The sequence below is a fragment of the Bombina bombina genome, chromosome 6 (genome assembly GCF_027579735.1).
Source record: "Bombina bombina isolate aBomBom1 chromosome 6, aBomBom1.pri, whole genome shotgun sequence".
NCBI classification, from domain to species: Eukaryota; Metazoa; Chordata; class Amphibia; order Anura; family Bombinatoridae; genus Bombina; species Bombina bombina.
The window spans coordinates 564,642,731-564,786,909 of NC_069504.1; the positions used below are offsets into that span (position 1 = coordinate 564,642,731).

At 37.9% G+C, this 144,179-nt stretch overlaps 1 protein-coding gene across 1 annotated transcript; it reads left to right on the forward strand.

The window, feature by feature from the left end:
* Window positions 1–2,592: 2,592 nt before the first annotated feature.
* Window positions 2,593–87,077, forward strand: AQP9 (aquaporin 9). The gene is made up of 6 exons (XM_053717524.1): window positions 2,593–2,850; window positions 10,834–10,960; window positions 69,943–70,080; window positions 71,190–71,308; window positions 80,777–80,994; window positions 85,678–87,077. The coding sequence occupies exons 1-6, from the start codon at window positions 2,698–2,700 to the stop codon at window positions 85,850–85,852; spliced, it is 930 nt and encodes a 309-aa protein (XP_053573499.1). The 5' UTR covers window positions 2,593–2,697; the 3' UTR covers window positions 85,853–87,077.
* Window positions 87,078–144,179: the final 57,102 nt, after the last annotated feature.

Sequence of the window (144,179 nt, forward strand, 5' to 3'; positions counted from 1 at the left end):
GCTGAAATCCCTGTCTTGTTTGGTAGTTACCCTATTTTAGGTATCAACCCTGTCTTTCTGTATATTGTGTCTTAATAATAATTAACTCTACAGTAGAATAGGTTTAATAATAATTTCAGATTAGATTGTTGTGTACCTAATTACATGTACAAAATCTGCTCCAATCAGCCAATAGAATGCGAGCTCAATCCTATTGGCTGATTGGATCAGCCAATAGGATTGAAGTTCAATCCTATTGGCTGATTGCATCAGCCAATAGGATTTTATCTACCTTAATTCCGATTGGCTGATAGAATTCTATCAGCCAATCGGAATCTAAGGGACACCATCTTGGATAACGTCACTTAAAGTGATATTCATTCCGAAGAAGACGTTGTTTGAAGAGGATGCTCCGTGCCAGATGTCTTGAAGATGGAGTCGCTCTGCGTCGGAAGGATGAAGATAGAAGTTGCCGCCTGGGTGAAGACTTCTGCCCGTTTGGAGGACCACTTCTGCCCATCTGGAGGACCACTTCTGCCGGCTTCGTTGAGGACATCTTGCCTCTTGGAGGAAGACTTCTCCCGGTAAGTGAATCTTCGGGGGTTAGTGTTAGGATTTTTTTAAGGGTGTATTGGGTGGGTTTATTTTTTAGGTTAGGGCTTTGGGCCTGCAATAGAGCTAAATAGAGAATTTTCAGGGCAATGGGGAGCTTAGGTTTTTTTAGATAGGGTTTTATTTGGGGGTTTGGTTGTGTGGGTGGTGGGTTTTACTGTTGGGGGGGTTGTTTGTATTTTTTTACAGGTAAAAGAGCTGATTTCTTTGGGGCAATGCCCCGCAAAAGGCCCTTTTAAAGGCTATTTGTAGTTTATTGTAGGTTTAGGGGTTTTTTATTTGGGGGGCTTTTTTATTTTCATAGGGCCCTTAGATTAGGTGTAATTAGTTTAAAGATCTTGTAATTTTTTTTTATTTTGTGTAACTTAGTGGGGTTTTTTTTTGTAACTTAGTGTTTGTTATTTTTTGAAACTTAGTTGTTAGTTTTTTGTAATTTAGTAATTTTTTATTGTAGATTAACATTTTTGAGTAGGGTTAGGTGTTTAAATATATAATATAGTTAATTTAATTTGTAGTTTAATGCAATTTTAGTTTAATAGTTAGGGTAGATTAATGAATAGTTTAATATAGTTTAATGTAATTTAGTATAATAGGGTAGATTAATTATTAGTTTAATATAGTTTAATGCAATTTAGTATAACAGTTAGGGTAGAATAATTAATAGTTTAATATAGTTTAATTTAAATCTAAAGGTAAGTTTTAATTTATTATAAGATAGGGATGAGTTAATATTTAATATAAAGTTAGCCGGTTGTTAGGTTTACGGGTTAATAGTTTAATTTAGTTTATGGCGATGTGGGGGCTGGCGGTTTAGGGGATAATAACATAATGTACCTGGCAGCGAGCTCCGGGAGCAACGGTTTAGGGGTTAATAAGTTTAATAGAGTTGCGGTGGGCTCCGGGAGCAGCGGTTTAGGGAGTAAGAAGTTTATAAGATTTGCGGTGGGTTCCGGGAGCAGTGGTTTAGGGGTTAAGAAGTTTATTAGAGTTGCGGCGGGGTCCGGGAGGTTAGGGGTTAAACAGTTTAGTATAGTTGCGGTGTTTAGTGACAGTATACAAATAAAGCTGTGAAAAAGCCGAAGAGCAGCGAGATTGATGACTGTCAGTTAACAACAGTCTGTTGCTCATCACCCCGTACTTGGTGTGCAGCTTTTTGACAGCTTTTTTGATAATTTTGGAGAGCGGCAGCGATGTTAGGTGATGTCAGGCGAGCGTATTGGTGCCGTTGAATGCAAGGAAGTTGACGACTTGATAAGTAGGGGCCTTTATGTCTAACAGGGTGTCGGGTTAGCGTGCAAGCCCTCCATTGAGGTCTAAGGGTAGAAAAAGTTAACGTGGTTGTGATATCTGAAGTCCTAAAGTCAGCAAACATTTTTTTTTCAACTTGTAACAATAATTTTAGATTTGTAATATGGAATCGTATTGTCTGCGCTCACGCTAACATTGTCACGCCCCACTTGTAATCTAGGCCAACGTATTTAATTTTCTCTCTTAGTTTATTTATTTCTGATAAACTAATGTTTAAATAATCTGTGGTTATGGAGTAACCATTTTCTTTGTTTTTTTTTCAAAGATATCCCATGACTACAAATAGTTAAGCCCTGAGGATCTAAGTAATAATTAACTTTTCTTAAAATTGAATGAGAACATTCAATAATACTATCTTTATGTTGTAAAGATGTACTTTGTAGAAGAATTATGTAGAGCATCTGTACAAATCAGCTGTTCTAATTGAATGTACTTCATTATTTTCAGAAATAGCTTAACAAAAAACAACAGAGTTGTTTTTTTATCAAAGGATGATTGCAAATGCCAGATTAGATAATTAATAGGTGTGTTTTCATTTGTGTTATAATATGAGGTAAAAGGAATGTGCACATTCATTGCTTCTACATATATTTCAGTCACAATGTTTAAATGTTTAAAAAAAAAAAAAAGGGTGGAAATATTTCTGGATGAGCTGTCATTTTTGTGTGGAGTAAGTCAGCCAATGATATTGCAGACTCTGGGTTGTGCTGGCAATATATGAATCAGTTCTTTCAGTAGAACAGATGCAAAAAAGTACACGCTTTGCATGCAAAAGTTTATCCCTATCTACACTAGAAGATGGCTGAAACAGAAACGAGCAGCGTCAGAAGAAACAGCAAGTATACTAACTTGACTGTGAGAGGAAACACAAGTTTTAAGGAGAAGCTAGCTCTGAAGAACAGTTTGGCAAAGGAAACCCTCTCTGAGTTTTTAGCCACATGTGTGTTGATTGTAAGTGTCATCTGCTTTCCTGTTTCTTTATGTGTCTGTGCTGATGTGAGCATTTTAATATTGTTTTCACTTTCATGTTTTAATTTGCAGAGCCATTTAATTTCATTCTATCACACTGAAACTATATTAGTTTATAGACTTTATATACACACATGTATATATGTATGTGTATATATATATATATATATATATATATATATATCCCCAGAAAGCATTGTAACTATTGTCACTCACTTGCAAAATAAACTGTTTAAAGGTTTGCAAGTTAAAACTTCTGTTATTGGAAGGTCATCAGCAGTGTATTACTATAATGTTAATAAGGGAATTTTCTATTAATTACATAAACAATTATTGCAGCATTGATGTGTTGCAAGTCCTCACGTCTCGCCAGTGACAGTAGTTTAAGTTCTCATATAACATCTATATTATACAAATGTGAGACATTTAAGCTACTAATGATTTAGCCTGTTGAAGATATTCAAGACTTTATTTGATGAGATCATTATTTTGGCTACAAACAAGTTGTTAGCTCTGTAGTTAATAAAAATCCCAACTGATCTATATTTCTCTGGCATAAATGTAAACATTTGCAAACACATGTTGCAATTTGTCCTGATATGTGTCCTTGATTAAGAGCAAAACTCACCAAGTAAAAAAAAAAGGAACAACTAATATGCTTTTTGTTTTATTAAACCTTTTTAAATAGTGAGCTTGCAAAAATACATAAAGCAATTTTCTTTTTACACTTTATTTTTTTTAACAGCATTTCTGTTCTTGAGAAATAAAATAAACACTCTTTAAAAAGCCATGGTGTGCTTAAAATAACTTTATTACTTTTGTTAATACAAAATGAAACACTTATTCTTTGCATTGTAGATACTTATAATACTTATAATACTTTTAAAAGTTGAGTGGTTAAAGTACTGTGGCAGCTCCCAAGTAGTATTGGTAGCTAGCTAGAATATGATCACTTGCTGGCCTCATTTAGTTTGTTGTTGATCCCAGGGTTCAAAGACCCTTGTTTCTCTGAACTAATTAAAACATGTATTGATCCAAATAAATGAAAGAACAGAATGAGTGTAAAAATAGCTAAGATTTGGCTAGATTACAAGTGGCACAGTATTTTTTTCTGCAATCATGAAAACTCTGCTAGAGTTAAGCTTTTTGAGCTAGTCGGGTTGCGTTCGTATTACAACTTAAAAAAATTTATTTTGCGCAAACGGTAACCGAAACAGTGCACAAATACTAAATTAAGTTTTCACGTGCACCTGCATGTATTTCCTCATAGAAATCAATGGAGAAAAAAAACAGTTTGCGTCTCACTTGTAATCTAGCCCATTTTGTAAAATTCTTTAGAGTGTGATTTTTGATGCAAGAAATTTATGGGAGTTTTTTTTGTTTTGTTTTTGTTTACTACACTAAGTGCATTTGAACAGGTACTTTTATGGATAGACATTTAATGCCTATTAATTTTCTGCATACTAAGTGGTAAAACATAACAAATTGTCTATTCTAATTTCCATTGGTACATTTTATTGAATAACGTGTAATTCTAAATATTAGTATTTTATAAAAGTGAACTGAGGCAAAAAAAAAATTGTACTCACAAAGTGTATGTTTGAAAATATGACTCCTATTCTATTGTGTGCCATGTATGCTATAGAAAATGACACAAACAATATGACATTTGTTACTGGTTGATTTTTCCATTTTTTTGGGGTGTATGTCTGCAAACTAAAGTTCTTTTCTATAACTACTTGATCTGCTATAAAAACACAGTATGATTTGTGTGAGTAACTCACAGAAAAAAAACTCTTAATTTGAATTGTAAATTCAGTGACTGTAAATGATTTAAATCAAATTCACCACTGGGGTGAAAATGAATGAGCAGTGGAGGAGTTTATCTTACCTTTTCTGAAGATTCTATAGTTTTTAAGATCTTTTAAATAGCACTAAAGAATTCCTTTTCATTTGGACCCTTGCAGTCTTCACAACTTCCTTAGTGGTTCCTTCTACTATTTATAGAAAACAAAAATGCAATCCTGATTGGTCCATAAAGTAAATGGGCTTGTAAATGGGAAGGTTATCAAAACAGAGCTCACCCAATAGTAACTTAAAATAAATATTGTTTGCTGTTAGGGTTAATGGATAGAAATACGTCTATCTATGTAATAAGAAACTCCCTAGCAGCTGGCCATAGCTACTAAGGTCAGTAGTCACTGTTATTTAGTGTGCTGTATAAAGTATGCTGTAAATAATAACAGTTGTGTAAGCATGGCATGGTTGCTATGGTTGTTAAATGAAGTCTCTATGAGAAATTTGCTGTCTATTTTTTTTTTATAATGGGTCGCATAGGGTCTAGGTCATTGTAAAAACTTTCATAGACATCGTTTTATATACTTTTTTTAGTCAGATTGCTCTGTTTTAAGTTAAAGTTTTATATAATTAAATAACAGTTAGATTAAGGAAATACTAGTTAACTTCATTAAAGGTATAGAGAAGACTAACAGTTGCAAACTAAGGGCTACATTACAAGTGGAGTGCTAATTTATTGTGCACCCTTAACATGGGAAATTTGCCTGTTTACAGGCGTGCAATATATAACCAGCCATTAGCAATTATCTAGTTCTCAGGCTGTGTCTGACTGCATGAGAACAAGGCTCCCATTGGAGCTTATGTAAGCACGCTCTTGTTCGCATTGCACCTAGCTTATAATACCAGCTCACATTTGCGCCCGCTGTTATTACTCAGTTGAGCGCAAATTTCACTTTTTCAGAAGCGATATTTTGCGTTCAACTTGTAATCTAGTCTTAAGCATTTAAATGTGTTCAGTACACTGATATAGTACTTTTTAAACTAATGTGCAAATATTTTTTCAATTAATTAAATTAATTACTTTTATTCAGCGGCTGCCTGCTTTCTTTTTTTTGGGCATGTAACTGGTAAGCCCAATGTCATGACATGCCACAAGAGGTAATTAAGGCATGCAACCATGCCAATGCTCAGAACTTACCGTGAATGCTGGCTACACTCAAATTAAACAATTATACAGATTTACACTGCAGACAAACTGCTCATTTGCAGTGTATATTCCTGTTCTCCAGAGGCCCAGTGCACATATTCAGTCTCAGATGTAGAGTGCATGGTACCGCTCTGTACATCACTGCTCTACTGAAGGATGAAAGGAAGCGGCAGAATTGTATGTATGTATATATATATATATATATATATATATATATATATCCTCATGCACCTTTTCTATATCATTCAGCAGGAACAGTGAAAAAGTTATTTTAAAATGAATATTGTTTCTGGACACTTTGAAAGTACTGCCAAGCTCCTCCCACTGATTAGATCACAATCTAGGCTGCATCAAGCCACTATGCTGAATAGCATTGACAGTCTGTTGAATCCAAATAGTGAGCCTTTTGTGATTGCACATCATATGCAGCCCATATCGTTATGTCATCAGTGGATGGAGCATGGCAGCTATTCCAAAGTGACCAGAAACAATATTAATTTTAAAATATATTTTTTACAGTTCCTGCTGCATAATATAGCAAGGGGTGCAGGAAGCTATTTGCAGCTTAATCTAAGTTAAGACTTTAAGATGACTAAGGTGTAAACTGTCCCTTTAAATCATCATGTGTCACTAATCCCCAACATTATACGTGAGGGATCACTTACAAAAAATGTAAAATTATGCATTTTGGGGGAAATAAATATGCATTCTATCTTCTTCTTAAATGAGACACATTATGCAATTAGGACATTAGTGATATGCATAGATGGTTATTTCAAATGTCTTAGTTTAAACTATATTGTTGACACAAGTTTGAAATCATTGGGGTCTGAGGACAGCAAAATGTACATTTTATTTTAAACAAAAACAGAAATTGTTCAATATAAATAAATCTACTAATGAGCGATCAGACAACTCATAAGTTAAAGCTGTCACATAGGAGTGTTGCAAGATTGCAAAAGGACAATGATGAACTCATGAGGTGTAGTTGATACCTGGAATAGTCGCCCAGCAGAGATGGTTTGGTGTCTCACCATTACCAGGGTTAACCTGAATTGTCTTCCCTTTCTGAGTAACATTCTGTCTGTTTCTAGCCTTCATTTATCAAAAGAACTCCCCCTACTGCATTGAATGGAGCCAAACGTTTGCTTTTGATTCTCTGCGATAAAGAATACAGGAATTCTTTCTCAGAATCAAAGAAAGGAATACGGGATCTTAAGAAAAAGGGGTTATACAATAGTCATGTGCCCAATGTTCCAAAGTTCCAGGGATATAGGGGAATGGAGCCAAAACACAGGGAGAACTTCATTGGGATTTTATTTGAGCAACATCTTAACCGAAGTTCCCACAGGCATACTGGAAGCTTCATGATATGTGTGCAAGTGTAGGTCTGTGTTTTGACTTAAAGGGACAGTAAAGTTCAAAAAAACCTTTCATGTTTCAAATAGGGCATGTAAGTTTAAACAACTTTACAATTTACTTTTATCACCAATTTTGCTTTGTACTCTTGGTATTCTTAGTTGAAAGCTAAATCTTGGAAGGCTCATATGATCATTTCTAAGCCCTTGAAGGCCGCCTCTTATCACATGCTTTTTTATTTGCTTTTCACAACAGGGTTGCTAGTTCATGTAAACCATATAGATAATATTGTGATCGCGCCCGTGGATTGTGGCAGACACTGCACTAATTGGCTAAAATGCAAGTCAATAGATAATAAATAAAATGTCATGTGACCAGGGGCTGTCAGAAGAGGCTTAAATACAAGTTAATCACAAAGGTAAAAAGTGTATTAATATAACTGTGTTGCTTATGCAAAACGGGGGAATGGGCAATAAAGGGATTATTTCTCTTTCAAAACAACAAAAATGCTGGTGTTGACTGTCCCATTTTATTTTCAAAAACTGTATTTTGCATGTATTCTGTTATTTTTGTATGTCCTTTTGTTTTATGTAATTTGCACTGTGTAACATATTTGTCTTTTGTCATTAAAAAAAATAATAATCTAATTCTGTCTTTGGGCTTTAGTATCTAAATTCACAAACTCTCAGAGACAAGACTGTAATCACATTACCAAACTGTTATTTGTGTGGCTTAGTGGTAAATTTTCAGTATTTCTTTTCTAAGTATTAATTTTCTGAGTGTAAGTTGTGTTCCTAAAGACACCCATATCTTAAAGTGAATGTAAAGTCAACTATACCTGTTTACGCCATATCCTCAAAGTTACAATTTAGGGGGACTTTAATTCATTGTTTTTCCTGTTTGTAAATGTAAAAGTTAATTAATACCTTTTAATACTGATTTTTGTATCGCGCTTTCTCCGCCTGCCATTTTTTCCCTCTTTTTATGATTGATTGACATCGATTGCAAATCCTTCCCCCCTCGGGGCATTCAACTTCTTTTTTCCAATGCCATGCACTTCTTCTGTGTGTGCATTAGAAGATAATCATCTGTTTCTGAAGCGATGTGCGTCCACACGACGCACATGCTCTATAGAACTGCATTGGAAAGTAAGGAAACGGTTGGTAAATGCATGCGCAGAGTAAGCACTTATTTTTTTAACGCATGCGCATAGTAAGGGATCCACGGGTGCGTGCTTTAGAGATACGTATAGAGCGGGTGAGACCGATCTATACGTCACAATCTGAATAACACAGAAGTGCCGGATGGGAGGAGTTAGACCTCGAAACAGAGAAAAGTTAGTATTTAAAATAAATTATAAATGCTTTATATTTTTTAAAAAAAGTAGCGGTTTGAATCAAAATGTGTAACAGATGTATTAGGAGGCTTCAGTAGATGTAAAATTTACATTCACTTTAAGTCTAGGGTGATGGCAGTAGATTTAATCTGGGGTGATGTAGGCAGGATTGGTGGGGTTAATTTGGTGTCCTTTTATGCCCTTGTAGAGGTATAGGTATAAGGAAACCAGAGGCTGAATGCTTTTAAACCCTTCATGTCTACACTCTCCACATAGTCACGGCTGGGCAGATAGGTCTAGCTGTCACACCAGCAGCTTGAGCCTATATGCATTTCTCACAAAAGAGTAGTTGTTAACTATTTCCTATTTGTAAAAGTCAGTGGATAAACCTTTTTTTCACACAGTAACAAGCATAACAGTGATTAACTCCAGTTTTGTATGTTACCCAGAGGTTGCATAGAGTATGACATTTTAAACAAATTTCCAATTTGCATCTGTTATCAATGCTGCTTAGTTCTCTTGGTATCCTTTGTTAAATAGTAATCTTAAGTGACCTCATTAGTGTGCCTTTAGCCATCTGGCACCAGTGTTTGCAACATTGAAATCTAGCTTTCAATACATTCCAGTGCAAAAGTGTTTGCAAGTGTGCCACAACTCAGATACCTTCAGTGTAATCTGGGTTCCAAAATGGCAGCACTGATAATTAGAGGGAGGTACATGAAATTAATTTAGTGTTTAATGTCCCTTTAATTATATTGAATGTATATCATACACTTTTAGTCAATAACATTCAGAAGAGTGTATAAGCATATTTCTGCCAGTAACAGAAAGAATAGTGATTAAAGGGATAGTCTAGTCAAAATTAAACTTTTATGATTCAGATAGAACATACAATTTTAAGCAACTTTCTAATTTACTCCTACAATCATTTTTCTTTACTCTCTTGGAATCTTTATTTGAAAAAGCAAGAATGTAAGCTTAAAAATCGGCCCATTTTTGGTTCAGAACCTGGGTAGCGCTTACTGATTGGTGTGTACATGTGGCCATCCAATCAGCAAGTGCTACCCAGGTGCTGACCTAAAAATGGGCTGGCTCTTAAGCTTACATTCAAATAAAGATACCAAGAGAACAAAGAAAAGTTTATTATAGTAATAAAATTAGAAAGTTGCTTAAAATTGCATATTCTATCTGAATCATGAAAGTTTAATTTTGACTAGATTATCCCTTTAAGCCCTTCTCTGTCAGTATCAGTAAGAGTGATAATTAACTTATCTCTGCCAGTAGCACAGACAACTTGCTATTTATTTATTGTCAGTAGTGCCAATCTTTTGTGGGTTGAATGCTTAACTCTTGTATTTTCTCCAAGCAGTTCTGCCTCCACAGGTGACCATTCACAGAACTCTTTCTTTGAGAGAGCTGTCCATCAAAACCATTTGTTTGGGAAGTTGCATTTTACATTCAAATAAAGATACCAAGAGAACAAAGAAAAGTTTATTATAGTAATAAAATTAGAAAGTTGCTTAAAATTGCATATTCTATCTGAATCATGAAAGTTTAATTTTGACTAGATTATCCCTTTAAGCCCTTCTCTGTCAGTATCAGTAAGAGTGATAATTAACTTATCTCTGCCAGTAGCACAGACAACTTGCTATTTATTTATTGTCAGTAGTGCCAATCTTTTGTGGGTTGAATGCTTAACTCTTGTATTTTCTCCAAGCAGTTCTGCCTCCACAGGTGACCATTCACAGAACTCTTTCTTTGAGAGAGCTGTCCATCAAAACCATTTGTTTGGGAAGTTGCATTTTGCTAGGCAGAACTGCAGTGCTCACTGCTAATTTATATATATAAAAAAAAAAAAACAACATCCAGGGGCACCACCAGTGGAAAAGGGAAATTTAATCAATACAACTGCTGAATTTTAAAAGTTTGTAATTGTACAGCAGACTTTAATATGATAACTATAACAATATGGTAGATCCTATTTCAGATGAAAATCTTACCAACATTTGTTTCTATAAAACAAAACACAATAAATATAAATTTAGAAATTTGTTAAAAAAATTAAACTTTTCTACTGTAGAAATGCATTAATTGCTTTAATAGCTTTAATAGTAAATAAAGGAAAGAGGTGCTGTTGTTATTATTAGGAATTATTATACATCCCTATACTGGTGCTCTTCATGAGCTTTAATATATCCCAATAGTATGTTATTATTTTTAATATAATTGTTAAATGTAATAATTATTTTACTCTTTTCATATTCAGATTTTGGGCTGTGGGTGCATTGCCCAAAGTGTTCTGAGTAAAGGAGCAGCGGGAGGATTTCTGACCATTAACCTTGGCTTTGCAATAGCGGTCACTATGGCTATCTATGTTTCTGGAGGAGTGTCTGGTAAGTGACCCTCAATTTCACCTTGTACAACATATGTGACAATAAGAACATAAAGGAACCAAGGAGGCAAAAAACATAATTTTCATATACAAACAGGCAGCTGATCCCAAAATGTCCTTATAATGGTTCATCTACATCATTGTTTCTCAATCCCAGTCTTCAAGGATTTTGAGTAGTTTTTATCTAAGGCTGTTCATGTTATTATAACTCTATCACTTGTGCTCGGGTAGAGAAATCCTTTAATTCTGGCCTGTTAAGGGTCATTTAAGAACTTATAGCCCAAGTATCATGGATCATTTCATAATGATCATTTGCTAATTCCATTTGTATCTGAATTAGCTGATTTGGCACATTGAACCAACATCAATAATTTGCATTTCAAAACCCAACTATTAGGTTTTGAAAAAAAGACAAATAATATTAACAGGTCTAATTTTACTGGGCTTCACTCTGGCTACCAATAAAATAGAAGAGAGGACTATTACTTTTAACACTTTACATAAGTGGAACAGTATAGTACACAATTCCTGTTATCATGAAAAGATTAATTTTATGACTTTTTGCATTACTTGATGACTTCTATTGCACTACATGTCAAGGGCAATAAAGAGAAGGGTGGGAGTCATAGTGCTGAATTTCAAAACAAAGGAAATATATATGGTAAATTGGAGGATTCCTCTTCTCACTAGCGATTTTCTTGATGTTTGTTATCTTAGATATCCATATATGAAATACTTTGAATGATGATACAGCTAGGAAATAATTCTTAGACCCCATTTTGAACTTTAAGGGGTATTAAACAGTATGAGATTGTGAAATAAAATGCTTAATTATGTGCAGTTAAAAAAAAAACCTGGCAATATAATTAGATTATTAATTTTGTTCCCTTTTTCTGTAATTTAAAGGAATGAAACCCAATTTCTTTCTTTTATTATTCAAATAGAGCATGCAATTTTAAGCAACTTTTTAATGTACTCCTATTATAAATTTTTCTTTGTTATCTTGGTATTTTTATTTAAAAAAGCAGGAATGTAAGCTTAGCATCTGGCCCATTTTTGGTTCAGATCCTGGGTAGCACTTGTTGATTGGTGGTTAAATCTGAAAACAAGTAGGAAAACATATTAAATAGATACTTTGTAAAGAGTTTCTACAAAACCATGTTTGTACAAACTATCGGCTAGATTAACGCTGGTTATGGGGCACAGCACACTTCTTTGGCCTTACCGCAAAACGATTTACGTAAACTTCGTAAAGTCTTTTTTCTATGGGACTTCCATATTGCTGATATTACGAGTCTGTCTTGGGAGGCCAAAAAGTGAGTGGTAGACGCTCTACCTCCAAGATCGCTAACGCATTTAAAAGTCAGTAGTTAAGAGTTTTATGGTACAATGCGGTAACATAAAACTCATAATGAAAGTGCTAAAAAGTACACTAACACCCATAAACTACCTATTAACCCCTAAACCGAGGCCCTCCCACATCGCAAACACTAAAATTTTTAACCCTTAATCTGCCGCTCCGGACACCGCTACAACTATAATAAACATATTAACCCCTAAACCTCCGCACTCCCGCCTTGCAAACACTAGTTAAATATTATTAACCCCTACCTACATTTATTAACCCCTAATCTGCCGCCCCCAAGATCTCCGCCACTATACTAAATGTATTAACCCCTAAACCTAAGTCAAACACTAACCCTAACACCCCCTAACTTAAATATAATTACAATAAATCTAAATAAAAATTAATATTATTACCTAAATAATTCCTATTTAAAACTAAATACTTACCTATAAAATAAACCCTAAGATAGCTACACTATAATTAAATAAATTAACTAAATTAAATACAATTAAATAAATTAAATTAGTTAAAGTACAAACCCCCCCACTAAATTACAGAAAATAATAAACAAATTACAAGATATTTAAACTAATTACACCTAATCTAATAGCCCTATCAAAATAAAAAAGCCCCCCCCAAAATAAAAACAAAACCTAGCCTAAACTAAACTATCAGTAGCCCTTAAAAGGGCCTTTTGTGGGGCATTGCCCCAAAGAAATCAGCTCTTTTACCTATAAAAAAAAAATACAAACATCCCCCCCAACAGTAAAACCCACAACCCACACAACCAACCCCCCAAATAAAATACTAACTAAAAAAAACTAAGCTCCCCATTGCCCTGAAAAGGGCATTTGGATGGGCATTTATTATTTAAAAAATAAAACCCACCCAATACACCCTTAAAAAACCTAACACTAACCCCCTGAAGATCGACTTACTGTTCTGAAGACTGCACCTCCATCTTCAAGGAAGCGGCAGAAGTCTTCATCAAACTGGGCTGAAGTCCTCAGCGAAGCCAGGAGAAGTCTTCTTCCAAGCTGGGCGAAGTGGTCCTCCAAACGAGCAGAAGTCTTCATCCAGAAGGTATCTTCTATCTTCATCCTCTTCACATGAAGTCTTCTAACTGAATGACGGTTCCTTTAAGTGACGTCATCCAAGATGGCGTCCCTTAGATTCTGATTGGCTGATAGAATTCTATCAGCCAATCGGAATTAAGGTAAAAAAAATCCTATTGGCTGATGCAATCAGCCAATAGGATTGAAGTTCAATCCTATTGTCTGATCCAATCAGCCAATAGGATTGAGCTCGCATTCTGTTGGCTGTTTCAATCAGCCAATAGAATGCGAGCTCAATCCTATTGGCTGATAGAATTCTATCAGCCAATTGGAATCTAAGGGATGCCATCTTGGATAACTTCACTTAAAGGAACCATCATTCAGTAAGAAGACTTAGTTTGAAGAGGATGCTCCGCGTCGGATGTCTTGAAGATGGACCCGCTCCACGTCAGATGGATGAATATAGAAGATGCCGTCTGGATTACCACTTCACCCGGTTTGGATGAAGACTTCTCCCGGCTTCGTTGAGGACTTCGGCCCGGTTGGATGAAGACTTCTGCCGCTTCCTTGAGGATGGATGTTCGGTCTTTAGAACAGTAAGTTGATCTTCAGGGGGTTAGTGTTAGGATTTTTTAAGGGTGTAAAGGGTGGGTTTAATTTTTTAGATTAGGGTTTGGGCCACAAAAGAGCTATCTGCCCTTTTAAGAGCAATACTCATCGAAATGCCCTTTTCAGGGCAATGGGGAGCTTAGTTGTTTTTAGTTAGTATTTTATTTGGGGGGTTGGTTGTGTGGGTGGTGGGTTTTACTGTTGAGCAGTTGTTTGTATTTTTTTTTTTACAGGTAAAAGACCTGATTTCTTTGAGGCAATGCCCCGCAAAAGGATCTTTTGGGCATTTTTTATTTTGATAGGGCTATTAGATTAGGTGTAATTAGTTTAAATGTCTTGTAATTTGTTTATTATTTTCTGTAATTTAGTGGGGGGGTTTTGTATTTTAGCTAATTAAATTTATTTAATTGTATTTAATTTAGTTAATTTATTTAATTATAGTGTAGTGTTAGGTGTTATTGTAACTTATGTTAGGTTTTATTTTACAGATACATTTGTATTTATTTTAGCTAGGTAGTTATTAAATAGTTAATAACTATTTAGTAACTATTCTACCTAGTTAAAATAAATACAAACTTGCCTGTAAAATAAAAATAAACCCTAAGCTAGCTACAATGTAACTATTATTTATATTGTAGCTAGCTTAGGGTTTATTTTATAGGTAAGTATTTAGTTTTAAATTATTTAGGTAATAATATTAATTTTTATTTAGATTTATTTAAATTATATTTAAGTTAGGGGGTGTTAGTGTTAGACTTAGGTTTAGGGGTTAATACATTTAGTATAGTGGTGGCAGATTAGGGGTTAATAAATGTAGGTAGGTGGTGACGATTTTAGGGATGGAAGATTAGGGGTTAATAATATTTAACTAATGTTTGCAAGGCAGGAGTGCGGCAGTTTAGGGGTTAAAATGTTTATTATACTGGTATCGACGTTGGGGGCGGTAGATTAGGGGTTAATAAGTGTAGGTAGGTTGCAGTGACATTGGGGGTGGGAGATTAGGGGTTAATAAATATAATGTAGGTGTAGGCGATGTTGGGGGCAGCAGATTAGGGGTTAATACATATAATGTAGGTGTCGGCGGTGTCCAGAGTGGCAGATTAGTGGTTAATAAGTATAATGTAGGTGTGGGCGATGTCAGGGGCGGCAGATTAGGGGTTAATAAGTGTAAGCTTAGGGGTGTTTAGACTCAGGGTTCATGTTAGGGTGTTAGGTGTAAACATAAATTTTATTTCCCCATAGGAATCACTTGGGCTGCGTTACTGAGTTTTATGCTGTTTTTTTGCAGGTGTTAGACATTTTCTCAGCCGGCTCTCCCCATTGATTCTTATGGGGAAATCGTGCATGAGCACGTACAACCAGCTCACCGCTGACTTAAGCAGCGCTGGTATTGGAGTGCGGTAAAGAGCACAATTTTGACCAACGCTCACTTCTTGCCTAATAACGCTGGGTTTGCAAAAACCCATAACACCAGCACTGCAGGTAAGTGAGCGGTGAGAGAAAACTGCTCGTTAGCACTGCATAGCCTCTAACGCAAAACTCGTAATCTAGCCATTTGTTTTATTGTCTGTTTTATATGTATTCCTAATTTTTCAGCAGGATACAGAGATAAATTGAAAACTAGTTCAAACATAGCCGCACCCATTACTTTATAAAAACAAAAATTTAAACTAATATGTTCAATATTATAATTGTAAATAATATTTATATATATATATATATATATATATATATATATATATATATATATATATATATATATATATATATATATATATATATATATATATATACAGGGAGTGCAGAATTATTAGGCAAATGAGTATTTTGACCACATCATCCTCTTTATGCATGTTGTCTTACTCCAAGCTGTATAGGCTCGAAAGCCTACTACCAATTAAGCATATTAGGTGATGTGCATCTCTGTAATGAGAAGGGGTGTGGTCTAATGACATCAACACCCTATATCAGGTGTGCATAATTATTAGGTAACCTTCTTTCCTTTGGCAAAATGGGTTAAAAGAAGGACTTGACAGGCTCAGAAAAGTCAAAAATAGTGAGATATCTTACAGAGGGATGCAGCACTCTTAAAATTGCAAAGCTTCTGAAGCGTGATCATCGAACAATCAAGCGTTTCATTCAAAATAGTCAACAGGGTCGCAAGAAGCGTGTGGAAAAACCAAGGCGCAAAATAACGGCCCATGAACTGAGAAAAGTCAAGCGTGCAGCTGCCAAGATGCTACTTGCCACCAGTTTGGCCATATTTCAGAGCTGCAACATCACTGGAGTGCCCAAAAGCACAAGGTGTGCAATACTCAGAGACATGGCCAAGGTAAGAAAGGCTGAAAGACGACCACCACTGAACAAGACACACAAGCTGAAACGTCAAGACTGGGCCAAGAAATATCTCAAGACTGATTTTTCTAAGGTTTTATGGACTGATGAAATGAGAGTGAGTCTTGATGGGCCAGATGGATGGGCCCGTGGCTGGATTGGTAAAGGGCAGAGAGCTCCAGTCCGACTCAGACGCCAGCAAGGTGGAGGTGGAGTACTGGTTTGGGCTGGTATCATCAAAGATGAGCTTGTGGGGCCTTTTCGGGTTGAGGATGGAGTCAAGCTCAACTCCCAGTCCTACTGCCAGTTTCTAGAAGACACCTTCTTCAAGCAGTGGTACAGGAAGAAGTCTGCATCCTTAAAAAAAAACATGATTTTCATGCAGGACAATGCTCCATCACATGCGTCCAAGTACTCCACAGCGTGGCTGGCAAGAAAGGGTATAAAAGAAGAAAATCTAATGACATGGCCTCCTTGTTCACCTGATCTGAACCCTATTGAGAACCTGTGGTCCATCATCAAATGTGAGATTTACAAGGAGGGAAAACAGTACACCTCTCTGAACAGTGTCTGGGAGGCTGTGGTTGCTGCTGCACGCAATGTTGATGGTGAACAGATCAAAACACTGACAGAATCCATGGATGGCAGGCTTTTGAGTGTCCTTGCAAAGCAAAGGTATATTGGTCACTGTTTTGTTTTTGAATGTCAGAAATGTATATTTGTGAATGTTGAGATGTTATATTGGTTTCACTGGTAAAAATAAATAATTGAAATGAGTATATATTTGTTTTTTGTTAAGTTGCCTAATAATTATGCACAGTAATAGTCACCTGCACACACAGATATCCCCCTAAAATAGCTATAACTAAAAACAAACTAAAAACTACTTCCAAAACTATTCAGCTTTGATATTAATGAGTTTTTTGGGTTCATTGAGAACATGGTTGTTGTTCAATAATAAAATTAATCCTCAAAAATACAACTTGCCTAATAATTCTGCACTCCCTGTATATATATATATATATATATATATATATATATATATATATATATATATATATATATATATATATATATATATATATATATATAGTATTCTAATCTATGCTTTGAATACATCATTATGTCTGGCATATATTTTGAGTCTAATCTACTTTAGCAACTGCACTCACTATTGCCCTGCAGAAGTCAGTAATGAAGTAGTCAGCTTTGCCTTTGTGTTTAGTTAGTTAATAAGACATTTGTTAAAGAAAGAAAGTAGAATGCAAATTGATGTCTCCATTATGAAATTTTAGATTCAGAACCCTGGATAGTGCTTGCTTATTGGAGGCTACATTTAGCCACCAATCAGCAAGCACTACCCAAGTGCTGAACTAAAAATAGGCCGGCTCCTAAACATTAGTTACCTGCTTTTCAAATAAAGATAACAAGAGAACAAAGAAAATTTGGTATTAGACGTACTCTTTGTTGACAAGCAGGACGGTAAGTTCAGGAGCGTGCATGTGTCTTTAGCACTACAGGGCAGCAGTTTTGCAAGAATGTTATACATTATCAAGAACACTAGATGGCAGCACTATTTCCTGTCATGTGGAGATCCAGACGTGTGCACTCTACCTATCTAGGTATCTGTTTAATAAAAAATACCATAAAACAAATCTAATTTGATGATAGAAATAGAAGTAAATTGTATGCTCTATCTGAATTGTGAAAGAAAAAAAATTGTGTTTCATGTCTGTTGAACAATCAAAACTTATTTTCCATCTCCCTTATCTATAAAAGAATGAGAAAGCTCCAAAAGTGAAATGTAGTTTGAGCTTACATTGCAAAAACTCGCCATGAAAAACCAGAAGGCTGCAGCAGCAACATTGAAACATTTATCTACCCCTTCAATTCAAAACTAATATAAAAAAACTTTTGCTAAATGTGTTACCTTCTCAGGCTATGGAAATGTGAGGCTATATTGTAAAGTAGCAACTTATTCATTGTTACAGATGTTTACTACTTTCACATTTGCCTATTCAGGGCCAGCTTACAAGTGAAGTAGTGTTTAATGCTTCCAGTTGCGCAATTACGTCGCTAGAAGTAAGCTTTTTGCGTGTGTCAGGTAGCGCTTGTATTACAAGTTGAAAGTAAAAGGTTTTCGCTTACGCGCTAACCCGATGCTCACAAATAGCCAAAGTTAGGATATTGCTTGTGTTAAAGAATTCCCCCATAGAAATCAATGGAGCAAAAAAGGCAGAAGAAAACACCCTACTCGCGCAGAAACCTAATTGCATTTTCTCAAGTGCGCTAAACCGACATGAAAATATTAATATTTCACATTCCAATATTCTTCACATAGCAGAATATGTTCTATTTATTTGTAAATAAATATATATATAAATATATACAGTATATATGTATATATATATATATATATATATATATATATATATATATATATATGAAAATCTGTTTATAAATACATAGAACATATTCTGCTTTGTGCAGAACATTGGAATGTGAAATATTTACAGTAAATACACAGTATAACACTTTATTAACCCCTTAACGACCGAGGACGTGCAGGGTACGTCCTCAGAAAAAAGGCAGTTAATGCCTGAGAACGTACCCTGCACGTCCTCGGTGTGGAAAGCAGCTGGAAGCGATCCTGCTCGCTTCCAGCTGCTTTCCGGTTATTGCAGTGATGCCTCGATATGGAGGCATCCTGCAATAACCTTAAATGGCCATCCAGTGCAGAGAGAGCCACTCTGTGGCCCTCTCTGCACCGGACATCGGTGGCCGGTAACGTTGGTGGGTGGGAGCTGACTTGGGAGGCGGGTGGGCGGCCATCGATGGGCTGGGTAATGTAGAGGGGGGCGGGATCGGGGGCGGGGGCGATGGGGGCGCGCACAGGCGCGCGTGCACGTCGGGCGGTGGGCGGTTGCGTGCACGGGGCGGGAGCGGGTGGGAACCGCTACACTACAGAAAAGACTGTTGTAAAAGTTTGTGTAAATCTTTTTATTTTCTAAACAAACCCAGTCAAAGGTATCTAGGAGGGGGTTGGGGTTTGTTCTTTGGTGGGTAGGGGAGCTACACTACAGAAAATGGGGGATAATAATAATAATAAATAATAAAGCAACTATTTTTTTTTATAAACTGGGTACTGGCAGACAGCTGCCAGTACCCAAGATGGTGGCCATTAAGGCAGAGGGGGAGGGTTAGACAGCTGTTTGGTGGGGGATCAGCCAGGTTGGGGGCTAAGGGGGGCTCCTACACAGCAGCATATGTAAATATGCTTAAAAAAAAACCCAAAAAGCATAAATATATATTTTATTTTAGTACTGGCAGAGTTGCTGCCAGTACATAAGATGGCGGGGACAATTGTGGGGTGGGGGAGGGAAGGGAGCTGTTTGGGAGGGATCAGGGGGTCTGATGTGTCAGGTGGGAGGCTGATCTCTACACTAAAGCTAAAATTAACCCTGCAAGCTCCCTACAAACTTCCTAATTAACCCCTTCACTGCTAGCTATAATACACGTGTGATGCGCAGCGGCATTTAGCGGCCTTCTAAGTACCAAAAAGCAACGCCAAAGCCATATATGTCTGCTATTTCTGAACAAAGGGGATCCCAGAGAAGCATTTACAACAATTTGTGCCATAATTGCACAAGCTGTTTGTAAATGATTTCAGTGAGAAACCTAAAATTGTGAAAAATTTAACTTTTTTTTTAATTTGATCGCAATTGGCGGTGAAATGGTGGCATGAAATATACCAAAATGGGCCTAGATCATTACTTGGGGTTGTCTACTACACTACACTAAAGCTAAAATTACCCCAAAAAGCTCCCTACATGCTCCCTAATTAACCCCTTTACTGCTGGGCATAATACCCGTGTGGTGCACAGTGGCATTTAGCATCCTTCTAATTACCAAAAAGCAACACCAAAGGGGATCCCAAAGAAAAATTTACAATCATTTATGCCATAATTGCACAAGCTGTTTGTAAATAATTTCAGTGAGAAACCAAAAGTTTGTGAAAAAATTTGTGAAAAAGTGAACGATTTTTTGTATTTGATCGCATTTGGCGGTGAAATGGTGGCATGAAATATACCAAAATTGGCCTAGATCAATACTTTGGGATGTTTACTAAAAAAAAATATATACATGTCAATAGATATTCAGGGATTCCTGAAAGATATTAGTGTTCTAATGTAACTAGCGCTAATATTGAAAAAAAATGGTTTGGAAATAGCAAAGTGCTACTTGTATTTATGGCCCTATAACTTACAAAAAAAGCAAAGAACGTGTAAACATTGGGTATTTCTAAACTCAGGACAAAATTTAGAAACTATTTAGCATGGGTGTTTTTTGGTGGTTGCAGATGTATAACAGATTTTGGGGGTCAAAGTTAGAAAAAGTGTGTTTTTATCCATTTTTTTCTCATATTTTATAATTTTTTTTAAAGTAAATTATAAGATATGATGAAAATAATGGTATCTTTGGAAAGTCCATTTAATGGCGAGAAAAACGGTATATAATATATGTGGGTACAGTAAATGAGTAAGAGGAAAATTACAGCTAAACACAAACACCGCAAAAATGTAAAAATAGCCTTGGTCCCAAACGGACAGAAAATGGAAAAGTGCTGTGGTCATTAAGGGGTTAAATATGAATATTGCATAAATATGCTTTTACATGTTTTCCTCTACTTAACTGCAAAGGGCTCCAATGCACTTATATACATGTCTATATATGTTTTTGTGCAATATTTTTTAAAAATTATTTTTATTATATGTTGTTATTATGAGTGTGTGTATTTTGTAATGTATCTGTGATGTATTATTGAGTTTGTGACACTTTTTTGTTTTGAGAATCTGTTAGCATCTGAGGATGCTCTATCCAAACGCATGTTTAATGGCGCTCAAGCATTTGCATTTACTTTCAACTTATATTACGGTCGCTAAACCCGACGCGCACAAACAGCCATAATAGAACCCTTTTTGCTTATGCGTAACTGTTAGCATGCCACTTGTAATCTGGTCCTCAGTTTATAAAAGAAACGAATTGCAGACTTAAAGGGACAGTCAACGCCAGAATTGTTGTTGTTTTAAAAGATAGATAATCCCTTAATTACCAATTCCCCAGTTTTGCATAACCAACACAGTTATAATTATACACGTTTTACCTCTGTAATTACCTTTTTATCTAAGCCGCAGCAGACTGCCCCCTTGTTTCAGTTCTTTTGATAGACTTACATTTTAGCCAATCAGAGCTGTCTCCATGGTAAATTCAAGTGCTTGAGCTCAATGTTATCTATATGAAACACGTGAACTAATGCCCTCTAGTGGCGAAAAACGATCAGAATGCATTTAGATTAGAGGCGGCCTTCGAGGTCTAAGAAATTAGCATATGAACCTCCTAGGTTTAGCTTTCAACTGAATACCAAGAGAAGAAAGCAAAATTGGTGATAAAAGTAAATTGGAAAGTTGTTTAAAATTACATGCCCTATTTGAAACATGAAAGTTATTTTTGGACTTGACTGTCCCTTTAACTCCAGTTTATTATCATTCATCATATCTCTTCTACAGAAATATGATAAATGATAGTCACAAATTGTTTTGTGCTTTTAAAGATGAGAAGAAATTTATTTCATACACATTAAAGAACCTTTTAATTTTCAGAGTGACAGGTTAGAAGCATACACCTAGTATTTATCCTGGATGGTTCACATGTCCCTAGAAATGTTTTTTTTTTTTTTTTTGCTCGGTTATAATTTTAAATCTGCATGAAACAATTTGAAATTTTAAAATAAAAAGATTTATTATGCATTGTAAAAAACATTTGTAATGTAATTGTGCTGTAAAATGACTTGCCTTTGTTCTTGTCTCATAAATAAATTCTGCAAAGTTTCCTACAAAATGTAGCGAATTGCCTAAGCCTACATATTACAGAGTAATTAGATGCGCAAATGTGGTGAAAGTGCAATTCACTTGGTAGAATGAATAATCCCGTGGACAGTCATTTCAAACAATCGAATGTTGATAAGAACGAAAATTCATTACAATTGGGTAATCAAATGTTATTTCTGGTTTTCTAATGTTAATTTCGTTTTCATAATTAGATCGGATATCCACATTTGAAATTACGAATATAACATTTGATTTAACAAATACTATTCAGAACTTTAATAGTTCATGTGGTAGGGAATTAAGTACATTGATACATCGTAGATACAAATATATTGATTCACATTTTTCTATTTCTATTTTGAATATTGCATAATTTAAATATTAAAAAACACAAAGATAACAGCGCTGTAAAATCATATGTACAAAATATTTATTTCCAAATTAAAATGACTAACAATCAGTCAAGCAGTCTATAAAAGACACAAGGAATATAAACATATCTGTCAATGAGATCAAACAATGTGGGGCTCACTTATCACCATATATTACTATTGCTGGATCTCTTTTTAACAATTAAAAAATTTGTAAATTGATACATTTATATATACACTATAGATAGATAGATAGATAGATAGATAGATAGATAGATAGATAGATAGATATAGATACAAATATATTGATTCAAATGTTTCTATTTCTATTTTGAATATTGCATAATTTAAATATTAAAAAACACAAAGAAAACACTGCTATAAAATAATATGTACAAAATATTTATTTCCAAATTAAAATGACTAACAATCAGTGAAACAGTCTATAAAATACACAAGGAAAATAAACATATCTGTCTGTCAATGAGATCAAACAATGTGGGGCTCACTTATCACCATATATTACTATTGCAGGATCTCTTTTTAACAATTCAAAACTTAGGAAATTGATACATATATATATAAAGATAGATAGATAGATATAAATATATATATAGATACAAATATATTTATTCAAATGTTTCTATTTCCATTTTGAATATTGCATAATTTGAACATTACATTTAAAGAGAGTATTAGAAATACTATTACAAATATATTGATTTGAATTTTTCTAATTCAAATATTGTTACCATTTTAAATACTTTTTAAATTTGGTATTTAATTGCTAAAATATACTAAGCATAGAAAAATAGCTTTAATGTCCATTTAACCTGATTCTTACAGGGGAGAAATGAGGTCTTCAAGAGCTTAATTTCTCTCGATAGTTAATCTTGATTTCATATATATTAAGAATATTATAAAAGAGATTTATTTATATACTATCAAAAAAGGCCTCCTTTTGTGCAACTTTATTTTAATATAATTTTGTGTAATACCTGTATGGGTTTACATTATAAAGCTATTGATATTTTATCTAAAAATATTTTTTTTATTTTTTTATTTTTAAAAATGAGTGCTAACTAATTAAATCTATTTATTTTTAAAATAAATGTCACATCCTATCAATGCATAATTTACCAAATTTGCTCAAACTGTTTTTTTTAGACAAAATGAAAAAGTTTATGGAGAATGGCAAATGCAAAATAACCTCACCAGATGGTCATCTAGTAATAAAGAACTAATCAATAATAGTCAAAAATATAAAGATATTTATGAATGGTACAGGTCATGCTTTAAAGCCTGAGTATTACTTAGTAGAGTATATTGGATTTGTAATAACATGTAAAATTTCACTTATACAAGCCCAAGTAATTTATATTTTACATAAAAAAGATAATATATATGTTTCCAGTAAAAGCATAACAAGCTTAACAAGTGGTAAGGTTATCTCATTCTGTGTATTGAAAGGAAATAAATATACAGCAATACAATATAAAAAAAATCCACTGATTTAAAATATTGCTTAATAAAACCCATAAATGCATTTGGAGAAAAGAAAAATAAGCATCATATTTTGAGATAATATAAAGAATAAATGTGAGTTTCTACTAGATATAAAAAAATAGTTATCTTCGCAATATTCTTTAATTTAAGTGCTATTAAAATTATTTTTACAAGTCAAACCAGTTTAGAACCTTTCAAATCACAAAAATGTCACAGGTACCTACTATCAGGTATGAAAGTGTGTGCCCAGCATTTAATGTGTCCAAAAGAACAGGCTGCTAAGCACATTTGCAGGTTAAGTGGTAGGGAATGAAACAAATTCAAACCTTTAAATACCAGGAAATATTTTTAAACACCAAGGTATAGAGCCTATGAGATCGATTCGATCAATTATGGGAAAAAAAATCTAGTTGCAGCTCCATTTTAGTAACATATTGCTTATTTAGGACTAGATTACAAGTGACATGTTAACAGTTACGGACAAGAGCAAAGGGGTGTATCGTGGGTGTTTGTGCACGTCTGCTTTTCCACTTGTATTACAAGTTGAAAGAAAATGCGATCCCTTCAGCGCAATCATGATTTACGCTGGAATGATTACCATGTCCACAGAGCTCTGGTTAACAGTTTTGTGAAAGAGAAGTGTCACACAACATGTCAATTACACTCATTATAACACCATCTAATAAAAATTATTAAAAAATATTGCACAAAACAGTTATAAGGGCTCAAAGATATTAGGTCTCAGGTGTTAGAAGAAAAGGCATGCAAACATAACATAGAGATACATACATATACATGTCTAAATATGGATATGTATATATATATATATATATATATATATATATATATATATATGTGTGTGTGTGTGTGTGTTTGTTTGTGTATTTATATCTGTGTACATATGCATTTATATGTGTATATATGTATTTATAGACATACAGTATATACACATATAAACACAATATGGGGCCCATTTATCAAAGGGCTTGCGGACCTGATCCGACACTGCGGATCAGGTCTGCAAGACCTCGCTTAATGCGGAGAGCAATACGCTCTCCGCATTTAACATTGCACCAGCAGCTCACAAGAGCTGCTGGTGCAACGCCGCCCCCTGCTGACTCGCGGCCAATCGGCCGCCAGCAGGGAGCTGTCAATCAACCCGATCGTATTCGATCGGGTTGATTTCCGGCGATTCCTGTCCGCCTGCTCAGAGCAGGCGGACAGGGTTATGAAGCAGCGGTCTTTAGACCGCTGCTTCATAAGTTGTGTTTCTGGCGAGTCTGAAGACTCGCCAGAAACACGGCCCTTCAAGCTCCGTACGGAGCTTGATAAATGGGCCTGTCAGTGTTTATAATGTGTATATTTAATAAGTGTTATACTGCGTATGCACTGCAAATAGTTCACATTCCAATGTTCTGCACATAGCAGAATATGTTCTATTGTAGTTATAAATAGATATTCCTATACATATCTATATATAGATATATATATATATATAATATATATATATTTAATTTATATATATATATATATATTTATATATATATATATATATAATATATATATATATATATAGTAAAGAATGGGGATCACTCGCAGGATTTCCAAAATTACCTTTAATGTTTTACATTAAAAGGTAACTTGGAAATCCTTGCGAGTGCATCCCCATTCTTTACTACTATCAATACTATGGAAAGCACCATGGGTGGATGAAATGTTAACCGTGATTGCTGGCCTGCCTGCTGTCTGTTTTATATATATATATATATATATATATATATTTATATTAAACCCATATATAATTCATAAATGTATATATATATATATAATATATATATACTGTAGGTATAGATATATATATTTTTACCAAAATACCAACATATATATATATATATATATATATATATATAGAAATATGTATTTATGAATAAATAGAACATATTCTTCTATGTGAATAACAATGGAATGTGAAATAATTAATATTTTCATGTCGGGTAGCGCACTATGAATATGCGATCATGTTTGCATGCGAGTAGGGTGTTGCTTTATTGACCTTTCTCTGGGGGAATAGGTTATATGTGCACGATATTGTAAGTTCAGCTTTTACGCTCATCGGTTAGCTGTTTACTTTTAACTTGTAATACAAGCGCAATGGAACGCCCGCAAAAAGCTTACTTCTTGCGGGGTTAACGCTTGAGCGGGTGCATTGAATAGCGCTCCACTTGTAATCTGGCCGTTAGTGAGAGTAACGCTGTATGTAAATATCTAATACGTAGTGGCTCTATACAGTTGGGTTATAGTCCTTTAACTCTAACAAAGACCAACCCCCAATTAAATTAACTCTATCCGCCAATGACTTGGCTCCAAAAATGTAATCATCACTGACCCAATCCCCAAACCACAGCTGACTTTAATCATGGCCCTGTCCTCACTGCTATTATCCCTACACACATCCTAGTCCCCAGTGTAATTCATGCCTAACATATCCCTTTGAATCCCCTATCTCAAGCCCCCACTACATGAAGTTCCTTACCACTAACATTTCTAAACAAAATTTCTGTAAACTTCTATTATTTAGGTAGTACAGCAGTATGGGCAGTATAATATAGTATGACTGCCTGTACTGTTTATCCACAGGGATAGGAAACAAGCAGCTTACAGAGCGGGTAGCTCTGCATGCTATGGTAAATATATAGCTTGCATAGCAATTTTTTTGCTTTTTATGTACTGCAATATTTAAAAATCCTATTGTGTACAGTCTCTTTAATAGTACACAGTGTTATGGTTCCCTATTAGCAATAGAAACCACACAGCATCAAAACAGTTTTGTTAAAAAAAAACAATATATTAAATTTATATATAAAAAAAGGTTATAGTGTAATAAATAAAACATCAACATTGATACTTGCATAAAATTAAAGATCCATAAATTAAATGAGTCCACTATTTTAATGTCAGGGCCAGACTATGAGATAAAAGACAACGCGTTTCAAGGTTCCCCCTCTTCATCAGGGTCAGTGGACAGTAGTGACTTGAAACATATATATTTGTATGTGTGCATGTATATATGTTATGTATATATGTCTGTGTGCTCATAAATGTGTACACATACACATACACATACAAATATAAACAAATATATATACATCTTTGAGTCTTTCATATACCATATATACCATATCACTTTAAAAACACTTTTAATACATTTATTTCAGTAATAAACAAATACATATATTTTACATCTATCTATCATCTATCTATCTATCTATCTATCTATCTATCTATCTTATACAGTCATGGCCAAAAATATTGGCTCCCCTGCATTTCTGTCAGATAATGCACCACTTTGCCCAGAAAAATTGTTGCAATTACAAATGTTTAGGAATCCTCATATTTATTTCTTTTGTTTGTATTGGTATGACACACGAAAAGAGAAAAAAAAGCTCTGACACATTCCATGCAAAACTGCAAAAATGGACTGGATTATTGGCACCCTCAATTTAATATTTGGTAGCACACCCCTTGGAAAAAATAACTTAAATCAATCGCTTCCTGTAACCATCTATGTGTTTCTTACACCTCTCTACTGGAATTTTGGACCACTCGTCTTTTGCCAACTGCTCCAGGTCTCTAAGATTGGAAGGGTTCCTTTTCCCAACTGCTGTTTTGAGATCTCTACACAGGTGCTCTATGGAACCCTCAAAACCCTTCCAATCTGAGAGACCTGGAGCAGTTGACGAAAGACGAGTGGTCCAAAATTCCAATTGCCATTTTGAGATCTTTCCACAGGTGCTCTATGGGATTGAGATCTGGACTAATTGCTGGCATGTTCAGTACTCTCTAGCACTTTGTCTTAAACCATTTCTGAGTGCTTTTTAACGTGTGCTTTAGGTCATTGTCCTGCTGTAAGACCCATGATCTCTGACGGAGACCCAACTTTCTGACACTGCACCACGGAATTCTTCGGTAGTCTTCAGATTTCATAATGCCATGCACACAGTCAAGACATCCAGTGCCTGAAGCAGCAAAACAACCCCAAAACATCAGTGTACCTCCACCATGTTTGACTGTAGGGACTGTATTCTTTTCTTTAAAAGCCTAATTTTCTTTTTCTGAAAACAGAATGATGGCTTTACAAAAAGCTGTAATTTTGTTTCATCTTTCCACAACACATTCTCGCAAAAGGATTTTGGCTTCCTCAGGTAAGTTTTGGCAAACCCCATCTGGCTTTTTTGTGTTTTTGTGTCAGCAGTGGGGGTCCTTCTGGGTCTCCTAACATAGCGTCTTTTTCATTCAGATGGCGACGTATAGTGTGAGCTGACACATTTGTACCCTGTGCCTGAAGGTCAGCTTAAATTTGTCTGGAAGTTGATCGAGGTTCTTCATCCACCATTCGAGCAATCCTTTGTTGCAATATTTGATACATTTTTCTCTTTCATCCACGTCAGGGAGATCAGCTACAGTGCCATGGACTGTAAACTTCTTGGACAGTTTTGCACACAGTGGACACAGGAACATTAAAGAATGTCCTGGAGATGGATTTGTAACCTTGAGATTGTCATGCATTCTTTCCAAATCCTCAGACAATTCTTTGCTGCTCTTTTTCTTCTCCATGCTCAGGTGTGGCACACAGAAATACACAACAAAAAGGTTGAGTCAAATTTTCACCATTTTAACTGGTTGCCTGGTGTGATTTCTATATTGTCAGCACCTGTTAATTGATACGGGCTGAGTTTAATTACAAATACAGGAACATCACAAACTTGGAAATGCAATTATATCCTGCAATTTTGAGAATGTGCCAATAATTTTGTCCAGTTACATTTTTGGAGTTTTGAGTCGGAATGTGTCAGATTTGCCCTTTTTTTTCTCCAACTTTTTGTGTCATGCAATACAAACAAAAGAAATAAACAGGAGAATCCTAAACATTGTAATTGCAACAATTTTCTGGGCGAAGTGGAGCATTATCTGACAGAAATGCAAGGGTGCCATTGAGATGGAAGGATACATTGAGATGTCTCTCGTTTTCAAGTGTGTCCTGATGAATAAAAACATTGCATTGATAAAATAGGGTACAATAAAATACAAAAACAATATTAATAAACAATATTTAACATAGAACAGGTAGGAAATATATAATCAACCATAAAAGGGTGCATTCTGTTTTGAGATATGTAGAGAGGGATCTCTTAAAGGGATTTTACGGCTAAGGGAAGATTTGAAAGTGTATGGGAGGTCATTCCATATTTTCGGTGATCTGTAGGAAAAGGAGGCTCGAGCTGTTTTCTTTTTATATTGAGGCAGACTAAATAAAGTGCAGGTATTGGATCAGAGGTTTATAGGAGGTGGGAGCAGCTGGGGAGAGCAATGGTGGGAGCTTCCCAGAAAAGCTCTTAAACACAAGGGGCTGGAAAGATGGAGGGCTGCATCTGGAGTCAACGATAGCCAGTTTAGTTATTTTAGCATGTCAAAATGGGTGGGTCCTGTAAATACATTTTAGCACAAAGCGGCAGAACGAGTTATACAATGTATTACGTTTATTAAGGTGAGTTTGTGGTTCAGGTGCATATACTACATCCCCATAATAAATGATTGGTATCAGCATTTGCTGTACAATCTTTTCCTCTACTGCAGAGCTTAGGCAGGAATTGTTTCTGTAACAGGGGCACCTAGTTTTGGATAAAGTTTAGATGCAAGTTTTTCTATGTGGAGGCCAAAAGATAGATTGGGGTCTAACCAAATACCCAAGTATTTAAAAGAGTGGGACTGTGGCCAGTGTGCTATATGATTTTGTTTTAAAGCATAGATGGGAAATGCTTTATTTTAATATATTTAACATGTGTTTTGTGATACTTTTATTCTAGCCCTAACACCTTACTCCAGGTCTCCAGTCAGTGTGCTGTTAGTGCTTGAGCACAACATATAACTCTTAGCTATGTTTAGCATAAATGCACTCTCCTTTGAAAGTATACGGCACATCAAAGAGATTTTGGCTGTGCTAAACTTTCTCTGGAAGATTCTGTTTTACCCTGGATTTTTAATACCAAATTGTGTGCTATTTTGAGAACGGGCCAGTATTGATATTGCACCCCTACGCAATCAGTAATGCTTCACTTGTAATCTAGGCCTATATGTGCATTTTATTGTTTAGGGTTCTACTGTGATAAATGATGTAACTGCTTGCCAGAGTACAATATAATTAAAAAAAAAAAATCATAGAAATTCCACATAAAAGACTATTCCTGCTTATCGGCTAGATTACGAGTTTTGCGTTATGAGCGGCTAGGTGCTAACTTGCAAGTTATTTCCACCACTCACCTCCTTATAGCGCTGCTATTACAGGTTTGCAGGCAATATGTTGAGCATTGAGCAAAATTGAGCTCCATACAGCACTCCAATACCAGCGCTGCTTTGAGCTGGTTTTACATTCCTCGTGCACAATTTGCCCATAGACATCAAAGGGGGAGAGCCGGCTAAAAAAAAAGCCTAACAACTGCAATAAAGGAGCGTAAAGCTCCGTAATGCAGCCCCATTGATTCCTATAGGGAAAGAAAATTTATGTTTACACCTAATACCCTAACATTAAACCCTAAGTCTAAACACCCATAATCTGCTGCCCCCCGACATCGCTGACACCTACATTACACTTATTAACCCCTAATCTGCCGCCCCCCGTCATCGCCGCCACCTACCTACACTTATTAACCCCTAACCTGCTGCCCCCATGTCGCCGCCACTACATTACACTTATTAACCCCTAATCTGCCGCCCCCAACGTCGCCGCAACAATATACTAAAGATATTAACCCCTAAACCTAACCCTAAGTCTAACCCTTAACACCCACTAACTTTAACATAATTAAAATAAATCTAAATACAAATTACTATTATTACCTAAATAATTCCTATTTAAAACTAAATACTTACCTATAAAATAAACCCTAAGATAGCTACAATATAACTAATAGTTACATTGTAGTTATCTTAGGTTTTATTTTTATTCACAGGCAAGTTTGTATTTATTTTAACTAGGTATGATTAGTTAGTAAATAGTTATATAATTATTTACTAGCTACCTAGTTAAAAATAAATACAAATTTACCTGTAAAAATAAAACCTAACCTGAGTTAACACTAACACCTAACCTTAGCACTAAAATTAAATAAATGACATTAAATTAAATACAATTAACTAAATTACAAAAACAAAACACTAAAATTACACAAAATAAAAAAGAATTATCAAATATTTAAACTAATTACACCTAATCTAATAGTCTTATCAAATAAAAATCCCCCCCCAAAATAAAAAAAACCTAGCCTAAACTAAACTGCCAATAGCCCTTAAAAGGGCCTTTTGCGGGCATTGCCCCAAAGAAATCAGCTCTTTTACCTGTAAATAACAAAACAAATCCCCCCCAACATAAAACCCACCACCCACATAACCAACCCCCCCAAATAAAAACCTGACTAAAAAACCTAAGCTCCCCAATGCCCTGAAAAGGGCATTGCCCATTAAAAGGGCATTTAGCTCTTTTTCAGCCCAAAACCCCTAATCTAAAATTAAAACCCACCCAAAAAACCCTTAAAAAAACCTAACACTAACCCCCCTAAGATCCACTTTACAGTTTTTGAAGACCGGACATCCATCTCAATAAAGCGACAGAAGTCCTCAGCGAAGCCGGCAGAAGTCTCATCAAGCGGGCCGAAGTCTTCATCCAAACTCACAGAAGTCTTCATCCAGATACGGCATCTTCTATCTTCATCCATTCCGGCGCGGATCGGCACCATCTTCAAGACATCCGGCGCGGAGCATCCTCTTCTCTTGATAGCTAACGAAGAATGAAGGTTCCTTTAAGGGACTTCATCCAAGATGGCGTCCCTTGAATTCCGATTGGCTGATAGAATTCTATCAGCCAATCGGAATTAAAGGTGAAAAAATTCTATGGATGAAGCAATTAGCCAATAGGATTGAGCTTCAATAATATTGGCTGATCCAATAGGATTGAGCTTGCATTCTATTGGCCTGATTGGAACAGCCAATAGAATGCGAGCTCAATCCTATTGGCTGATTGCATCAGCCAATAGATTTTTTCACCTTTAATTCTATCAAGCCAATCGGAATTCAAGGGACGCCTTCATGGATGACGTTCCTTAAAGGAACCTTTATTCTTCGTAGCCGTCAAGAGAAGAGGATGCTTCGTACTGGATGTCTTGAAGATGGAGCCGCTCCGCGCCGGATGGATGAAGATTAGAAGATGCTGTCTGGATGAAGACTTCTGCCAGCTTGGATGAAGCTTTCTGCCGACTTCGCTGAGGACTTCTGCCGATTCGTTGAGGATGTGATGTCCGGGTCTTCAAAAACTGTAAGTGGACCTTCGGGGTGTTAGGTTTTTTAAAGGTTTATTGGGTGGGTTTTAATTTTAGATTAGGGAGTTTGGACTGAAAAAGAGGCTAAATGCCCCTTTTAAGGGCAATGCCCATCCAAATACCCTTTCAGTGCAATGGGGGAGCTTAGGTTTTCTAGATTAGGTTTTTATTTGGGGGTTGGTTTGTGTGGGTGGGTGGGTTTTACTGCTGGGGGGATTTGTATTTTTTTTTACAGGTAAAAGAGCTGATTTCTTTGGGGCAATGCCCGCAAAAGGGCCCTTTTAAGGGGCTATTGGCAGTTTAGTTTAGGCTAGGGTTTTTTATTTTGGGGGGCTTTTTATTTTGATAGGGCTATTAGATTAGGTGGTAATTAGTTTAAATATTTGATAATTTCTTTTTTATTTTGTGTAATTTAGTGTTTTGTTTTTTGTAATGTAGTTAATTTGTATTTAATTAATGTAATTTAGTTAATTGTAGTGTAAGGTAAGGTGTTAGTGGGTAACTCAGGTTAGGTTTTATATTTACAGGTAAATTTGTATTTATTTTAACTAGGTAAGCTAGTAAATAGTTAATAACTAATTTACTAACTAATCTACCCTAGTTAAAATAAATACAAACTTGCCTGTGAAATGAAAATAAAACCTAAGCTACAACTCAGGTTAGGTTTTATTCTACATGTAAATTTGTATTTATTTAACTAGTAGCTAGTAAATAGTTTAATAACTATTTACTAACTAATCTACCCAGTTAAAATAAATACTAACTTGCCTGTGAAATGAAAATAAAACCTAAGCTAGCTACAATGTAACTATTAGTTATATTGTAGCTAGTTTAGGGTTTATTTTATAAGTAAGTATTTAGTCTTAAATATGGTATTATTTAGTTAATGATAGTAATTTTTTTTAGATTTATTTTAATTACATTAATGTTAGTGGGTGTTAGGTTAGGGGTTAGAACTTAGGGTTAGATTTAGGGGTTTAATAACTTTAGTATATGGGCGGGCTATTTTGGGGCAGCAGATTAGGGGTTAATAACAGTAATGTAGGTTTGCGGCAATGTTAGGTACAGCAGATTAGGGGTTAATAATATATTAGTGTCTATATGCCTGATGAAACGGTGCAAAACCGAGAAACGCGTTGCATTATGGGGTAATTGTTAAACCCCTTTTTATCCACCCAACACAGCAAATGTTTTGTTGTGTTTTTTTTATTTTTGTTTTTAATAAATATCTGTATTTTACTGGAAATACTCCATTGAGTGGATATCTTTACCTACCTACTGCCCTGCTGATACATAAGAGTCTTTCTACCTTCTGGGACTTTGTGTTACCTACTTGGAGCCATCTGACTACAGCATCAAGAGAATCTGATTTGGGGTGAGCTGCTACACCTGCCTAAAATTTGCTAGCTTGTTCCTACCAGCACATAAGTGTGCTCATGAGGTATGTGAGTAACCATTTGTACCACTGAAAATATTGTCAGCTATATTTTTAATGGTCTGCACATGTAGTGCTCTCTTTTCTCTGTGTCTCCTATTTCATCTCCAGCATCACAGTACTGCCTGAGAGGTTGAGCTGCCACACCTATTTGAATCTGCAGCCTGCTACTACCCAGCACATTGGTGTGCTTGTGAAGTGTGTGAGTATCCATTTGGCTTACTACTATTATTACTGATTTTTATATCTGTTGATCCTACACATGAGGCGCCCCTCTATTTTCTTCTTTTCCTCATGAGATGCGGGAGTGCGGCGGTTTAGGGGTTAATATGTTTATTATAATGGCGGTTATGTCCAGAGTGGCAGAATTTAGGGGTTAATAATTATATTTTAGTGTTTGTGATGGCGGGAGGGCCTCGGTTTAGGGGTTAATAGGTAGTTTTATGGGGTGTTAGTGTACTTTTTAGCACTTTAGTTATGAGTTTTATGTTTACGGCTTGTAGCGTAAAAACTCATAACTGACTTTCAGTTTACGATACGAATCTTGATGGTATAGGGTGTTACCACTCACTTTTTTGGCCGGACAAGGCAAACTCGTAATACCGGCGCTATGGAAATCCATCGAAAAAGGACTTTTTAAAAGCTGCGTTACGGCCAAAAAAAGTGTGCGGTACACAAATACCTGCAATACTCGTAATAGCAACGGTAGTGAAAAAGAGCCATAACAATGCTTTTTCACATCTTACCGCAAAACTCATTTAATCTTGCCGTATATATTTTACATTATATATATCTATAGAAATATCTATCAGATTTTATTTTTTGTGAACAAATTCCTCATTATGTCATGTAGTGTTTAGTACGTTTACCCATAAATTAAAAACAAGGAAAGTGAAGGAAAGATGCTTCTGCTTGTGGAAATACAGTAGCAGAGTAGATATTATGGCCTATATTTATCAAAGTCTGGCGACCTGATCCGACAGTGCGATCAGGTCCGCCAGACCTCGCAGAATTGGAGCGCAATACGCTCTCCGTATTCAGCATTGCACCAGCAGCTCACAAGAGCTGCTGGTGCAAACGCCGGTCCCCCTGCAGACCTCGCGGCAAAATCGGCCACCAGCAGGGGGGGTCATCAACCCGATTGTACTCGATCGGGTTGAAATTGCAGCGATGTCTGTCCGCTGCTTCATAACTGCTGCTTCATAAACTGCTGTTTCCATTTTGGAGCTTGATAGATAGGACCCTATGTCTTGTCCCTTTGTTCTACATGCCAAACAATAGATAAATTTAAAGACCAGTAAATACAGTAGATTTCCATAGTCAACAAATGCATGACAAAAAGACAATGCAAACGCATTAGTCTGAACTTCAAATGACTAACAAATTTCAAAGTTATGTTGATTACCACTCTCACTGCATTCATGTGACAGCCATCAGCCAATCACAAATGCATATACTATATCTGTGAATTCTTGCACATGCTCAGTAGGAGCGGGTGACTCAAAAAATGTAAATATAAAAAGCCTGTGGACATTTTGTTAATTTAAAGAGACAGTCAACACCAGAAATTGTTGTTATTTAAAAAGAAAGATAATCTCTTTATTACCCATATCCCCAGTTTTGCACAACCAACACTGTTATAGAAATACACTTTTTGCAGCTGTGATTACCTTGTATCTAAGCCTCTGCACACTGCCCCCTTATTCAGTTCTTTTGACCAGACTTGCATTTAGCAATCAGTGCTCTATCCAGGAGTAACTTCACGTGCAGGGGGCTCAAAGTTATCTATATGAAAACACATGAACCTAATGCCCACTCTAGTGCTCAAAATGCATTCAGATTAGAGGCAGTCTTCAAGTTCTAAGCAATTAGCATATGAACCTCCTAGAATTAGCTTCAAGTAAGAATACCAAGAGAACAAAGCAAAATTGGTGATAAAAGTAAATTGGAAAGTTGTTTAAAATTACATTGCCTATTAAATCATGAAAGGTTTTTTGGACTTGACTGTCCCCTTTAAGTAAATTGGAAAGTTGTTTAAAATTATCAATCCTCTGTCTAAATCATGAAAGTTTAATTTTGACTTGCGTGTCCCTTTAAGTAGTGTATGTCAGTAGTTTGCTGTTTAAGAATGCTTTTAAGCTATCCTTCATGTTATCTATGTTTGTTCATTCAGGTGGAATAGTGACCTAGGCACAGGTAAAACAGTAGTAGGTAGCATCAAGGACACTTCCTATTACTGACAACTCCTGCTTTACATCTTTTTTTTTTTAACTCTCATAGCATTATTGGTAATAAAATGTCATTTCTGTGTCTCTAAACCAATTTTTGGTAGTAATAAGTTATCCCTATTTTAAAATATTTATGTTTCAACCCAAAGGAATGGATACTACTATCTCAATAGGTTTTTAAATGTGTAAGATTTGAGTTTATTACAGGGGCATGTTCATTGATTAAATTTTTTAAAGATGCCTCATTTGTCAAACATTTAGTGATGGTAAACATTGCGCCGTTCCTCCATCTCATACTTTATTTCGCTGATCAATGACGAATCCGACTTCATCCAATTGTTGCGTGCTCCCCAAGCTGGACACCAAAAGGGGCACGCAACAATTGGATGAAGCCGGATTCATCATTGATCGGCTAAAATAAAGTATGAGATGGAATGGGCGATGTTTACCATCACTAAATGGTAATTATTTTACAAATAAAGCGTCTAAGATGTTTAATCAATGAAATCTCACCTGTTGTTAATAATAATAATTTTATATACTAGGTAGTAAAGTATGTGAAACAACAACGGCTCCCAGGGCTACCGACCCACATAATCCAAAAGATGAGGCCGGGTCAGTCCAAAGTATAAAAGTTGAAACTTTATTGTGTGCACTTCTAAAAACAAAAAGAGCCTCAGCTCTACACACTGACAATCAGGGGTATCAGTGTAGCAACAGCAGACATGTTTCGTGTGTCTCACACTGCTAAATGTTTGCCGCCACTGATACTCCTATTTAAAGGAACATTACACTCAATTAAAAACAAACAAGATTAACCCCTTATTGTCACGATTTAACAAAAAGCTACTATGTACAGGTTACACATTGAGGGAAATGCTTAACTAGTAGAGAAAATGTTATAGAGCACTATAAATTTATAATAATTGTATTGTTTTAGCCTAAATAAAAATACATTGAATAAAAGCAGAATTTTGTGTATAATTGAAACGGATAAAAGGAGGGACAGAGAGGGTACATATCTGTCCCTTTTCCTGCAACATATGTATTTACTTCCTCTAACCTTGATACAATATTTAGTATATATAATAAGGAGATAGTGGCTATCACATAATGAAATTTGTTAAATTAAATTAATGAAAAGATTGACGTCACTCTCTTTATTAATACCTTGTGTACATCTAGTACCAAGTAAAAATATCCACTGTGCCTCCTTATAGTCCCAACCTTTGAATTCTGTCCCCACCCCTCCTGTGTGGAGGCACATGGTCTATTGCCTTGTATGGGACATTAAGGGCCGCATTACCTGAGTGTTCTATTTGATATGTCGGGCTACGTGGGGTGAATACGTCTGGATCATCAATGGTCCCTAACGTGCTCCTGTGCCCTGTCCCTAACAAATTCGTTTTGTTTTCCCAACATATTGAATGTTGCACCCCCCTACAGGTCAATAAATAGATGACATGGTTTTGATTTACAATTGAGCTTATATCTGATATTGTATGTACTCTGTGTTACTGAGGATTGTAAAGTTTACCCCTTCAACTACATGGCTGCAGGTTTACACCTTGGTGCTCTACATTTAAAGAAGCCCAACCTTTGTGGGAGCCATGTTTGAGTATCAACTTTAGGTAGTAAAGTAATAAACTTGACAATCACTTTAAGGGAAATAACTTGCCACAACATCACAACTCAATAATTGAGGAATACAAATGGTTTTGTACCAGCCCCTCATCAAAACTGTGACATACTAGTCACTTTCCATTATGATCTATGCAGTAGTATTTATCTAAAAAAAGTTCACATCTCAGCACATAGAGCAAGTTTGCTGTGAAGGATACCGACGACACAAAAATGCCTTGAAAACATAAACAAATTTAAATTCTAAATTAAGAGAGAAAGAAAAGACAAACTTCATCTTCTACACTAACATGCTCATAAGTAAACTTGAAATCAGTTAAACAGAAATAGAATAAATACAAGCTTGTAGACAAATATCAAGATTAATAGAGTCTATATGAATTCCATACGCTGGGCCTAAGTGTAGATGAAAAATCATGAACGCATTGCTAGAATGCTTCCGGACATGCACGACTCAGTGGCAGTTCTACGGGGGATAAAGCTGTACAAAGCAACTCCAATCTTCTATTTTGCACTCCTATTTTGGTTGAGGAGGTTGGTAATAAGATATAAATTACTACTCCCTGCCCCTGTCCTTTTAAGCAAGCGATGTCCCACAACTGCTTAATCACACCCCCGGACCACCTTGCACAATCATCCCTTTAAAATGAGGTTAAAATGCAGGTAATTACCATAGCAAATGCTTTGGAGGAAGTGCCCCACTGGACATCAGGTAGGTTTTCTATGGAGCCCTTACACCCCATAACCTTTATTTTGTGTTGGTGCGACCATTTATTTTAATGAACTGCATTAGCTCATTTAAATGAGGGGTGACATACCCTTTAAAAAGTAGGGTCCCATCTCCTGCCATAGGAGCACAAAATGGCACAAAGTTCCATCTTGTAAACAGCATAGTTCCATCTTCCATTACCCCTCTTATTGGTAGTGGATTTTATTTAAAAGTCAATAACTTCCTAAAGTATAATATATATGCACATAACGCCCGTGATATAAAGGAGTGAATTTTTCTATTTTAACAAGAGATTTTGTGCAACTTTAGGTAGTCGGTAAATGCCATAGGATTGGTAGTTATCTGTCTTCTTGGGGACTTTTAGGGTTCTCCGATGTCTAAAAGGTACTATAGCACCTCCATCTAAGCACCAAAATTGAGCAAGTGACCCGTCTTTTTCAGATGAGGAGTTGCATGCCCTGTTGTTGACTAGGTGATTACCTTATACAATATATCCATACTGAATAAAATACAGGGGGGGTGACAAAGCCCCTCCCCCCACACATTACATGTTAGAGGGTGAGAACATAAACTGGAAGGAGAAAATACTACTCTTTCAAATTAGTGATTCTGTATTTATCCAGTTTGCAGATGACAATCATAACAATGTGAAAAACCTCACAGCGATGGACCTATTTTATTTGTGTGTGTATGGGGGGAGGGGGCTTCTGGCAAGTGTAAACAAGCCGTTATCAACTGCTCCCCATATAAATATATTGTAAGACGTATATTTTATAAAATGAAAGTTTCATGTCCTTATTGCTCTCAAGAGGGTGTTATAGTAATAATCACATAGTAATGATTACATGCTAGCAACTACTGTGTGATTCTAAAAATAGCTGGCATTTTGTGGAAATCTATATTAAAATGTTTAGGGCCAGATTACTAGTGGAGTGCAACCAGCAATAAGGGGTTTATTGCGGGTGTTTTCACTCGTCAGATTTACCGCTGGTATTACGAGTTTAATGTAAATTTAGATCGCTTGAGTGCAATTGCAATTTACGCTAGAATTATTACCGCAACTTCGCTAAACATTACAAAGTATAGTTACACTCATTGTAACACTATCTAATAAAAAATATTTATAAATATATATTAAATATATATTCCTATATATATCTGTCTATACCTATATGTAATACCTTTATGTAATAATGTATAGAAATAAGTATGGATATATTGTACAATTTTTTAAAAAATATTCATATTTCATGTCGGGTTAGCGCACATGAGAATCGGGTTTGTGCAACAGGGGGTGTTTTTCCCCCCACTTTTTTTACTCCATTGATTTCTATGGGGGAATACGTGAATGCGCACGTGATATTGTAAGCTCAGCTTTTTACTCTCTTTGAGTTAGCGCACGATTGAAACAGTTTATTTTCAACTCATAATACGAGCGCATTCCGACAAGCTCAAAAAGCTTACTTCTAGCTCAATGAACACTCCAAGTGGGAGCCTTAATTAGCGCTCCACTTGTAATCTGGCTCTTAGTTTGATGTTTTTTCCATTATATTTATTATGCTTAGTGAGTTTCGACAAAGATAGAAGTATGCCGTCTATAATCAATATGTGTCATAGAGATATAACACCTTGTAATTACAATACATTTTTGTTGTGTTACTATAGAAATAACATATTAGGTAAGTTTTTCAGGGTCCACTTTGGGCTCACGAGAGCTCGCTTCCATAGGCTCCGATGGGAGCCTCGTTCTCATGCCATGAGACACGGCATGAGAACCTAGCGCAGCGAAGGGTGTAAGTAGTGCAGCGATGGGGCAGCAGATTTAAATATATATGTATATAATTATATACATATATATTTATTTGTTTATATGTGTATATACACATATTAACATATAAATATATATGTATATAAGCATATACATAAATATTTACAGGGAACACACTGTTCCCATAGACCGCAATATAAAGGCACTTTTCAGTGCCGTTTTATTTCTAACACGCCACCCCGCCACTTTTAACCCCTAAAAACTGCTTAGTGCAATTGATTTTTATAAAAAAATGCTACTTTTTTAATAAAATTGTGGGGCCAATTGGGGCACTTATTGAAAATTAAGCAGAGATCTGATCTCTGGTTAAGTTTCTGAATGCTAATTGCTATTGTGAGCTCACGGTAGCAAAAACCCCCCACTTGTAATGGCTGGTTATTTATTGTGCGCCCGTAAATGTAATCTAGCCCTTAATGTTTTTTAAACAAATTATCATTTTGTTTACTGCAACTGTTTGTCAATAGTTAAACTCCACCCACTATTTGCCTTATTTGGTGGCTTTAATTTGGGATTTGCATATGCACACTAGTATAAAGTGCAATTTTTTTACAGTTGTTATCAGCTAAAACCATTAGGAAAACATATGTAGCAGGGTTAGCTCGAGAAGTAAGCAGGATCCTTTTCAAGTTCCGAGAATTACAAAAAACACAATTTTAGAGCTAAATTAAAAGGGGGCAAATATATAATAAAAGTATATTGCAAAGTTTTTTTTATTACGCATAAGTACATTTTTAATATAAAGAAATCAAAATGTTTACTGTCCCTTTAAATTTTAATCTTATTTAGTTGTATCATTTATGGATTTGTTATATATAATTTATTCCTACATAAAGTGCATGTTTTATTGAAAAACATGGGTTTATAATTGTACAGTGTTTTGTGAAGGGGAATTGATGCAAATTATGGAACCTTATTAAGTTTTGATGGATATATTTACGGCTAGATTTAGAGTTCTGCGGCCAAAGGGGTGCGTTAGCTACGCATGCTTTTTTCTGGCCGCACCTTTAAAATAACTCTGGTATTGAGAGTCCACAGAATGGCTGCGTTAGGCTCCAAAAAAGGATGCGTACAGCATATTTAAACGCAACTTCAACTCTCGATACCAGAGTTGCTTACGGACGCGGCCAGCCTCAAAAACGTGCTCGTGCACGATTCCCCCATAGGAAACAATGGGGCTGTTTGAGCTGAAAAAAAACCTAACACCTGCAAAAAAGCCGCGTTCAGCTCCTAACGCAGCCCCATTGTTTCCTATGGGGAAACACTTCCTACGTCTGCACCTAACACTCTAACATGTACCCCGAGTCTAAACACCCCTAACCTTACACTTATTAACCCCTATTCTGCCGCCCCCGCTATCGCTGACCCCTGCATATTATTATTAACCCCTAATCTGCCGCTCCGTAAACCGTCGCTACTTACATTATCCCTATGTACCCCTAATCTGCTGCCCCTAACACCGCCGACCCCTATATTTTCTTAACCCCTAATCTGCCCCCCACAACGTCGCCTCCACCTGCCTACACTTATTAACCCTTAATCTGCCGAGCGGACCGCACCGCTATTATTATAAAGTTATTAACCCCTAATCCGCCTCAATAACCCTATAATAAATAGTATTAACCCCTAATCTGCCCTCCCTAACATCGCCGACACCTAACTTCAATTATTAACCCCTAATCTGCTGACTGGAGCTCACCGCTATTCTAATAAATGTATTAACCCCCTAAAGCTAAGTCTAACCCTAACACTAACACCCCCCTAAATTAAATATAATTTTAATCTAACGAAATAAATTAACTCTTATTAAATAAATTATTCCTATTTAAAGCTAAATACTTACCTGTAAAATAAATCCTAATATAGCTACAATATAAATTATAATTATATTATAGCTATTTTAGGATTAATATTTATTTTACAGGTAACTTTCGTATTTATTTTAACCAGGTACAATAGCTATTAAATAGTTAAGAACTATTTAATAGCTAAAATAGTTAAAATAATTACAAATTTACCTGTAAAATAAATCCTAACCTAAGTTACAATTAAACCTAACACTACACTATCAATAAATTAATTAAATAAAATACCTATAATTATCTACAATTAAACCTAACACTACACTATCACTAAATAAATTGAATACAATTCCTACAAATAAATACAATGAAATAAACTAACTAAAGTACAAAAAATAAAAAAGAACTAAGTTACTAAAAATAAAAAAATATTTACAAACATTAGAAATATATTACAACAATTTTAAACTAATTACACCTACTCTAAGCCCCCTAATAAAATAACAAAGCCCCCCCAAAATAAAAAAATGCCCTACCCTATTCTAAGTTACTAAAGTTCAAAGCTCTTTTACCTTACCAGCCCTGAACAGGGCCCTTTGCGGGGCATGCCCCAAGAAGTTCAGCTCTTTTGCCTGTAAAAAAAACATACAATACCCCCCCCCAACATTACAACCCACCACCCACATACCCCTAATCTAACACAAACCCCCTTAAATAAACCTAACACTAAGCCCCTGAAGATCTCCCTACCTTGAGTCGTCTTCACCCAGCCGAGCCAAATTCTTCATCCAAGCGGAGCAAGAAGAGGTCCTCCATCCGGTAGAAGTCTTCATCCAAGCGGGGCAGAAGAGGTCTTCCATCCGATTGAAGTCTTCATCCAAGAGGCATCTTCTATCGTCATCCATCCGGAGCGGAGCGGCAGCATCCTGAAGACCTCCGACGCGGAACATCCATCCTGGCCGACGACTGAACGACGAATGACGGTTCCTTTAAATGACGTCATCCAAGATGGCGTCCCTCGAATTCCGATTGGCTGATAGGATTCTATCAGCCAATCGGAATTAAGGTAGGAATATTCTGATTGGCTGATGGAATCAGCCAATCAGAATCAAGTTCAATCCGATTGGCTGATCAAATCAGCCAATCAGATTGAGCTCGCATTCTATTGGCTGATGAAGACTTCTACCGGATGGAGGACCTCTTCTTGCTCTGCTTGGATGAAGAATTTGGCTCGGCTGGGTGAAGACGACTCAAGGTAGGGAGATCTTCAGGGGCTTAGTGTTAGGTTTATTTAAGGGGGGTTTGTGTTAGATTAGGGGTATGTGGGTGGTGGGTTGTAATGTTGGGGAGGGGGGTATTGTATGTTTTTTTTTACAGGCAAAAGAGCTGAACTTCTTGGGGCATGCCCCGCAAAGGGCCCTGTTCAGGGCTGGTAAGGTAAAAGAGCTTTGAACTTTAGTAATTTAGAATAGGGTAGGGCATTTTTTTATTTTGGGGGGCTTTGTTATTTTATTAGGGGGCTTAGAGTAGGTGTAATTAGTTTAAAATTGTTGTAATATATTTCTAATGTTTGTAAATGTTTTTTTATTTTTTGTAACTTAGTTCTTTTTTATTTTTTGTACTTTAGTTAGTTTATTTAATTGTATTTATTTGTAGGAATTGTATTTAATTTATTTATTGATAGTGTAGTGTTAGGTTTAATTGTAGATAATTATAGGTATTTTATTTAATTAATTTATTGATAGTGTAGTGTTAGGTTTAATTGTAACTTAGCTTAGGATTTATTTTACAGGTAAATTTGTAATTATTTTAACTATTTTAGCTATTAAATAGTTCTTAACTATTTAATAGCTATTGTACCTGGTTAAAATAAATACAAAGTTACCTGTAAAATAAATATTAATCCTAAAATAGCTATAATATAAATATAATTTATATTGTAGCTATATTAGGATTTATTTTACAGGTAAGTATTTAGCTTTAAATAGGAATAATTTATTTAATAAGAGTTAATTTATTTCGTTAGATTAAAATTATATTTAATTTAGGGGGTGTTAGTGTTAGGGTTAGACTTAGCTTTAGGGGTTAATACATTTATTAGAATAGCGGTGAGCTCCAGTCGGCAGATTAGGGGTTAATAATTGAAGTTAGGTGTCGGCGATGTTAGGGAGGGCAGATTAGGGGTTAATACTATTTATTATAGGGTTAGTGAGGCGGATTAGGGGTTAATAACTTTATTATAGTAGCGGTGCGGTCCGGTCGGCAGATTAGGGGTTAATAAGTGTAGGCAGGTGGAGGGGACATTGAGGGGGGCAGATTAGGGGTTAATAAATATAATATAGGGGTCGGCGGTGTTAGGGGCAGCAGATTAGGGGTACATAGCTATAATGTATGTGGCGTCTCTTTGCGGTCGGCAGATTAGGGGTTAATAAGTGTAGGTAGCTGGCGGCGACGTTGTGGGGGGCAGGTTAGGGGTTTAATAAATATAATATAGGGGGTCGGCGGTGTTAGGGGCAGCAGATTAGGGGTACATAAGTATAACGTAGGTGGCGGTCGGCAGATTAGGGGTTAAAAAAATGTAATCGAGTGTCGGCGATGTGGGGGGGGCCTCGGTTTAGGGGTACATAGGTAGTTTATGGGTGTTAGTGTACTTTAGAGCACAGTAGTTAAGAGCTTTATAAACCGGCGTTAGCCCAGAAAGCTCTTAACTACTGACTTTTTTCTGCGGCTGGAGTTTTGTCGTTAGAATTCTAATGCTCAGTTCAGACACGACTCTAAATACCGGAGTTAGAAAGATCCCATTGAAAAGATAGGATACGCAATTGACGTAAGGGGATCTGCGGTATGGAAAAGTCGCGGCTGAAAAGTGAGCGTTAGACCCTTTTTTTGAATGACTCCAAATACCGGCGGTAGCCTAAAACCAGCGTTAGGAGCCTCTAACGCTGGTTTTCACGGCTACCGCCAAACTCCAAATCTACGCCTTAGAAAATAATGACTAGTGTTGCTATAACGGATATATAAAACAATCCACTTCTTGCATTCATTAAAGTGGGTTGGTTTCTACAAAATGTATTTCCTAAATATTTTTTAGAAGTGCAGAAAAAAACAAAAAAACACAGAACGTTTATGGGTAACTTACAGAACATGCACTAAAATTGATCTTTAAATAGAATAGAACTTTAAAAATTCCTTCATCACCTTGTTGAGAAACCAATCAGAAGTAAAGAAAGGCTACTCATTTTTTAATAAGCAAAAACAAGGAATACAGTTACAGCTGTAAAGCATAACTAATTATCCCTGGGGTTCCTGGTTTATTTTTTAGGTGCAGAACGTTTTGCCAGACTTATCTGTGATAAACTAGATTATACCAGTAATTAGACCATACCAGTGATGGTATGACTAGAACACTTTTCACAAAGCTTTATTGCTCACTTCTCATACAGTCAATACATATTTACTGTTTCATGGTCCTTTATTGCATGCTGCGGCCAAACATGCACTAACAAGAGCAACAATAGCAAAAGGCAATTTGTCATAAAACTGTAAACAAATCCTTAGCTGGAGGAGGTCATGCATGTGAAAAGAAAGGGATAGTTTGATCTTTACAGTAATAATAAAAAATATACTTAACCTGACAGTAGGGTTTAGTAAAATCAATAAGTAAATTATCACCCTTTGGATGAACCATACATAATATGGTGATTAATAATACAACAAGTTGCAACAAAGTACTGAAATTCCTGAAAGCATTCCCTTAATTATACAGTGTAGTATAGCTTTTGAATTAATCCCAATTCATGACTGTAGCTCACCCAAAACCTTGATGGTGCCAGCTGCCTGTTTGTAAGGCAGTGCCATTTGAACATATTCAGTTGTCTGTGCAGAGCAATGTGAGGTTTAGAGCAATGAGAGAGGTACAGGAGGGAGAAGGTAAAAAAGATTAAAAAAGAACAGGTATTAGAAGACAATATTCTCTCCCAGCACTCTGTATCCCTGATATTTAGTTTTTTGTTCAACTGTTACACTTTCAGATTTTGGGTTAGATTACCAGTGGCACAGTAACTGTAGCGCACAAGCAATATTGCAGGTTTTTTTTGCTTTTTGCACCCAACAGAAATTGCTTGTTTATTACGAGTTGAAAGTAAATGCATTGTTCGAGCGCAATTTAATTTAAAATATTTTGGGTCAGCATAATTTCAGTAAAAAAGTTTCATAAAACGCAACATAAATACGTGTAAAAGTACAGTTACACTTATATAAACACTGTCAGATAAAATGTATTTAAACAAAATATTTTAAATTGTATAATGGCTCAAAGATAGATGATATAAGGCAGGGGTGCCCACACTTTTTTGTGTTGGGATCTACTTTTCAAATGACCAGCTCAACGAGATCTACCCACTAAAAATGGGCCACCTCCTAAGCTTACATTCCTGCTTTTTAAAATAAAGATACCAAGAGAATGAAGAAAAATTGATAATAGGAGTAAATTAGAAAGTTGTTTAAAATTGCATGCTCTATCTGAATCATAAAAAAAATGTGTGTTTCATATCCCTTTAAGGTTGCATGATTTAGCAACACATGGATGTGCAAAAGCATAAATATACAACAGATCCTGATGACAAAAGTAGCACTGACTTTAATTCAGTTTAACAGGTGCAACCCCTTGTGCCATGTTACAAAACACTGCATTCAAATTACTATCACTGACCCCCTTTACTTTGCCCCACAGGCTTAGCCTGATATGACCCAGTGAGGCTTACACAAATAAATTTCAATAGCATGCACCCCAGACCATTTCTTACCGGGTCACCATGTTCAATGGCCAGACGTCAATCAGACTTCTTCCTTTAAAATAGCACAGCAGCCTCCACTTTTACTTTTTCTATCTATTGACACTTACCCTCCTAACTATACTATACCGTCATATCCATTGGGAGAGAACTCACTCAAACATGTTTTTTATAGGCCAATTTTGTTGTCGTTCAAAAATCATCTACATTGATTGGTTGAAATCGATGTCCCTCAAGATCAAATTCTGTAGCACTTTCCGTGTCCGACTATCAGACTGTTTAACCATACTCTACTCATGTCCCAGTGTTGAGATCGCGTAACTTGACCACATCATTTTGATCACATCGGCCACGACCTACCAGCAGCGCCTTCGAGATCTACTGAAAGATCCCGATCTACCTATTGGGCACCCCTGGTACAAGATATTAGAAAAAAAGGGTTGCAAAGGGCTTTAACATATATATGCATATATAGACATATTTAAATATGTGTATGTATTGCATATATATATGTTTGGATGTGTGTACATATGTATTTAAGTATTTATGTGTTTTACTGTACATTTACTGTACATACAGTACACCCCTCACATTTTTGTAAATATGTTATTATATATTTTCATGTGAAAACACTGAAGAAATTACACTTTGCTACAATGTAAAGTAGTGAATGTACAGTCTGTATAACAGTGTAAATTTGCTGTCCCCTCAAAATAACTCAACACACAGCCATTAATGTCTAAACTGTCTAAACAAAAGTGAGTACACCCTTAAGTGGTAATGTCCAAATTGGGCCCAATTAGTCATTTTCCCTCCCAGGTGTCATGTAATTTATTAAGGTCTCAGGTGTTAGTGGGGAGCAGGTGTGTTAAATTTGGTGTTATTGCTCTCACACTCTCTCATACTGGTCACTGGAAGTTCAAAATGGCACCTCATGGCAAAGAACTCCCTGAGGATCTGAAAAAAAGAATTGTTGCTCTACAGAAATATGGCCTAGGCTATAAGAAGATTGCCAAGATCCTGAAACTGAGCTGCAGCACAGTGGGCAAGACCATGCAGTGGTTTCACAGGACAGTTTCCACTCAGAACAGGCCTCACCTTGGTCAACCAAAGAAGTTGAGTGCACTTGCTCAGCGTCATATCCAGAGGTTGTCTTTGGGAAATAGACGTATGAGTGCTGCTAGCATTGCTGCCTAGGTTGAAGGGGTGGGGAGTCTGCCTGTCAGTGCTCAGACCATACGCTGCTGTTACGTTTCTACCCTAGAATTCTGAAACGTACAGGAGTGTTAAATTGTTTGGTTGTAGCTATTCACTTGTACCTCAAACTCAATTGTACTGTAAGTGAGAGGTATATGAGCAAGTAGCGAAATAATATATTTCTTATTTGTTATTGAGCAAACAAAAAGTAGAATATGGAGTAATTTGTCTCTAACGTGCATAAAAATATTGAATGGTGTAGGGGTCCCTTCTAATAGGTGACGCCAATGCTCCAAGGCTGATTTTATAGCTAATAACTCCTTGTCACCCACGGAGTAGTTTCTTTCTGCTGTGCTTAGAAGACGAGAAAAGAAGGCAATGGGGTGGAGGTGTGATGAATCTTTGTCTGGTTGGGATAATACAGCACCAATCCCCACATTTGAAGCATCAACTTCCAGGGTATATGGTAGTGAAGGATCTGGTAATCTAAGAATGGGAGCGGAAATGAATTTTTCTTTAAGGCAATTGAAAGCCTTACTAGCTTCTGAGCTCCATTTGAATTGCTGTTTGCCTGTTAAACAGGTTAAGGGTTATACAATAGTTGAGTAATTTCCGATAAATTTTCTATAAAAATTAGAAAAACCTAAAAATCTTTGTAACGATTTTGTATTATGAGGGACTGACCAATTTATGATAGCTGTAACCTTGTCAGGATCCATCTGTATTCCAGTTGGGGAAATTATATATCCTAAGAATTTTATGGATTGTTTATGAAATAGACATTTTTCCATTTTGGCATATAAATGATGCTCTCTTAGAGTAGATAACACCCAACGCACATGTTTTCTATGATCAGAGATGTTTTTGGAATATATGAGGATATTGTCGAGATATACCACTACTAGATGTCCATTAATTCTTTGAATATTTCATTTATGAAATGTTGAAAGGTTGCAGGTGCGTTGGTTAAACCAAAAGGCATTACATTATATTGATAGAGGCCGTATCGGGTTCTAAACGCTGTCTTCCATTCATCGCCTGATTTCATTCTTATCAGATTGTAAGCACCTTTTAAGTCGAGCTTTGTGAATATAGTGGCTCCATTTAGACGTTCCAATAATTCAGGAATTAGTGGTAACGGATAGCGATTTTTTATAGTGACAGCATTTAATGCGCGATAGTCAATGATGGGGCGCAGTGTTCCATCCTTATTGGTGACAAAAAATATAGCTGATGCAGTTGGTGAAGATGATGGTGAGATGAATCCTTTTCGTAGATTCTCATCGAGATAATCTCTGAGGTATTGGAGTTCTTTCTGAGAGAGGGGAAAAATTCTGTTAGTAGGAAGTACTGCCCCTGGTTTTGTTTCTATGGGACAGTCAAACTGTCTATGTGGTGGTAACGTCTCAGCCTTTTTTAGATTAAAAACATCTGCGAAATCCTGGTATTCAGTTGGAAGAAGAGGTTCAATGTGATTAATGGAAACATAGGGAAAACAGGTATTTGAACAGTAAGCTGAGTTAAAAGCAATTTTATTTACCTGCCAATCAATGGTGGGATTATGTTTTTGCAGCCAAGGATACCCGAGTATAATCGGGTGCAAAGAAGATGGTATAATATCATAAGTTATAAACTCTTTGTGTCCTGTGTCAGTAATGGTGAGTAAGGGTATAGTTTGGTGTGTTATCGGACCTTTCAAAAATTGAGACCCATCAATGACACGCACAAATAGAGGAGTGATTTTTTTCACACAGGGTATTTTATTTAATGACACTACATTCTGATCAATAAATGTCCCATAGGCTCCAGAGTCAAGAATGGCTACTTTCTGGAACTGGTGTTGATCCCACTGTAATGACAAAACAAGCGAGAAGTGAGTATTTTGTTTTTGAGCGTTTTCAGAATCTATAAAATTTATCTTACCCTTTTTTGTACGACTTAGTATGGGACAACAGGATACTTCATGTTCCTTACTGGCGCAATACAGACACAGTTTGGCTAATCGTCTTCTTAGCTTTTCTTCACTGGTTAACGGACCTCTGATTGCGCCAATTTCCATAGGGACCGGGGAAGAGGAGGTTTTATCTGCATTAGTAGGATAATATTTTCTGTTACTGAATTCTGGTGGTTGTTTTTCTTGTCTTCTCTCACTGTAGCGACGGTCCATGGATATAGATAATTTAATGAGAGCTTCTAATGTCTCTGGGAATTCAACTTTAGAGAGATCGTCTTTAAGGTGTTCAGACAGTCCCAATCTAAACTGATTTTTAAGACTTACAGAGTTCCATTGAGAGTCGGTTGCCCATAATTGAAACTCTGCAATGTAGTCTTCTACAGCTCTTTTCCCTTGTCTTAATGAACGTAGGTTATTTTCAGCTGTTTGTTGTTTGTTAAAGTCCTCATATAAGACTGCCATGGTTTGAAAGAAGTTATCAATTGAATTCAGGATTGGATCGTCTGACTCTGTTACGTTTCTACCCTAGAATTCTGAAACGTACAGGAGTGTTAAATTGTTTGGTTGTAGCTATTCACTTGTACCTCAAACTCAATTGTACTGTAAGTGAGAGGTATATGAGCAAGTAGCGAAATAATATATTTCTTATTTGTTATTGAGCAAACAAAAAGTAGAATATGGAGTAATTTGTCTCTAACGTGCAGACAAATGACTCTCAATTTGTAATTTGAATTAAGTATAATATCACCATTAAAGCTCAGCTTGTATTAGTTAATATTTTAAATCAAAGCAGTCAGTGGTATGATCAATAATCCAAAATGTTCATGCGTTCTTGTTAGTAGGAGTTAATAAGCAGTTAACATCAGAGGGTTGGTGTTAGAGATGACTGGTAAAAGCAGGCAATAGAGAACAGTCACTGTACTTATGAGAAGCAGTTACTTATACTTGTGGTTATCCGGAGATAGAGCCAGGAAGCCCTTCAGTGAAGCACCTCAGTTGTTGTAATCCGGTAAGTGCGGCAAGTTTGGAACTTATGGTATGACAGAATCCCTGTAGCTTGAACAGTAAAACGCTGAGTCGATGTGCCGTGCTGTTGCGGTGTGGACAGAGCCGGGCCGAGTGACGTCACGATGCGGCTGACAGAGAGGCTCTCCGAGAAACACTGACAGGCTGTGTGAGCAAACAGAGAAATGAATCAACGGATCCAAAAGGTAGTTGTAGTAAGAGCCTTTAGATTCAGTTAGCTTGATTCTGTTAGTAATAACAATGTCCAGCAAGATATTTCCACAAGGATATTTAAGGAAAAAATATACTGAAGAGTAGAGAGTTGCAATTCCTACAACTAACTTTCCCTAACACATCACTATAATCAAGCAATCAAATAGGGAAAACCTGTTCCCTTTATAGACAACAGAAAGGAGGTGTGTAGTTAACTTAAAGGTATAGCAGTCTTATGACAGCTGCACACTGCATCAAATTGGTCTGCATGGCTGTCGTCCCAGAAGAAAGTCTCTTCTAAAGATGATGCACAAGAAAGCCTGCAAATAGTTTGCTGAAGACAAGCAGACTAAGGACATGGATTACTGGGAACCATGCCCTGTGGTCCGATGAGCTCAAGATAAACTTATTTGGTTCAGATGGTGTCAAGCATGTGTGGTGGCAACCAGGTGAGGAGTACAAAGACAAGTGTGTCTTGCCTACAGTCAAGCATAGTGGTGGGAGTGTCATGTTCTGGGCCTGCATGAGTGCTGCCGGCACTGGGGAGCTACAGTTTGTTGAGGGAACCATGAATGCCAACATGTACTGTGACATACTGAAGCAGAGCTTGATCTCCTCCTTTTTGAGACTAGGCCCAGGGCAGTATTCCAACATGATAACGACCCCAAACATACCTCAAAGACGACCACTGCCTTGCTAAAGAAGCTGAGGGTAAAGGTGATAGACTGGCCAAGCATGTCTCCAGACCTAAACCCTATTGAGCATCTGTGGGGCATCCTTAAATGGAAGGTGGGGGCGCAAGGTCTCTAACATCTACCAGCTCTGTGATGTCGTCATGGAGGAGTGGAAGAGGTCTCCAGTGCCAAGCTGTGAAGCTCTGGTGAACTCCATGCCCAAGAGGGTTAAGGCAGTGCTGGAAAATAATGGTGGCCACACAAAATATTGAAACTTTGGGCCCTTCCACTTAGGGGTGTACTCACTTTTGTTGCCAACGGTTTAGACATTAAAGGGATATTCCAGCCAAAATCGGAAACAACATGAGTGCATTTCGGTATTGAACAGAAGCAATTTTGTAATATGCATTCATTAGCAAAAATGCTTCTTATAAAAGCTATAGCTGTTACAAAAGTGTATTTAAGTATGCACTGTGCACCAGCATTTTAAACACAGCACTTAATCAGGGAGCCTAAGGTGCTTGTTCCATATGTTAATGACTCAATTTGTTACTTGCTGAGATGATACAAGCCCCAGTGATGATCTGAGCAGCTGCAATATTTAAAATGTGAGTGCAGAAAAATATCTAGCTATGCTTCACATGCACGTGCAGAGAAAAATGTTAACACTAAAACAGTGATAACTTTTACTAGAAGCATTTTTGCCAATACATGTATATTGCAAATATGTTTCTCTTCAAAGATGTAATTAATCTATGTACATTTATATTTTGACTGGAATGTCCCTTTAATGGCTGTGTGTTGAGTTATTTTGAGGGGACAGCAAAGGTACGCCTAGATTTAGAGTTTGGCGTTAGCCGTCAAAACCAGCGTTAGGGGCTCCTTACGCTGGTTTTGGCCGCCCGCTGGTATTTAGAATCAGTCAGGAAAGGGTCTAACGCTCACTTTGAAGCCGCGACTTTTCCATACCGCAGATCCCCCTACGCCATTTGCGTATCCTATCTTTTCAATGGGATCTTTCTAACGCCGGTATTTAGAGTCTTGGCTGAAGTGAGCCTTAGAAATCTAACGACAAGACTCCAGCCGCAGAGAAAATCCAGGAGTTAAGAGCTTTCTGGGCTAACGCCGGTTCATAAAGCTCTTAACTTCTGTGCTCTAAAGTACACTAACACCCATAAACTACCTATGTACCCCTAAACCGAGGTCCCCCCCACACCGCCGCCACTCTAATAAATTTTTTAACCCCTAATCTGCCGACCGCACACCGCCTCAACCTACATTATCCCTATGTACCCCTAATCTGCTGCCCCTAACATCGCCAACACCTACATAATATTTATTAACCCCTAATCTGCCCCCCAACGTCGCCGCTACCTACCTACAATTATTAACCCATAATCTGCCGACCAGACCTCACCACTACTATAATAAAGTTATTAACCCCTAATCCGCCTCACTCCCGACTCAATAACCCTATAATAAATAGTATTAACCCCTAATCTGCCCTCCCTAACATCACCGACACCTAACTTCAAGTATTAACCCCTAATCTGCCGACCGGACCTCACCGATACTCTAATAAATGTATTAACCCCTAAAGCTAAGTCTAACCCTAACACCCCCCTAAGTTAAATATAATTTAAATCTAACAAAATAAAATAAATCTTATTAAATAAATTATTCCTATTTAAAGCTAAATACTTACCTGTAAAATAATCCCTAATATAGCTACAATATAAATAATCATTATATTGTAGCTATTTTAGGATTTATATTTATTTTCAGGCAACTTTGTATTTATTTTAACCAGGTACAATAGCTATTAAATAGTTAATAACTATTTAATAGCTACCTAGATAAAATAATTACCAAATTACCTGTAAAATAAATCCTAACCTAAGTTACAATTAAACCTAACACTACACTATCAATAAATTAATTAAATAAACTACCTACAATTATCTGCAATTAAGCCTAACACTACACTATCATTAAATTAATTAAATAAATTACCTACAAATACCTAAAAAAAAAAACAATTAAATAAACTAACTAAAGTACAAAAAATAAAAAAGCTAAGTTACAAAAAATAAAAAAATAATTTACATAATAAAAATATTACAACAATTATAAGCTAATTAGACCTACTCTAAGCCCCCTAATAAATTAACAAAGCCCCCCAAAATAAAAAAATGCCCTACCCTATTCTAAAATTAAAATTGAAAAGCTCTTTTACCTTACCAGCCCTTAAAAGGACTTTTTGCGGGGCATGCCCCAAAGAATTCTGCTCTTTTGCCTGTAAAAAAAAACATACAATACCCCCCCAACATTACAACCCACCACCCACATACCCCTAATCTAACCCAAACCCCCCTTAAATAAACCTAACACTAAGCCCCTGAAGATCTTCCTACCTTGTCCTCACCACGCCGGGTATCACCGATCGGTCCTCCAGAGGGTCCCGAAGTCTTCATCCTATCTGGCAAGAAGAAGTCCAGAAGAGGCTCCAAAGTCTTCATCCTATCCGGGCAGAAGAGGAGATCCAGACCGGCAAACATCTTCATCCAAGCGGCATCTTCTATCTTCATCCATCCGACGACGATCGGCTCCATCTTCAAGACCTCCGGCCCGGATCCATCCTCTTCTTCCGACGTCCTAACACAGAATGAAGGTTCTTTTAAGGGACGTCATCCAAGATGGTGTCCCTCGAATTCCAATTGGCTGATATGATTGTATCAGCCAATCGGAATTAAGGTAGGAAAAATCTGATTGGCTGATTTAATCAGCCAATCAGATTGAGCTCGCATTCTATTGGCTGTTCCGATCAGCCAATAGAATGCAAGCTCAATCTGATTGGCTGATTGGATCAGCCAATCGGATTGAACTTGAATCTGATTGGCTGATTCCATCAGCCAATCAGATTTTTCCTACCTTAATTCCGATTGGCTGATAGAATCCTATCAGCCAATCGGAATTCGAGGGACGCCATCTTGGATGACATCCCTTAAAGGAACCTTCATTCTGTGTTAGGACGTCGGAAGAAGAGGATGGATCCACGCCGGAGGTCTTGAAGATGGAGCCGCTCGTCGTCGGATGGATGAAGATAGAAGTGTAGGAGAAGATGCCGCTTGGATGAAGATGTTTGCCGGTCCGGATCTCCTCTTCTGCCCGGATAGGATGAAGACTTTGGAGCCTCTTCTGAACTTCTTCTTGCCGGATAGGATGAAGACTTTGGAGCCTCTTCTGGACTTCTTCTTGCCGGATAGGATGAAGATTTCGGGACCCTCTGGAGGACCGATCGGTGATACCCGGCGTGGTGAAGACAAGGTAGGAAGATCTTCAGAAGCTTAGTGTTAGGTTTATTTAAGGGGGGGTTGGGTTAGATTAGGGGTATGTGGGTGGTGGGTTGTAATGTTGGGGGGGGTATTGTATGTTTTTTTTTACAGGCAAAAGAGCAGAATTCTTTGGGGCATGCCCCGCAAAAGGCCCTTTTAAGGGCTGGTAAGGTAAAAGAGCTTTTCTATTTTTATTTTAGAATAGGGTAGGGCATTTTTTTATTTTGGGGGGCTTTGTTATTTTATTAGGGGGCTTAGAGTAGGTGTAATTAGTTTAAAATTGTTGTAATATTTTTATTATGTTTGTAAATTATTTTTTTATTTTTTATAACTTAGCTTTTTTTATTTTTTGTACTTTAGTTAGTTTATTTAATTGTATTTATTTGTAGGTATTTGTAGGTAATTTATTTAATTAATTTAATGATAGTGTAGTGTTAGGTTTAATTGTAGATAATTGTAGGTATTTTATTTAATTAATTTATTGATAGTGTAGTGTTAGGTTTAATTGTAACTTAGGTTAGGATTTATTTTACAGGTAATTTGGTAATTATTTTATCTAGGTAGCTATTAAATAGTTATTAACTATTTAATAGCTATTGTACCTGGTTAAAATAAATACAAAGTTGGGGGCGGAGCCAACCGCTGAACGGACTGGTCGCAAGCATCATAAGCTCTATACATGATAGCACAAAAATTGCATTATTATGAGCCAAAGTTCACTCTGGTACTCAGCAACCATTAGGGGCTCAATATAACTGACATTGATGGTCAGATTGTGACAGGAGTAGAGGATTTTAGCAGAAATAAGAGCTGGAAAGTGAGGCCCAGCACAGTGAGCTCTGACGCATAGAAAAATGCAACCGGCAAACAACTTAAGTCGTTCATATACAGCACATGTCAGTGAGGCGATTGAAGCTTGGGAAAGACATGTCTCACGGCTAATGGAGGATTACTTCGGCAGCCTCCAACTACAGTTGAGTGAAATCTGTTCAGGGATGTTCACACAAGCGGAGGATCGTCTGACAGATGAAGACGTACTCACCGGAGACTCCTGTATTCCACATGGCCCTGGCGGACCCATGGTGTTATGTTCTGGCCTGTGGATGAGTATCAGTTGATGTATCTCAGTAGCAGAGTTAGTACTAAAGTAGTTGATACTAAAAATTAGTAGTTTGTATCACTGCGATCTGTGTTACCAATATGGTGAGTAAATTGGTAACAGTCTTTCGCGGTGAATTAATAAGTAAGAACTGAATAACAATGTACAATCAGTCCTGCTATATGCAACAACTGAAGATCAGCTTACAACTTAGTAACCAATACGGTGGGGAGTGACTAGAGAGCCACCATGTATTGGAATATATGTAGATTGGAAAGCTGAGAGGAATTATGTGTCTTTACTGCAAGACAGAGGAAAGTCTTAAGCCACTACAACGAGTAATGTTACACTTACTGAAGTGAGGAGCTGACAGTTTGAAGCCTGCTTAGCGCTGCTCTGATAGATGAGACTGTGAAGAGAGCGAGACGCTACCTGTGGTGTCGGTTATCCGATCAGATTCACAGGTCCGTTACGTCACAGAAGTGGGTGTGTCTATGCTCCGGTATTCGAGAGCGCTGGGTGTTAGTAACGGCTGGGTTATGTTGTTGTCCTGTGTAACGGATGTCACTGGTGCTTTGCTAGAAACCTGAATTGCAGGTAGGAATTAGGTGTTAGAGTTGAAGAAGGCGGTTGAGACCGCAATGATTCCGTTTCGTAACAACTGCACAAAAAGTTTGAAGTCAGTTCATCTGAGACACGCTGTTACTTGAGACTTGATAAATCTTTGTTAATCTTGTATATCCAGAAGTTAGTGGTTGATGAAAAACAAAGGAATACTTCTATAGAAATTGGAGCTCAGCGAAAGTACAACTACTCAGTCAGTAGCAAACAAAATACTAAGCACCTGGTTACAGGTGTGCAGGTCCTTTAAAGACTATGTAGGAGGAGTCACCTTAAAGGGGAATACCTGACATCACCCCCTCTTCAGGCAAGTGGTCCCAGCACTTGAGGTCGGGGTCTATCCGGGTGTCGTCTATGGAATAGGGACACAAGTCTGGGTGCATGAAGGTTAGTGGAAGGTTCCCACGAATCATCCTCATTGGAATAACCCTTCCAATGCACGAGATATTCGAGTTGTCCACTGCGCATTCTGGAATCCAATACGGTCTGGACCTCATATTCATCAGCTACAGGTAGGATTGGAGAGGGAGGTAGTATCGTATTAGAGTTTCTCATGTGGCCTGCCGGTTTTAAGAGGGAGACGTGGAAAGTGGGATGAACCCTTATGGATGGTGGTAGATCCAGGGTCATGGCGTTAGGGTTAACCACCTTAATAATGGGGAAAGGACCGATGTAGAGTTTTCCCAGTTTCTTTGATGGGATTTGTAGGCGAAGGTTTTTCGTTGATAGCCAAACATAGTCACCAACTGTATAATTAGGTGATGGTTGTCGTCTGAGGTTGTAATATCTGCTTTGGGTTTCCTGTGATTGTTTGATATTTCGATGAGCCAAGGAGAATGTCTCCTTTAATGTGTTGGTGTACTCATCAACCAATGGTGAAGCAGAAACTGAATTTGCGGAGAAGGTGAAAGTCGGGTGAAAGCCATAGTTGGCGAAGAAAGGGGTCATCCTGGTACTGGAGTTAAGTGAATCGTTGTGGGCAAATTCTGCCATAGGGAGGAGGTCGGACCAGTTGTCCTGGTGTTGGGTACAGAAACAACGGATATACTGCTCTAGCCATTGATTGATGCGTTCCGTCTGTCCATTTGTTTGGGGATGGAATGAAGTGCTATAACGGTGAGTAATCTGGAGTAGTTGACAGAGATGTCTCCAGAACCTGGAGGTGAACTGTGTTCCACGGTCGGATGTGAGAATTGGGGGAACACCGTGTAATTTAACAATATGGTCAATGAATAATTTTGCAGTCTCAGAGGAAGTCGGAAGTTTTTGAAATGGAATAAAATGTGCCATCTTGCTAAAAAGATCCACAACAACGAGTACAGTGTTAAATTTGTTGGATCTTGGGAGGTCTACTATGAAATCTAGACCAACATGTTGCCATGGTATCCTTTATAATGTCACGCAGGGACTGGTTCAACCCTCTGTGATAGGGTGTAAACAAACTGAGGTAACTCCGCTGGATCCATTTGTTAGGGCTTAGTATTATGTTATGTTCTGGCCTGTGGATGAGTATCAGTTGATGGATCTCAGTAGCAGAGTTAGTACTAAAGTAGTTGATACTAAAAATTAGTAGTTTGTATCACTGCGATCTGTGTTACCAATATGGTGAGTAAATTGGTAACAGTCTTTCACGGTGAATTAATAAGTAAGAACTGAATAACAATGTACAATCAGTCCTGCTATATGCAACAACTGAAGATCAGCTTACAACTTAGTAACCAATACGGTGGGGAGTGACTAGAGAGCCACCATGTATTGGAATATATGTAGATTGGAAAGCTGAGAGGAATTATGTGTCTTTACTGCAAGACAGAGGAAAGTCTTAAGCCACTACAACGAGTAATGTTACACTTACTGAAGTGAGGAGCTGACAGTTTGAAGCCTGCTTAGCGCTGCTCTGATAGATGAGACTGTGAAGAGAGCGAGACGCTACCTGTGGCGTCGGTTATCCGATAAGATTCACAGGTCCATTACGTCACAGAAGTGGGTGTGTCTATGCTCCGGTATTAGAGAGCGCTGGGTGTTAGTAACGGCTGGGTTATGTTGTTGTCCTGTGTAACGGATGTCACTGGTGCTTTGCTAGAAACCTGAATTGCAGGTAGGAATTAGGTGTTAGAGTTGAAGAAGGCGGTTGAGACCGCAATGATTCCGTTTCGTAACAACTGCACAAAAAGTTTGAAGTCAGTTCATCTGAGACACGCTGTTACTTGAGACTTGATAAATCTTTGTTAATCTTGTATATCCAGAAGTTAGTGGTTGATGAAAAACAAAGGAATACTTCTATAGAAATTGGAGCTCAGCGAAAGTACAACTACTCAGTCAGTAGCAAGCAAAATACTAAGCACCTGGTTACAGGTGTGCAGGTCCTTTAAAGACTATGTAGGAGGAGTCACCTTAAAGGGGAATACCTGACACATGGGAAGTTGCGATGAGGCAGATTGTCGGGCAGTATCGGTGAGAACGGCTGTTGGTGCTCAGGAGAGGGAGCGTCTTGCGTTCAGGACCCGACTTTTGCTGGACATACACGCACAGGCTGAAGACAGACATAGAGGTTTGAGAGAGCTGGGTAAGATGGCGGCCATTATCACGGACAGTGGAGAATCTGTACAGCGTGTGGTTTGTACTACTGTCTTGTACTCAAAGATGGAAAGGAAGATACCTGACTCTATTATTTCTACAGACAGTCTATATGTTTTAACGAGTAAAAACTCTGAGCCTCTCTGCCGCTTCTTTGAATTTCCTACAGCAGACTGTTTCAAAGATACCTACGTAAGGTGCAGTGGGAGAGAGTCATTTTTGCCCTGTGGCTTAAGAAATATGAAGTTTCATAGGGCGCTTCATACAGATCTTTATTATAGTATTTGCAGGGTTGGGATCGGTTAGATGGGACCTGAGTCGCATAGGGTATAAAGACCACATAAGTCATGTATTGCGGATATGTCAGGACTTGTTTGTATTTATATAAAACCTGGAAGTACTCTTGTTGTGACTGTAATTTGGTTTTACGTTTCATGATGACTTGTTAGCCTGATTTGTCTGTTCCCATAACCCTGCAATCTGTATCTATTATACACGACATTGTTAATAGTCTGTTGAATATTTTCTTATCTGTTTTTTTTGGTTTATGCTGTATACTTCTGACGTTAGTGACACACATTTACTTGACATTGTAAAGCTGCCACTGTAAACCTTTATGTATCATACCTTTATAGTAGCTTCTGTTTATCTGATGCATATTTGAGTTTTCAATAGTGCGAAGTTTATGTTTTACTTTGCATTAAGGTCTTCACATAGATGCCTGGTTATTTCGCTACTTCCCCACCCCTGATAGACTCATTTTGCAGTCTTTAATAATGTCTACTATATATTCCCCTTACTCTTTAATAACGGCGACATGCAATTTTCCTTACTTGGAGTGTCCCTCTGTGACATGTTGAGACTCTTCTTGTTATGACTAACCACTTATTGTTATTTGATCTTTATGTTGGCATATTTAGCCCAATATAATAAGTTAGGAGCCCTCTATAATATATAGCATTCTAGGGGGTTATGCAATAAGTTTTAGTATATGAAGGTTTAGCTTACTGAAGTACTTTCTAGATGTCTTAAGGTTGATTGTTAGCCTCCCCTGGCAACATAAGTTCAGTGAACCCCTTATCCTATTGAATACTGTTTCTAGAGTTTCTGATGCAAATGTCTGCACTCTATATTACCTTTATAACAGATGCTTAATTTTATTTGTATTCTTCTTCCTAATAACTAGTTTTTTTTTTGTTTTTTTTATTAACTAGAATGTAAATGACTGCTCTGGGACATTGAGACCTTAATTTGCTTTGTACCTTACAGTATAACATTATGTATTGCTCTAGTTCCTCCCACACACTGTAGCCATCTTAGCAGAAGGATCACCTTCCAAATAGTTCCTGTTACTATACTAACTATAGCACTAACCCTAATCTTTACCCCCATAGTTACCCCTAGCTTGAGTAACATAGTTAATAGATTACTAGTGCTGAGTACAAATGGGAAACGTCTGCCTATAAAGTTTAATGTCTAGTTTTTCTATGAGGTTCTGTTATATATTTCTGTATGATCTTGACACTTTTACTGCTTATGGGATAAGTACATGGTATAGCCATTTACAGCTAAGCTGGGATGGTTTCTTCTATTTAGGCTACCATAGTTAGAGAAAGGCTAATGTTAAATCTGCATTACACCATACCTTACTCTGATAAAATGGTGGACCATCCAGATCCTTCCCCATAAGATATCCATAACCCTCTACCATTTTATAGTTTAATCTCTTATTTACCTCTCCTATATTTATGTATAGTTATTGATGCAATATAGTTCAATGAGGTCTTGCTAGGACCCTTCTTACTTCAATAATTACGCTCTTTTATTTTACTGTCCTAATGTGACAAATGCTATATTTAGTTATCACTAAACAGAGTTACCTAGCTTTACAAAGCTTACTGTTGACATTGTATTCTTTATGATGATGTATGGTTTAAAAGCCTACTATGAAAAGATATATACTATTCATTTATATGTTGAGTGCAATTAACTATGGCCTCTAGATAATGTCGAATGGGTAGCTCCTCTCTTGCTTTATAGAGGCATAGATTTCAGTCATGGTAAGTGTAATATAGATTAAAATCCCTTCTAGTAGGCTCTCATACGCGCATGCTCCAAGGGAAGATCATAAATGCAACCCCTCATTTCTCCTCTAGGTAGTTTAGAGGAAAACCTAACTCATTAATTATTACCACACATTTAGGTCTACTGGCCCTGACCCTAAGACAATTTACTCTAAGTACTGTTATATATTTTATATTTACACTAACTTCTTATAAGCTTACATATGAGGGTTACATAGTTTCTTCGGGACATTCCCTTCCCAGTACATGTAGGGAAATCCCCCTCTAGTGGTATTATTTTATAATTATACCTTTTCATCTATCTTCTTTATCTGACTCCTCTCCTCCCTTTCCCGCCGGCATATATTACCTGCGGGTCATTTCCCTACTCCTTTTACCCACATCGCCTGTGACTGGCATCTCCCTAGGAGAGGGGTTCATGTAGCAGTCCTCTACTCTTCATATATATAAATATCCCCCCCTGTTTATATCCTTTATTGACAGCTACCCTTACTTCCACATACCCTAGCCTAAACTTACTCATGGCGTAATTAGAGGATAACTACATTAGTAGTGTACTTGAAAGCTTTGCGATCCCAGCGCATTTACAATCCCGACATCTTAACTGGCTCCGCCCTCCATTCCCCATTCCCCCCCCCCCACTCTATTTCGAGCGGCTTTTGCCCGCTGCTTTTCCCCTCCTCACAAAACTATAGAGCTAGCTCCTCCCTGGCCCTAATCCTATCTGACCAAATACTCTAACCTACTTTTAATATGGCACAGAGAGGACCATTTTTGTTTATTCTGTATTTATGATATTCTATTAGAAAACTGAAGTCTCCCTGTAGGCAGCCCAAAGTCTATAATACTGCTTGTAATATATGGAAACGTAATGCTTTTTCTGCATTGTTGTTTTTCTTCCATACTTTTCTAATTATATTGTGCATATACTAACCTGTAAATGTCTTGGGGCGTACCCTTTATGCTGTATTTGTTTATGACTTCAATAAAAATCGTTTAAAAAAATAAATAAATAAATACAAAGTTGCCTGTAAAATAAATATTAATCCTAAAATAGCTACAATATAATTATTATTTATATTGTAGCTATATTAGGGTTTATTTTACAGGTAAGTATTTAGCTTTAAATAGGAATAATTTATTTAATAAGAAATAATTTATTTCGTTAGATTTAAATTATATTTAACTTAGGGGGGTGTTAGGGTTAGGGTTAGACTTAGCTTTAGGGGTTAATAACTTTATTATAGTAGCGGTGAGGTCCGGTCGGCAGATTAGGGGTTAATAAGTGTAGGTAGGTAGCGGCGACTTTGGGGGCGGCAGATTAGGGGTTAATAAATATAATATAGGGGTCGGCGGTGTTAGGGGCAGCAGATTAGGGGTACATAGGGATAACGTAGGTGGCGGCGGTGTACGGAGCGGCAGATTAGGGGTTAAAAAATATGCAGGGGTCAGCGATAGCGGGGGCGGCAGATTAGGGGTTAATTAGTGTAATGTTAGGGGTGTTTAGACTCGGGGTTCATGTTAGGGTGTTAGGTGCAGACATAGGAAGTGTTTCCCCATAGGAAACAATGGGGCTGCGTTAGGAGCTGAACGCTGCTTTGTTGCAGGTGTTAGTTGTTTTTCAGCTCAAACGGCCCCATTGTTTCCTATGGGGGAATCGTGCACGAGCACGTTTTTGAAGCTGGCCGCGTCCGTAAGCACCGCTGGTATTGAGAGTTGCAGTGGCGGTAAATATCCCTTTTTGGAGCCTAACGCAGCCCTTCTGTGAAATCTAAATACCAGCGGTATTTAAAAGGTGCGGGGAAAAAAAAGCACGCGTAGCTAACGCACCCCTTTGGCCGCAGAACTCTAAATCTATCGGGTACATTGTTATAGAGGCTGTACACTCACTACTTTAAATTGTAGCAAAGTGTAATTTCTTCTGTGTTGTCACATGAAAAGATATAATGAAATATTTACAAAAATGTGAGGGGTGTACTCACTTTTGTGAGATACTGTATTTAACATTCCAATATTTTTCACTTACAGGGTAATGCACTTTTTTGCAGTACATTGGTCCCACCCCTTGCTCTCTCTCCCTCCCCCTCTCTTTTGCTCTCTCTCCCTCTCTTTTGCTCTCTTTCCCCCTCTCTTTTGCGCTCTTTTGCTCCACCTCTCTTTTGCTATCTCTCCCCCTCTCTTTTGCTCTCTCTCCCCTCTCTTTTGCTCTCTCCCTTCTCTTTTGCTCTCTCCCTTCTCTTTTGCTCTTTCCCCTCTCTTTTGCTCCCTCTCCCCCCCTCTCTTTTGCTCTCTCTCCCCCCTCTCTTTTGTGCTCTCTCCCCCTCTCTTTTGCGCTCTCTCTCCCCTCTCTTTTGCGCTATCCCTCCCCCTCTCTTTTGCGCTCTCTCTCCCCCCTCTCTTTTGCGCTCTCCCTCCCCCCTCTCTTTTTCACTCTCTCTCCCCCTCTCTTTTGTGGTCTCTCTCTCCACCTCTCTTTTGCTCTCTCTCCCCCTCTCTTTTGCTCTCTCTCCACCCTCTCTTTTGCTCTCTCCCCCTCTCTTTTGTGCTCTCTCCCCCTTCTATTTTGCTCTCTCTCTACCCCCTCTCTTTTGCTCTCTCTCACCCCCCTCTCTTTTGCGCTCTCTCCTTCTCTCTTTTGCGCTCTATCTCTCCCCCTCTCTTTTACGCTCTCTCTCTCCCCTCTCTCTTTTGCACTCTCTCCCCCCCTCTTTTGCGCTCTCTCTCTCCCTGTATTCTGTACTCTCTCCCCCTCTCTTTTGCGCTCTCTCTTCCCCCTCTCTTTTGCACTCTCTTCCCCCTCTTTTGCGCTCTCTCTCCTCCTCTCTTTTGCACTCTCTCTCCCCCTCTCTTTTGTGCTCTCTCTCTCCCCCCTCTCTTTTGTGCTCTCTCTCTCCCCCTCTCTTTTGGGCTCTCTCTCTCCCCTCTCTTTTGCGCTCTCTCTCTCCCCCTCTCTTTTGCGCTCTCTCTCCCCCCTCTCTTTTGCGCTCTCTATCTCCCCCTCTCTTTTGCGCTCTCTCCCCCCTCTCTTTTGCTCTGTCTCTCTCCCCTCTCTTTTGCTCTCTCTCTCTCCATCCCTCTCTTTTGCTCTCTCTTCCCCCTCTCTCTCTCCCCTCTCCCCCCTCTTTTGCTCTCTCCGCCTCTCTATTGCTCTCTCTCCCCTCTCTCTCCCCCCTCTCTCTTCTTTTGAACTCTCTCTTCCCCTCTCTCTCTTCCCCCCTCTTATTTTCTCTCTCCCCCTCTCTTTTGCTCTCTCTCTCCCCCTCTCTCTTCCCTCTATTTTGCTCTTTCCCCTCTCTTTTGCTCTTTCCCCTCTATTTTGCTCTCCCCCCCCTCTTTTTTTGCTCTTTCCCCTCTCTTTTGCTCTCTCTTACCCTCAATTTAGCTCTTTCCCATCTCTTTTGCTCTCTCCCTCCCTCTGTTTCAATCTCATTCCCCCCCCCTCTCTCTCTCTCTCTATCTCTATCTCTTTCCCCTCTTTCTCTCTTTCACACGACCATGCCCGCCCCCACCCCCTTCATGCCCCACCACGCCCCTGCTCACGTCCGACCCCACCCACTGATGCCCCGGCCACGCCTGCTCATAACCGGCCATGCCCACTTCCGCCAACAGTCACTGCGCCGCAGCAGATCAGGTAGACTCTAAGGCCAGGTGTGTTTGTCCTCGTGCTGTCTCTACTGCGCATGACAGCTTCGGACAAGCACATTTGGCCTTTTATATTATAGGATATATACCTACACATGTTTGTCTATTAGTTATTTTGTTATAGATATGTATTTTTACATTAACAGTATCAGATATATATATATATATATCACGAAAATGACATTGTTTTCTATGGAGCACAGGAATGTAACGCACATTGGGGTTCGCAATTTAGGACTAACGCTGTCGGGTTAGTACACATGAAGAATTGCAATCTTCAATGCACGTTCTTGAAATATTAAAAAATATTAATATAAATTATTCAAATTATTATACATTTTGTACAAAACATAGATATCATTATTTAGAATATTTTATAGTATTATAATAATTTTTAATAATATTTATTAATATTTTTTAATATTTTATATTTAATATTTCAATAACGCGCATTGAAGATAGCAATTCTTCATGTGTGCTAACCCGACCGTATTTGACCTAAATCTCAAACCCTGATGTGCATTACGCATATTTTACATTCCTATGTTCATAGAAAATAATGTACTTTTTATTATTAAATATATATATTTCTGTATATACCTGGTATTGTTCATGCAAAATACATATCTATACCTAAATATCTATAGGAATAGATATACAGGTATAGGTATATATATATATATGTATATATAGAAATATGTAATTACAATAAAAAGTATATTGTTCTGTATGTGAAGAACAATGTAACGTGAAATATTAATAATTTATGTTGGGTTTTGAGCACTTGAGTAAACGCGATTGGGTTAGTGCGTGAGTATGGGTGTGCGGCTTTTTTCAGTTCACGCGCTCAATTGAAGTCTATAGAGGAGAATATGTCAAAGCAGCTGCATTATTGGAAGTTCAACTTTTTTTGTGCATCAGGTTTGGGCTTGCACACTTACTTTTTGCTTTCAATTTACAAGTTATACGTAATACGAGCGCAACTTGACATGAGGGACTGCTAAATAGAGCTCCACTCATAATCTAGCTCTATATTTGATGGAAGTAAATGAAACTATTATTATAATAGAAGTACTAGCATAATCCAACAACTCTAATCATATGATATTTTCTTAAAATTACTATTAAAACTCAGGCCCGACCACAATTTAGTTGAAGTGACAAGGGGCAGAGTCTGAGCAACATAGCTGAGAAGTTAAGGGCTAGCTTTTGGTTATGCTTTGGAGTGAAGTGGCCCAGGGAGGGGCTTTGGGGTTCCTGGGACAGAAAGAGATGGCTCCTGGTTTCTTTTAGAGTGGAAGGAAGGGCAGGGGACATCAATCACAAATTATGGAATGCCACATATAGCTCTGCTTGATTTTGTATCAGGTAAATTAGTAGTAATTCAGTGAAGTCATCTTTTTTTCACATTCTACATGTTTTGTAAGTTACTCTCATAAGCTTAGTGACAAATTTCCAGTAAAAGGGAGTTTAATTAAAACCACTAATAACCCTTGGCAAGAAAAGAAAATATATATAAAAGTCTACATGGAAACAGACTAGAAGAGTAATGTAGAGAAAAATATTATTTGTATCTTGGCTGTTGATTTCTTAGTGACTCTCCCTACACCTACCTTTCTGCTCTCCTGTCTATCACAAATGCCTCAACTAACCCTTTCATTTAACTTACTCCTCAACAACAGCCACACCTGTCTATCATTCTGTATGGTGACTCCCCATATGCGGCATGGTCTAATTCATTATGAAAACCCTAACCTGCAAAGTACTCAATAATCTCATACACAAATATATTTTTACACACATCTACAGATATTTCCCAAACTATATACTTATGGGCTATGGCTACCCTCTTCAATTACTGCCACCAAACTATCTAAAAATGCCTTGTGCTACATCTACTCTATGGTCTCTAGTTATCAAGGTCTGTCGGACCTGATCCAACAGTGCGGATCAGGTCCAACAGACCTCGCTGAATACAGCGAGCAATACACTCGCCGTATTCAGCATTGCACCAGCCCCCTGCAGAGCCAACTCGATCGGGTTGATTTCCGGCGATGTCTGTCCGCCTGCTCAGAGCAGGCGGACAGGTTATGGAGCAGCGGTCTTTGTGACCGCTGCTTCATAACTGCTGTTTCTGGCGAGCCTGCAGGCTCACCAGAAACACAGGGCATCAAGCTCCATTCGGAGCTTGATACATATGCCCCTATGGAACAACCTAACCCTGCTTTTTCAAACTGTCTTCTAGCTTAGACGATTCACTTATCTAGAGAATGGATACAAAAAGACAGCGCCTCATAGTGCAGACAACTCCAAGAAATGAAGTGACACATTGACAACAAACGTGTGGAAATATACTCACAAGTATACTGGCACTCTTATTGAAAGAAGTGTGAATATGCAGGCTGACGTTTTTCAGCATTTTATATTATTTTATGGACACTTCCCAATACTTTTTGGGCATCACCAGTATGTGTTGATATTTTATTATCTTTTATGCCATTAAGGTTTTTTATTATGTTGTTTATCCATTAATTTTTGATTCACCTTTTTGCTGTATTATTTTCAACTAGGCTTGAAGCCACATTGGCAAATATTGTTCATTAACACTATCATATTACCACTATTATTTTTTACCATTATATCATTATATTACACCATTATATTACCATTATTATTTTTTATATATATATATATAGGAAACAATTGTCACAGATTACGTACATATTTTCACCATCAATGAGTTATACCAAACGATTGGTGGTTAAATAATTGTATCTCCAAGTACAGGGAGTGCAGAATTATTAGGCAAATGAGTATTTTGATCACATCATCCTCTTTATGCATGTTGTCTTACTCCAAGCTGTATAGGCTTGAAAGCCTACTACCAATTAAGCATATTAGGTGATGTGCATCTCTGTAATGAGAAGGGGTGTGGTCTAATGACATCAACACCCTATATCAGGTGTGCATAATTATTAGGCAACTTCCTTTCCTTTGGCAAAATGGGTCAAAAGAAGGACTTGGCAGGCTCAGAAAAGTCAAAAATAGTGAGATATCTTGCAGAGGGATGCAGCACTCTTAAAATTGCAAAGCTTCTGAAGCGTGATCATCGAACAATCAAGCGTTTCATTCAAAATAGTCAACAGGGTCGCAAGAAGCGTGTGGAAAAACCAAGGCACAAAATAACTGCCCATGAACTGAGAAAAGTCAAGCGTGCAGCTGCCAAGATGCCACTTGCCAGGAGTTTGGCCATATTTCAGAGCTGCAACATCACTGGAGTGCCCAAAAGCACAAGGTGTGCAATACTCAGAGACATGGCCAAGGTAAGAAAGGCTGAAAGACGACCACCACTGAACAAGACACACAAGCTGAAACGTCAAGACTGGGCCAAGAAATATCTCAAGACTGATTTTTCTAAGGTTTTATGGACTGATGAAATGAGAGTGAGTCTTGATGGGCCAGATGGATGGGCCCGTGGCTGTATTGGTAAAGGGCAGAGAGCTCCAGTCCGACTCAGACGCCAGCAAGGTGGAGGTGGAGTACTGGTTTGGGCTGGTATCATCAAAGATGAGCTTGTGGGGCCTTTTCGGGTTGAGGATGGAGTCAAGCTCAACTCCCAGTCCTACTGCCAATTTCTGGAAGACACCTTCTTTAAGCAGTTGTACAGGAAGAAGTCTGCATCCTTCAAGAAAAACATGATTTTCATGCAGGACAATGCTCCATCACACGCGTCCAAGTACTCCACAGCGTGGCTGGCAAGAAAGGGTATAAAAGAAGAAAATCTAATGACATGGCCTCCTTGTTCACCTGATCTGAACCCCATTGAGAACCTGTGGTCCATCATCAAATGTGAGATTTACAAGGAGGGAAAACAGTACACCTCTCTGAACAGTGTCTGGGAGGCTGTGGTTGCTGCTGCACGCAATGTTGATGGTGAACAGATCAAAACACTGACAGAATCCATGGATGGCAGGCTTTTGAGTGTCCTTGCAAAGAAAGGTGGCTATATTGGTCACTGATTTGTTTTTGTTTTGTTTTTGAATGTCAGAAATGTATATTTGTGAATGTTGAGATGTTATATTGGTTTCCCTGGTAAAAATAAATAATTGAAATGGGTATATATTTGTTTTTTGTTAAGTTGCCTAATAATTATGCACAGTAATAGTCACCTGCACACACAGATATCCCCCTAAAATAGCTATAACTAAAAACAAACTAAAAACTACTTCCAAAACTATTCAGCTTTGATATTAATGAGTTTTTTGGGTTCATTGAGAACATGGTTGTTGTTCAATAATAAAATTAATCCTCAAAAATACAACTTGCCTAATAATTCTGCACTCCCTGTATATAACACGGTATTGCACTTACATTTTACGATTCATTATTGGCGCACTCTATTACTATACTTTTAGTATAGTTTTGCACTTATCTAGAGAAGCTTACCATCTGATCTAAAATGCATCATCACCATATCTACCAAAAAATACATTTTTTTTGTTGCTGAGGGGGAGAGGGAAGAAACTTAAACTTTTTTCCATATTCATTTTAGTAAAATGTATACAGTATATTTCTATATTCCATTACTTTTATTGAATTACAAGGTATTTGAAGACTAAACCTTGTCTTCATTTTCTTTGATTTCCAGGTGGCCATATAAATCCTGCTGTTTCATTTGCTATGTGTTTAACTGGAAGATTAAAGTGGGCTAAACTCCCTTTTTATGTGATTGCACAGTTTTTGGGTGCAATGACTGGATCAGCAGCAGTTTTTGGAATCTATCATGGTATGTATACACTTAATAGAAAAACTCAGTTAAAAAAATAAAGATTCCACAATGTGTGTAAGCCTCGGCTATTAATACTATGTGGTAAATACAGAAAACTACCTTGAGATAACAGACAATGACCTAGATTAAATAAAATGTATCATTAATCTCAGAAGACATCAGTTCACATTTACATAGTAGATGAGGTTGAAAGAAGACAGTCCATTGACTTCAACCCATATATTAACCCATATATAAAGTAAAATTCATAATAATGAGGGTCGTAACTTTGCAGTAAGCTGTGATTAGTGTTTTTTTTTTTAAAGGAATAGATCAGACACCTATGACCTTTACATGAATCTCACATTATTTTCAGACTGAGAGCACCCAGCATCACTTTCAATATTATTTTTAAAAATTTAGAAATTATGGACCCCATGCACAAAGGGATAGATAGACAAGGTTCTCAGCTTAGAAACCTGTCCACTTGTCTTTGAAGTGAAAGGGCAGTGGTCCCTATATGGATGGCGCTCTGCTCTCATACGATCTGCCAAACACACCAAACAAATGTGTTCTGGGGAATTTATCTACGACAGCTACAAAATGAGATCAGTATTAAAATGATAAATATATATTTTATTTTGTCTATATGTATTCTATTATGCTTGTAACATGTTATTATTGCTCTCCCGCTCTAGAACAGACAGCCATGTATAGAGGATATGTTGTAGGCTGTTAATAGGAGTTGATTACTTTGGTGTGTAACCTTTATTTACACATGTAATGATGATTAGAGTAAAGCATTGTCATGGTTATCGTATATTGTATTACAAAAATCAATAAGGACAACATTTCATGCATTCAGAATATGTTCTGGTTATCTTATCAGAACAAATGTATGTCATGGTACAAAGTTTAGAAGTAAAACAAATGTTAAAAAAAACTTACACATTGATTATAAGGTCATCAATATGAGCAGATATTTTACATGCCATAATATACAAATCTTTTGAAACGTTATTGTTTTCCTTTTGAAGCAAATAGTCCTTACAAACTTTGTGAGAATGGAATATGCTATACCCTAGTTAAAAAAATCCGGTTCATGATTTTTTTTATGCTTTTTCCAGATGCACTCAAAGAGTATACTGGTGGGGTGCTCACAGTTGTTGGCCCAAATGCCACAGCACATATTTTTGCAACATACCCATCTCCATTTCTCTCCATTGCAAATGGATTTGTTGATCAAGTAAGTGGAAATCCATTGTATATTATTTTATTTTCGAATGATGTTCCTCCATGAAAATTAGCCTTAGTTCCTGTGTAGACTACATGTCCACAGATAATGAGGGCTATCTGTGGACTAGGCAGATCTTTGAAGGTGCCACTGCAGTTACTATCTGCTTATTTGGAGCAGGGATGTATATTACATGGTTATCTCCAGAAACAATATCCTATATTTTATGAACAAAAATATTTATTTTACCATTCTCACACTTATCCACTCTCCAATTTAAATTGAAGCACTTTTGGTGTGAATCACATATAAGGGATCACAATGTATTGTAACCCCTTTGAGGACCTATGCCGGGATATGTTACACTTTGAATGAAAATGATGGGCAATCATTGGCATGTGCTCCATTTTCAATCCTTTTGAATTCACATGCAAAAATATTTGTTTAGAGAACTCACTTAGAATTATTAGAAAGCATCTTCAGTGTATTTTTATTATTAATAGCAAAATTATTTCAATCAATGTAACCACAAAAAAAGCAAATACAATAGGCATTTATATAATGGCACATACCCTCAATCATATATATTTCTATTTAGAAAAAGATAAAAATTGTAACATCCAAGTTTTTAAATTCCAACAAAGAGAAGGAATACGGCACTCTTTTAGCAAAAATTACATCTTTATTAGAAAAATATATAAATAAAAGAAGTTCTAAACTAACTAGCGAGCACATACACATTGAATATCAATAGCTATTCCCAGATCCACAATTCCCAATCTTAATGTAAGATTAAAACACTTCAATGTTCCAGTATTCCAGAAAAATTGTCATCCACTACCATACCAGGGAAACGGTCATGTGAGTTTATTAAGAATATATTCACCAGCCACCAAGTCGTACAACATCGACTATCCGTGGGTATGTTCAGCATATAAAGTACTGGCTAATCATGTGCTTAAATAAGCTTTCACAGTTTTTCTAAGTTAGATTTTCAATGATAACAAGCACAGTATATACAAATGCCAGATTGTGGAGAATTTACTCACAGTTCCACTTCTCTAATGTTACAGCAGTTATTTCATGCCAAGTATATAAGCAACATCTTAGGTGCTGCATTCACACATACAGATAGTCCAGACATATAATGTATCTGTGATTAGCCACAGTGCCCATACACTAGATTAATGAATGTGGGTGTATACAAATGAATCTTTTAGATTTAGACCCTTATGCTTTTAAAACATTCAGCAGGGCGAGTTCAATTACCTGTTTGCATGCCTATCTTAGTTTATGGAGCTCAAATTATTTGTATCACACACAGGGGGTTAATTGATTCATATCCCTTTAAATTTGCACATAATTACGCAGCCAATGGTATTCAGCATACACTTGAACCAATTAGATTTCAGCCTATTTAAGTAATGGTAATATGTCAGTTAAACTATGTCTATGAATAAGGCTTGTGGGCCGGAACGTGTAAGACGATCCTGTGTATGCTGCTGTTTTTACAGTATCTTTACCCTGTGTTTCTAAGAATAAATTTGATTTTTTTGTGCTTTGAATGACTCACTGGTTCTTCTGGAATTGACAGTGCCCATGCAGGCTGCTCTCCAAACTTGCTTACAGCTTCTGCATCAGTCCCATGACAAGACTGACCTAGAATATTGCTTATTTGTGTTCTTAAAAAAATTACATGACTGTTTCCCTGGTAAGGTAGGGGATTACAGATTTTCTGGAATACTGGAACATTTAACAGGTTCTTTTACCATACTTTACAAACTCTGATCTAAATTTTAATTTTGAATGGTCCTGACAGCTCGCCTATATGCTGGTTTATTACTGTCACATGGCTATTATCTTATTATTTTAGATGCATCATTTTAATAAGATCTTTTGTCAATTTTTGCTGGATGTTTGATTTTGTATCATATTTTGGGATATATATATACAGTGGGGCAAAAAAGATGAGAGAGGCCTGTAATTTTCATCATAGGTATACCTCATCTATGAGAGACAAAATGTGGAAACAAATCCAGACAATCACATTGTCTGATTTGGAAATAATTTATTTGCATATTATGGTGGAAAATAAGTATTTGGTCAATATCAAAAGTTCATCTCAATACTTTGTTATCCTTTGTTGGCAATGACAGAGGTCAAACACTTTCTTCACAAGGTTGTCACACACTGTTGCTGGTATGTTGGCCCATTCCTGCATGCAGATCTCTTCTAGAGCAGTGATGTTTTGGGGCTGTCGCTGGGCAACACGGACTTTCAACTCCCTCCAAAGCTTTTCTATGGGGTTGAGATCTGGACACTGGCTAGGCCACTCCAGGACCTTGAAATGCTTCTTACGAAGCCACTCCTTCGTTTTCCGGGCGGTGTGTTTGGGATCATTGCCATGTTGAAAGACCCAGCCATGTTTCATCTTCAATGCCCTTGCTGATGGAAGGAGGTTTGTACTCAAAATCTCACAATACATGGCCCCATTCATTCTTTCAGGTACACAGATCAGTCGTCATGTTCCCTTTGCAGAGAAACTGCGCCAAAGCATGATGTTGCCACCCCCATGCTTCACAGTAGGTATGGTGTTCTTTGGTTGCAACTCAGCATTCTCTCTCCTCCAAACACGACAAGTTGTGTTTCTACCAAACAGTTCTACTTTGGTTTCATCTGACCATATGACATTCTCCCAATCCGCTTCTGGATCATCCAAATGCTCTCTAGCATACTTCAGATGGGCCCGGACATGTACTGGCTTAAGCAGGGGGACACGTCTGGCACTGCAGAATCTGAGTCCCTGGCGGCGTAGTGTGTTACTGATGGTAGCCTTTGTTACGTTGGTCCCAGCTCTCTGCAGGTCATTCACTAGGTCCCCCCGTGTGGTTCTGGTATTTTTGCTCACCGTTCTTGTGATCATTTTGACCCCACGGGGTGAGATCTTGCGTGGAGCCCCAGATCGAGGGAGATTATCAGTGGTCTTGTATGTCTTCCATGTTCTAATTATTGCTCCCACAGTTGATTTCTTCACACCAAGCTGCTTGCCTATTGCAGATTCAGTCTTCCCAGCCTGGTGCAGGTCTACAGTTTTGTTTCTGGTGTCCTTCGACAGCTCTTTAGTCTTCACCATAGTGGAGTTTGGAGTGTGACTGTTTGAGATTGTGGACAGGTGTCTTTTATACTGATAACAAGTTCAAACAGGTGCCATTAATACAGGTAATGAGTGGAGGACAGAGGAGCCTCTTAAAGAAGAAGATACAGGTCTGTGAGACCCAGAAATCTTGCTTGTTTGTAGGTGACCAAATACTTATTTTCCAGTATAATATGCAAATAAATTCTTTCCAAATCAGATAATGATTGTCTGGATTTGTTTCCACATTTTGTCACTCATAGTTGAGGTATACCTATGATGAAAATTACAGGCCTCTCTCATCTTCTTAAATGGGAGAACTTGCACGATCGGTGGCTGACTAAATACTTTTTTGCCCCACTGTATATAAACATACAGATATATATATATATATATATATATATATATATATATATATATATATATATACAACAAAAAATGAACCCAAGGGAATTAATTAGCTCTATTTCTACACAGTTTCAAAACACATATAAATGAAGTACATATAAATATATGAACAATATTCTAGATGTAGTTAAAACCTAGGCACATGTGTGTATACCAGAAATGGAGTAAAAATAAATAATTATAAACTATAAACAAATAATTTTAATATAGTCCTCCAAACGATGTTACAGATGACATTTCGTATATAAAGATATGATATCTTCCCAGAGTATATATCTAAAATTCCTACTTACAGGATGGGACCTCAATCATATGAGGTAAGATATTTGCACTGCAGGGGGGCACTCCTATAGTGCACTTTGTCGATCAGGCATCGTCCTGTAGTATATTAAGACTCCTGGACTTTGTGCTGCCTCCTAGACTTGTGCAATAATTCCCCCTCTTGATGTATGGTAGGCTTCCAGATTATCCGCATGGAAAACTTCCGGTTTTGTCCCTCCTGCCTCTCGGATGTAGGATCTCTTTCAGGATGTAGTACTTTGTACCTCAACATGTCTGCCGTGATGTCATTAGTAGGGGACACGGAAATGTGAAGACTGCCTAAAGAACTACAATGGTTGTGGCTGTGACTACAGTCTTTTCCCTGTTGTTTCCACCTCTTGAAAAGTCTGGTGAAATCCATGTTACTGGTTTTCTTTATGCAATATTCATATTTAATACAGGTTTTAACTATGTATTTACTATAAATATTTTACATTCCAATGTTACATACGGAAATATGTTCTAAGTATTTATAAATAGATATTCCTATATATATATATATATCTAATGGTGCGTAGAACGAAGCACTCACTGGACTTTAGACATCAAACGTGGAAAAACGTTAATGTCCACGTTTGATGTCTAAAGTCCAGTGAGAGCTTTGTTCTATGCACCATTACATACCCCCTGAGAGCACCCGGACAGTTGAATTGTTGGTGAGAGTGCATATACCTATGAACTTTCTTTATGTATATATCTATATATAATCATCTATATATAGGTATAAATATATATTTGTTTAATAAAATATCATGAATTAATAAATAGAACATATTACGTAATGTATAGAATTATTATTATTATTATACTTTATTTATAAAGCATCATCCGCAGCGCTGTCCATGGGTACAATTCATTTAAATAAAACAATGATATAGAACTGACCACATTTAACTATTTAGGGTACAGGTTATACCATTAGAATATCCTATCTTCTATTACCTAAATATTTTTTAATGCTTTAATCTCACCTGTACCTGCCTGACCAGAAAATACCTTGCATCTCAGATGACTTTTTTTAGGTGTGTGGGGTGCTATAATAAAAACACCTCTGTAGAAACCACTTTGCTTCTATGACGAGCTTCAGTACATTGCAAGGGTTTTCAAAACTCTATTAATAAAGAGATATAGTTTTCTCTGGCAGATAAAGGGGTGATAGCACATGGTTCATAGCACATAGAACATTGGAAAATGAATATTAAGATATTCATGTCAGGTTAGAGCCAATGAGAATATGCCATGTTGTTTTCGCGATATTGAGATGTTTTTTTCAACTTATTCGTCTCCATTGACTTCTATGGAGAATGCAAATTTGTGATAGTGTTTGCATGATTGTGGGGTCTTAAGTTGTGGGTGAATGCGATTTTCGGATTTATACTTTATTCGCAATTTTGGTTACCGCCAGAGATAAAACTGTTTACTTTCAGCTTGTAATACCAAAGCAATCCGAGTAGCGCAAATAGAAAAATCCTAGCAGAGTTTTCGCTATAGCGAAAACGCAAAATACCATTCCACTTGTAATCTAGACCACCGTATTTTATTTATTTTAAGCACAGAAACCTAGTATATAAAGTAAGATGAATTCAAAATAATAATATACAACATACATTTCCTGCTTTAATGTATAATATCTAGAGTAGAATAGTTAACTTTTTCATACTATACTATTGTTATGATAAAGACATGAAAGTGAACTTAAGAAAGCAAATACGCTGGGGGATATGTGTTCCTACTGTGCGAGTTCTAAAGCAATATTATATAAGATTAACAAAGGCAAAAAAAGGGGAGCTTAGGAAAAAAATCAGTCTTAAAGAGATATCATCTAACAACATGATATAAGTTATTCAAGAGAACTCTGAATAATCAACTGAATTGTGAACTAGTCAAGCAATAACAAGTTCAGCTGTTATCCAGCAGTCAATAGGTTGAGAACGATAACACTACACATAACTAATCTTTAACAATATGCACATTAACAATAGTTAGTACAGGGAATATTATATGCATAGAAGAATAAACGACTAAACTACCCTAGTAGATGTTGAGAAAGTCCCTAAAGTAAATACTATATTATCCCTTATAAATTATATCACAACTGAGACAACACTGCTGACACGGTATATTGAGATAAAATGTTTATGCTGACTTTGATGTCGGATCTGTATGGGCTGATCATAGCATATGGACTGTTGAATTGAACCTTTTGAAATCTTGTGGTTGTACATGTTCATTCTGACAGTCGATGGTGGGGGCTTTAGAATCACCTGGTACACACAGACAGATGGTCCCACCAATTTCCAGAACGTGACAATTCCAGGTAGTTGTTTAGTGGCAAACTGTTCCAGAATGAGTGTGGATCAGACCTAAATATTGTAAGCTGTGCCCAAAGTTGTCTGTGCAATCTCCTTAATTTTCCCCAGAGAGGTGACCCCTCCCAGAGAATGACATGGCACCTCTCCAGGAAGAGGGTCCGGGATATCTTCTATGCTTTGGGTGAAAAGGAAAGCACTTGGTAGGGTAGGTAATCTAATCTGCTGCATGTTGGAAGGAAGATCATTTGCCATAGTTCTCAAATAGTGCATGCATTAGCCCCCTCCATGTCAACCTATATGGTGATAATTGTGGAGTTGTGTTGCAGTTTTGACACTGATTGCTTTACCCGGGTCACCGGAGGGGTGCTAGGAGACACACATTGTAGGCCACCACAGGAGTCTCTTTCTCTCTCTCTCTCTCTCTCTCTCTCTCTCTCTCTCTCTCTCATTTTTACTGTTTGCAGTTTCTCCAGGAGGTTTCTTTTTTGCTACACTAGAACCTTGGAGATTGGCTACAAGTGTCAGTTTACGGACTGAATGTTGATACTGCTCCATTGGAGATTCTATATATCTATCTGCGATAGGATAGCTTTCTGGACAGCTGATAAAGGTCCAGCAAGCATTTGTGGCACTTATAAAGTGCTTTATACGTTGTAAGTATAACCTGTATTGCGTGCTTGAAGACCAAATACCACTGATTGTGCACTATTGTGGCACCCTCTTCTTTTCTAACTTTTTACTCTCTCGTTTTTCCCTATGGTTCTTGCACCCTGCCATGTCTGGGTTAACTGACTGTGACTCTGGGGACAGCACAGCTTCCTGTAAGTGCCAGTGAGCACCCAGGGCTGGGCATGTTGCAGGGTCATGGGATGTGTACCCGGTCCGGTCTGAGAGTGCAGTCCCCTTCTTTGTTTTGTGTATATATATATATATATATATATATATATATATATTTAAAATCACTTAGAACATATTCCCCTAAGTGAAGAACTTTGAAATGGGAAATACTTAAAGTACAAGCACAGTTAAACTCTTTATTAAATATGAATATTGCATAAATATGATTTTTTTTCAGCTTGATTGGAAAGGACTCCAGCACTCTTATATACATATATACACATATAAATACATAAATATGCATGTACACACATATAGACATATATATATACAGTATATATATATATATATATATATATATATATATATATATATATATACATACATATACATATTTAGACATGTATATGTATGCATCTCAATGTTAAAGCCCTTTGCCTTATCTTTTAGCTCTTATAACTTTTATGTGCAATATTTTTTAAAATCATTTTTATTGATACTGTTATTATTAGTGTAACGGTACTTTTTAATGTATTTTTGATGTGTTGTGTGACACTTTTTTTATTTTGCGAAACATTTAAGCAGAGCTCTGAGGACGCGTTATCGCGACGTGCGATAACTTAAATTGCAATTAAGCAATATAAGCACTTCATCCTATGCGCACAAACACCCTTGATAAGCCCCTTTTTGTTCTTGCTAACTGTTAGCGCTCCACTCGTTATCTGGCCCTTAATGTGCCTCAAAGTCCTTATATATCTTGCAAGGTCTAACATTTTGTTGTTTTTTTTATTACATTTTTTTTAACAAATATCCAGAAACAGAATGTTTATGTGTTTGTCTTTTTGTCATCAGTACAAGAATTTGCATATTAGTATAACTACATAATTTAAAAAACCCCAGCTATTAGTGCTTCCCAAATTAAAATAAACAAATAATTCCATTAAGTGTTTTAAATTTATTGACACATGACAAAGGTTAAGTGCAAAAAACACAAGTGGGAGGGGTGGGGTAATAAAAAAAACATAACTGCTTAGGCTCTCGGCCAATGCTTAGCCAATTTTTACATCTAGGGCCAAAAATATTTATCAATATATTTAGAAAACAGTCTGTACAGTGAAAATATTATTGCTCCATAGAGAATATTCTTTATTTTACCATTACCAAAGTAGTTTTAATAATGGTCAATTAATACATCCTATTTAGCCAACACAACTTTTCAAAAATAACTAATTGTTTTTGCAGATGCAGTTGTTTAAATTCCAATTACATAATGAAACATTTTAGATTGCAAACTGATATAATTTTTAAGTAAATTTTATCTTGAGCTGTAGAGTGTCTTAGACATGGATGCAAGGTCAGATCGACACAGTTCTACATTATACAATAACTTCTGTTGTCATTACATTAGTATTTTACCCAAAAATGACCTTGTTGGAAGCAAATGGAAAATGTTTGGACAGATTTATTAAACCACTAAAGGAACACACAATAAAGATGTATATCATTTGTCAGGCAAGTCAATATGCTATGCATCCAAGAAAATTACTTCTAATTTGAAATGTATATCTATCTATATATATATATATATATATATATATATATATATATATTATCAAAAATATATGTAAAGAATTATGAAGAATGGAGAGGCATGCAAATGTCAACTGTCCAAATTTGTATATTGCGTCTGAATTACTTATATGATCTGATAGGGGAACACATTATGCAAAATGGCTCAATGAAATAAATTAATTATTTTTGTAAAAATTCAATTTTACTTGGTTTTCATATAAATACCTATACTTAGTGAGGCTGGTGGCAAATATTTCCATTATGAATATCTAGTATAGTTTCAGGGAAGACCTGATATATGTTAAAGGGACACAAATTCCAAAAAAATTCTTACATGATTCAGATAGAGCATGCAATTATAAGCAACTTTCGAATGTACTCCTATTGTAAATTTAGCCACCAAGCAGCAGGTGCTATCCATGGGCTGAACCAAAAAGCCTGCTCCTAGGCTTTCTTTCCTGCTTTTTCAAATAAAGATAGCAAGAGAACAAAGAAAAATGTATAATAGGAGTAAATTAGAAAGTTGCTCAATCATGAAAGAAAAAAATGTGGGTTTTGTGTCTCTTTAAATGTAAAATTACTTATAGCACTTATGGACATTAATGACATTTGATATGTGGCTGAGCTGTTACTTTAAATAAATCTAGACAAGACAAAAATGGTTTCCAATTTATCCTTTAGTAAATATTAACTAACTAAATCCCATTCATAGTTTTTATTCTTTACAATTGTATTTCTAACATATACTGAAATGAGTAAAATACTAGACTTGGATAAATGTTAGAAACATGTAAAGGGCCCTTCTTTTTCTGAAAGAAAGAACCATAAATAAATACAAACATACAAAATATACATATAGAAAGTTGTTTTTTTAAATGTCACCTTATTTTCTCCTAGGTGATATCTACTACCCTTCTGCTTATTGTGGTGTTTGCAATATTTGATAACAAAAACCTTGGAACTCCAAAGGGACTAGAACCCATTGCTGTTGGCCTCTTGATTTTGCTTCTAGGATTATCCTTGGGTCTTAACTCTGGATGTGCAATGAACCCAGCTCGAGATTTAGGACCAAGGATCTTCACAGCATTAGCCGGATGGGGGACTGAAGTATTTACGTATGTTTTATACTAGAATTATTGTGCCATCACCATTGTATTTCTGGTCCTATGTAAACAGTACTGAAGAAACAAAATGAGCCCCTTTAAATCTTCCTAACGTATTTACAATGCACTAAATAGATATAAAGAGCTTAAATGAATACACATGAAAAATTGCATACGTCAATTCCACTTGCTTACATGATGCACCCATGAAAAAAACTGATAATTTGTAGTGCTATTTGCAACCTTTGTTAAAAAAGTATAAACTATACATTTAATATTACTTTTATTAGATCATTTTTTATAGCACTTGAAGCTGTTTAAGTGGGCCATATTTTCTGTTTTAAACCCATATAAGGTGTATCTTGATCAACAGTAGTATTGTCAGTTCAAATGCTACCATTATTACTTACTTTAAAATATTTAACTATCATTTCTAACATAAATGTTGTTTTATCTAGTGTCTTTCTAAAGTAAAATTGCTAGTTATTTTTATAAATATAGGAGTTTGATTTAGAAATATAAAAATGATCGGACAAATATGCAATTTGTGTAGACCAGTTAAGCTTGAAGATACTTCTATGCACATTGTTAGGAAAACAGCTTTTGTATGCTAGTAATTACTTTTTTAGTTAAATAGTACTACTTTTTTTTATCAGAGGAAGCAGTAATAAACTACTGGGAGGTAGCTGAACACATTGGTTGAGCCAATAACATGAGGCATATATGAACAGCCACCAATCAGAAGCTCCTGAAACTATCTATGTATGCTTTTCAACATAGGATACCAAAAGAACAAAACTAATAAGATAATGGAAGTAAATTAAAAAATTGTTTAAAATCATAATCTCTATTTCAATCCTGAAAGACTTTAGGTTTCATGTCCTTTAATAATTAAACTATAGCATAGTCTACTGAATAAACAGATACAATTAAAAACCTATGGGGAAAATATAAGGCTTAAATAACTTAAATATCTAAAATATCTTATTAAAAAGTTACATTAAAGGGACAGTCAAGTCCAAAAAAAACTTTCATGATTTAAATAGGGCATGCAATTTTAAGCAACTTCCCAATTTACTTTTATCACCAATTTTGCTTTGTTCTCTTGGTATTCTTAGTTGAAAGCTAAACCTAGGAGGTTCATATGCTAATTTCTTAGACCTTGAAGACTGCCTCTAATCTGAATACATTTTGACTACTAGAGGGCATTAGTTCACATGTTTCATATAGATAACATTGAGCTCATGCACATAAAGTGACCTAGGAGTGAGCACTGATTGGCTAAACTGCATGTCTGTCAAAAGAACTGAAATAAGGGGGCAGTCAGCAGAGGCTTAGATACAAGATAATTACAGAGGTAAAATGTGTATTATTATAACTGTGTTGGATATGCTAAACTGGGGAATAATAATAATAATAATAATAATAATAAAGGGATTATTTTTCTTTTTAAGCAACAAAAATTCTGGTGTTGACTGTCCCTTTAAAGGGACAATCTACTCCAAATTTGTTATTGTTTTAAAAGATAGATAACGCATTTAATACTCATTCCCAAGCTTTGCACAATCATTATTGTTATATTAATATGCTTTATAAGCTCTAAATTTCTGCCTGTTTCTAAGCCCCTGCAGGCCTCCTCTTATCTCAGTGCATTTTATTAGCCTTTAACAGTCAGACAGTGCTAGATCATGTGTGCCATATATCTAACATTTGCATTTTAGCTAATTCTTGCTTACTCATGAATATCTAAGTCTGTTAAAAGAACTGAGATAAGGGGGCAGTCTGCAGAGGCTTAGATACAAGGTAATCACAGAGGTAAAAAGTGTATTAATATAACCTTTTTTGGTCGTGCCAAACTGGGGAACGGGTAATAAATGGGATTATCTATCTTTTAAAAAATAAACATTTTGGAGTAGGCTGCCTCTTTAAGCTTCAAAATGTTGAGTAAAACAAAAGTTTACTATTGAATGACAAAGATTTATACTGTTGACATTATTGAAGTGGCTCTGGTTTAGGTTAGAGTTAGGATAAGGGAAGGGTTAATTTAATGTCAAATTTGTCAAAAATAATGCTTTTGTCTATTTTAAGTGGATGTCTAAATGTTACCCATACGTTCAACAATTGTTTTTTAAAACAAGTGTTAAAGGGACAGTCAAGTCTAAAAGAAAATTTGATGATTCAAATAGGGCATGTAATTTTAAACAACTTTCCAATTTACTTTTATCACCAATTTTGCTTTGTTCTCTTGGTATTTTTAGTTGAAAGCTAAACCTAGGAGGTTCATATGCTAATTTCTTAGACCTTGAAGGCCGATACTAATCTAAATGCATTTTGACAGTTTTTCACTACTAGAGGGCATTAGTTCATGTGTTTCATAAAGATAACATTGAGCTCATGCACTTGAATTTACCGAGGAGTGAGCACTGATTGGCTAGAATGCAAGTCTGTCAAAAGAACTGAAATACGGGGTCAGTCTGCAGAGGCTCAGAAGCAAAGTAATTGCAGAGGTAAAGCGTGTATTATTATAACTGTGTTGGTTATGCAAAACTGGGGAATGGGTAATTAAGGGATTATCTATCTTTTAAAACAACAATAATTATGGTGTTGACTGTCCCTTTAACTTCTAATATGGGGTATAAGTTTATTGGGCTCAAATAATTCTCAAATGTTAAAATTTGTTTTATAGAAACATTTAAAGGGACAGTCTACTCCAGAATTTTGATTGTTTAAAAAGATAGATAATCCCTTTATCACCCATTCTCAACTTTGCATAACCAACACTGTTCTATTTATACACATATTACCTCTGATTACCTTGTATCTAAGCCTCTGCAGACTGCCCCCTTACCTCAGTGCTTTTGACAGAAATGCAGTTTAGCCAATCAGTGCAGACTCCTAAACTGCATGGGAGTGAGCACAATTTTATCTATATGACACACTGTCTAACTGTGATAAACTTATAAAAATGCTCTGAGCTAAGAGGTGGTTTTCAATGGTTTTAGAAATCAGTTTGAGCCTACCTAGGTTTAGCTTTTCAAAAATACCACCAAGGGAACAAAGAAATTTTGATGATAAAAGTACATTGGAAAGTTGTTTAAAATTACATGCCCTATCTGAATCATGAAAGTTTATTTTTGTCTAGACTGTCCCTTTAAGGGCAAATTACAAGTGGAGCATTACTTAACACTCCTGCTAAGTGTTAACTGTGGTAGAAGTAAGATTTCTGCGTTGTGCTCGTATTAAGAATTGAAAGAACGCGCTAACCCCATAATCGAACTTACAATATCACATGTGTAATAACCTATCCCCGCATAGAAGTCAACACCCCACTCACATGCAAATCCGATCCCATATTCTCATGTGTTCTAACCCAACATGAAAATATGAATATTTCACATTCCAATTCACATAGTAGAATATGTTCTATTTATTCATAAATGCATATATATTGGTACAATATATATTTATACATACATATATATATATATATATATATATATTTACAGGTATATGCATGATTATATATAGGTATAGATATATACAGATATATATATAGGAACATCTATTAACAAATACTTAGAACATATTTTGCTATGTGCAGAACATAGGAATGTGAACTATTTACAGTAAATACATAGTTAAAATCTTTATAAAAATGAATATTGCATAAATATGTTTTTCAATGTTTTCATCTACTTAACTGCAAGGGCTCCAATGCACTTATATATATATGTGTCTATATATGTGTACATACTGTATGCATTTATGTGTTTATATGTGTATATATGTCTGTAAATACATATGTACATATATAAACATATACATACATATACATCTTTAGACATGTATATGTATGTATGTATATGTTAAAGCTCTTTGCCTGCCTTTTTTTCTCACTTGAGACCTCATATCTCTGAGCCATTATAACTTTTTTGTGCAATATTTTTTTGTAATCATTTTTAGATGCTGTTATTGTGAGTGTAACTGTACTTTGAATGTATTTTTGATGTTTTTTTGTTTCGAGAAACAGTTAACCAGAGCTCTGAGGACGCGGTAATCATAGTTTAAATTGCAATTGGGCTCAAGCGATCGCATTTACCTTCAATTATATTATATGCGAGTGTAAAACCTGAGGCTCGCAAACACCCCAAAATGCACCTTATCGCTCGCGTGTAACTGTTAGCGCTCCACTCATAATCTGGTCCATAAATGGCAGAACAAATAATAAGGGGGGCTTTAAAATGTTAAAAAACCCCAGTTATTCACCCAGTATTATAGTTATGGGTTATAACGTTAAGATTGTGTTGGGGTTAGGCTTTAAATTTATTCCAGTGTTCTGTTAGGGACAATATTGTATAAGTCGCTGTTATGACTTTTAATATGTCAGTCTAATGCTTTTGTCACAACATTTTTAATGTTGGTGACATTTTGATATTGTTTAGATTTTAATTCAAAATATTTATTTTCCAAATGTTAGTCTAAATACTCTTTAGCACCTAATTCTAAGTTAAATACTGTTATTTTAATAAATATGTAACTGAACCAGTACTAAATAGAGCCCAATATACCACTACAACATTACTTTCATAATTTGATGTATGATACATTTATGCTGTTCTCTTAAAGCAATTCCAATTACGTTTTTCCGATTTCTACTAATTTTTAATAACATATATATTTTTTTATATATGACAGAGCTGGAAATAACTGGTGGTGGGTTCCCGTAGTTGGACCTATGGTTGGAGCTCCCATTGGTGCCTTTATATACATCATCTGCATAGAAGCTCATCACAGAGACAACTTAGACGATATGAAACCCAAAATGGAAGCCGATAATTATGAGAAACACGAACTTACCAACATGGCATGAGAGAACGTAAAACTTTGTGTGAAAGAGCTGGAACCCTCACATCAATAGGGTTAAATGGCAGAATTTTGAATTAAAATGAAGAGCCGTGCATGTACAATTTCCTCCCATTTTACATACACATTAGATTTGGTTTTAATGTGATGGGAGTAATAGCACAAGAAATATTACCAGTTCAATGTGAGTGCTCATTTTTTAAATGGCTTGCAGTTTTATTGTATCCAGAACTAGTCCAGGTAAAGCCATAGAGAGATAATTGTATAACCTCCTAATTGCTATAACATAAATCATGTCTCTTAATATAGCACTAATGGACCATATACTTGGTTACAAAGGTGCTTGCAGGTAATTGGTATTGTCAAACATTAATGTGCAATAAATGTCATCAATCATCAACACCATTAAAATATGCTAGGTGGTAAAATGATTTTACTGTTAGAGGCCAACAGTTTTACTTTTATAGGATACATTGGATACATTCCCCCTTCTAAAAGGAAATGTATGGTACATTGCCATTAATTATGCTGCTACAGGGGTCAGCTAGTGAAGCTATAAAACACAATGCACTGGACTATTCCTAAGTCGGAAATGGCTTCCTCTTTATCTTTACTGATAATCTACAATTTTGCATGTATCCCTTCATATGCCAGTTTGCACACACTTATTAAGCCTTTCTAATTTACCCTATCTGTTCTTTGTTACCAAAGTGCATTGCTACCAATTCAGTATTACAGGAGAATTGGACTCAACGACTTTTTGCAATTGGAATTACAATAAGTCTGACTGTATCTGGTGCCTTATCAACAAAGGACACAGTGTATGTTTTTTTTTATCCAAAAAGATCAAAAAATGTCCAACAAATAATTAAAACCACAGTTACTGTCATCTGTGGTGTTTATTACACAAATATCATTTTATGGAAGTTATGTAACTAGCATGTTGTCATAGATACAGATATCAAATGTACTGGGTTTGAGGGTTTCTCTCTCTCTATTCATTCTGGTAATATTTCAGCTAGCTTTGTAATCTCCATTCAAACTGCAACTGCCACTATTGTGGTGGTGATATATATATACGTAAATAAGGTTTTCAGTAATTGGTGAATTCTCCCAGGGTTAAAGCAATGAATGGTTTCTGCACTATTTGCCAATAATTCTAATGAAACCATCTGTTGTGTTAGCGTCTATGTTTTTCTTGCAATTAAAAATTAAAAAAAAATGTAAATATATTCATTGTAGGTTTGTCCTTTATTTGCCAAAACAAAGAACTTGAAGATTGATTCTGTGCAATTAAATATTTTCAAGACTTTTTTTTAACAAACAAGTTTATTGCTAGATTTAGACTTGTGTGAACCAAATTTATGTCTATAACTAAATATTTGTTCTTCATTTGCCTAAACGTATACAAAGGGACACTTGGAATATTTTAACTTACAGATGCACTGAGTACATTTTTAGAAATGCTATTAATCAAATAAAAAAATAATAGTTAAAATATCAAACTTTTAACAAACTATATAAAATGTACTGTATAGACATTAAAAACAAAAACAAAAAAACAATTATGTTTTCCCCCAGGGATTTGCTTTCATTTGGCTAGATTACAAGTTTTTGGCGGTAATGGTGTGCGGTGCTAACGCACAGTTTTTCCTTACCGCTCACCTACAGTAACGCTGGTATTACGGGGCTTTAGAAACCCGGCGTTAGCCGCAAAAAAGTGAGCGTAGAGCAGAATTTAGCTCCACATCTCACCTCAATACCAGCGCGGCTTACGGTAGCGGTAAGCTGGCAAAACATGCTTGTGCACGATTTCCCCATAGGAATCAATGGGGCAGAACGGGCTGAAAAAAAACACCTGCAAAAAAGTAGCGTTCAGCTCCTAACGCAGCCCCATTGATTCCTATGGGGAAACACATTTATGTCTAAACCTAACACCCTAACATGAACCCCAAGTCTAAACACCCCTAATCTTACACTTATTAACCCCAAATCCGCTGCCCCCGACATCGCCGACACCTGCATTATATTATTAACCCCTAATCTGCTGTCCCCAACATCGCCGAACCCTACATTATATTTATTAACCCCTAATCTGCCGCCCCCAATGTCGCTGACACTTACCTACAATTATTAACCCCTAATCTGCCGCCCCCAACCTCACCGCCACTATAATAAAGTTATTAACTTCTAAATCTAGGTCTAACCCTAACCATAACACCCCCCTAACTTAAATATAATTTAAATAAATCTAAATAAATATTCCTATCATTAAATACATTATTCCTTTTTTAAACTAAATACTTACCTATAAAATAAACCATAAGCTAGCTACAATATAACTAATAGTTACATTGTAGCTAGCTTAGGGTTTATTTTTATTTTACGGGCAACTTTGTATTTATTTTAACTAGGTACAATAGTTATTAAATAGTTATTAACTATTTAATAACTTCCTAAAAAATAAATACAAATATACCTGTAAAATAAAACCTAACCTAAGCTACAATTACACCTAACACTACACTATAATTAAATAAATTACCTAAATTAACTACAATTAATTACAATTAAATAAAATAAACTAAATTACGAAAAAACAAACACTAAATTACAGAAAATAATACAATAATTACGATTTGTTTAAACTAATTACACCTAATCTAATCCCCCTAATAAAATAAAAAAGCCCCCTAAAATAAAAAAAAATCCCTACCCTACACTAAATTACAAATAGCTCTTAAAAGGGCTTTTTGTGGGGCATTGCCCCAAAGTAATCAGCTCTTTTACCTGTAAAAAAAAAAATACAATACCCCCCCAACATTACAACCCACCACCCACACACCCAACCCTACTCTAAAACCCACCCAATCCCCCCTTAATAAAACCTAACACTACCCCCTTGAAGATCACCCTACCTTGAGATGTCTTCACCCAACCGGGCAAAAGTGGTCCTCCAGACGGTCCAAAGTCTTCATCCTATCCGGGCAGAAGAGGTCCTCCTGACGGCCAGAAGTCTTCATCCAGGCGGCATCTTATATCTTGATCCATCCGGAGCGGAGCGGGTCCATCTTCAAGATTAGAACAGCCAATATTATTGAGCTTGCATACTATTGGCTGATTGGAACAGCAAATAGAATGCAAGCTCAATCCTTTTCAGACTATGTAGTTAGCAACTGTTTATTGGGATCTCAACTGCAAACCTTGATGTAAAAAGTATAGTTTGTATCACCTTGGATGATGAACTATCTTTTTTATAGCCCAGAACTTGCTTAGTGAATTTTATAAAGATAGTAATATCAAAGAGCTGCAACAATAAAGTATGTATTTGCAACTGAAAGTTAGGATTGTTGATTGGAGGTTTATATGTATCTTTTAAGATCAGTCTGGTATAAATAGAAGTTTGTTTAACTTAGTGAACCTTGCTAAGACAGTGCTGATGCAACGGCTGTGTGTTTACTAACAATCTGCTCGTTTCCCTGCTGCTGAGCCTGTTATGACAAACTGTGAGGAGTTGTGTATCCTCTGTGTGTTAGGAGCTGTGCACGCATGCAAATATCCAATCCGCTTACGAATGTGCAAAAGGGGGCATGGCTAAACTCCGGTGCAGCTATCGCACGGTTGAACGGCAATCCAGTATTCGGGAAAGTCTCTGAATTGAAGTGGCTAAGTACAGGAGGGAGAGTTGTTCCCCTGGTAGGCAGCTTGTTGTAATCATCTCATTCAGTGACTGCTAGTCTGAGCGTCTCAGCACACTGCAGTTAACAGACACAAGCCTCCTAATCTTCCAGGGATCGTTTCAAATAAAGTCTGTGTTTAACAGAAACAACAAGTAGAGGTTTAGAATGTCCAAGCTTGTAGGTGCAGGTTAGTAACAAGACAGGACAGCCTTTTCGTAGAATGTTTGCAAAGTGAGGAATAGTATCCTTTCTGGGTATCAGCAAGGTGAGGAGTATAATCCTGCTGTAACAAGTTAGGAATTTGTGGAATATAATCTCAGGAATTCAAAATTGTATCCGATTCAGTAATTTTGTCTAGTGACATGCATTAGACAGGCGTAGCTTCTGCTTGGGAGCACAATAGCTAAGCACCTGTTTAAGGTGCATTGATTACTTAAATAGGGGAGTAACCAAGGTGAACAAGAAAACCAAAGTAAAAAGGAAAAGGTGGACTGGAATCCTCACAATCCTATTGGCTGATTGGATCAGCCAATAGGATTTTTTCTACCTTAATTCCGATTGGCTGATAGAATTCTATCAGCCAATCGGAATTGAAGGGATGCCATCTTGGATGACGTCATTTAAAGGACCCATCATTGTTCCAGTCACCATCGAACGCAGAGGATGCTCCACGTCAGATGTCTTGAAGATGGACCCGCTCCGCTCCGGATGGATGAAGATAGAAGATGCCGTCTGGATGAAGACTTCTGGCCGTCTGGAGGACCACTTCTGCCCGGTTGGGTGAAGACGTCTCAAGGTAGGGTGATCTTCAAGGGGGTAGTGTTAGGTTTTATTAAGGGGGGATTGGGTGGGTTTTAGAGTAGGGTTGGGTATGTGGGTGGTGGGTTGTAATTTTGGGGAGGTATTGTATTTGTTTTTACAGGTAAAAGAGCTGATTACTTTGGGGAAATGCCCCGCAAAAGGCCCTATTAAGGGCTATTTGTAATTTAGTGTAGGGTAGGGATTTTTTTATTTTGGGGGGCTTTTTTATTTTATTAGGGGGATTAGATTAGGTGTAATTAGTTTAAACAAATTGTAATTATTTTATTATTTTCTGTAATTTAGTGTTTGTTTTTTTCGTAATTTAGTTTATTTAATTTAATTGTAATTAATTGTAGTTAATTTAGGTAATTTATTTAATTATTGTGTAGTGTTAGGTGTAATTGTAGCTTAGGTTAGGTTTTATTTTACAGGTATATTTGTATTTATTTTAAATAGGAAGTTATTAAATAGTTAATAACTATTTAATAACTATTGTACCTAGTTAAAATAAATACAAAGTTGCCTGTAAAATAAAAATAAACCCTAAGCTAGCTACAATGTAACTATTAGTTATATTGTAGCTAGCTTATGGTTTATTTTATAGGTAAGTATTTAGTTTAAAATAGGAATAATTTAGTTAATAATAGTAATTTTATTTAGATTTATTTAAATTATATTTAAGTTAGGAGGGGGTGTTAGGGTTAGACTTAGATTTAGGGGTTAATAACTTTATTAAAGTGGCTGCGACGTTGGGGCGGCAGATTAGGGGTTAATAACTGTAGATAGGTGTCGCCGATGTTAGGGACGACAGATTAGGGGTTAATAAAATTTAACTAGTGTTTGCGAGGTGGGAGTGCGGCGGTTTAAGGGTTAATATATTTATTAAAGTGGCGGCGATGTCCGGTCGGCAGATTAGGGGTTAAAAATGTTATTTAAGTGTTTGTGATGTGGGGGGGGCTCGGTTTAGGGGTTAATAGGTAGTTTATGGGTGTTAGTGTACTTTTTATCACTTTAGTTAAAGGTACAGTAAACCTAAAAAATAATGTTATATAATTCTGTACATACTGCAGAATTATATAACATTATTTTATTGCTATAGTTATTAAACCTTTTTTTCCCTAATTTTTTTAAAATATACCCGTTTTACAGACCCGCTCTCTGCTCTCTGCTGAGCAGGTCTGTTTTTTTTACACAGCGCATTGGGCCAGCTGTATAGTCACAGCCCGGCCCGACTGCGCCATAACATTAAGTGCAGCTCGCTCCTGCTGTCAGACAGAGCAGGAGCGAGCAGCACTTAATGTTATGGCGCGGTCGGGCCAGGCTGTGACTATACAGCTGGCCCGATGCGCTGTGTAAAAAAAACAGACCCGCTCAGCAGAGAGTGGGTCTGTAAAACGGGTATATTTTAAAAAAATTCAAAGGGAAAACAAGGTTTAATAAATATAGCACTAAAATAATGTTATATAATTCTGCACTATGTGCAGGATTATATAACATTATTTTTTAGGTTTACTGACACTTTAGGAGTTTTATGTTACGGCGTTAGCCCATAAAACTCTTAACTACTGACTTTTAAATGCGGTAGGAGTCTTAACAGGAGAGGATCTACCGCTCACTTTTCCCAAGACTCGTAATACCGGCGTTAGGAAAATCCCATTGAATAGATAGGATACGCAATTTACGTAAATGGATTTGCGGTATGCTCGAGTCACAGAAAAAAAAGTGAACAGTACACCTGTACCTGCCAGACTCGTAATACCAGTAGGCGTTAAAAAGCAGCGTTGGGACGCTGCTTTTTAAGGCTAATGCAAGACTCGTAATCTAGGCGTATATTTTTTCTTTGTGTCTTATTATTATTTCACTTGTTGCTATGGGACATGAAATTATTTTATATACGTGCAGTGTTAATCTTTTAAGTCTGCAGCATGTACTTCCAAATTAGAAGATACTGTTTTTTAGGAATTAAATTACAGGAAAATAATATAATAGGATAATAAAAGTATGTTGCAATACTAAGCATATTTAGAGCCAAAAACCCTGCCAAGTCCTGTACACAAAGTTTTGTGGGGGTTTTACAGCTTGTAATACTGTTGGTGAGGATTCTCAAAACACATAGGGCTAGATTACAAGTGGAGTGCTAAATAATTTCCGCCCGCAAACGGGCAAATTTGCCCATTGCGGGCGTGCGATAATTAATCACCCTATACAAGTGGCTGGTTATTGCTACATTATTATACATTATTATTATTATTATTATTGTTCTTTATTTAAAAAGCGCCAACAGTTTCCGTAGCGCTGTTCATGGGTAACAAAGATTACAGTACAATATGAGACACCAGACAAAATTTAACAAACAAATACAGGGTGAATTGGGGGCCCTGTTCCCGTGGGAACTTACAATCTATATACATATATATTTATGTGTTAATATGTAACACTTGTAATACCAGCGCACATTAGTGTGCACTGGTATTACACAGTGGAGAGCACATATCGCTTTAATGAAAGCGATATATAACGCTCCACTTGTAATCTGGTCCATAGTGGGTTACATTACAGCTGGTGCGCTATTGATTGTTTAACTTGGCCAACCCTTTAGCACCCTACTCTTTTAAGCACAACACATAACAGCACATAATAAATTTAGCATGACTCAAGACCTGAAGTAAAGTGTTAGGGCTAGAATAAAAGTTTCACAAAACACTAGTAAAACACATTAAAATAAAGTATTACACTTATATAGAAGGAGGTCTTTCGGGAGCGTGGGTCTGACCCAGACGCAGGAGGATCAGGAGGGGAGGTTATAGGCACAAGATTAAGAAGTGCCAGATGAGGGAACAAAAAGTAATATATAATTTGAGTGACTATACCCTGGCAGAGTCAGTGGAGTTATTGTTAACTTGAATAACCTGGAGGTTGATATTGAATTGTTTAAGATGCAGAGGTTTGAATTTTAACCTTTGAATAACCTGGAGGTTGATATTGAATTGTTTAAGATGCATAGGCTTTTGGCAGTTAAGGAGAGGTTTAGTGGATCTACAGGAGATAGATCTGATTTTAGGTTGAAAAGCATTAGGGACGTCTCTAGTACTAATGCCAGCATTTCTACCTTTTGCCGTAGGGTTAGATAAGATGTCATGATGCACCCTAAGAAATGTTTCTTTAATTTAACTAGACACACTTGATACTTTTAAGAAGAATAACAGTATCGTGATCAGGGGGGGCGACAGGGGTGGGGGCATTGTGGTACAAAACTATAGCTCCTATCGAACAGAGGTTGTGAGACAGTTGACAGATATTTCAGTGTATCAGAAGCTAGACCGTGACTCCACCATTGACATCAAAAGAGAAGCTGATAGATTGATCAGTATGAGTGTTGCAGGGGGGCATATTAATGAGGGAACTGCTTTATTTTTGACTCAGAAATTTCAAATTAGACCTATACTATTACTGCATACCCAAAATCCATAAGGATCCTTTGGCACCACCTGACCACCCTATTGTGTTGGCTAGGGGATCTGTGATGCAGCCCATTGCACAGTTTATAGATTTTTACCTTCAGCCCTGTGTATGGGAGTTAGTGACTGTGATAAAAGACACGTCTCATTTTTTGCAAAGGTTAAAAGATATTTGTGAAATAAGTAACCTTAGACGTTTCTAGTCTGTATACTAACATAGACATACAGGAGGGCATTGATAGTGTGCTGTGGGTTATCAGAAAAAGTGGTCAGTATAATGGTCCTTGTAGTGGTTTTCTATTGGAACTGTTGGATTTTGTTTTGTCTAATAATTATTTTAAATTTGAGAAGTCATCCTATAGTCAAAGGGTTGAGACAGCAATGGGTTTGAATGTGACCCCATCGCTGGCCAACATGTTTATGTTTGAATATGAACAGCGACACATCTTGGGAGATATTGTATTTGGTGACAAGATAAAAGGTTATTGTAGATATATAGATGACCTGTTTTTTGTATGGACTGACACCATGGACAAACTGACTGATTTTATTAACAAGTTGAATAGGATTCCCTCGATAATCAGATTTACTATGAATGCGAGCTACACTCATATTCCATATTTGCATGTGATTGTAGTGAAGCAGGGAGGGGTGCTACAGACTAACCTTTATGTGAAGGATACAGATAGAAATTCATTGCTTTTGGCTTCCAGTTTTCACCCCAAATCACTATTGGATAGCTTAGCTTTTAGCCAAATTTCAAGGATCAATAGAATTGTCTCTGATGAGGGGCAGATAAAGGTTAGGGAGGAGGAAATGACCAACATATCCCTTGATAGAGGCTCTTCAGTAAAAAGTGTTGAGAGTGCCAGAATAAGGAGTAAGATGACTAAGAGAGCTGCAAGCTCTGAACAACCTTCATGTGTCTTTACCCCTAGGTTTAATTTAGTCACTCAGCAGATGAAATAATCAATATACCCGAATTGGGACACTCTATCTACAGATGACTCTCTGAAGGGTGTTTTGAAAGCCCACCCTCTGATTGGATATAGTAGAGGAAAAAGTTTGAAGGATCTTCTGGTTTGGACTGACCCTATTCGAAGTTATGACGTCAGGAGTTGGGACATTAACCTAGGCTGCCATAGATCAGATGGATGTATCACCTGCAACAGCCTTATTGTGGGCAATTCGTTCAGTCACCCTAGGACAGGCAAAAGGATCTATTTGAAGCATAGATTAACCTTTTCTTTGCAGGTGGTGGTTTACATTATTAAATGCCCGTGTGGCCTTACCTATGTAAGCAACACGGAGTGCCCCCTGAAGGACAGAATGGCCAATCACCAGTCAAGCATAAGACAAGCCCTGAAGAAAGGAAAGATTGACCAGCCGGTGGCATTGCATTTTTTGCAAGAGAAACATACGGTTGCTGACCTTCGCTGTATGCCTATAGATCAAGTCAACAGACCCCCCAAAGGTGGGGATGTGAATAAATTACTACTCAGAAGAGAGATTGAGTGGATTTATAAGTTGCAAACGATGGCAACCTGGGGTCTCAATAAGCAAGTCTGGCTCTCATGTTTTTTGGATGAAAGATAATTTACTTGCTGTTTGTTTTTGTTTTCTTTGATTACATTAACTATGTGCTTAAGTTTTATATCATATCTCTTGGTCATCTTACTCAAATCAGTTAGAATAAGTGTGAGACAGAATTAGTAAGTAATGTGCTCAGTATTTTATGGAGTATGATTTACCCTACTGTGATTTTGATTTGATTGGTACTTAAAATGAGTACTTTTGTGTATATATTTAACATAACCTAGGGACAGGAGGCAGCAACTTCCGTTTTTGTAATTTGACTTTTTTTTTCTGTTGCCATGACGACGGATAATTTTTGATCATAGAGGGAAGAAAAATTATAAAAATAAAATAATATGGTTGCATAAACTAATACTTTGTTGAAGCACCTTTTGAGTTTATTACAGCACTCAGTCTTTTTGGGTATGAGTCTATCAGCATGGCGCATTTTGACTTGGCAAGATTTGCCCACTCTTCTTTGCAAAAACACTCCAAATCTGTCAGATTGCGAGGGCATCTCCTATGCACAGCCCTCTTCAGATCACCCCACATATTTTCAATTGGATTCCGGTCTGGGCTCTGGCTGGGCCATTCCAAAACTTTAATCTTCTTCTGGTGAAGCCATTCCTTTGTTGATTTGGATGTATGCTTTGGGTCGTTGTCATGCTGAAAGATGGAGTTCCTCTTCATGTTCAGCTTTCTAGCAGAAGCCTGAAGGTTTTGTGCCAATATTGACTGGTATTTGTAACTGTTTATAATCCCCTCTAGCTTAACTAAGGCCCCAGTTCAAGCTAAAGAAAAACAGCCCCAAAGCATGATGCTGCCACCACCATGCTTCACTGTGGGTATGGTGTTATTTTGGTGATGTGCAGTGTTGTTTTTGCGCCAAACATATCTTTTGGAATTATGGCCAAAAAGTTCAACCTTGGTTTCATCAGACCATAAAACCTTTTCCCACATGCTTTTGGGAGACTTTAGATGTGTTTTTGTAAAATGTAGCTGTAGGCCTCTTGGTAGCCTCCCAGACCAGTTTTCTTCTCATCTTTTCATCAATTTTGGAGGGACAACCAGTTCTTGGTAATGTCACTGTTGTGCCATATTTTCTCCACTTGATGATGACTGTCTTCACTGTGTTCCATGGTATATCTAATGCCTTGGAAATTCTTTTGTACCCTTCTCCTGACTGATACCTTTTAACAATGAGATCCCGGTAACATCAAGCACACAGCTGTGTGTCTGGTCAGATCACTTCCTGGTGATTTTGGAGCTCTCGGGTCTACTAAACTTCACACGACAAAGGTCATGGACATACAATTCCACACTTCTTAGGAATCCAGAGATACATTAGAAAATAACCAAAGCATTGAGGGAATATTGGCAGATAAAAACGTGGGGACCACAAGCAATCCATTAGTCACGTGGGCGGCACATAAACCCTTCGTGAGAGGCCTATTCATTAAAGAGAAGTCGATATTGATGAAAAAATCGACACAATTAGTAAATACCCTTCAGAGGGAGGTTGAGACACTTGAGAGAGAACATAGAAGTACTTTATCAATAGAGGTATATAAGACTCTCCAATCCAAAAGACAGGAGTTATCTAAAATTTTAAATAAATCCTCTATCCGTGCAGCTTTGAAACTGAGGGCTCACTACTATGTTTATGCGAACAAGCCGGACAAGTATCTGGCATTTAAACTGCAGGAAAGAACTAAATTCTTTGCTATTCCTTCCATTCAGAGGCTAAACGGTTCTCCCACTTCAAACCCTCAGGAGATAGCTGAAACTTTTGCCCAATATTATGAGGATTTGTATGATGGGAGAAAGGTATCTTCGGGGGATCTCACTACACAGATAATTTTTTACGACAAGCTAATTTACAAGTAATTCAGGACTCAAATCTTACACAACTTAATGCAAAAGTTACGGTCATAGAAATCCTAACGGTCATCAAAGATTTTAAGTCAGGGAAAGCAGCGGACCCTGATGGCCTTACAGGGGAATATTACAAACTTTTTGGGAAGAATTTGTTAGCTCACCTACTGACATTTTGTAACGAGATCCTGGCAAGGGGGAGCTTCCTAAAGAAATGTTACAAGCTAAGATTGTGGTAATACCTAAAATAGGGAAGAACTCGAAATTTTGCCAAAATTATAGGCCTATATTGCTGATAAATACCGATCTTAAAATTTTCACAAAAATTATGGCAAATAGATTGAAATTGATTCTTCCCTCCTTGATCCATCAAGATCAGGTGGGATTTGTTAGAGAGCGGGAGGCCCCGGACAATGTGAGGAGAATTGTGACTCTAGTAGATTACTTAGCAAGAACCGAGACGACAGCATTACTACTATCACTCGACACGGAAAAGGCGTTTGATAGGGTAGACTGGAATTTCATGTTTAGGGTACTAGAAAAAAGGGATTTAGGGGGGCCTTTATAAAGGCTCTTACAACTATATACTCAAAACCAACGGCAGTAGTGGGTGCAGCAAGATACACCTCGAGGTCCATAGATATTTTAAATGGAACTCGTCAGGGGTGTCCGCTTTCGCTGCTTTTATTTGCTATTTGCATTGAACCACTGGCAGCGTTCATTAGACAATCGGGAGAGATAACGGGTGTGCAGCTGGCGGGAGGGGACTATAAACTGACGTTGTTCGCTGATGATGTCTTATTGACACTGACCAAGCCCCTAATTTATTTACCTAACCTGTATGACATCCTGGGGAAGTTTTCAGAGATTTCGGGATATAAGGTTAACCTAGACAAGTGTGAGGCCCTTCCGATCTCCCTTCCCCCTCATACAAACAAAAACGGTTGAATTAAATTTTAATATTACATGGGCAAAGGTTCACATCACCTATCTGGGGGTGAAGTTAAATGGGAATTTCTCAGACTTATACCGATTAAACTATGTTCCCCTTTATAAAGCTATCAGGAAAGACCTTAGTAACTGGAAAAAGGGTAGGTTCTCGTGGTACGGGAGATTGTCGGCTGTAAAAATGAATGTTCTCCCCAGGATCATGTACCTTTTTAGAGCTTTGGCGATTGCGGTTCCCCTGACAGACTTGCATGCCTTACAGGTGGATTTATTCCACTTTCTAAGAGGAGACAGGAAAGCAAGAATAGCAGCTCAGGTGTTAAAACAATATAGACAGGTGGGAGGAGTGGGAGTTCTGACTCTGGCGGAATTTTATTATGCCTCTAGGTTAGCACAATCTACCATCTTAGAGAAAAACTTGAAGGAAGTCACTTGGCCACGAATAGAGGCCGATATTGCTGGATGTGAAAATCCGGCAGATATTCTGTGGGACCCCACATTGAAAACAAAAGCACTGACATATAGATCCCCTATAACGTGGGAGACAATACATCTGTGGAACAAGTTTACCAAAACATTGAGACTGTACCCTCCTCAATCCTTGTTAATTCCCATGAAATTTTTAATGCCCCAGGAGCTTAGGAAGTCTGTGGGGATATGGGAAAATAAGGGATTATATAGGGTCACAGACTTTTTAGATAGAAACACAATACTTACATTCAATCAGATCAAAGATAAAGTCCAACCATACAAATTACACTGGTTTCTTTACTTACAGATTTTGACGGTTATTTCTAAATATATGTCTAACGGTTCTGGCCAATCCCCGACCCTAATGGAATAGATCTGCAAAATACCCTCTAGAGGGAAGCATGTGATCTCACAAATATATATATAATGCTCCAAGAGACAAGAACTGTTTCTAAGTCTCCCCTGATGGACAGATGGGAGAAAGATATTGGTGAGATAAGGGAGAAGGGGGAGTGGGATGAAATCCTACTAGAAGCTGGTAAGGGGTTGCTGACTGCAGATATGAAAGAAAACTGTTTGAAAGTAGCTTTCAGATGGTATCTTACACCTGAGCGGACAGCACACATCACTACAGAAAGCGCAGCGACTTGTTACAGAGGATGTAGGGAGAGAGGGACATATAAGCATATGTGGTGGGAATGCACGAAAGTGCAACCACTGTGGGTGAGGCTCTCGGAGTTACTCAGCAACATACTAGACGAAAACATTACACTGACGATAACACAGGCGCTCCTAAACAAAAGGATAAAAACGTTCAATTCAGTGACTAATACTTTCATTAAAACCCTTTGTACATGCTTACAAATATGTATAGCTAGACATTGGAAGGTGGGGGCGCCTAGCTGGGGGGAGGTAGTGGATACAATAAAGGACACCTATACAATGTCAGAATTAGCGGCATGGTCACAGGGATCTAGTGAGCAGTTCCAAAAAGTGGTTTTTTTCTGGATTTTGAGAAAGGATAGTTGCCTATAGGTCTTCCTGTGGGAACTGGTGTGAGGGGAGTTAGGGTTGCAGAGGGGACGAGAGGGAAATAATAGAGATTCCCAGACACTTGACACCTAAATATTTATGCAAAGACAATATATTTAGCAATCTTTTGATACAGGATCATAGACCTTACCTGGAGTTAGTTGAAGTTCTTGGAAACACCTGGGGGAGGGGATAGGGAGGTTTTTTGAGTTATGAATGTTATGAATACTATGTATTAATCTAAGATAATGGACCTTTAGGGATGAGATGGAATAGAAGCTTTATAATTTGGATTTTGGGGGTTAGTACAAGGGATTCTTAAGATATGTACCCTTGATATGTCTGTATAATCTAGTTTATCTTTAAGCATATGGTATGTTATGTAATGTGTCCAATGGAAAACAAATGAAAATGTATTTAAATTAACAATGAGATCCCTCTGATGCTTTGGAAGCTCTCTGTGGACCATGGCTTTTGCTGTGGGATGCGACTAAGAAATTTTCAGGAAAGACCAACTAGAGCAGTTGAACTTTATTTGGGGTTAATCAGAGGCACTTTAAATGATGGCAGGTGTATGCTGACTCCTATTTAACATGATTTTGAATGTGATTGCTTAATTCTGAACACAGCTACATCCCCAGTTATAAGAGGGGGTGCACACTTATGCAACCACATTATTTTAGGTTGTTTTTTTTTTTCTTCCCTCCACCTAAAACATTTCAGTTTGTTTTTCAATTGAGTTGTACAGTTTATAGGTCACATTAAAGGTGGAAAAAGTTCTGAAATGATTTATCTTTGTCTCATTTTTTAACAGGGGTGTGTAGACTTTTTATATCCACTGTGTGTGTGTGTGTGTATATATATATATATATATATATATATATATATATATATACACACACACACTTTTATGCATTTATTTGAAAGTTAAACATATATTTTATATTAAAGGGACAGTCTAGTATAAATTAAACTTTCATTATTCAGATTGGACTTTTAATTTGAATCAACTTTCCAATTTACTTTTATCATCAAATTTGCTTTTTTCTCTTGGTATTCTTAGTTTAAACTAAACATAGATAGGCTCATATGCTAATTTCTAAGCCTTCTAAGCCTTTGAGGGCTGCCTCTTATCACATGCTTTTTAAATCTCTTTTCAACACAAAGAGACAGAAAGTACATGTGGACCATATAGATAACACTGTGTTCAGGCACAGGGGGTTATTTAAGATTTAGCACAACACAATGCTAAATTTAAATCAATAGATAATAACCAGTCACAGTCATGTGATCAGGGGGCTGGAAGAACGTTCCTAGATACAAGGTAATCACAGAGGTAAAAAATACATTAATATAACTGTGTTGGTTATGCAAAACTGGGGAATGGGTAATAAAGGGATTATCTATCTTTTAAAACAATAAAAATTCTATGCTAGACTGTCCCTTTAAATATGTGTATATAACTATAAAGTATATATATATATATATATATATATATATATATATATATATATATATATATAAATATATATATATATATATATATATATATATATATAGTGCCCTCCACTAATATTGGCACCCTTTGTAAATATGAGCAAAGAAGGTTGTGAAAATTTGTCTTTATTGTTTAACCTTATGATCTCTTAAATATATGTGTGGCACAATTATTGGCACCCTTTAATACTTTGTGCCACCTTCTTTTGCCAAGATAACAGCTCTGAGGGCTCAATGATATAAACTTCGCCTGCTGAAAGCCACTTTTTCTCACTGACTCTCGCAGGGCTGCCCTGTGGAGTGATCGTGAAAAAGGGTGGTCCCTGCGAGTGGTGAGATGGCTCCTATTAAAAGTATTGGAGCTCACTATATAGAGACACTTCGCTCCTTAGAGCGAAGTTAGCAGGGAGCAGGGGGAGCACATTTACATTAAAATTAAATTCCTGCAGCCAATATAACTCACATTATGCTGTTTTCTGCATAGAGCATCTAACATTTGCCTATATTTTCATGTATATGTGCTTTTCTATTAGGGTTATAATTATTTTGAGTGTTCTGATAAAAGCTTGCCACCTTTTAGTTGGCAAGAAAAAACTGTGATATCTGCAGTGCGAACATCTTTATAGAATTATGCTGGGATTAGAGAGACATTTTCATATACGCCGATGGAACACCCATTTTCAGGCCATTTTACAAAGTAAAAAAAATTACGCTTTGTATTTTGTATTTATAAGTACAAATTTCTGTGTGATTTTTGCACATCCAGTGTACTAAAATTACAATTTACGCTGTGCATATTTAATTTGATTTATTCCTGTGTAAATTGCATACAAATTTTACGTTTTTGTTAAAATACGATTTTTGGTGAAGAATTTTGTTTTACGATTGTTCCCTGCTTATTTTTGTGTGATTGGTTCAAATATTTGTTTTGTATGATGTTTAAAATACAAATTTAATTGTGCATTTTTCATATGAAAATGGGGTATACGCCCCTTAGCGAGACACCGTTTTCAGGGTAAAAAGTGGCTTTAGATCAATCCACCAGGGAAAAAGGACTGACGAGCATTCTTTAATAATCTCTCCAGCCTAGAGAACTTTTTATCATCGAGCCCTAAGTCTTCTTCTATAATGCCTGATAAGATTGGAGAATACATGGCAAGTTACCTGAGACCATTCCGCCATACAGACTCTCTCCAGATCCTTCAAATTTCAAGGTCGACACTGGTGGACTTTCCACTTCAATTCACCCTAAAGATTTTCTATGGGGTTCAAACCTGAGGACTGGAATGGCCATGACAGGACCTTGATTTTGTGGTCAGTAAAGCATTTTTGTGTTGATTTTGATGTATGTTTTGGATCATTGTCCTGCTGGAAGATCCAACCATGGCCAATTTAAAGTTTTCTGGCAGAGGCAGTCAAGTGTTTATTTAAAGGTACAGTCACACAAGAATATTTATTGTTTTAAAAAATAGATAATCCCTTTATTACCTATTCGCTATTTTTGCATCTATATAAATCACATGAACTAACACCCTCTAGTGGTAAAAAACTGTCAAAATGACCTAATCTAAGAGATGGCCTTCAAGGGCTTAGAGATTAGCATATGAACTTCCTAGATTTAGCTTTCAACTAAGTATACCAAGACAACAAAGTAAAATTGGTGATAGAAGTAAATTGGAAAATTGCTTAAAATTACATGCCCTATCTGAATAGTGAAAGTTTGTTTTGGACTAGACTATCAAATATCAACAGATATTAAAGGGACAGAGTCCATGATGCCATGTATCCTAACAAAAGTTCCAGGTCCTCTGGCAGAAAAACTGCCCAAAAATATTAGAGAGCCACTGCCATATTTAACTCTCTCTGTGTGTGTGCCAAACCCACCTCTGGTGTTTATTGCCAAAAGCTTTATTTTGGTTTCATCTGACTATAGAACCTGATACCATTTGAAGTTACAGTAGTGTCTGGCAAACTGAAGACACGAGTTTGTTTTTGGATGAGAGTAGAGGCTTTTTTCTTGAAACCCTTCCAAACAATTTGTGGTGATGTAGGTGATGGTGCATTGTAATTTTGGAGACTTTCTGACACCAAGATGCATCTAACTTCTGCAATTCTCCAGCTGTGATCCTTGGAGATATTTTGGCCACTCGAACCTTCCTCTTTACAGTGCGTTGAGACAATATAGACACACGTCCTCTTCCAGGTTGATTCATAACATTTCCAGTTGATTGGAACTTATTAATTATTGCCCTGATGATGGAAATAGGCATTTTCAATGCTTTTGCTATTTTCTTATAGCCACGTCATATTTTGTGAAGCTCAACAACCTTTTACTGCACATCACAGCTATATTCCTTGGTCTTACACATTGTGAATAAATACTAAGGGAATTTTGCCTATGTGTTACCTCATATTTATGCCCCTGTGAAACAGGAAGTCATGGTAAACAATTTCCTGTTCCTAGTCAACCAGGTGTACTAAAACACTTAAAATATCAATGTGAATATACTTAAAATATATTTTTCTTATATGAATTCATAGGGGTGCCAATAATTGAGCCAAACTTATATTTAGCAAAGTTTTTTTTTTATAAACCTGTGTTGTGCTTGCAATTGATTGATATCCATGAGAGTAGAGTGCATTTTTTGAACAAAAGATCAAAAGGTTAAACGTTAAAGACAATGTTTCACAGCCTTATTTGCTCATATTTACCAATGGTGCCAATATTAGTGGAGGGCACTATATATATATCTCTACACTATCATCCCACATGACACAGGACTCATGGCAACTAAACAACACCTCATAGAGAGTACACAGTACGAGGGCCCCCCTATTGATTTCTTCTTGACACTAATGGAGTACCGCCTCACTAGGAACTATTTCCGCTTTGAGACATCTTTTTATCTGCAACTCACTGGCACGGCGATGGGGTCGAATATGGCCCCATCGTATGCCAACATTTATATGTCTCAGTTCGAGAACCAATTCCTGTGGAACACAGACACATCGCCGGTTATCTTTTACGTAAGATATATCGACGATGTGTTTATGGTATGGCGTGGGGGACAAGAGGCACTGTTAGACTGGTTCAGGGATTGGAATAATACTCCTACACCAGTGAGGTTCAAGATCACACACCATCATAAAGAAATACAATTTCTAGATCTTAATATCTACATAGAAGGTAATGCCTTGGGAACCACACTCTACAGTAAACCTACTGATAGAAATTCTATTTTAAGTGCCAATAGTTGCCACCCCCCAGCCCTATTAAAAGGTATAGTCAAGTCCCAAATGACTAGGGTCATACGCAATAATTCCAACATAGCCATGGGGGTCTCACAGCTGCAACTCATGAGGGACAAGTTCCTGCAGCGGGGGTACAAGCAACAGATAGTTGACAGTACCCTAAAAGAAGTCCTCCCTTATACCCAGGACAGTCTGATATATAAGGACAATCTGACAGAGAAACCTAACAAACTGATAATGGCAACGACGTTCTCACCACGTACTATACAGGCTGGAAGAGTACTAAGGGAACATTGGCCAATAGTACAATCTGACCCCAAACTGACCTTTACGCACAACCTGACACCAATGATAGCATACCGGAGGGGTACCAATCTGAAGGACAGCTTGGTACGTACAGACCCCAAATCAAGCTACATGGATACATCTCACATAAACATCAAAGGCTCATATCGATGCCTAGGGTGCACAACATGTAATGGCCTAATGGCTACTAAGAACTTTCACCATCCGCATACAAATAAAATATTCAAGATCAAACAATCCATATCCTGTAACACTACATTTGTAGTATATTTGCTATTTTGCCCATGTGCCCGGTTCTATGTGGGCAAAACGAGCGGAACACTCCGCGAAAGGATGACCAACCATAGACGGGCCATACGGCTGGCGTTGGACCAAGGAGATTCAGACCAACCAGTGGCCAGACACTGCGCAAGAATGGGACATCATGTGTCGACCATCAGGTACATCCTGATAGATCACATTCCCCCCCTGGATAGGGGAGGTGATAGGAATAAGGCCCTGCTAAGAAGAGCGGCAGAGTGGATGTATAGATTGGGCACTATAGCCCCAGGAGGACTAAACTCCCCTCCAGACTTTAAGGCGCTCATTTAAGTAGAGATACACACAGGAGTATGGCATATAGACCTTGAGTAATATGTAGCGATGCACTGGAAGCCAGGCCCCTTGGGGGGTAGACTTCTGAGTGCGGGGCGCACCATCTGTTTTTTGGGGGGGGGCATGGAGATGATCCCCTCCAAATTAACAGTACTCGGTCTTTCTTTTCCAATTACCCACAAGAACTCAAGCAGACTTAAAATATTGAGCAGCCTTAAAATATTGAGCAGCCTTAAATCATGTAACAATTCCAAGGATACTATCCACCTATAACAAGCCAAGGTGATGATTCCTAGATACAGGACACAAGAAATTGACCAATAGGAACACTACAGAGCTACAGGATAATGAACTATGGACGGACAGCAACTAGGGAATGGAAGTAACCCCCGAGTTGAGGAAAACCTACCCTAAGTCAGATTGTGCAAATACATCATATAAGGTCATAGACTTGGGACTATTATAGAACATTAACTAAATACAGAAATCTGGAAGGAAGTTATTACATAATAAAGTGCCACAAAGTAACCATATGAAGTAATATGGAAACAACAGTTTACTTAAAATTATACAAAGAATATGAGATCTATATAGTATGAACAAGGGGCATGGTGACAAACAAGTGGGATAGATACAATCTACAAACAACACCAAAACCAAACACATATAACTAACACTAAGTGTACATTGTAGCAACAAAATTAGAGTTGCTTTCATATATTTTATTCTTTAATTTTATATCTCTTTAGTTTTCAACTTTTGAGTGTGTATTTAGCACATAGTCCATATGGATATCTTAGAAGAGTCCTTATTAGAATAGGAAGATTATAGAGATGGTTTATATAACCTCTGCTAGTGAATACCCCGTATATATCCCTAATAAATGTGCCCTAGGAGGTGTAGGAGATACATGCAGAGGACTACTTAAATCTAAAATCTAGCAAATTAGTCCAAAAATTGCATGGCACTGAGTCAATGAATATGACACAGTAAGGATACATAAAACTAAGGGGCAATCAATAGATCCATCCACCCAACTAGATCCGGCACAACTAACGGTTCCTATGACAACCAGACTATGACAGCAGGGTCACATACGGAGCTCAGACAGCTGATCGAGAGACACATATAGAAAAATAAGTATGGGGAAGCCAGAAATATTATAATGGGTAACAATAAGATGATATCACATATGAACATACATAAGATTGTTTGAATGGGGAAGACCCCACATGCCAGATGGATTCTCGCAAAGCGTGTAACTCACATAGAGTGCGATACACAGATAACACGGGTTATATATAATAAATTATTTTGTACACTTTGGTATGTGGACATCTTTAATTTATAAGATGTAATCATTGCAAGGATATTTGCAAAAAAATTATTTTGTTTGAATAATGTTAGTACCGGAAAGAGTATCACATTTAGCACTTCCGGTCCACACAGTGGAACGCAGTTTGCGTTCCACTCACACAATGTTTGGCGCCACCACACTGGGAGGACACTTCACACAGGTTTTTGAAATTATTTTGATTATTTGTAGTTTCTATATAAGTTTGTTTGATGCAGTTTGTGTTTATGCTGATGATGGGGAGAAATTCCCCGAAAACGTTTCATTAAAAAAGTATTTACTTGCTTTATCCAAAGACCTGAGAGTGCGACCATTTTTTCAGGAATATATATATATATTGTAGCCGGTGGCCTAGCACTCCTTCCGCATCAATGTTGGCAATGCCTGGGTGCTATCCTCAAGTAGAAAGTATAGAGCACTGGTGGGGATGGAGGGCACTCACAGGACTTGATTCAAAAAGTAAGATTTATTTATATTGCTGATTACATTAATGCAGTGTCGACATTTCAGGCTATCCTGAGGCCTTCTTCAAGACAGATTCATTGTCTTAGTTAGTGCGGAACAATTTCTATTTCCTACACCGGGAGTACGCCGCTGACAGTGCGTTCCGTACTATCTAAGACTATGAATCTGTCTTGAAGAAGTCCTCAGGATAGGCCGAAACGTCGACACTGTATTAATGTAATCAGCAATATAAATAAATGTTACTTATTGAATCAAGTCCTGTGAGTGCCCTCCATCCCCACCAGCGCTATATATATATATATATATATATATATATATATATATATATATAAACATATATACACATATATATATATATATATATATATATACACCTCTGAGCCATTCCCAGTCAAATACCTTGAAATATCCAATAACATGTTACAGCACATGAATAGGAGCGCTGTTGATTAAAGTTGAACAAAGTTAACTCTCAATAGCACTAATATTTTTGCACTACAATTAAAATCTAGGCCGGTGCCTGATTAATTTTTGCAATACAAAGTAACACACCTATCTTCTAATGGATGCAAATAGACACCTTTGAATATGTAGTTTGTGTAGGTTGGCAATTTAGAATATAAAAGGTCTTCAATTATTTAATGCAGTATGTTGGACATATTTCTGCTTGACATTTAAACAAAGGAGATATACGTTCCATAAAAACCTTCTTTTCAAAAGTTATTGTCATAATACAGTACATATATATGTATCCAGTACTATTTTTGTAAAAAAAAAAAAGTGCCAGTACTAAAAAAAAACAGTGCCGATACTCATTGATTATTGATTGATATTGATATATTGTGCTCAGTATCTTTGAGAAAAGCAAAGGAACAAAGTTATTTACAAGGCTTGATATATTTTGCAGCCTCCTCTTGTGAACTAGAGTATTTATATGACAATTACAAATATTACCTGTTATAATACAGTAGAGGTGGTAGTACTCAGTACCAGTGAGTACCCTCAGTAAAAATTCCCTACAAGTATCTAAACAACATATATACATTCTGCAGCATAAATCTTCACATAACATATACAGGTAGCCCACAGTTTACGCCGGGGTTAGGTTCCAGAAGGAATGGTTGTAAATCGAAACCGTTGTAAATTGAAACCCAATTTATAATGTAAGTCAATGGGAAGTGAGGGATTTAGGTTTCAGGCCCCTCTCATAATTGTCATAAGTAACACTTAATACATTATTTTTAAAGCTTTGAAATGAAGACTTTAAATGCTAAACAGCATTATAAACCTAATAAAATAATCACACAACACAGAATATATAATTAAACTAAGTTAAATGAACAAAAACTTTTGCTAAACAGCATTATAAAGCTAAAAAATAATCACACAACACAGACTTTACTTGCATTTTTCTGCAAACAGTTCTTTCTATGCATTCCAATCTGGACTGATTTATAGACAGGAAGATCTTGTTCCTTTGCAAGCTGCTCGATATCTCAGGTCTGGTTAAACTGATTAATTTTAGCTTGCTTGGCTTGCATATCTTTGCTGCAACACAAGTGGACAGCTCCACCTACTGACTATTTTAATCAATGCACTGCTTCTCAATGCTTTTCAATAGCAGTCACATGACTGAAAAAAAAGGTTGTTATTTTGAAACGGTGCAAATTGAACCGTTGTAAACCGAGGGCCACCTGTATTTGAAATTTACAGCACTAAAATAATGTTTGACTATTAATTGCAAATAAGCCTTACAGCTACAAAATACTTGGCACCCAGCAGGTGATCTGGGGAAAGTATAAATCTAAATTATATTTCACGGCCCTGCAGCTCCTATGAGTCAAATGCCCACATAGAACCTCAGATGAGACCTTGTTGCTTGCAGCCTTTATCAGTTATATGCTTCTAATGGATCCCAGTTCTGACCACATCAGTTAATTATATATTTAGATTAATGGGAAATGAAACCCACATTTTTTTCATTCATTAATCAGATAGAACAACAAAAGTTTCCATTGTCTGGAGAACAATGTTGCAGCAATTTTGCAGGGATGATTTTGAGCACTAGATGGCAGCATTGTTGGGACAATATAACTTTTTAAAAAGCATTCTTGTAGAACTACTGGCATATAGTACTGTAGATATGTACATGCTCGCAAGCCTACCTAAATGGTTTTCAACAAAGGATACCAAGTAGGAAAGTACATTTTTTATTGAGGTATATTGTATATTTTTTTTTTTTTAAATATTATACTATCTTTCTGAATCTAGTAAAAATACTAGATAGTGCAGTTAAAAACTGAAAAACTGGCAACCCTAAGTGCAAAAGGCACTTAAAGGGACATGAAACCCAACATTTTTCTTTCATGATTCAGATAGAACACGTGATTTTAAACAACTTTTAAATATATTTTCAATATCAAATATGCTTAATTCTCTTAGTATCCTTTGTTGAATGAACAACAATGCATTACTGGGAGCTAGCTGAACACATCTGGTGAACCAATGACAAGATGCATTTATGTGCAGCCACCAATCAGCAGCTAGCTCCAGTAATGCATTGCTGCTCCCAAGTCTATCTAGGTATGCTTTTTAATTAAGCATACCAAGAGAATAAAGCAACTTATATTATAGAAGTGAATTGGAAAGTTGCTTTAAAATCATATGCTCTGTCTGAATCATGAAAGAAAAAAATGGGTTTCATGTCCCTTTAATTAAGATGCATGGTGGGACTTACAATAGACATTTTTTTCTACATCATGGTTCTAAATGTACAATTTAATGTACTCCATAAATAATGTAAAGAGACATTATCTGCAGAGTTTATATGCAGTAAAATCTGTCTTGTATATATGTCAGTAGTATGGTTTACACTCTTTTTCAAAGCTTTATCTGTTTATACAGGCTGATTATTGCCATGGGTATGTAATGTCCTGCTTCTATCTGATTACCAAATAAGAATAATCTTCATAACTACAAACATTGAAAAAGCAACATTATACTCAAAACAATTTCTCTTAAATGGAGTATTTCAAATTATATTACAGTGGTTTGTTTTGTTTTGGGTTATTATTTTTTTGGGGGGGAAATTGATGTATTTGTGCTGAATAAACTTACTGTGGGAGTTATTCCTATCGGCTAGTAAGCATAATATACCTACACTTAAAATCGGTTTCACTTTAAACAGAGAGAGAAAACGTACTTAGTAGATGTATACTGTATATGTATGTTTAGCACATGGTCGCCCACCCTAAGAGCATCCAGTGGTTCTCCTAGCATGTACTACACTAGTCTCCTACAGTATGCCATTAGAGCTCTCCATTTGCAACACACACATAGTGCTGCTTCACTTGTATCTGGTTCATTATTGTCCTCTATGTGCTTACACATTTCTATGGCTGTGTATATATGTAGATTTGGAGAACTTTCTTTTCCAGTTATTACTGGTTTGCAGATTATTTATATGAATGTATATATTTCTGCTTCAATTAATATACAGCTAGATTACGAGTTTTGAGCCCTATAGGGATTTTAACGACCGCTATTAAAGTAGCGTTATTTCACCTCCCTATAGCGCCGCTATTACAAGTTTTAAAAAAGCAGGCTTGTGTTGGCGATATGGTTGCGTTGAGCTCCATGCCGTGCCGAAATCAAGCACTGCTTTAACGTGCTTGTGCACTATTTCCCCATAGACATCAATGGGGAGAGCCGGCAAAAAAAAGTCTAACACCTGCGATCGCGGAAACAAAAGCTCCGTAATGCAGCCCCTTTGATGTCTATGGGGAAAGAAAAAGTTACGTTTAAACCTAACACCCTAACATAAACCCTGAGTCTAAACAGCCCTAATCTGCTGCCCCGACATCGCCGACAGCTACATTATGTTATTAACACCTAATCTGCCGCCCCCAAAATCGCCGACACCTACATTATGTTATTAACCCCTAACCTGCCACCCCCGACATTGCCACCACCTACATACAGTTATTAACTCCTAATCTGCCGCTCCCGATGTCACCGCCACTATACTAAAGTTATTAACCCCTAAACCTCTGGTCTCCCACATCACTATCACGAAATAAATCCATGAACCCCTAAACGTAACCCTAAGCCTAACAATCCCTAACCTTAACATAATTAAAATACAGCTAAACTAAAGTTACAATTATTAACTAAATAATAACTATTTTAAACTAAATACAAACTAACCTGTAAAATAAAACCTATGGTAGCTACAATATAACTAATAGTTATATTATAATAGTTATAAAATAACTATCTAAAAAACCTAAGCTAGTTTAGGTTTTATTTTTATTTCACAGGTAAGTCTGTATTTATTTTAACTAGGTAGACTAGTTAGTAAATAGTTATTAGCTATTTACTTACTACCTAGTTCAAATAAATACAAACTTACCTGTGAAATAAAACACTAAATTACAAAAAATAAGAAACAAATTATCAAAAATAAAAAAGGATTACACCTAATCTAATAGCCCTATCAAAATAAAAAAGCCCCCCCAAAATAAAAAACCCAAGCCTACAATAAACTACCAATGGCCCTTAAAAGGGCCTTTTGTGAGGCATTGACCCAAATAAATCAGCTCTTTTACCTGTAAAAAAATACAAACACCCTCCCAACAGTTAAACCCCCCACCCCCACAACCAACCCCCCAACTAAAATAACCATCTAAAAAACCTAAGCTCCCCATTGCCCTGTTTTATTTTTTTATGTAATTAGATACTTTTTGTAATTTTTAGAGTAGTGTTAGGATTTTTTTAATGTGTAGTTTAGTTAAATTTAATTGGTAGTTAGTTTAATTGTAGTTTAATAATTATCTTAGTTTAATTGTTAGTTTAAAATTAATTTATTTAATTTGGTAAACTTGGTAAATTTTAATTTAATTTAAGATAGGAAAATTATAATTTTAATATAAAGTTAGGGGGGCGTTAGGTTTAGGGGTTAATAGTTTATTTTAGTATATTTTGTTGTGGGGGCTTTTGGTTTAGGGGTTAATAGTTTATTTAAGCATATTTCGTTGTGGGGGGGCTTGCGGTTTAGGGGTTAATAGGTTTATTATAACGGCGGTGTGGGTAGACGGCAGATTAGGGGTTAATTATATTTAAATAGTGTTTGTGATGCGGGAGGGTGGCGGTTTAGGGATTAATAGGTTTATTATAGTGGCGACGATGTCGGGGAGCGGCGGAATAGGGGTTAATACATTTTAATAGTGATGGCGATGTCCAGAGCAGCAGATTAGAGGTTAATAACTTTATTATAGTGTTTGCGATACGGCAGGGGTTAATAGGTAGTTTATGGGTGTTAGTGTGCTTTTTAACACTTTAGTTATGAGTTTTATGGTACAGCTTTGTAACGTAAAACTCATAACTACTTACTTTAGATGGCGGCACGGATCTTGTGGTTATAGAGTGTACTGATCACTCGTAATACCGGCACTATGGGAGTCCCATTGAAAAAGGACTTTTTTAAAAGTACCATACTGACGTTGCGTGACTGGCTTAAATGTGTGTGCGGTACACCTATACCGACAAGACTTATAATAGCAGCATTAGAGAAAATGAAGCGCTATGGGCCGTAACTATGCTATTTGACTCATAACGCAAAGCTCGTAATCTAACTGATAATTTCTAATTATTGCTCTAGTACAAAATAAAAATCCAACATGGTCTCTAATATAAAATATAATCTTTATGTTTCTTTGTACTGAATATTTAAAGCTTAGATCATATGCACTGTTATGATTCAATTTTCTCTTACCTTATTTGAACTGTCTCTATCCTGCTGCAACAGCGCCACCCTGTGGTGGAAAACATTATTAACTAGAACACATCTCACACATCTTAATGGTCAAAACTCATAATTCTATTTCACAGTTAATTCTGCATTATGAAATCTATTCCTTGGTGTGTAACATTATCATTTTAGAAATCACTTCTTTTAGGCCTCATTTTCTATAGCATCTAATCTAATATCAACAAGTTCAATGTTTTTGTCATATGATAATATTTCTATGAGATTATAGTATTCATTCCCTGGATTGCAGTAGTTGTATCTTCTTCATAGCTTCTGTAGATACATAAATAACATGGTATTTGTTTGATCTTGTAAATAATATATACCTATCGGCCAGATTACGAGTTTTGCATTATGAGCTATGCGATGCTATCGAGCAGTTTTTTCTCACTGCTCATTTACCTGCAGCGCTGGTATTACAGGTTTTTACAAACCCGGCATTAAAAGACAAGAAGTGAGCGTAGAGCAAAATTGAGCTCCATACCGCATTCCAATATCAGCGCTGCTTAAGTCAGCGGTGAGATGGTCGTACGTGCTCGTGCACGATTTCCCCATAGACATCAATGGGGAGAGCCGGCTGAGAAAAAGTCTAACACCTGCAAAAAAGCAGCATAAAGCTCAGTAACGCAGCCCCATTGATTCCTATGGGGAAACTAAAGTTATGTTTACACCTAACACCCTAACATGAACCCTGAGTCTAAACACCCCTAATCTTACACTTATTAACCCCTAATATGCAGCCCCCGACATCGCAGCCACCTACATTATACTTATTAACCCCTAATCTGCCACCCCCGACATCGCTGCCACCTACATTATACTTATTAACCCCTAATCTGCTGCCCTAAAATCGCCGACACCTACATTATATTTATTAACCCCTAATCTGCCGCCCCCAATGTCGCTGCAACCTACCTACACATATTAACCCCTAATCTGCCTCCCCAAAATCGCACCCACTATTCTAAATTTATTAACCCTAAACCTAAGCTTAACCCTAACACCCCCTAACTTAAATATAACTCAAAATAAAAATTACTATTATTACCTAAATAATTCCTATTTAAAACTAAATACTTACCAATAAAATAAAGCCTAAGCTAGCTACAATATAACTAATAGTTACATTGATTGTAGCTAGCTTAGGGTTTATTTTTATTTTACAGGCAAGTTTGTATTTATTTTAACTAGGTAGAATAGTTATTAAATAGTTATTAACTATTTAATAACTACCTAGCTAAAATAAATACAAATTTACCTGTCAAATAAAACCTAACCTAAGTTACACTAACACCTAACACTACACTACAATTAAATTACCTAAATTAAATACAATTAAATAAATTAAATTAAATTAGCTAAATCACAAAAAAAACAAACACTAAATTACAGAAAATAAAAAAACAAATTACAAGATATTTAAACTAATTACACCTAATCTAATAGCCCTATCAAAATAAAAAAAGCCCCCCCCCCCAAATAAAAAAAAAACCCTAGCCTTAACTAAACTTAAAAGGGCCTTTTGCCGGGCATTGTCCCAAAGAAATCTGCTCTTTTATCTGTAAAAAAAATACAAACAATCCCCCTAACAGTAAAACCCACCACCCACACAACCAACCCCCCAAATAAAAGCCTAACTAAAAAAACTAAGCTCCCCATTGCCCTGAAAAGGGCATTTGAATGGGCATTGCCCTTAAAAGGGCATTTAGCTCTATTGCAGGCCCAAAGCCCTAACCTAAAAAATAAACCCACCCAATACACCCTTAAAAAATCCTAACACTAACCCCTGAAGATTCACTTACCGGGAGAAGTCTTCATCCAGGTGGCAAAATGTCCTTGAAGAAGCTGGCAGAAGTGGTCCTCCAGATGGGCAGAAGTGTTCATCCAGACGGCATCTTCTATCTTCATCCTTCCGGCGCGGAGCAGGTCTACCTTCAAGACATCCGACGCAGAGAATCCTCTTCATCTGATGGACTATCGACGAATGAAGGTACCTTTAAATTAAGTCATCCAAGATGGTGTCCCTTAGATTCCAATTGGCTGATAGAATTCTATCAGCCAATCGGAATTAAGATAGAAAAAATCCTATTGACTGATTGGATCAGCCAATAGGATTGAGCTCGCATTCCATTGGCTGATTGGAACAGCCAATAGAATGTGAGCTCAATCCTATTGGCTGATCCAATAGGATTTTTTCTACCTTAATTCCGATTGGATGATCAGCCAATTGGAATCTAAGGGACGCCATCTTGAATGACGTCATTTAAAGGTACCTTCATTCGTCTTTAGTCCGTCGGTTGATGCTCCGTGTCGGATCTCTTGAAGATGGACCCGCTCCGCACTGGAGAGATGAAGATAGAAGATGCCGTCTGGATGAAGACTTCTGCCCGTCTGGAGGACCACTTCTGCCTGTCTGGAGGACCACTTCTGCCAGCTTCATTGAGAACATCTTGCCGCTTGGATGAAGACTTCTCCCGGTAAGTGAATCTGCAGGGGTTAGTGTTAGGATTTTTTTAAGGGTGTATTGGGTGGGTTTATTTTTTAGGCTAGGGACTTTTAAGGGCAATGCCCATCCAAATGCCCTTTTCAGGGCAATGGGGAGCTTAGTTTTTTTTAGTTAGGCTTTCATTTGGGGGGTTGGTTGTGTGGGTGGTGGGTTTTACTGTTGGGGGGGTTGTTTGTATTTTTTTTTACAGGTAAAAGAGCTGATTTCTTTGGGGCAATGCCCCGCAAAAAGCCCTTTTAAGGGCTATTGATAGTTTAGTTTAGGCTAGGGTTTTTTATTTTGGGGGGGCTTTTTTTTATAGGGCTATTAGATTAGGTGTAATTAGTTTAAATATCTTGTAATTAGTTTTTTATTCTCTGTAATTTAGTGGGTTTTTTTGTGATTTAGCTAATTTAATTTAATTTATTTAAAGTGAAAGTAAAGTTACCTAGTTTGCGATCCTCAGTAGCAGTCTTTGGGCATAAATAATATGACTTTCATTTATCTTTTTTTTTTAAATTTAGCTGGAATTCAACCCGTAAATAATTATTTTTTTTCACTCCGGGTCACATTTTTTAAACAGCCATTGGAAAATCTGACCATTAGGCGACCGTGAAACCACGTCACCCTCCTACTTATTAATCTACGCATGCGCAAATGTTTGGCCAGACACTAATATATAAGGAGCATGCTCCTCTTTTCTCTGGGCACAGTTTCGCAGAGAAGCGTATGAGCAGTAGACAGAGCCGTACGGGATTTGCACATGTGCAAAACAAGGCCATACACTAAGATATGAGGAGCGCACTCCCGTTTCTCTGGGCACAAACAGTTTTGGCAAGAAGCGCATGCGCAGTAGATGGAGCTGTACTGGATTAGCGCATGCGCAATACAAATGGTCACTGTGTATGCGCTTTGGAGCTACGTATAGAGTGGGTTGGGACCGCTCTATACGTCAGAACACAGACATATAAGAAGTAGAGGATGGGAGGAGTTGGAATAAATACGGTAGGAAATTAGATTTTTAATAAAACTTCTAATTATTGAAACATTTATAAAAATAAAGTTAGCGATCTTAATATACTAACGCCTAGATTTAGAGTTCTGCGTTTGCCATCAAAACCAGCGTTAGGGGGTCCTAACGCTGGTTTTTACCGCCCGCTGGTATTTAGAGTCAGTCAGGAAAGGATCTAATGCTCACTTTCCAGCCGCGACTTTTCCATACCGCAGATCCCCTTACGTCAATTGCGTATCCTATCTTTTCAATGGGATCTTTCTAACGCTGGTATTTAGAGTCTTGGCTGAAGTGAGCGTTAGAAATCTAACGACAAGACTCCAGCCACAGAAAAAAGCCAGGAGTTAAGAGCTTTCTGGGCTAACGCCGGTTCATAAAGCTCTTAACTACTGTGCTCTAAAGTACACTAACACCCATAAACTACCTATGTACCCCTAAACCGAGGCCCTCCCACATCGCTGCCACTCTATTAAAAAATTTTAACCCCTAATCTGCCGACCGCACACCGCCGCAACCTACATTATACCTATGTACACCTAATCTGCTGCCCCTAACATCCCCGACCCCTACATAATATTTATTAACCCCTAATCTGCCCCCCCCAACATCGCCACTACCTACCTACACTTATTAACCCCTAATCTGCCGACCGGACCTCACCGCTACTCTAATAAATGTATTAACCCCTAAAGCTAAGTCTAACCCCACCTAAATTAAATATAATTTAAATCTAACAAAATAAAATAAATCGTATTAAATAAATTATTCCTATTTAAAGCTAAATACTTACCTGTAAAATAAACCCTAATATAGCTACAATATAAATAATAATTATATTGTAGCTATTTTAGGATTAATATTTATTTTACAGCCAACTTTGTATTTATTTTAACCAGGTACAATAGCTATTAAATAGTTATTTACTATTTAATAGCTACCTAGTTAAAATAAGTACAAAATTACATGTAAAATAAATCCTAACCTAAGTTACAATTAAACTTAACACTACACTATCAATAAATTAATTAAATAAACTATCTACAGTTATCTACAATTAAATCAACTAAACTAAATTACAAAAAAACCCCCACTAAATTACAAAAAATAAAAAAAGATTACAAGAATTTTAAACTAATTACACCTACTCTAAGCCCCCTAAAAAAATAACAAAGCCCCCCAAAATAAAAAAATGCCCTACCCTATTCTAAAATAAAAATTTCACAGCTCTTTTACCTTACCAGCCCTTAAAAGGGCCTTTTGCGGGGCATGCCCCAAATAATTCTGCTCTTTTGCCTGTAAAAAAACATACAATACCCCCCCAACATTACAACCCACCACCCACATACCCCTAATCTAACCCAAACCCCCCCTTAAAAAAACTAACACTAAGCCCCTGAAGATCTTCCTACCTTGTCTTCACCACGCCGGGTATCACCGATCCGTCCAGAAGAGGGTCCGAAGTCTTCATCCTATCCGGCAAGAAGAGGTCCAGAAGAGGGTCCGAAGTCTTCATCCTATCCGGCAAGAAGAGGGCATCCGGACCGGTAGACATCTTCATCCAGGCGGCATCTTCTATCTTCTTCCATCCGGCGCGGAGCGGGACCATCTTGAAGCAGCCAACGCGGATCCATCCTCTTCTAACGACGTCCTAAGTCCGAATGAAGGTTCCTTTAAATGACGTCATCCAAGATGGCGTCCCTCGAATTCCGATTGGCTGATAGGATTCTATCAGCCAATCGGAATTAAGGTAGGAAAAATCTGATTGGCTGATTGAATCAGCCAATCAGATTCAAGTTCTATTGGATTGGCTGATCCAATCAGTCAATCAGATTGAGCTTGCATTCTATTGGCTGATCGGAACAGATTAGGGGTTAATAAGTATAATGTAGATGGCAGCGATGTTAGGGGTAGCAGATTAGGGGTTAATAAGTATAATGTAGGTGGCGGCGATGTTAGGGGCGGCAGATTAGGGGTTAATAATATTTAACTAGTGTTTGTGAGGCGGAAGTGCAGCGGTTTAGGGGTTAATATGTTTATTCTAGTGGCGGCAATGTCCGGAGCGACAGATTAGGGGTTAAAAATGTTATTATAGTGTTTGCGATGCGGGAGGGCCTCTGTTTAGGGGTTAATAGGTAGTTTATGGGTGTTAGTGTACTTTTTAGAACTTTAGTTATAAGTTTTATGCTACAGCGTTGTACCATAAAACTCTTAACTACTGACTTTAGAATGCGTTAGGAATCTTGTCGGTAGAGGCTGTACTGCTCACTTTTTGGCCTCCCAGGACAAACTTGTAATACCAGCGCTATGGAAGTCCCATAGAAAAAAGGGTTTATGAACTTTATGTAAGTCGGTTTGCGGTAAGGCCAAAAAAGTGTGCGGTGCCCCGAACCTGCAAGACTCGTAATAGCAGCGGTAGTGAAAAAGCAGCGTTAGGACCTGTTAACACTGCTTTTTCAGCTTACCGCAAAACTCGTAATCTAGCCATAAGACTTTACATTTTATTAATAAGAATTCTTGTAATAAATTATTATTAAGAAGAATAAACATACTATTTATTCTGTAATAATTCATGGGAATTCTAACCTTAGAAAAATAACCAGGGCAGTATGTATTAAGACTCAAGTTAAATATTTTACTTCAATTTACATAACACCATTCAAATTATGTTGGATTTGTGAAGGGCACAGTTTGGTGACTATTGTACTGTCTCTTTGTCCGAAGCAGATTTATGGAAGAGGACAGTCAAGGATAATAGAAGGTATAACTTGTAATCAAGGTTTTGTCATGGTTTGATGATCACTGTTCCAAGATAAACCTTAAAAGTTTGTTAATTAAATTACTAAAATTAAGTATCTTTTGCTGCATAGCATAGTGACATTGATAAAATACATGACCGTAATAAATAGTGTCAAAATTAACCTGTTCTATTTCATAGAAGAAGTTTATTTTGTGACAAATTGCCCGAGCACCGTGGACTAAATTTTAAAGAGACATTTTGATGCAAAATTGGCATGTTCTAATTCATTAGAACATTCTATTCTTGCATTATTAACTCTGGTTAACTGTGTATAAACCTCCCCCTCAGCAAGGGATTAAACACATATTAAAAGTTTTGCTCAGGAGGTACAAGAATTGCAACTACTAAACAAAAAAAACGCCAGTTATTTGTGAGTATGAGACTGCTGACCTGATGGGTTCACATTCAGTTTCCTGCTCAAGAGTTTGAATGATTACGGCTACCTAGTGGGACTTTACTTTGAAGGGGTTAAACACAAATTGCATAATCTAACAAATTGGTGCATGCCATTTTTTCACCAGAATGTCCTTTGCACAGAGTCCCTAAAACCGATCTTCAAAACACACGTTTCGGCTAGATTACGAGTTTTTGTTTGTAATGGTGTGTGGAGCTAACGAGCATTTTTTTCTCACTGCTCACTTAAGACAACGCTGGTATTGCAGGTTTTTTTAAACCCGGCGTTAGCCTCAGAAAAGTGAGCGGAGAGTAAAATTTAGCTCCACATCTCACTGTAATACCAGCGCTGCTTACGGTACTGGTGAGCTTGCAAAACGTGCTCGTGCACGATTTCCCCATAGGAATCAATGGGGGAGAGCGGGCTGAAAAAAAAACTAACACCTGCAAAAAAGCATAGTTCAGCTTCTAACGCAGCCCCATTGATTCCTATGGGAAAATACTTTTTATGTCTACACCTACACCTAACACCTAGAATTCTATCAGCCAATTGGAATTGAAGGGACGACATCTTGGATGACGTCACTTAAAGGTACCGTCATTTAGTGTTAGTCATCGGATGGAAGAGGATGCTCTGTGTCGGATGGCTTGAAGATGGACCTGTTCCACTCCGGATGGATGAAGATAGAAGATGCTGCCTGGATGAAGACTTCTGCCCGTCTGGAGGTCCTCTTCTGCCCGGATCAGATGAAGACTTCTGGCCATCTGGAGGACCACTTCTGCCCGGTTGGGTGAAGACATATCAAGGTAGGGTGATCTTCAAGGTGTTAGTATTAGGTTTTATTAAGGGGGGATTGGGTGGGTTTTAGAGTAGGGTTGGGTGTGTGGGTGGTGGGTTTTAATGTTGGGGGGGTATTGTATTTTTTTTTACATTTAAAAGAGCTGATTACTTTGGGGCAATGTCCCGCAAAAAGCCCTTTTAAGGGCTATTTGTAATTTAGTATAGGGTAGGGATTTTTATTTATTTTATAGTTTAAAATTCTTGTAATTATTTTATTATTTTCTGTAATTTCTGTATTTTTTCCGTACTTTAGTTTATTTAATTTAATTGTAATTAATTGTAGTTAGTTTAGGTAATTAATTTAATTATAGTGTAGTGTTAGGTGTAATTGTAACTTAGGTTAGGGTTTATTTTACAGGTACATTTGTACTTATTTTAACTAGGTAGTTATTAAATAGTTAATAACTATTTAATAACTATTCTACCTAGTTAAAATAAATACAAAGTTACCTGTAAAATAAAAATAAACCCTGAGATAGCTACAATGTAATTATTAGTTATATTGTAGCTAGCTTAGGGATTATTTTATCGGTAAGTATTTAGTTATAAATAGGAATTATTTAGTTAATTGTAGTATTTTTTTTCTGATTATTTTAAATTATATTTAAGTTAGGGGGGGGGTAGGGTTAAGTTTAGACTTAGGTTTAGGCGTTAATACATTTAATATAGTGTCAGCGACGTTGGGGGCGGGAGATTAGGGGTTAATTAATGTAGGTAGGTGTCGGCGATGTTAGGGACGGCAGATTAGGGGTTAATAAAATTTAAATAGTGTTTGCGATGCAGGAGTGCAGCGGTTTAGGGGTTAATATATTTATTACAGTGGCGGCGATGCCCGGTTTGCAGATTAGGGGTTAAAAAATTTATTTAAGTGTTTGCGATGTTGGGGGGGGCTCGGTTTATGGGTTAATAGGTAGTTTATGGGTGTTAGTGTACTTTTTATCACTTTAGTTAAGAGCTTTATGTTACAGCGTTAGCCCATAAAACTCTTAACTACTGACTTTAAAATGTGGTAGGAGTCTTGACAGGAGAGGGTCTACCGCTCACTTTCTCCAAGACTCGTAATACCGTACGCAATCGACGTAAGGGGATTTGCGGTATGCTCGAGTCGCGGAAAAAAGTGAGCTGTACACCTGTACCTGCCAGACTCATAATACCAGCGGGCGTTAAAAAGCAGCATTGGGACCTCTCAACGCTGCTTTTTAACCCTAACACAAGACTCTTAATATAGCAGAAAGATAGCAATATTTTTCAATTATATCATAAAATATGTGGACCTTTTTAGTGCTTTATTTGTCTTGAAAAAGTAGCACGTTTTTACAGCAAGTCTCTATTACCTGCCATATAGGGAGACACAGGCAAAGCTGTAACACTGGTCAAGACTAGAATAAAGCACAATATAACTCTCCTCTGTTACACAAATATAATTCACCATTGGGCACCAGTGTTATAACCCAGTATCCTAACTGTGACTTGGGTCACACCACATTTTTTTCCCCTACGGTAATTAAAAGCCTCTTGTTTCAGATGGGAGTGGGTGTTTAAATATTAAACAATTTGTACATTTCATCTGCATTCATTTTATTAGGTCTATGCATTTTTTTTCTTCATTTTTTTTTACCCTACCCTGAAAAAAAAAATCCAGTGGACTTTGAATTGTTGAGTGTGGTGGGTTTGGGAATTAATGCCAGCTATGATGCTCTGTATGTCTTTGGTACCCATGTGTGCCAAAATTGTATCTTTACAGACTTTTTGCTTTGATGAACAACTAGTAATAATTAAATCAAGCTTGAGCCATTGTCAAGATGCCAATATTTGCATTTATATCACATTTTATACACAAGTAATCATGACATGGGTAAGTTACCTGAATTTCTGGAAGGACTTTTCTGCTGAAACATATCCTGGGATAGCGAGAGAGACTGTAAATCGGAAAAACATCAAACCTGTGATGCTTCCATCTTACTCCTCATCTCATCCTTATTGTAATAAAGTGTGGTTTTGAGATGTATAGCACATAAAATAAAAAGGCAGATTGAGGGGTCTATTTTAATTTATATGTCAATTAAGTTTCACCTTTTAACTTGCTCCCTTGAGGTTTTTTCTCTAAGGATGCCACATCTACTACCCTTTTTACCAAACTTTAAATTGTCTGAAATAACAATTCCCAAGTCCTCTTTTGTTACCCTCAGTAAAGTGCTATTTACACAATAATTACCTGGATTTTTTCATATTAACTACATCATTTTATACTCTGTTGTAGTTTAGATCCCACTAATCTGCCACATCCTCTGGTATTTAATATCTTCACTCATTTGATCTCCCCCGTTTGGAACACATAAAGAAAAAGCATAATACATTTTTGTCATATACTAGCAAAATCCTCGTGACAGCGTTTGGATTTCAAATCACGGGAAGAGGGCTTGGTATCACTTGTACTGAACAAACTGTTCTTGCTTTAACTCCACCAAGCAAACACAAGCCAAGAATTTGCTCTCAAGGTCAAGAGAATAGTTATGTAGATTATGTCACTGGCAAGCCATTTATCTAAGACAGCTGTACACAAAATTACATTTAGTAAACAAACAAAAAACTGAAATATAGAAAGTTTGCTTTCCATTCTATAAAATGTGGCGCTACCCTCCTTGATGGATACTTATACTATTGACCGTTTATTTAATAGGTTGACAATATACCAAAAATCTGAAAAATATATTTTAAATGAGAGCGCCGTGTATTTTTATTTAATTGATTCTAATGACCATAATTGCTGGTGATGACCTAATATTGACACATTCTGTGAATAACTTTTAAGGTGACCCACCAATTTGTTTGATTTTTTGTTGTTGAATTTTCTATTGAGATTTTTAGCAATAATAACATACGGCTAGATTACAAGTTTTGTCGGTAAAAACTTGCGGAGCTAACGCTCCTTTTTTTTCCAGTGCTCACTTTAAACAACGCTGGTATTACAAGTTTCCTGAATGGCTGCGTTAGCCTGAGAAAAGTGAGCGTTGAGCAAATTTAGCGCCACTTCTCCCTGTAATACCAGCATTGCTTACGGTAGCGGTAAGCTGGCTAAAACGTGCTTGTGCACGATTTCCCCATAGGAAACAATGGGGCTGAGCTGGCTGAAAAAAAAACTAACACTTGCAAAAAAGCAGCATTCAGCTCTTAACACAGCCCCATTGTTTCCTATGGGAAAACACTTTCTAAGTCTACACCTAACACCCTAACATGAACCCTGAGTCTAAACACCCCTAATCTTATTCTTATTAACCGCTAATATGCCGCCCCTGACATCCTCGCCACCTGCATTATATTATTAACCCCTAATCTTCCGCTCCGGACACAGCCGCCACCTACATTATACCTATGAACCCCTAATCTGCTGCCCCTAACATCGCTGAGTAGTAAGAAGTGAATACAGCTCCAACCAGGACCGTCTTTAACACAGGGAAAAAGGGGCAGCTGCCCTGGGCCCAGTCTCTGTTGAGGGGCCCAAAAGTCCTAAAAAAAAAAAAAAATTTTTTTTTTTCTTAATGGTTCATACCAGACTGCTGATGTGACATGGGGAACACACACATTCAGTCCTAATACTGTCACAGTCAAAAGTACTCTGCTTATATTTTTTTTTTAAAAACTGTGCCAGACCGTGCCGGTGTCATGTGACATGCCAAGCTAGTGCCATGTGCTGTTTTAGATGTGCACTGTGCAGCACTGAATGCAAAGCTCTAACTCGGCATCCAGCCATTTCCCACTGCATCAGAAAAGGTCCTACTGGGGTTACCACTGTTACCAGGTAACTGCTCTGGTGGTGGGGATTGTTTCTGGGTAGGGCTGACTGTAGGCGCATGCAGCAGAAAGCTGGAGTGGCAGGCAAATGAGGATTTGAGCATCTGTGCAGCTGCATACACTGCTCTCTTCACTCTTGAGGCTGTGTGACTCATCTCACACTGTATCCATGCAGCCTTGGACAGACAGCATCATGTCTACTGGTCCCCTTAGCCCTGCTCTTTCTGCTGTGGCCCTAAGATCAACTAACTGAAGTTTGTTAGGGGAATAGTGCTTTGTAGAAAGGTGTCAGTGGGAAGAATAAGTGAGTGCACACACGCCCCTCCCCATGCAGCATTGTCTAGTTCAGGGTGAGAGGGAACTTGTTCCTAGCAAAGAAGCTACATGTGCTGGTGTGGCTGATGTATAGCGTCATGCTGATACTTCACCCATTAATGTAAGGTTTATTTTTATAGTTTTTATTTTCTCTCTGTCTCAGATTTTACAGCTTCCCATAGTAGTTCTGCTGTTCCAGTCAGTAAACTTATATTTGTCTGCACCTCCATGCTTCCTCCTTTACCTTGCTTTGCTCCTGTTGGCTGCCCTAAATCTCTTTAACCAGCTAACCTCACACCAGAATCACATTTAAAAGAATATTAAATGAATCCACAGTGGAGGAATTTATATATTTATTTACTTATTAGTTCTGCTTAGGTCCAGTTTCACATATTGCAATTTTTTTTAATTTTTTTTTTTTAAAATGATTAGCCCAGCAGTGGATGATCCACCGCTGGGCTAATAATAAAAAAAAAATTGATTTAGTTGTTTTTTTGCGATGTTGGGGTGGAGAGCGAAATTGCATGGGGTGGGGGCCCCAAGAAACTTTTTGCCCAGGGTCCAATCAATATTAAAGACGGCCCTGGCTCCAACAAGAGGCCAAGGGATAAATATACTCACAGAGAGATAAAAGAAGATTATTTAATGAACCATGTTAAAAAGCATCAGTAATAAAAGACTATATATAAAAAATTATATATAAAAAATGTAAAAAGCACATATAAATAAAATTACAAATACAGGAATATCTTACAGAAGCGGCTCAAAGGGCCAAAGCTGATAATTACAATAAAAACAGAGGTAATAACAGGTGATACACCAGAATAAGAGTGTATACTAATAAAACAGAATTAGCCTAAGTACAACTATAACAAGTGCATAAAGCAAAACTAATAAACAATAGTACAAACAATAGTGTTCAAAAATAGTGTTTCAAAAATAGTGTTAAAAAAAATAGAAAAATGCACTGCAGTGCAAAAAAAAAAAAAGGGGGTAGCAAAATAATTGTATAGATACGATCAAATAGTGAGTGAGTGCAAATGGATATAAAAATGCTAGCTACTTAATCCAGTGAGGTTAAGATATAATTAAATAAAATACACAATATGCAATAACATAAAAAATAAAATACACAATATGCAATAACATAAAAAATAAAATGTAATCCAAAAAAGTGTTCAAAAAGTTGAACAACAAATGTTAGTGAAGAACAAAAATAAGTCAATCAACTAAAAAATGGAAAAAATGGGTGATGAAAAGCAAGGTGAAAGTGAGGAAATTGATTCCTTCCAATGTTAGTTACTTTAACAGATCCAAATTCCTGAGTGTGGTAGCTGAAATAGCTGATTGGATCCTAGCACCTGTCGGCTGCTCCTATGGTATCCTAAAAAGTGTCCCTGTAAAAAAAGAAATTCACAACATAGTGTATCCAATATGAGAATGAAGTAAAGATTAAAGTAATGCTTACCAATATGTCAACGCGTTTCTGCCCTCAAAAAAGGGACTTTCTCAAGACTAGCTTAACCTAGCCTAACATCGCTGACACCTACATTATATTTATTAACCCCTAATCTGCCCCCCCTACATCGCCGCCACCTACCTACACTAATTAACCCCTAATCTGCCGACCGGACATCAACGCCACTATAATAAATGTATTAACCCCTAAACCCGCCGCACTCCCGCCTCGCAAACACTGTAATAAATTTTATTAACCCCTAATCTGCCGTCCCTAACATCTGCCGTCCCTAAAAATCTGATTGGTTGATTTAATCAGCCAATCGGATTGAAGTTCAATCCGATTGGCTGATTGGATCAGCCAATAGAATTAACCTTGCATTCTATTGGCTGATCCAATCAGCCAATCGGATTGAACTTCAATCCGATTGGCTGATTAAATCAACCAATCAGATTTTTCCTACCTTAATTCCGATTGGCTGATAGAATCCTATCAGCCAATCGGAATTCGAGGGACGCCATCTTGGATGACGTCATTTAAAGGAACCTTCATTCACTGTTAGGACATCGGAAGAAGAGGATGGCTTCGCGTCGGCTGGATTGAAGATGGACCCGCTCCGCTCCGATTGATTGAAGATAGAAGATGCCGCTTGGATGAAGACTTCTGCTGGATGGAGGAACTCTTCTGCCCCGATCGGATGAAGACTTCTACCCGGCTGGAGGACCACTTGTGCCTGGATCGGATGAAGAGTTCGGCCCGGCTGGGTGAAGATGGCTCAAGGTAGGGTGATCTTCAATGGGGTAGTGTTAGGTTTATTTAAGGGGGGATCGGGTGGGTTTTAGAGTAGTTTAAGCAAAAACTGACAGATAGGCTGTATAGCCTTGTCTGAGATAGACTACATTTAAAGCACTCTGGGGAATTAATTCCCCAGAGTGCTTTAAATGTAGTCTATCTCAGACAAGGCTATACAGCCTATCTGTCAGTTTTTGCTTAAACTCCTCTTACTACATAGCACCAATTTCTTTAACCCTACTAATGTGTAGAATTCACATGAGTTATTAATGAATATAGGGGATAATTTCATTTGATATTAGGTAGTGCCATTGATAACTCTCCCTTGTTTCAAGGGTTTTAGAGTAGGGATGTGTGGGTGGTGGGTTGTAATGTTGGGGGGGTATTGTATTTATTTTTTTTACAGGTAAAAGAGCTGATTACTTTGGGGCAATGCCCCGCAAAAGGCCCTTTTAAGATTTATTTAAATTATATTTAACTTAGGGGGGTGTTAGGGTTAGACTTAGGTTTAGGGGTTAATAACTTTATTATAGTAGCGGCGACGTTGGGGGCAGGAGATTAGGGGTTAATAATTGTAGGTAGGTGGCGGCGATGTTAGGGACGGCAGATTAGGGGTTAATAAAATTTATTATAGTGTTTGCGAGGCGGGAGTGCAGCGGTTTAGGGGTTAATACATTTATTATAGTGGCGGCAATGTCCGGTCGGCATATTAGGGGTTAATTAGTGTAGGTAGGTGGCGGCGACATTGGGGGCGGGAGATTAGGGGTTAATAATTGTAGGTAGGTGGTGGCGATGTTAGGGACGGCAGATTAGGGGTTAATAAAATTTATTATAGTGTTTGCGAGGCGGGAGTGCGGCGGTTTAGGGGTTAATACATTTCTTATAGTGGCGGCAATGTCTGGTCGGCAGATTAGGGGTTAATTAGTGTAGGTAGGTGGCGGCGACATTGGGGGGGCAGATTAGGGGTTAATAAATATAATGTAGGTGTTGGCGATGTTAGGGGCAGCAGATTAGGGGTTCATAGGTATAATGTATGTGGCGGCGATGTCCGGTCGGCAGATTAGGGGTTAAAAAAAATTATTATAGTGTTTGCGATGTGGGGGGGCTCGGGTTTAGGGGTTAATAGGTAGTTTATGGGTGTTAGTGGACTTTTTAGCACTGTAGTTAAGAGCTTTATGTTCCGGCGTTAGCCCATAAAACTCTTATCTACTGACTTCTAAATGCGGTAGGAGTCTTGGAGGTAAAGGCTGTACCGCTCACTTCTTCCAAGACTTGTATACCAGCGTTAAGAAAATCCCATTAAAAAGATAGGATACACAATTGATGTAAGAGGATTTGCGGTATGGAAAAGTCGCGGAAAAAAAGTGAGCGGTACACCTGTACCTGCCAAACTTGTAATACCAGCGGGCGTTAAAAAGCAGTGTTAGGACCCCTTAATGCTGCTTTTTAAAGCTAACGCAGAACTCGTAATCTAGGCGATAGAATGTATATTCATTCACAGTAACAGATACAATACAAATATACAGGTTTTAGCCAGTCCATCAAGAAGAATAAGTGTACAGTAAATAATGAGATTGGCAAGGTATAAGTACAATAACATGTACACGTAATAACAGATGTAGTGAACATATAAGTAAGAAATCTCAGTTTTCTGTTATGAACTCTACGTAGAGAAAAGGGGGTCGTAGACCCAAAACAAACTTATATAACAAAGAAAGGAGAGTTGAGAAAATATAGAGCAATGATACAGGTATGTGTTTAAATATATACTAAGATGGGGCCACTTTTGGACCCCATAATATAAAGGTAATAGTAAGTCATAGTGTAACATTCAGTGGGTAAGCACCGCTTGTAGTAATGCAGTATATATGTAAGAATATCCAAATTATATATTGGGTCCGATTTAACATAGTGCGAGCGGACATGGTCCGCTGTAGCGATCATGTCCACCTGCACATTGATAAATTCCGACAGCATACGTTGTCGGCATTTAACATTGTACAAGCAGTTCTGGTGAATGGCTTGTGCAATGCCCCCCCTGCAGATTTGCTGCCAATCGGCCACTAGCAGGGGGTGTCAATCAACCCGATCGTATGCAATTGGATGGATTGATGTCTGCCGCCTCACAGGAGGTGTACGAGTTAAGGAGCAGCTGCTTCTTAACTCCGCTGCTTCTTAACTCCTGTTTCCGGCGAGCCTGAAGGCTCGCGCGGAAACAGTTACATTCAGGACCATTCAGCCCCTGTTAAATCAGACCCATAGTGTAGACTACTGTGGCTAATGCTTTAAAATAAATATAGCTACATTTATAAATGCTCCTCAGAACTAGGAGTGTGAATGCAATATCCTACTAATATATAAAAAACTCAGAGTAAATGTAACAGGTATACTGATTAGACATTATGATAACATGCATATTGTTGTCCAGTAGAATAGCAGTGACAAAAGGCTGCATGGCCAATCTGAGCTTTGTATTTTACCAGAGTATGGAAAGCATAGGCAATGGTCACTTTTGGCCTTTTGTATATTTAAGTGAAACTAGCAACTGTTAAAATAGCATACCACCGTATAACATGTGACATGATGTTCTAGTCTATTACTTATGTTATGATGTAGACGGTCACTCTTAGACTATAAAAAACTTAGTTGAGGAATTGTAATAGGGATATCTTGCTATAACATATATAGGTAGGCAACAGCTTTGGTGACAGATAGTGCAAGCTGTAGTGGCTGAAGCTTTTGTGAACATCATAGCAAACTAGTGGCTGTTATAGTAGCATATAATAATAAAGCATACAATATGATTTATGGAGGAGCAAGTAGAATGAGATATTAGGTACCTATAAGGGCATACATTACTCCGGTGGTAACCCTATAAGCTATTAGGAGAAATGTAAGGGGAGTAGGCTGTTTCTAAAGATTGGGCTGGGCCCTTGAACTGGACACAGCTGAACCTGGTTTAAGGATTGAAAATGCAGACCCTTAGAATATATATATATATAAAAAAACTATAAGCTATGTTGTGATGCTTGTATGCCCTCAGAGCAAAATATAAGTCAGTAAATAAGCTAGCTAGTAAGATTAAAATAAAAGCACACAAAAAAGTGGACCTTATCGACTCTAATATAAGAGCCCTTATCTGCCTACACTATCATCCTGTAGTGAGATATATGACTGTAGGAAAAGGTCACTATGGGTATTTGGACACACATACTTAACCATGTTATCTATTAAAAGTGTTATGTCACGGATGGTGTAGAGATAGTCTCTAGCTACGTACTAACAAATGTTTAACCATATAGTTACAATCCCTATCTAGTGCATACAGTTGGCTCTACACAAGTGTCTTTATTAAGCGTGTCTTGCAAACAGCTCAGTTAGGGACCAGAGGTATTGAAACTTAGGATGTCTTATCGGCTCTTAAGAGCAACAAAGCTAGTTAGAGGTATAGAGGGGTCCGTCCACAGTTCGTGATCCGATGTGGCACCAAGTCTAACTCAATGCCTTTTCTAAATAATGGCGCCATTATAAGTCCCTGGTATATGCCTGGTAGCGGACTTGGTTTTCCGCATCTGATGTAAAGCAATATTAGAAGCCAGGTTTAGTAGCTGTACAACCTCCTGAACCTTGTGGGTAATTCTGAGATCTGTGGATCCCTGCACCCGATCGTGGAAGCTAGCCACTCCTCCATGATCCAGGGCAAAAGATGAGTGATGTATGTTCACATTTCCCTCAAGATAAGAGCTGGAGCTGGGTAGATGTTGAGGCGCTATGTCTTGTAAGCCTAGGGGTGGCTCTGTAGTGGTTTTCATGCCAGATCCTGAGTGGTTGAGGTCCCAGGCTGCGTTATTGCCGGGAGGAAAAGGTGCAGTATGGTATAACACCAAGGGTATATCCCATACTTTGCGGTAGCATGATTCAAGTGTGATGGGTATCCCAGGGCAGGGACCTGCAAGCCATTGTGATGACGTAGTCTCTGTATCTGGATCAGCCATTAGATCAGCATCCATTTCCCACACTGGGCTCCTTACTGTCGTAATGAGATTGGCAATACAGATGTCCAGTTAAAATTCCAGCTGTAGTAATAAAGCTTGTCTAAGCTTGTGAGGCTCCTACAAATCAGACGTTTACTAGCACAGCGCAACTTCATCTGTGTGAAATTAGGTTGTTTTTTAGCTTATGCTGCAGAGTTATTACAGTAATCAGCAGATTAAAAGCGATCATGTTAGGAGCGACAGAGAATGTAAACTAACATGGCCGCCACCCGGACATGCCCCCGGTGACCCACCAATTTTATTTTGAACTATCATAACCCTACTCAGACTGACCAAAACCAAACTATCAGTTTCACCTGACCCTAAGTAGATCCACTTCTTTAGCATTAGTATTCTGCTCAAGCAAAAGCCCACTTCCTCAATTGCTGAAATTACAACTTGTTTTCCTTTCCCTCATGGAAACCAAACAAAAATGACCATTACCTGATACATAAGGGACATCAAAGGGAAAAAAATATCTCTAATATGTGAAAATATTTTATTATTGCACTATTGCTTGCCTATAAATGTGTGTGAAACCCCTTCAATAGTTAACACAGCAATGTACTAATGTGAGCTAGTTGAGGACAACTGGTGAGCCATTGATAAAATGCCTATGGCCTCTAGTTATCAATGTCTGTCGGACCTGATCCAACAGAGCGGATCAGGTCCGACAGACATCGCTGATTATGGTGAGCAATACACTCGCCGTATTAAGCATTGCACCAGCAGTTCACAAGAGCTGCTGGTGCAATGCCGCCCCCTGCAGACTCGCGGCCAATGGGCCGCCAGCAGGAGGGTGTCAATCAACCCGATCGTACTCGATCGGGTTGATTTCCGGCGATGTCTGTCCGCCTGCTCAGAGCAGACGGACAGGTTATGGAGCAATGGTCTTTGTCACCGCTGCTTCATAACTGCTGTTTCTGGCGAGTCTGAAGACTCGCCAGAAACAGGGACCATCAAGCTCCTTACGGAGCTTGATAACTAGAGGCCTATGTGTGTAATCACTAATCACCAGCTAGCTCCCAGTAGTGCACTGATGCTCCTGAACCTACCTAATTATACTTTTCAATCAAGAGAATTAAGTAAACGTTATAACAGAAGTGTTAGTCATTCAGGTAACCTTGCCAAGAACAAGTAGGCTGTAAGGTGAGTTGTCATAGAATCTGAGGGAGGACATTGCTTTCTCAGTATTTATAATACAACTAGTCCTAAAGCCTGTGTACATGGGCCATTTTTTGCAGTACAGTGGTCCCACCACTTGCTCTCTCTCTCCCCCCTCTCTTTTGCTCTCTCTCTCTCCCTTCTCTTTTGCTCTCTCTCCCCCCCCACTCTTTTGCGGTCTCTTCCCCTCTTTTGCGCTCTCTCTCTCCCACCTCTCTTTTGCTTTCTCTCTCCCCCCACTCTTTTGTGCTCTCTTCCCCTCTTTTGTGCTCTCTCTCCCCCCCCCTCTCTTTTGCTCTCTCTCTACCCTCTCTTTTGCTCTCTCTCTCCCCCTCTCTTCTGCTCTCTCCCCCTCTCTTTTCCTCTCTCACTCCCCCCTCTCTTTTGCTTTCTCTCTCCCCCTCTCTTTTGCTCTCTCTCTTCTCCCTCTCTTTAGCGCTCTCTCTCCCCCCTCTTTTTTTCTCTATCTCTCCCCCTCTCTTTTGCTCTCTCTCTCCCCTTCTCTTGCTCTCTCCCCCCTCTTGCTCTCTCCCCTCCATCTTGCTCTCTCTCTTCCCCCTCTCTTTTTCTCTCCCCCCCTCTTTTTTGCTCTCTCTCTCTCTCCCCCTCTCTTTTGCTCTCTCCTCCCCTCTCTTTTGCTCTCTCTCTCCCCCCCTCTCTTGCTCTCTATCTCTTGCTCTCTATCTTCCCCCTCTATTTTGCTCTCTCTCTCCCCCTCTCTTTTGCTCTCTTTCTCTCCCCCCTTTCTTTTGCTCTCACTCTCCCACCTCTCTTTTGCTTTCTCTCTCCCCCCTCTATTTTCCTCTCTCTCCCTCCTCTCTTTTGCTTTCTCTCTCCCCTCTCTTTTGCTCTCTCTCTCTCTCTAGCCCTCTCTTTTTCACTCTCCCCCCTCTGTTTTGCTTTCTCTCACTCTCCCACTCTCTTTTGCGCTCCCCCCTCTATTTTTCTATCTCTCTCCTCTCTTTTGCTCTATCTCCCCCTTCTCTTTTGCTCTCTTTTGCTCTCTCTCCCCCTCTTTTTTGCTCTCTATCTCCCCTCTCTTTTGCGCTCTCTCCCCTCTCTTTTGCTCTCTCTCTCCCCCTCTCTTTTGCTCTCTCTCTCATCCTATCTTTTGCTCTCTCTCTCCCCCTCTCTCTTTTGCTCTCTCTCCCCCCTCTTTTGCCCTCTCTCCCCCTCTCTTTTGCTCTCTCTCCCATCTCTTTTGCTCTCTTCCCCCTCTCTTTTGCTCTCTCTCTCCCCCTCTCTCTTTTGCTCTCTCTCCCCCCTCTTTTGCTCTCTCTGCCCCCTCTTTTGCTCTCTCTCCCACCTGTCTTTTGCTCTCTCTCCCCCTCTCTTTTGCTCTCTCTTCCCCTCTCTTTTACTCTCTCTCCCCCTCTTTTGCTCTCTCTCCCACCTCTCTTTTGCTCTCTCTCTCCCCCATCTTTTGCTCTCTCTCCCTCCTCTATTTTGCTCTCTCTTTCCCCCTCTCTTTTGCTCTCTCTCTCTCTAGCCCTCTCTTTTACACTCTCCCCACTCTGTTTTGCTCTCTCTCTCCCACTCTCTTTTGCGCCCCCCCTTCTATTTTTCTCTCTCTCTCTTCTCTTTTGCTCTCTCTCCCCCTTCTCTTTTGCTCTCTCTCCCCCTCTCTTTTGCATCTCTCCCCTCTCTTTTGCTCTCTCTCTCCCCCTCTCTCTTTTGCTCTCTCTCCCCCCTCTTTTGCACTCTCTGCCCCTCTCTTTTGCTCTCTCTCCCCTCTCTTTTGCTCTCTCCCCCTCTTTTTGCTCTCTCTGCCCCCTCTTTTGCTCTCTCTCCCACCTCTCTTTTGCTCTCTCTCCACCTCTCTTTTGCTCTCTCTCCCCCTCTCTTTTACTCTCTCACCCCCTCTTTTGATCTTTCTCTTCCCCCTCTCTTTTGCTCTCTCTCCCCTCTCTTTTGCTCTCTCCCTTCTCTTTTGCTCTCTCCCTTCTCTTTTGCTCTCTCTCACCCATCTCTTTTGCTCTCTCTCACCCCTCTCTTTTGCTCTCTCTCACCCCTTTCTTTTGCTCTCTCTCACCCCTCTCTTTTGCTCTCTCTCACCCCTTTCTTTTGCTCTCTCTCACCCCTTTCTTTTGCTCTCTCTCACCCCTTTCTTTTGCAATCTCTCACCCCTTTCTTTTGCTTTCTCTCACTCCTTTCTTTTGCACTCTCTCACCCCTTTCTTTTGCTCTCTCTCACCCCTTTCTTTTGCTCTCTCTCACCCCTTTCTTTTGCAATCTCTCACTCCTTTCTTTTGCTCTCTCTCACCCCTTTCTTTTGCACTCTCTCACCCCTTTCTTTTGCACTCTCTCACCCCTTTCTTTTGCACTCTCACTCCTTTCTTTTGCACTCTCTCACCCCTTTCTTTTGCACTCTCTCACCCCTTTCTTTTGCACTCTCTCCCCTCTCTTGTGCACTCTCTCTCTCACGGCAGGTGGCCGTTCCATCACAGCCGGTCCCGCCCCATAACGCCCTGGCCCCGTTCTCGTCACAGCTGGCTAGCCCCGCCCCCATCATGCGCAGCCAGCCTCTCCCCCTTCATGGATCAGGTGCCAGGTCAGTTTGTTGATGGCCAGGTGTGTTTGTCCTCACACAGTCTCTACTGCGCATGACAGCTTTGGACAAAACACACTTGGCCTTTTATATTATAGGATTTGCATCATACACACTTATAGGTTACATACCAATGAACACAAGTGGATTTCTATCACTTAAGGCTTGATCAGCACGTAATTAGTTCATGATATACCTTCTATTAGACATGTGCAATTCGGTTCGGTTCGATTCGGAAATTCGGAAAATTCGGAGATTCGGATCAAACCGAATTTCTGAATTAAAATACTGCCGAATTTACAGAATAAATCCGAATTAGTTTGGATTTATTCGGTAAATTCGGATGGACATGGATTACACTAGTATTGTACAGTATATTAGGTTATATCACTCTGCTATGGGTTACACCTAATATACAGTACATAATACTAGTCTAATACACAGCACACATACCGAAATTCCGAATTTCCGAACCAAACCAAATCCAGCTGAATTTTTTTGAATCCGAATGAATCTGAAACGAATTCATTCGAAGTTTTCTGAATTCGAATCGATCCGAAACAAATTCGAAAACCCCCGAATCGATCCGAACCGAACCAAAACGAATTTTTCAATCATGCACATATCTACCTTCTATAATATGACCCAAACCTTACTATGGGCTAGATTACTAGTGGAGCGGTAATTTGATATCCTGTGTGCATTAACCCTGCTAGACTTCAGCTTTTAGTCAGCGTCAGATAGCGGGAGTTTTACAAGTTGAAAAGTTTGTGCTTGTGCGCTAACCCATCATGCAAAAAGCTGAACTTCGAATATCGCGACCACGTTAATGTATTCCCCCATAGACTTCAATGGAGCATGAAAAGTAGAAAAAAACTAACACCCAACAAGTCGAACAAACCCAATCGCATTTTCTCAAGTTCACTAACCTAACAAGAAATATGAATATTTGACATCCCAATGTTTTTAACACAGAATATCTTCTATTTATTCTTAAATACATATTTCTATATATATTTCATCCCATATATATATATATATATATATATATATATATATATATATATATATCCCTCCTGTATCTGCACTCCCACTTCATTTGAGGCTGCAACCAGGGTGCCAAGTCAAATAATCAGAATAAGTTCAATCAGGACTGCACTGGATTTAGATGAAAAACTAATCCTTATGGTTTATTAAAAAATGGTAATGTTTCAAGGTCCACAGACCCCTTCCTCAGGACCATGCATCTCACAAGTTGAAAGTAAATGTGAACGCGTGAACTCAATCGCGATTTATGCTCGTCGGGTTAGAGCTAGTGATGTCGCGAACTTCCGCAACTGTTCGCGAACTGGCGAACCGGGCGAACCGCCATTGACTTCAATAGGCAGGCAAATTTTAAAACCCACAGGGACTGGCCACAATAGATGGAAAAGTTGTTTCAAGGGGACTAACACCTGGACTGTGGCATGTCGGAGGGGGATCCATGGCAAAACTCCCACGGAAAATTACATAGTTGATGCAGAGTCTGGTTTTAATCCATAAAGGGCATAAATCACCTAACATTCCTAAATTGTTTGGAATAACGTTCTTTAAAACATCAGGTATGATGTTGTATCGATCAGGTAGTGTAAGGGTTACGCCCGCTTCACAGTGACAGACCAAACTCCCCGTTTAACGCACCGCAAACCACCGCAAACAGTCCATTTGCACAACCATGAGATAGATAGATTTGATAGATGCATAGATACATAGATTAGATTGATAGATCAATAGATGCAATATACATTTGATAGATACGATAGATAGATAGATTTGATAGATAAATAGATTTGAGAGATATATAATTTCCCAGACAGAGAATTACAAGACGTGTGGTCTGAGACCCATGGTAAGGTTCCCAGAGGCAGTTGCGGCGCCAGGGGACGTGTATATGGCATGGATTTTAGGAACCGGGAGATGGAAAAAGATGCTTGGTCGGTCCTCCTACTTCAAATTTGGGGCACTGCCCGTGCAATCTACTGTGGCACCAGATATGAGTGGTGTGTTAAGTAGTACTATTCTGATCAGTTTAATACCTGTTACTCCCCCTATCGGGGGAGGTGTATATGACATGGATTTTAGGAACCGGGAGATGGAAAAAGATGCTTGGTCGGTCCTCCTACTTCAAATTTGGGGCACTGCGTGTGCAATCGTGGCCGGACTTTTAGCCGACAGACATTTGGCCGACGGACATTTGTCCGACGGACATTTGTCCGACGGACATTTGGCCGAAACACAAGTGGCTGTCACAAAACAGTCTGGCCACGAGATAGATAGATTTGATAGATAGATACATAGATTAGATAGATCAATAGATGCAATATACATTTGATAGATACGATAGATAGTTAGATATATTTGATAGATAAATAGATAGATTTGATAGATATATAATTTCCCAGACAGAGAATTACAAGACGTGCGGTCTGGGACCCATGGTAAGGTTCCCAGTCCCAGGGGCAGTTGCGGCGCCAGGGGACGTGTATATGGCATCGATTTTAGGAACCGGGAGATGGAAAAAGATGCTTGGTCGGTCCTCCTACTTCAAATTTGGGGCACTGCGCGTGCAATCTACTGTGGCACCAGATATCAGTGGTGTGTTAAGTAGTACTATTCTGATCAGTTTAATACCTGTTACTCCCCCTATCGGGGGAGGTGTATATGGCATGGATTTTAGGAACCGGGAGATTAAAAAAGATGCTTGATCGGTCCTCCTACTTCAAATTTGGGGCACTGCGCGTGCAATCGTGGCCGGAATATTAGCCGACGGACATTTGGCCGACGGACATTTGTCCGATGGACATTTGGCTGAAACACAAGTGGCTGTCACAAAACAGTCCGGCCACGAGATAGATAGATTTGATAGATAGATACATAGATTAGATAGATCAATAGATGCAATATACATTTGATAGATGCAATAGATAGTTAGATAGATTTGATAGATAAATAGATAGATTTGATAGATATATAATTTCCCAGACAGAGAATTACAAGACGTGCGGTCAGGGACCCATGATAAGGTTCCCAGTCCCAGAGGCAGTTGCAGCGCCATGGGACGTGTATATGGCATGGATTTTAGGAACCTGGAGATGGAAAAAGATGCTTGGTCGGTCCTCCTACTTCAAATTTGGGGCACTGCGCGTGCAATCTACTGTGGCACCAGATATGAGTGGTGTGTTAAGTAGTACTATTCTGATCAGTTTAATACCTGTTACTCCTCCTATCGGGGGAGGTGTATATGGCATGGATTTTAGGAACCAGGAGATGGAAAAAGATGCTTGGTCGGTCCTCCTACTTCAAATTTGGGGCACTGCGCGTGCAATCGGGGCTGGACTTTTAGCCGACGGACATTTGGCCGACGGACATTTGGCTGAAACACAAGTGGCTGTCACAAAACAGTCCAGCCACGAGATAGATAGATTTGATAGAGAGATACATAGATTACATAGATCAATAGATGCAATATACATTTGATAGATACGATAGATAGTTAGATAGATTTGATAGATAAATAGATAGATTTGATAGATATATCATTTCACAGACAGAGAATTACAAGACGTGCTGTCTGGGACCCATGGTAAGGTTCCCAGAGGCAGTTGCGGCGCCAGGGGACGTGTATATGGCATTGATTTTAGGAACCGGGAGATGGAAAAAGATGCTTGGTCGGTCCTCCTACTTCAAATTTGGGGCACTGCCCGTGCAATCTACTGTGGCACCAGATATGAGTGGTGTGTTAATTAGTACTATTCTGATCAGTTTAATACCTGTTACTCCCCCTATCGGCGGAGGTGTATATGGCATGGATTTTAGGAACCGGGAGATGGAAAAAAATGCTTGGTCGGTCCTCCTACTTCAAATTTGGGGCACTGCGTGTGCAATCATGGCCTGACTTTTAGCCGACAGACATTTGTCCGATGGACATTTGGCCGAAACACAAGTGGCTGTCACAAAACAGTCCGCCACAAGATAGATAGATTTGATAGATAGATACATAGATTAGATAGATCAATAGATGCAATATACATTTGATAGACACGATAGATAGTTAGATATATTTGATAGATAAATACATAGATTTGATAGATATATAATTTCCCAGACAGAGAATGACAAGACGTGCGGTCTGAGACCCATGGTAAGGTTCCCAGTCCCAGAGGCAGTTGCGGCGCCAGGGGACGTCTATATGGCATGGATTTTAGGAACCAGGAGATGGAAAAAGATGCTTGGTCGGTCCTCCTACTTCAAATTTGGGGCACTGCGCGTGCAATCTACTGTGGCACCAGATATGAGTGGTGGGTTAAGTAGTACTATTCTGATTAGTTTAATACCTGTTACTCCCCCTATCGGGGGAGGTGTATATGGCATGGATTTTAGGAACCGGGAGATGGAAAAAGATGCTTGGTCGGTCCTCCTACTTCAAATTTGGGGCACTGCGCGTGCAATCGTGGCCGGACTTTTAGCCGATGGACATTTGGCCGACGGACATTTGTCCGACGGACATTTGGCCGAAACACAAGTGGCTGTCACAAAACAGTCCGGCCACGAGATAGATAGATTTGATAGATAGATACATAGAGTACATAGATCAATAGATGCAATATACATTTGATAGATATGATAGATAGATTTGATAGATAGATAAATAGATAGATTTGATAGATATATAATTTCACAGACAGAGAATTACAAGACGTGCGGTCTGTGACCCATGGTAAGGTTCCCAGATGCAGTTGCGGCGCCAGAGGACGTGTATATGGCATGGATTTTAGGAACCGGGAGATGGAAAAAGATGCTTGGTCGGTCCTCCTACTTCAAATTTAGGGCACTGTGCGTGCAATCGTGGCTAGACGTTTAGCTGACGGACATTTGTCCGACGGACATTTGGCCGAAACACAAGTGGCTGTCACAAAACAGTCCGGCCACGAGATCGATAGATTTGATAGATAGATAGATAGATTACATAGATCAATAGATGCAATATACATTTGATAGATACGATAGATAGTTAGATAGATTTGATAGATAAATAGATAGATTTGATAGATATATAATTTCCCAGCCAGAGAATTACAAGACGTGTGGTCTGGGACCCATGGTAAGGTTCCCAGAGGCAGTTGCGGGGCCAGGGGACGTGTATATGGCATGGATTTTAGGAACCGGGAGATGGAAAAAGATGCTTGGTCGGTCCTCCTACTTCAAATTTGGGGCACTGCGCGTGCAATCTACTGTGGCACCAGATATGAGTGGTGTGTTAAGTAGTACTATTCTGATCAGTTTAATACCTGTTACTCCCCCTATCAGGGGAGGTGTATATGGCATGGATTTTAGGAACTGGGAGATGGAAAAAGATGCTTGGTCGGTCCTCCTACTTCAAATTTGGGGCACTGCACGTGCAATCGTGGCCGGACTTTTAGCCGACGGACATTTGTCTGATGGACATTTGGCTGAAACACAAGTGGCTGTCACAAAACAGTCCGGCCACGATATAGATAGATTTAATAGATAGATACATAGATTACATAGATCAATAGATGCAATATACATTTGATAGATACGATAGATAGTTAGATAGATTTGATAGATAAATAGATATATTTGATAGATATATAATTTCACAGACAGAGAATTACAAGACGTGCTGTCTGGGACCCATGGTAAGGTTCCCAGAGGCAGTTGCGGCACCAGGGGACGTGTATATGGCATGGATTTTAGGAACCAGGAGCTGGAAAAAGATGCTTGGTCAGTCCTCCTACTTCACATTTGGGGCACTGCGCGTGCAATTGTGGCCGGACTTTTAGCCGATGGACATTTGGCCGAAACACAAGTGGCTGTCACATAACAGTCCAGCCACGAGATGGATAGATTTGATAGATAGATACATAGATTACATAGATCAATAGATGCAATATACATTTGATAGATACGATAGATAGTTAGATAGATTTGATAGATAAATAGATAGATTTGATAGATATAATTTCCCAGACAGAGAATTACAAGACATGCGGTCTGTGACCCATGGTAAGGTTCCCAGAAGCAGTTTCGGCGCCAGGGGACGTGTATATGGCATAGATTTTAGGAACCGGGAGCTGGAAAAAGATGCTTGGTCGGTCCTCCTACTTCAAATTTGGGGCACTGCGCGTGCAATCGTGGCCAGACTTTTAGCCGACGGACATTTGGCCGACGGATATTTGTCCGACGGACATTTGGCCGAAACACAAGTGGCTGTCACAAAACAGTCCGGCCACGAGATAGATAGATTTGATAGATAGATACATAGATTACATAAATCAATAGATGCAATATACATTTGATAGATATGATAGATAGTTAGATAGATTTGATAGATAAATAGATAGATTTGATAGATATATAATTTCCCAGACAGAGAATTACAAGACGTGCGGTCTGAGACCCATGGTAAGGTTCCCAGAGGCAGTTGAGGCTCCAGGGGACGTGTATATGGCATGGATTTTAGGAACCGGGAGATGGAAAAAGATGCTTGGTCGGTCCTCCTACTTCACATTTGGGGCACTGCGCGTGCAATCTTGGCCGGACTTTTAGCCGACAGACATTTGGCCAACGGACATTTGGCCGAAACGCAAGTGGCTGTCACAAAACAGTCCGGCCACGAGATAGATAGATTTGATAGATACATAGATTACATAGATCGATAGATGCAATATACATTTGATAGATACGATAGATAGATAGTTAGATAGATTTGATAGATAAATAGATAGATTTGATAGATATATAATTACCCAGACAGAGAATTACAAGACCTGCGGCCTTGGACCCATTGTAAGGTTACTTCCTTTTGCACAATCGAGTACAGGTTGGGGATTGCCTTTTGTGCAAAGAAATTTCGGCCGGGTACCTTCCACTGCGGTGTCCCCTATCAGGGGATGTGTATATGGCATGGATTTTAGGAACCAGGAGATGGAAAAAGATGCTTGGTCGGTCCTCCTACTTCAAATTTGGGGCACTGTGCGTGCAATCTAATGTGCCACCAGATAGGAGTGGTGTGTTAAGTAGTACTATTCCTTTCAGTTTAATCCTGTTAAGTGTCTTTTTTTGGTTTTGTTTTTGAAGCCACAATGCAGCACCAGAGGCCAGAAAAATTTGGCATGTACACATGCCTGAAAAATTAGGTATTGTTGCAGCCGCTGCTGTAGCAGCGGTCAGAAAAATTGATGTTTGTTTACCAGGCAGAAAGTGCCCTAAAACATTGCGGCTTGAACCCTAGTTGGTGGCAGATAAGTCACGCAAGTCATCCGGCATTTGAAGATAAAATAGAGCAGGGTGTGGACCATTTTTAGCCCAAGGCAGCTCATCTCATCAGGCCTTTTTTACTCGAATGTATCGCCCAATGTCAGTCCCTTCGGGATCCATCAGTCATTCATCTTAATAAAGGCGAGGTAATCTAGACTTTTTTGACCTAGGCGACTTCTCAGTGACAATACCTCCTGCTGCACTGAAGGTACTTTCTGACAGGACACTTGAAGCGGGGCAGGCCACAAGTTCTATCACAAATTGGGATAGCTCAGGCCACAGGTCAAGCCTGCACGCCCAGTAGTAAAGGGGTTCATCGCTCCTCAGAGTGTCGAGATCTGCAGTTAAGGCGAGGTAGCCTGCTACCTGTCGGTCGTGTCGTTCTCTGAGGGTGGACCCCAAAGGGCTGTGGCGATGCATAGGAGTTAAAAAGCTCTGCATGTCCTCCATCAACAACACGTCTGTAAAGTGTCCTGTCCTTGCCAGCGTGATCGTGGGAGTCGGAGGATTACTTTCAGCTCTTCCCCTGTTAGATTCTTGTTGTGCTGTGACATCACCATTATACGCTGTGTAAAGCATACTTTTTAATTTATTTTGGAAATGCTGCATCCTTTCCGACTTGTTGTAGTTCAGTAACATTTCTGGCACTTTATGCTTATACCGGGGGTCTAGTAGTGTGGACACCCAGTACAGGTCGTTCTCCTTCAGCTTTTTTATACGAGGGTCCCTCAACAGGCACGACAGCATGAAAGACCCCATTTGCACAAGGTTGGATGCCGAGCTACTCATGTCCCGTTCCTCATCCTCAGTGATGTCACTGAAGGTATATTCTTCCCCCCAGTCACGTACAACACCACGGGTACCAGATAGGTGACAACGAGCACTCTGGGATGCCTGTTGTGGTTGGTCTTCCTCCTCCTCCTCAAAGCCACATTCCTCCTCTGACTCCTCTTCCTCACAATCCTCTTTCAGCATTGCCGCAGGTCCAGCAATGCGTGTGCAATCGTGGCCGGACTTTTAGCCGACAGACATTTGGCCGACGGACATTTGTCCGACGGACATTTGGCCGAAACACAAGTGGCTGTCACAAAACAGTCTGGCCACGAGATAGATAGATTTGATAGATAGATACATAGATTAGATAGATCAATAGATGCAATATACATTTGATAGATACGATAGATAGTTAGATATATTTGATAGATAAATAGATAGATTTGATAGATATATAATTTCCCAGACAGAGAATTACAAGACGTGCGGTCTGGGACCCATGGTAAGGTTCCCAGTCCCAGGGGCAGTTGCGGCGCCAGGGGACGTGTATATGGCATCGATTTTAGGAACCGGGAGATGGAAAAAGATGCTTGGTCGGTCCTCCTACTTCAAATTTGGGGCACTGCGCGTGCAATCTACTGTGGCACCAGATATCAGTGGTGTGTTAAGTAGTACTATTCTGATCAGTTTAATACCTGTTACTCCCCCTATCGGGGGAGGTGTATATGGCATGGATTTTAGGAACCGGGAGATTAAAAAAGATGCTTGATCGGTCCTCCTACTTCAAATTTGGGGCACTGCGCGTGCAATCGTGGCCGGAATATTAGCCGACGGACATTTGGCCGACGGACATTTGTCCGATGGACATTTGGCTGAAACACAAGTGGCTGTCACAAAACAGTCCGGCCACGAGATAGATAGATTTGATAGATAGATACATAGATTAGATAGATCAATAGATGCAATATACATTTGATAGATGCAATAGATAGTTAGATAGATTTGATAGATAAATAGATAGATTTGATAGATATATAATTTCCCAGACAGAGAATTACAAGACGTGCGGTCAGGGACCCATGATAAGGTTCCCAGTCCCAGAAGCAGTTGCAGCGCCATGGGACGTGTATATGGCATGGATTTTAGGAACCTGGAGATGGAAAAAGATGCTTGGTCGGTCCTCCTACTTCAAATTTGGGGCACTGCGCGTGCAATCTACTGTGGCACCAGATATGAGTGGTGTGTTAAGTAGTACTATTCTGATCAGTTTAATACCTGTTACTCCTCCTATCGGGGGAGGTGTATATGGCATGGATTTTAGGAACCAGGAGATGGAAAAAGATGCTTGGTCGGTCCTCCTACTTCAAATTTGGGGCACTGCGCGTGCAATCGGGGCTGGACTTTTAGCCGACGGACATTTGGCCGACGGACATTTGGCTGAAACACAAGTGGCTGTCACAAAACAGTCCAGCCACGAGATAGATAGATTTGA

Bases quoted from the DNA above. Each gene is read 5' to 3' on its own strand.
- AQP9 (XM_053717524.1), top strand. From the start codon at position 2,698: ATGGCTGAAACAGAAACGAGCAGCGTCAGAAGAAACAGCAAGTATACT. The intron at 71,309-80,776 runs GTAAGTGGAAAT...ATTTTCTCCTAG, and splicing joins CAAATGGATTTGTTGATCAA to GTGATATCTACTACCCTTCT. The intron at 80,995-85,677 runs GTATGTTTTATA...TATATATGACAG, and splicing joins TGGGGGACTGAAGTATTTAC to AGCTGGAAATAACTGGTGGT.